We start from the raw sequence: 121896 nt of genomic DNA, 5'->3' as shown, positions 1-121896 counted from the left end.
CAGAAATAAAACTGATGTCCGACACGATCTAGTTCACGTTAATCTTTCAAGTAATGCTGTGCAGTTATACAGGATTGCCAGTACCTTGACCCTTATGAAGCACATGTTTCACTATTATGCTCAAACATACATTTATTTATCAATTAATTATATATTCAATCTGTGCTGTTGGAGATGGAATGAGTGCCAATTACTAGTACTTGATAAAAAGAAATTGAAAAACTTCTCGGTTTAAGGGCTGAAAAGTAAAGTGATGGTTGATCAGCTAAACAAATCATCTTAAAGGGGCAGCACGTAAGACTTTTAGTTGAGAGCATTAAAAAAAAAAATACTAAAATGATCAGCAGAATTTGAAGAAACCCACATTAATTTGTCATTATGATGTCTATGTGTTGCGCTGCTCTCCTCCTGTCCTCAAGCTTCTAGTTCAAACCGTCAGCTGCACTGCCAACTGATTTACCTGGCTTATGGAAGCTACAGTTAGCAGCAGTAGGTGGTTACTCCAGTGATACGCTGCCAGCCTATTTGTTTTGAGAATGGATTTGACATGTTGCCAATTCTTACATATTCCACTTTTAATTAATATGTAGGGAGGGGGTGATTTAAGGTAGGAGATGCTTAAGTTTGAGATTTTGATTTGAAAAATCAAACTGTCCAGTTGGAGACACTCAGACGCTAGAAGTGTCTATAACACTATCTATACTTTTCATTGTTTATATTATATATTATTGTACATATCTTTTTTATATGTGTCTTTTTTTATATCTTTATTACTTGACTGACAGATCAACTAAAGAATTCGAAGGCCCTTTAACACGTCCTGCAGAAAAGAAGTAAGTAGTAGAAGTAAATAGATGAAGTATAAATGGCAAAGAGCCCACCCAGATATCACCATCAAGAAAAAAAAAACTGTTTGATTGATTGATATATTTCAATTTCAAACATGACAAATAGGAACCAAACAGTAAAATAAAAAAGGGAAGCACAGAAAACAAAAAACGAGATTAAGACATTCCTAAAAAAAAAACAATACAGTTTACACATTTAAAAATATGTAATGTGTCTCAGAGAGAACAGATCCTCAGTTACTCGGACTGGGTTGGTGTTGATTTTTCTAAGAGAGAAAAATATTCCCACAACACTGAAACACTGTGAATGTTTTCATTTTGTGCTATAATGTCATAAAGTAAACACCCAAGGTCAATCTTTAACTGTTCGTCATTCTTTAATCACCTTTTTTCGCATTCATTTGGCTTAAATTTTAACCTCAATCTCTGACTTTAAATGAATGTTTCACATGGAAGAAATCTCCTTTGTGACATAATCCTGGGATTCGGGCTCCTTCTCAATATGCTGAAGGTGACCTTAGTCTGTCTACATACATCTTTGGGACCGTTTGGCATAAATAAATATTGTGCAGACATGAATAGTGAACACTGGCCTCATATCTAGTCTGAGACTCCTGACAGGGTTGATAAATGTTCCGACATGAAACTCAAGGACACTCAAGTCCACCACGTATAACTGCAAGGCAGCCACACATTAAAAGGAGCCTGGAGTGTGCTCACTGGAATGATTTTAGACTTTTACTGTGTTTAATTGTGAAATATATATATATAAAAAAGATATTAACAATCCAGGTTCCATACTATAAAAAGCCTAACAGCAACTCTAAGTGAAACCTAAGCGATAACATCCCAGAAACCACCGACAGACACTATCTCTCATGGAACAGTTGCTACTTTTACTGTTATTAAGCTTTCAACTAATGTCTTTCTCACTGGTTGTTTAGAAGAGGACTTTGGTATTCATGTGGAATCCAGTTGGTCCACATCTCAGCTACACAGTGTCTCAGCTACATCTCGTGTGCTGCTCTTTCAGAGTGAAAGTGCTTTTTTTTGTGATCACTTGCGGTTGTACTTTTTCTGCCATTACAGGAAGCAGCTTTGCACAAAGAACTCCTAAAATGTGATCGGTTGCAGCTGAGACTCTGAGTGCATCGCATCCATCTGAAAGAACTTTATGACATGGCACTGGCCGCAGGTTATGCAGTCAGTACTTGTTATACAATGCTCTGTTTGAGTTGGGCACAACATAGTTTGGTTTTGGGTGGAGCCTGGCTAATATATCGATGGGCTGATATCAGCATACACAGGCGGATGACAGAAACACAGCCCATAGGCTATTTGTTTCGGCATCTGGATTTCACCGTGTGCAAAATAAATGGTAGAAATCACGTGTTTCAATCTCCATCTTTTGAATACTGATTCTTATTGCAAGGATAACATAATTTGTGGTATGTAGATTTTTAGTCATTATCTTGTCGTGTGTGTGTGTGTGTCAACTCTATTAAATGGTTTAAGAGTCTCTGTGTTAATACAGTAATATATTCCTTATATTTTTGGTACTATCCCCTTTTTCTTTAGTTGTATATCAGTATTAGACACAAAATCCGAACTTCAGTCGGGCAGTTGTTATGTAGTTTTAGGTTCATTGAATATGGGTAATATAACACAGCAGCACACGTTGCATGTTTTTATGCCGTGGACGTGTGGCTGAGGCGCCCTCTGTTGGCGAAGAGAATCCCTCGCAGTGATAAGAATACAAATAACGATAATATTCGTAGTTAAAATTAGTTTAATCCGCGTTGAATTCTACACACAATGATTTTTTTTAATATAATGACAGGTTCGCGCAAACAACCGACGTGGCAACGCATTGTCTTCTGGCATTGTTTTAGGATCCCTACCCGACGGTCGTCAAGCTGTTTAAGGACCCCAGGATGTCCATGCTTGCCGAGCGTTCGTAAAACTCTTTAAAGTGTTTTATGAATATTTCTAGTTTTCTTTCAATGTAACAATGTGTGTTTCTGTGTGTTGTGTTCGCGAAAACACCCCTACCACCTGTAGGGAGACTTTTCTCCGAAAATATTCAGTAGTTTCTATTTTGTTCAAGTATTCGGGTAGCTAGCATTAGCATTAGCAACAGACAGTCGATGTAAACACGTGCTGTCTCTTTTAACGTTGTGCCTCTACTGCAGTCACTTGTTATTAGCTCATTACAGCGAACTGTATTGTCATTAATGGCTGCATACTGCTTTATTTATACGCATTAAATGTGTGTAAGCTGTCACACGATTGTTTTAACGAATGTTCGTGGTGTAGTGCATCTTTTCCCTTCATGACAGCTGTCAGTCATTGTGTTCCTAGGCACAGGACAACATTTTAAAGTAAATTATTACAGCGCATGTAAACGCATTATCTATCTCATCTTGGTTGGCGTGGCTTGTTCCAATCGTTTACGTAATATCTGTATGTATGGTGACTGTTATGTAATAATGTTGCTGCTCTCCGTCTCCAGCCCGGAGGAAACAGAAGTGGTCTGTCGACCCCAGGAACAGCGCCTGGAGTAAAGATGACTCCAAATTTGGCCAGAAGATGCTGGAGCGAATGGGCTGGTCGAAGGGCAAGGTGAGCGTTGAGACGGATCCCTGCTGTTTTTAAGTCTCTGTTGGTTGGAAGTGGTGGGTTGTTGAACGTCAGTCTCACATGATCTCTCTTTTGTTTTCACGTGAAGGGCCTGGGCAGAACTGAGCAAGGCTCCACCGATCACATCAAAGTGAAGGTTAAGAATGACAACTATGGTCTGGGAACCAATGCCAGCCATGAGGTAGGCACACTTAACACTTGAGTGACATAATTTCTTGCCCTGCTCATTATTCAGTATTTCTTTTCTTATTTTATCACAACCTAAAACCAAATAAGGGCGGCTGTGGCTACAGGGTAGAGCCAGCATCTTGTTATTGGAAGGTCACTGGTTTGATTCCCCTGGACTGCATGACAGATGTGCTCCTGATGTGCTTGTCGGCACCTTCCATGGCAGCCACCGCCATCAGTATGAATGTATGAATTACTAAGTTGCTTTGGACAAAAGCGTCTGCTAACCCCCTAACATGTAAATAAGTCCACTTGTGTGTGTGAAGCTGAGGAGAATATATAATCAGCACATTATTCTCAAGGTTATTTGTAGGTTTAAATGCGTGGGCACAGTATATGCTTGTGTTATCTGAGGGGGTGTTTTCAAACGACATATCATTTCTCATGAGTAATATCGCAGCCTTTATTTCAGTACAGATTTGAATAACAGTGTTGCTGCAGAAATACTAAGCCATGTCCATTAATACCTGATTTCAGAGCACTATAGTCCTATTATGCTAATATTACAGTACTCTTGTGTCATGTTTCGAATGAATAACTATCAAAAGATAATTACAAGTCACTTAATTACCCTGCAGATATTTGCAGTTCTGCTTGTGTTGGCTACTGTTGCTCTCTGTTGGTGGAGAGGAGAGCATCACTAAGATGCAGCACTCAAGAACATGCACGAAGGCACATCCCTTTACAAAGAATTACACAGTCCAGCCGCTTTAAACACATTAAACAAATCATCTACAGGCATCCGAGAGAGACGGGCAAGGTCTTGTTTTTCCCGTCGCGTTACAGTCCACTCACATATGGCCATTTAAAAAGTGATTCATAAGTGTAAAATGCTACAAATTGTTACAGAGAGCCTCTTTAAGATCTGCTGTGTTCATAGGACAACTGGATCGCACACCAAGATGATTTCAATGAGCTTCTCGCTCAACTGAACAACCACCATGGCCAAAACAACAACAAAAACACTGGTATGTAAAAACTGCATAATTAACATGTGTAATGTGTGTGTGTATATATACTGAGTGTTCACAAAGTCACAGGGCGGCACAGTGTACTGTTCAAAACTGTGTGACTTTTTCTTAACAAACAAACTATCCCCTTGTCTTAATTATTTCAGTTGAAAACACAGTCCTCCCCTCCACAGCTGACATCGTGTTTTCCAGCACTTGATCGTTCTTGCTTGTGTAAAAAGAAAAGTAACTGTTTACAATCAGTGTTTATTTGTCCTTTTTAATGATGTGTTGTAATAATTACTCCAAGAAATTTGTATTGAATTAATTAATTAATTAAACTTATATCAGGAATGTGAATAATCTCGTCACATAAACTTGTGTTTTGTCTACACAGTAACTCATGTTATCCACAAGTCTTTGAAAGTTTGGAATGAAACAATCCAGTTTCCATAGACATTCATTGCTTTTGGTAGAAACCAATTCTGTAAACATGTTTTGTTTAAGTTGTGTAATTTAACTCCTTGAAAGTTTCCACTAATCCTGCATTTAAAGTGTATATTTGGAATCAATCAATACCTAGACTTGGCAAATCTTATGTATCTACTTTCGCGAGCAAACTGTGATTCTGAATGAAAGCCATCACTTCAAACAATAGTGTGGTTTTTCTTATGATTCCATTCCTTGGACACTGGAGGGCGCTGCACTGCCACATTTACGAAAGAAAACCCTTGGATACTCTCACTGTCATACGACTAACATCTTCATTATCGCTGTTCTTGGAAACAAAGCAAGTGTAGAATACTGTTGTTTCCAAGTTGTCAATGAGGTGAAATACTGCAGAACATATTAAAATTGTATCTACATATGACATTTATATTTATTTCTTATATTTCCTTAGAACCTCCACAAGAGGAAAAGAAAGGATTCAGCTTGGAAGAGAAATCCAAGAGTTCCAGAAAGAGGGTCCATTACATGAAGTTCACTAAAGGTGGGTTTTACAGTGGCAGCAGCAGAGAGATAAACAGGAAGATGTTCTTTGTGTGCACAGTTGTTTCCTTTCTCATTCTCATCAGTCACTACAGTGACTACCTGTAAAAACGTCTGTGTAGTATCACACAGACTGCATCAACTGTTCATCACATTGTAAACATTTCCTCCACTGAAAATGGATCTGCATTTTTCAGTTTCAGGACAACCATATACTGAATTTAAACTCGGCCCAGTTTTTTTTGCCCAGTAGCAACTCAAGTGTGCAGACAGACAGACGGCCTCCTTCAGGCTGGTTTGAGCCTTGTTCATTTGGCTCAGAGGCACAGATGCTGATCACAGATCTGTCGGCCTGTGCCGGGTCAGTTGGCCCGGTCAGTGCTAGGGGAGGTTATTAATAACTCTTCCTTCTACTTTCATTACTCCTTTACACGTCAGGAAGTCAAGATTTGCTGGTCAAGGCCGGTACACTGATAGGCACGAGGAGGAATTTTAGTTGTTCAGGACCACTGGAGACCAAAATGAATAACCGCTAGCCCATATTTTACTGCTGAGTTGCTTTACTTGGAGCATAGTTCAGTGATTACAGGCTCGGGTTCTTAATAAGATTGTCACGGTTTGGAGGAAGTCTCTTTGTAAGAAAGTAGTGCACGCTAATCAAATATTAACATATGGTAAAGTGCTTGATCTATAATCGTTTTTTTTTGGTATAGAGTTCAAATGTACCTCATCAGGTCAGCATACATGGGAAAACAAAATATCTCAACTCTTGCCTCACCTGGAAGAGCCTTCTATTTTACGTCATTCAATAGCAACTTCCTGTTTCCTGTTTGGGGCATCTGGCATGTCCATTTACTGCCCCCCACCTCCCAACCCGAGCAACAACACCTCCCAGGGGCTGTGTGGCCCATCAGATGACCCTGCTAGATAAACGTGGCCTCAGTCTCTCCCCCAGACCCGCTCACCCTGTTTTTGTGATCTTAATTTGGCAGTCGCCAGAAAAAGACCTTGTCCCTGATGGATGAGATGCACCAGACACGATCGCACATACGTATTCCTTCCTGCCCTCCCTCTTTATACCTGCTTCACTCATACAACGTTCATTTCAACGTTGCACCGGATCCAGGGTTTTCTTTCTCACTGTCTTTCACACCTCTAAATGACAGCATATCACCTTACCTTAAAGAGAATGCAAAAGTCAGAGTATTTGAACCTTAATGCACATCTAAACGCTTGTAGAAAAATACAGCTCGAGAGAGTAGGGCATGCCCGGTGCGCTGTACCAAAGGAAAAATGTTTCTGTTGGCAAAACAGTTTGATGGGCTGCCTACTTAAACTTCTTCCACTCTTCTTGTTTGAAACATCTTTATGTGTATTTTGGCTGTTGTCACATCTTTCATTTCTCGAGAATCTGGAGCCTGATACTTGTCTTGCTGGCCTCAGCTACTTGTTCAACACGTTTATAAAAAAAAACGTTGTTTTTTTTTAATTAAAAGGAGCAGAGGGATGTCTGCTCAGCCTTGGACTTTTGGGCGTTGTGTTGACTGCTGTTGAGCCAAAGCGCGCGGCTGTTGCTGGAGTATACGGCTTGTGAATAATGCATTGTGATTTACAGCTAGCTGAAAGGCACATGAGGGACTATCTTTCGTGCAGTTAAGGCGGGAGACTACAGCACATGTGAAAATTGATTTGGATTATGATTGAAAGTAAATAATAGTTTTATATATGAATATTTTGGGGGCAGATCTACCACCCCTACACCGTGAGCTCATTAAACTGGTACACTTCAATTTAGGCCTCTCCATCCTTTCTGTTATGTTTCCCTATTCCCCCCCCAAAAACAACCTCATTGACCTCATGAAAAGCACCACAAACAATTTCCTGCTCACGAGTCGTTCAGGCAGCCTCATTTGTCTGTCGTTCGTCACTGGACATTTGTGTCGACGGTGAACTTGGGACTCTTTTATTGTCTTTGCATTAGGATGCGCCGCGCTGATAAAGTCTGATCCTGCAGGACTTTAAGTTCTAATCCATTTGAGGAGATCCCTTTCCATTACCGCCACCAGCTGTTTATAAATGTCAGGGGAAACTAAACAGCAGGTAGCGAATGACAGCTTTCAGTATCTTTATTTTCTCGGATTGTCAGAAAGCAGAGAGGGGAGCAGTTAGGAGGATATGCAGGTGGGAATCTTTCCACTGGAATTCAATCTTGAGACAGTTTGTGTCTCTGTAGGTGTCAGACCCGTCAATCAAACCGTTTCTGGCAACGTGACACCACTTTCAGTCGTTTCTTCTTAAAGAGGCCACAAACTGTTGTCAAGCAACAGAAGGGACGCTGGCACTAATCGTTTGTCCATTAGAGACTCATGACTTAAGTGGAAACCTGAGACTGCAGTGCTCCGCCTGCTTCAGGTGGTCTGACACGCATAAACTGTAGTTGCACTTTGACTTTGAATCAGTTTTTAGATAGTTTTGGAAATAGTGATGGTCCTCAGCTGTACCTACAGGAAATCCTGCATTATTTATGTTTGGAATCTTCTCCCCATTGTTGACATAGCTTTAGTGTGTCCAGCAGCAGCTTGTGGTCTGGACTGGCATGGGCAACCAAAGAGTTACCTGGCAAGCACATAACCGGCCACGCCTGTTTGCATGCTTCCACCAACCGTTCCAGTGTCGGCTGCCCTCCCTGTGAAGCTGTTGCCAAGTTAAGGCCTGGTAATAGATTTAGTGTCGCTAAGCTCGTTACATGAGAGGTTGAAAAAGTCATGTACTACTCTCATAGTTCTTGATGTAAACGGATCATTTGCGAGCAAACAGAGGTCAACGGCTTAAATACATTTCATTAAATACCTGATTTCACATCCAGTAAGACAAAAAAAATACAGTGAGAAACTAAAATGATATTGTTGACTCTGTCTTTAACAAGATATCCAGGGGCAATCAAGACAATCATCTTTAATACATCACAAGATCTTTCAAACTGAATAAGAAATCTTAAAGGGCATAAAGCAGGAATTATGCATTTATTCACTGGATTGTGGTGTCAACTGTCAGTTTGACAACTGAGTTGAAAGTTTAAGGGCATGTAGTCTTAGCTTAATACCTCTTTTACACAAGCTGACCGCAGCATGTTCATGTCCATGTGTTCGATCAAAGCAGTGATAGACTGGACAGAAGCCAAACTGCAGAGAGCAGAGTTTTGCTTGAGTAAGATTGTTCAACGGGAGGTTACAACTACGCTTCACTGAAGTCTTTTCAAACTGTAAATGACTCAACAAGAAGTTATGAAGCGGTGACTCCGGTCAAACTGGCAGTCAAACTGGCAGGCGCATCTATTTCGAGCCCCTGCACATTTTGATATACGTAATGAAATCTGGCAACAGTGTATTGATGACCTATCGCACACTGCTTCAAAAACCGTGTGCCCTCAGTAGAATCTGAGGACCTTGGGAACATCTTGCTCTCTGTCTCGGTGCAGGTCGCCTCCTTACTCTCTCCTGCTCTTTATTGATATCCTGTTTGGGCTGCTGCCCTCACTGCCAGCACTGAGGATTGATGGCCTTTGTTTGCGGGGAAAGGCACCAAAATCTCCGCTGCTCAGGTCCGGGGGCCCACAGCATAAACCAGTAACCCAGTTTTAATTGCTGCCTCCATCTATCACCTGTCAGGGCAGCGAGGGGTGGTTGATGCAGAATTTAACCACAGCTTTCCATATGCTATTTGTGGGGTTGCCTTTATTGTCTTTGGGCTTGTAACAGAACACATTATTGCATCAATTGTGAAAAATTATTACCTTTTTATAATAGATATTTATTATCAAGGTAAAGAGTTGAATTGGCGAAAGCACTAAGTTGTGTTCTTTCATTCCTCTAAAAATATCAAATCTACCTTCAGTCCTGCGTTTTAATTTGGTGACATTGATATGACTTGGCACTAATGAGGGCTGCAAATTGACGATTACTTTCATCATCAGTTATTTTCTCTATGAATCGATTGAGTTGTTTCGTCTAAAAAATGTTTGGCCTCAACCAAAAGAGTTCACTGTCAAAGCTGAGACCAGAAAATATTCATATTTAAGAAGGTTGAATCAGAGATCTCAGACCTATTTATCGATTAGTTGACAGCTAATTGGTTAATCGTTGCAGCCCTTCACCATGTTTCATTTGATCACATTTGTGTATTTCTCTGTACAACCTCAGTGATTCCTTGATCTGGTCTGACCAGTTATCAGTGCTGACAGTTGCTGCCGTTTCAGTCGTGTCCTTGGAAACCAGCATGTGTTCACTAACAGTTTCCACCACACATTAGCAGAGCCCATGCCCTCATCCTGCGTAATGGGATTCAGCCGCCTTTTGAAAGTTTATGGGAAAAGAAGTGTTAAGCTGCTTTTTATCAGAACACTGTTATTTGCACTTTCACCTGAAAGCCAGAGAATTTTGACAGGTACTTCCTCATCCAAACAGCAAAAAGGTCAGATTGGGCATAGTTTTACTTTTGACCTGTGTTCACTAGATGACAAACACCACGGCCGCCTCCCCTCCCGTCCTCCTCATTTATTTTAGTTTTCAGCGTACTTTCTTGGTTTTACTTCTTAGACGTGCATGTGCAGCGACTTTCAAAGCCAAGAGAAGGGGGGAGATAGAGGTTTAAAAGCAATAAATAACCAAATGTTATCAGAGCCCCACTGAAGGAAGAGGATGCAGCTGTACGAACAGGACCCGGGCTTGAGACAGACGACTGTGTGCTTCAGGAGTCTTTGAGGCCCGGCTTGAAAATGGGAATCCGGAGGCGTGGCGTGGCGGACCGCGCCGTCGGTTTATTTTTCTTTGCTGTTTTATCCCTGAAGCAAGGAGCAAACTACGCAAACCTCTCCTTTCTTTAGTCAAGAGACCACCACCTCCTACCTTCGACCCCCCCCCCGACACACATACTAATGTTTTCAACTGCTTTGAAGGTTGTCAGTTGCCCTTAACTTGTTTTGTATTTTAAAAATGTTAAATGTATTAAGACGTTATTTGATGTGTTTTGTTGGTGGGAGTTTGTGTGTTGCAAATAAGTCGTAGAGTGAATTTGAATTTCAAAATAAGTGTTTTTTCCCCCCCTTTTTAGGGAAGGATTTGTCATCTCGTACTGAAACCGACCTTAACTGTATCTTTGGGAAGAGAGCAAGATCTGCCAAAGAGCAAGAGCAGGTAAGAGACGTCACGATTTACGTTACCCACAATTTTAACAACATATACATAAAACATCTATCCAAAACCCCCCACAGATGATAAAACAAACAAATGTTATTCTTATAATTGAAGCCTGACCTGCATTTTTTAAAACTTATTCCTACTTCCTGCTAAGGTGCAGAATTATTTGGGATCTTTCACAGTCAGGTTTTATGATCAAACACACCTGTCTCTCCAAACCAGGAAATATATTCACGACCGATTCCTACAAAGTATGATAGTCACATGATCCAGTCTGCCAGTCTTATCTTGTCAAAGTGCACAATGTCCTGTCAGAAAAAATGTGTAGTCGAGGTGTCAGTTACTCCTTTTTGCAATGAAACAGTAGTTTCCTAAAGAGGGCAGGCCTATGAGCTTTCTTACCCCAGTCAATGTCAACTCTGCACTTGGGGAGGAGGTGGCAGCATACCTCTGGCCAGGTGGCTCGAGCTTATCTGCCTCTGTCTTGGTAATTAAGGATGACCACTGGTGCTGATACCTCCATCAGTCGCTGCAGTATCATGTGATCCTTCAGCTCCTAGCTCCTGAGCAGCCCTTGGCCCTAGATTAGTTGTGTCACAGTGTGCGGCTTTAACACTGCCAACGGGCCACTGATGGCGGCAAGAGCACCTAAATCCAGTTAAAGGATTTGCACTCTTACCCCCTACTCCTCTCTTTGCACTTCCCTCTCTTCTCTGCGTCTGTCTCGGAGCGCTCACATCAGGTAGCTATAATGCCAGCGGGCATTATTAAAGGAAAATCCAAATTGAGGTGAGGTGTGCAGAAATGTGAAATGATGACGCTTGCAAAATAAAGTTCTCTTTTAGCTCTTGGCATTGGTGGCCGGTCACTTCAAACGTCACTTTGCCATTTGGCGTTATGCTGGCTCTCATGCTTTTGAAACGTAGCTTACAGGCTGAGACAGGCGCAACTTGCATTTCAGGCCAAGTGAGTTCCTTCGGCCTACTTTACCAAAACAGAAACCCTAATTATTTTTAGATTAACCTGTGTAATGTCTCCTTTTTTTGTTACGCGCTAATTTTTCTGCCTGCCTCGGAATCAAATAAACAGTCTTCGAGTTCTTTTACATTAAACATTACAAATAAATGCAAGTATCTGCTTATGAAACTTGTGCATCAAATGCGCAGTTATACATGTTAAAGTCATACATAATCACAATAATCCCACCAGTTAGATTTTGTAAGAACAAAAAAAAGTTCCACTGAACTGTTCATGCTGTTTAAATCAGAAAAATCAAACTGTAGGATTATCATCAAAGACATGAAAAGTGACGCAGATGCAGAACTTCCGTGTACTTTATGAATTAAAAGAAATCTACTTCAGTCTTCATTTCTTTAAGTTCTGCCGACCCCATACAGAAACCTGAAGGACAATGACAAATGTTGCTTTTTGGACTCAGACACACAGAAAAGCCTCTTGTTGGCTTCCTCTGTTTATCTCAAGCATTTAGCTTGAAGAAATTGGCATCTTAAAAATCCATAAATTGCACAAGAAAAAACCTCTTCTATTCCCCTGCATGTACCGAGCCATAACATCACAATGGCTGCTGCTCCCTAGCTGATTAACATTGGAAATGCGAGCAATACACACCATCATTTTCTCCCTAATCGTTTGGTTATGGGTTGTTATTTTTCAGCCAGGAGGGACACCATTGACCATATCGAAAACACTGAACACAATCACAATGGCTTCCCATGAGGCCTTGTGTTAAAGCCCTGCAACATCTGAGGTAGCTGGGAAGAGGTAAAGAGGGTGATGGACCAATCAAGCTCTAGGCATTGTGCAGGATCTCCTGTGAGTGTGTTCGTGACACTGCCAGTGACCCTCGCTGCACCCTGATCTGTGCTTACAGTCCTGCAAATACACTCCTGTATATACTCACATGAATTATCTCAATACCCCAATGAGTTATGTTCCCAAGCAGTGACTAGATTAACATTAGGAGGTCTCTCTTAGTGATGGAGTTGATTTGCAGGGGTTTACACATGCTGCCTCCGGTCGCATTATCACATATCTGCATCCCGACGAGACGAGGCCAGGAGACTTGACCAAATCTGGATCGGCCTCTCCAAAACCGCCCTCATGCCGCCTCATGAATCTTCCAGCACTTCGCCCACCACCCACTGCTGTCTCTCCAGCCTCCCTTCCACCAGTCCCCCACTGCTGGGGTTTTCCTTCCTCCTGCAGTGATGTGCTTCCTGCTGGCCTCTTATCACTGCTCACAACGCTCCCTGAAACGCAGACACACACATACACACACACACTCAGCTGTCTCACATGCCTCTGTTCATCAAAGGCAGTACTTAATGTGATGAAAAGACCATACGAGCACATGGGACACATTATTAACTCCTTCATAGTAATTGTTTGGATACGGGTAGCCACGGAGTCTCATCCATTCTAGTATTTCACCTGAACTACTTTTCTTTAGGTGTTAACCCCATGTCCTAGCCCATGGGCTGTATTGTAGGGCAAAATTCCCCTTTTCTCAATTAACCTTTAAGTTAAAACTTTTTCCATACATTCCATGTATTTTGCATGAAAACGTCTTTTAAATCAAATCTAGAATGAAAGGGAGCGCTTTTAATAAGCTCATAAATCAGAAACAACAATTGCAATCGTCATAAAAAACATAAGTGCAGGTTTCTCTCTGCAGTCAGCTTTACATTTTTTAAATGAAAGACACTATTGGTAGGAACAATTCTTTAATTTTGATCCTCAGATTATAATTAAATACCTCAACACCTTTGGATACTGAACACTGTTTCCCATCGATCTTAAAGACGCATTTCAGATTGTGTTTGATAAGTAGAGAGGGGAAAGACTGAGTCCCACCTCTAAATCAGAGATCGAGTATTGTTATTAAAAACATGTCAATTCATTCTTTCCTCGCCATGTATGACAGAGCATGGACTTTAAGCACTGACAATCAAATCACACCAATCATCTATTTTTTTCAACACACAGATCATTGTATAACATATCTGCATTAAAATGACCTTTGTTGTATCACAAACCCAAACATTATTAGCAATGATCAAACCCAGAGAAAAGACAAGGTCATTTATTTGATTCGATAGCCGTAACTTTTGTGGAAACATGAGATGATTGGTGTGAGGAAGTTGACAAGCGTGATTAAATATAAGATTTTCATCAGCAATAATGTTTGTTTAACATTGAACACAACAACCCCAATCCCTGGCATGTTATTGATATTGTTTTGAATGATTGACCCCAAGCAGCATAAATTGCATACTGTGCATTTAGACACACAAACATCCACTTTATTTGGTACACCTGTGTAACATAATGCAGTCCAATTCTGCCATAAAGTCTACTTTTACGATGGCTTTATTATACCCCTAAAGGTTTTGTTTTGTTTTTTACACTAAGCTGTGTGTGTTAATTCAGTGAAATGTTTTGGCCATAGTTAGTGGGATGTATGTGTACATAAATTGACAGGACCAAAAACTACAAACTCATCTCGACAATCCAGTCCACTATAACACCACCACTAACTATGGCCTTCTATAGATATTTCACACATTTCCGACAGTGTCGACCAAAACTGAACATTATACATTTTGAAAGGTAGGATTTATGGCTGAGTTGTTGCATTTTAACTTGTATTGAGTGTACAGGTGTACCTCTGTGTGTACCTGAATCTTCATTACGCTTGTGCAATTTAACCTGTATTTTTACCTGTTAAATACAAACCAATATCTACAAGATAAATGGGTGACCACTGTTTCATCCCCAACCTCTTTCCACCTTACCTCATGGCCCCCTGAAAATGTATGCCTTACACCATTATTTACACTCCCTGACCAGTGAGGGTTATCAAGCTATGGTGGAGCACCTGTCCATCTACATGGCTCTCTGTTATCCATCACCCATCCCACGCTTGCGAGTCCCCTCCATCTCCTGCCTCCTCTTGTGCCCCTCCACACAATTACTCACAGCATGACAAACGACAGGCTCTCTCTGCCGAGATATCAAAAAGCCCCGGCCACTTCTAAATGAAGCCACTTTGGCAGCCCTGTGCTCCCCGTGCTTATCGGCGGGCGAGCAGTGCCCCTGGCCGTCCTGCGTCCCCCTCTACTTCCCCCTCCTTCTCCACCACCGTGCCCTCCTCAGGGGGTTTAGTTAAGGGAGCCACATGGAGGGCCAGCCCGGCTTGATTTATCTCCCTTGCCCCTCTGCCCGGCCACTCAGGCAGGCCGAAAGAGCCGACGAGGCTCCAACGGGCCTCAGCTCGAAAGCCCGGCATTAGCTGAAATAAACCATTCTGCCGCCCAGTGAAAAATGTCCTCTGATTGGCTAATTAATCAGTCAAAGGGGAGCGACGCGGCTTGTGACTTGAGGGACCCAAGCGGGCGACCGCAGAGGGCCTGCTGATAAATAGACTCCCCGCCGATTCATACATCAACAAAAGTTAGTCATTTTTTAAAGCCGCCAGCTCAGATGAAAGGTGGAAACAAGCCATGGTTTTATTTTCCACCTACATCTCCTTCTATATTCCTTTTTTGGGGTGTGTGTTTTTTGAAAAAGACAAAATTCAGATTTATTTTTCGGGGGCGATGGTTTTATCACTTTAAAAGCTTCATGTTTTTATTTTAAATGACAAATTTCGTGTGTAGAGAAGGCCACTTCGTCATTGTAATAAATAAAAAAATTAAGAAATTCCAAATATAGATTTGTGTTATAAGTTATGCTGAGGATTCTTATCATTTTACTTTAGCTTAACGCAGTCACTAAATTATATTTTAAGTTTATTGGTTCAGCCTCTCAATCAACATGGTTAAAAAAACTAATTCTGTATCTACAATTAATCAAGTTTGTCAGTAGATCTTACAGATATGACTGTTTGACTATTAGAAACATCAATATTGTGACATTATCGAGCTGTTCATTATTTTGGTACCACTTAAAAGTGTCATGGAAGAAATATGGTTTAGTGCAATTTGGCACAAGGCTTGTTTTGACGTCTGAACCTTCCAGTAAGACGGTTGGTATGGCGCACCCCGCTCTCGGGTCAGCATGACCCCTGCGGCCTCTCCCACTCCCACTCCTGCTCAGGCACAAAGGGCCGAGGATCAAGCCTCATCGGGTGGCACCTGTTGCAAGTTTTTCCTGCCCACGCGTCGTCCACATGAAGGATCGCACGTCAGCGGGGCCTCCCCCGATACCACGGTATTAAGGAATATGGGACAGGGGCGGCCCGGGTTGGGGGCTCGAGCATTCGGCAGATGCGTCGGCAAGGCGCCAAGGAGCCAATGGGCGGAGTCGAACAGTGAAACTTTGCTGACGGCGCAGAAGCAAAATGTCTTTTCGGTTGTCTGCACTCTAGTTCAGGTTTCACAGGTTGCTGCTGAGGCCTGTGAACAGCTAGGGGAGGTAGTGTTGAATTGTTATTTGGAAAGTGTGTCGCACTTTAGTGTAATTCAAGAGGAAGACATTTTTTATTTCAGTTTGGCTTCAGGTACATATGCAGACTGACAACTCCTCTACCATTTAATAACTGCCATTACTGTTATTTTAGAGCTCTATTTTTATATTAAAGCATTTGTTTGTATCAAGCACAGTGTTTTTGTGAGGTTTGTGGAAGATTTAGTTGTGCAGTTTGGGGCAGGGGGGGCTCGAGGTTCCTCCCTGAAAACATTTAGTTCTTAAAAATAAAAAATTGATGAAAATGATTTTGGAGATTAGATCCAGGAAAAGTGGTTTAGTCAGTTTGGATGCTCTCCACATGGATTTTTGTATTCACTTGGCTTAGATGGTGCATAAACCGACTTTGGTGTTGACCTAAAAATGCCTTATAATTGTAGGGAAACCCCTGAAGCAGTTTAATTTTAGATTATTGTATTGTTATTATTCACAGGGTGAGAGGTCTGTCCTGTCACATCAGGAACGTAACAGGATTAGCCTTTACTCGTCACAAATTTCCCATGTATTGTATAATTGACAGTATAAATAGAAATGTGGCACCGAAAGCAGAGAAATTATTTTTTGGCTCACTTGTCTATCAACTTGCAGCAGTGATCTGTTGAAAAGGGACGCCTGTGTAAACGCACGTTGTGGTAGTGTGGCTGGCTCACTTTGAATGGGGCCTGTGCACTCATGCCCATGAGTGCTGGGCTCATTGTGAAGCCGAGGAGCTCTAATTCATTCTCAGATAACATCTAATTGCCTCAAGCAAAAGCTCTCCCTTTCTTGAGCGTGTTTGTTGACAGGCCCTTGTGCTTCTACCTCCAAAAATATCAAGACCTGCCAAGTCACACACACAAACACACCCCTGCTGCAAAGACACACACACGCAGCACACATACACCACCTTACCTCCCTGGCAGTTGTGTGGACGGCTCCCTCCTGGCCATGCCAGCTCGCTGACACTTACAGATTAGCGCAGGACAAAAAAGAAAAAGAGGGCGTCCGTCTCTTAGTTACAGGCCTAAACTAGAATACATGGGGCCGGGGTAATTACCGCCTGGTGAAGCTAACCGCCCAAAGATTTCCAGCCCTCTCGGCTGTTTACAGCCACGGACTACCGTTTAATCACTGACTCTTTAATCTAATAAATCACAGCTGGGGAAAATAATCACTGTATCTTCTCTCTCTGGGGTCGGGGTGGGGGGACCCCTATGCTCTTGAGGGGGGGGCATTGTCGGCAAGCGTTTGCAATGTTAAACAAGCACAGGGCAGTCACGCTGCATGCATAATGTTGTCTTCATTTGTTACTTATGATAAACGTTCTCGCACCGGGCACAAAGCGCAATTTTTCAAACCCCTTTTTTTTGTCCTAACTACACACAGAAAGTATTTGCCTTTAGCAAAAGTATTGCTCCATGGAAGCTTCCATGTGTGGCATCTAATGTATTTATGCTACATAATTTTTATGGGTTCTGACTTTGTTAATTTCTGTAAATATAACTTTTGCAGAGGACAAGGGTGAATATAAGCATCACTTTCGAGGCAGTAACATTACTTATAAAAATATTGATGGTCAGCGGAATGGTTTGCTTATTTGCCAGGGAATAAGGCATCAACCTGTTTTTTATGTCCGCCCACATCAGGCTCATGAAGGATGAGCTGCTGCACTTGTGTGCTCATCAGGGAGAGACAGCTGGCTAATCAGGGCCTGATCCATAGACCCTGAGTATCGCCAAATTTATTATTGTGGCAGGACAATGAGGGCACACTCATGCAATTACAGACCCAACCAATATTGGCTTGAAATTATTGAAAGAAAAAAAACGGCAAGTAATGCAAACGGGCAGTTTTTAAGAAAATAAATGGGCAACTGCAGCTTTGTCAAATGCTAATTAACATGTGAGCAAGAACGTGACTTTATACTTTTGAATGAGCTGATTGGTTGAACATAACCAGTTATAATCACCTGCTTCGCTAACTTTCATTAACCTCGCAACTTGTCCAGTTTTACACCAGTGTGTGAGGTTTAGATTTTTATTCTAATAATTAGACACAGTATAACCAGACACCATTGTTCATTAGATCTCATTTACTTTTAAACCTCATCCCCACACCTTGAATGACTAATAGGTGTGGTATTGATTGGGAGGACTGACCTTGTTACAGTCTGCTTTTAAAGCTACTAATGAATAGCCAGTCGGGGTCTGAGTTAATATGAAATATTAATGAATGAATTGTTAGCTGACGTTCTTTTCAACAAGGCGGTCAAACAAAAAGTAATTAATTATTTGTCAGCTGAGTTATCCATAAAAACCACTGATTTAACCCTAGATTTCGCCTATTTTGTCAGCAAACACACAGTTTTATCGTTGCATCGGGGAAGAAAAGGCTGCTGAATGCTTTGCTGTCCATTTTTCAGGACTTTTGTGTTGATGATAACCAGATGAAATCACTTTATTGTTAATGTTTTGGATTAAGGCCACAACTAACCGGTGTGCTCATAATTGTTAGGTGTATGTTTGTATTAAACCAATTCAGTTAAAGGAGTCCACACGGACTGCCAACTAAGTGCCGTTTTGCTTTTATGCTTGCTGTATTTCAGGCACATGACCGGTTTAAATCTGGTCCAAAACAAAGTATGGCAATATTGGCAGTCACCTTCTACAGGTTGTATATAAAATGCTCAAATTTTTTACAGCAGCCATTTTTTACAGCTATTTGGCTATCACAAAAACCTGGATCGTTTGACTGATTTACTTTACCGGCAGGCTACTTTGTTGTACTATAGTACTCATTTGTACACTGTGAAGCTGATAGTGAATGGGAACATTTAAAAAAATAGACTAATTTTAAATGGCTTTGGATTGGGATAAAAAAAAAAAACACTTCAGTCAGACATCTGCAAAGGTATTGGTTGTGGTTGTGTATTTTTTCTTAAAGTAGGTTTTGGGTGAAGGTATCTTGTAGATTAATAGAATAAAGTTCAATAAATGTTCCTGCTGATTGTGTTGAGTCAAAAAAGTTTGACATGCACTCCAGTGAACCTTTCCCAATGCCCCTCTGCTGGCTTGATCGACTCTCCTCCTGAATGTGTTGGCCTCGGTATCTTGGCACGTTGGCACATGTCTTACCGTTGGCTTTCCATCGGCTACATTAGCAGGGACAGATAGAACTGGAGTGTCTTGAAGGAGGCGGCCTGTTGAATGTCTTCCCACCCTCTCCTTTTCTCTGGGACCCTCTGTGGGCCCTCCCTGTGTTCCCTGCCCAGCCCCAGCCCCCGCCAGGGGAGAGAGCGGAGCAGGAAGGGCCCGATAGCCAGCCAGACCGCTCCTCTGCCGAAGGAGCCTTATCTCAGAACTGCACACAGTGCACGGAGCGCATCCTTTTCCTGGGGTTCTGGGTCCTGGAGGAGGAGGAGGGGGAGGAGTAGACATGGCTGGATATAGGTGTGTTCTCCAACCCTCCACTCCTCAACCCCTCTGTGTTTTAGCCTGGGACTGTCCTTTTCAGTCCTCCTTCCCTTGTTCCAGCAATTATGTAAACTGATTTAAAAAATTTGAAATGAGAGTTGTCCCTTTCTTGAGCTGTAGGTTTAAAAGGCAAATTCTTTTTTTTAAAATGACTAAACTAGCAGAGGAAATGAAGTTATGCGTTATGTTAAACAAAAACAATCTAAGCCACTATACTATTATTATCTTTTATTAGGACAAGGTTTTATTATGGACTGTATATTGAAGGGGTTAAATTGCCAGGGCCTCATCTCACACCAGTTTAATTAGTAAAAATAGAAATGGACTTAAAAACTTAAGGTCTTGAAGGGTTTTTAAAATATACATTCATTCAGTCATTGAAAGGGCTTTAAGTTTAAAATAAATAAATAAATAAAAAAAATTTCTTGCAAGAAATGTGAACAATTAATGTAAGTGTATAGGCGAGGATCCGCTGTCTGTGCGTGTCTCCTGCAATTTTTATACCATTACTGTAACTCAGCAGCACAACTGAAAAATGTTGACACATTCAAGCCTCTCCTTCTTTTTGATTGTAGTCTCTGAGCCTCTGTATGCCCGCTCATACTCATTATAAAAAATCTCAATATTTAACTGTAATTAACTGTGATCCATGTCTTAGACTCTGCTGTGTTGGGTCCGTGGAAAGTCACTGAAAATTAATAGAATTTGATATTCAAGAAGATGTGGGAACCCTGCTTACTGCAACAACAACAAAAAAAAAGCAAGTAATTCTCTTGGTTGCAAAAGGTTTTCACTGTGAGTCAGTGTTGTGACTGTCCAATCAGGAATGTAAATTATATTATGTAATAAATCCCCTTTCCAAATTTTAAAAAGAACAAAATGTTGGTGGTCATGAAAAAAAGCAAAGTGACTAACATGTTCATATTCTTGATTGAAGTAGTGATTGTTTCCACCCTGGAAATTAGGCAATGACAAAATATTGATGCACTGCTTCCATTTTGATATTATAAATTCTTAAGGTTGCTTTTTGGATGGTAATATTTTGAATCTGTATTCATACAGTCTGTAGGTTTAGTCTCACGCCTGCTCCAGACTACATCCTGGCACTCAAACAGAAGTTGTGACTGATAATAACAGGCCAGAGAAAATAACACACACCTGGAAATGGGGAAACAAGATCTCAAACATTACTGCCGAGTTGTTTCTTAGGAACACGTTGCCCTCAACAAGAATCTCCAGGGCTGCCAGTAATGCTGACTGGATCTGTAGGTTTATACCAGTACTGTACGTGCGTGTGTCCGGCACAGCACTTTCCCTCCTGTCGGATCAGGGTCTAATGGAGATCCCCAGGCAGTGAGGAATGAACCACATACCAAGTTCCAGCCACTTCCCCCCCCCGATGAAGAAGATGTTTCTCCCTCAGTCACTCTCCTTCTCCTTCTCCCCCCTTTCGTTCATTCACACTCTCTCCCTCTCTTGAGAGTAATTTCACAGGCAGCTCTAAAGTGGCCCCCAGCCATCTTCCCAAATCCCAGTTACATGTTGTTTGGCGCTGTCAGCTCTAAGCCCCATCTCCACTCTCCCAAGCAGAGAGGATGCCATTGTGCGGTAACAGGGAGTATAGATTTTCTCTGGGAAGTTGGAAAGTTTTGCTTAATGGCACCTCACCTGAAGGGCCCGATCCCCCTTGTTAGAAGTTAGGGGGTTCTTTTCTAGTCGAGGTCTGAGGTGGCACAAAACTTAGTTGTCCTTTTGACACCCCTCCAGCCCCCTGCTTTTCTTATTGAACCTCAATCATGTGCTTCCTGACAGCCTCTGAATACAACCTTTTTAGATGAAATACAGTCAACAAATTACTCGGATGTCAACTCTCACGGTGTCCCATCGTCCTGGTGACAATGGAAAATGGTTTGAGATGAACAGGAAAGAAAAGGGTTTTTTTTTGCGCTCATAACTATCACTTAGCAATTGACAAACTGAGCCAAGTGCTGACTACAACAGAACCAATCGTTGCATGCTGTGAGCATTGTTGTGGCTCTCCACAGAGCTGTCTCAGCCCTAGTTACTACGGACTTAAAGCAGCAACGGTTAAAGGGACGGCTACGATGTTGGAGAAGTTCTGTCTTACTTACTGATGTTGTAGGAGTTGGTCTGCTGTTCTCACCTAGTGGGTAGCACAGTCCTGAGATTTGTTGCCAATAGCTTACAGCTAACAAAGCCAATATAGCTAAAAGCTAAACGCACAGCAAGACAGAGGCACCAAGCCGCAAACACAAAGCCCTCAACAGTGAATCAGTGTACTAAAGTAATAGAGCTAAGTGCAGTTAGGAGGTAAAAAAAAATACTTAAAAGGCTAATTTGGGACGTTTTACATTCACTCCAGCGTGGTTATGATTGTTTTTTTCAGAATGGCTCCAGGACACTGGTGGGGAAAAAGTTATCTTGGCGCCCTGTAAATCCTAGTTTTACAGGCCAAAAATTGATGCGAGGCCATATTCGCAGAGCAATCACTTCTCCCCATATTTATCAATATATTAGGTTTCAAAAACAATGGTATGGGGATGTATTGATTATGGGTAGCCTTTAACTGCGTTAAGAGTAATGGCTTGGAGGATTTCATCGACGTCCCTGGTGGCTACTTTGAAAGAAACAACACTTTTGGTATATATAGATAAATATAGAGTGCGCTTGAAGCTCCAGAGGAAGCCCAGAACATTAGTAGCAACGTCACCCTGTATTTTAGTCTATTCATGTCCCACATGACCCGTTCACATCTACATCCACATTGTTCCTCTAGTCCATCCGTTAGCTTGTCTATCTCAATCAGTGTTGGGGGTCAAAGTAGCCTAATCTGAATGTAAAAGCTTAAAGGCCACACCGAGAGGTGAGTCGGCACAACACAGTGTTTTCAATTCATCTCTAATCTGTAAGGGGTTTGAAAAATGCCGTCCACTTCACCATCTCTGAGGTAATACACGGAGCGGCGGCATTGTTTAGTGCGATTCTCTGGAGGAGCCTCTGTATTCTTCTGGACAAATCATTATGCATTGAGTAGGCCATTAGGAAAATGAAGACAAATGGGTCGCAGGGGTGAGGTGACAAATTGTTCGCGCTGTAGAGTTAAATCTAGACCGTGCTGTACCTCGTAGTTGTAAAGTTGGCCCTGTTTTAGAACGTAGCCTGGAGGTTGGAGAGAGATTGCGTTGGAGACCGGACTGACTGGTGTCCCCCAGATTGGAGACATGGAGACACTCTTTTCTCCTTTTTTAACAACTTTTCACAGTGTGTCTTTTTAGCAAGTTTTTTCCTAGCTGCTTTCCTAACTGGAATAAGTAGAAACCTGTTGTTTCGTTAAATGGATTGTTCTGTGACAACAACAAAAAAATGTGTATCTGATGTTGCCTTGCTGATTGGCAAGGACATTGCACAATCATGTATATGCTGTAGGGGAAAAAGTCTCAAATCAGAAGCTTGCATTAGCCAAGCAGAACAGTGATCAGAGGAACTGTGGTTCCTTGACACAATACTTCAGAACAAAAAGATATTTTTAAAGTTGGGTGTGTTGTAGGGGTTGTAGGGTTCCCCAGCAGGAGGAGGATTAGAACATTTTAACTTTCATCACATTTTTGTGGAAGTTGAAAGAACTACGAAATGCATATGAAATGGCAGTTTGATGATGGTGATTTATAGAGACCCTACTGAGATCACTGATTTACTACAAAAGACTTTATCTTGAAACCTTAATTTGGAACATTATTCAAAGAGGATTCCTTGAGACAGCATCCACTAAAACTGGGCATCCATGGTCTAATTCGCATCTATTGTGGGAGTCACCGACATGAATCCATTTGTGGTCATATCTTATAGGTCTTAACCACTCGGCCAGGGGTTTCCAATGTTCCTTCTTCAGTTCCAGCTGGGGGTCTTTGTTGCATGTCATACCCTTGTATGAACCGTAAGGAGCAATGTCTAATGCCCAAAAAAGCAACACAACCGCCTCTAAAAGCACAAAAATCATTTCATTTTCGTTAAATGGTTTTCCAAAAGGCACTAAAGGATGACGCGAATGGCCCGTTCATTGTTGTTCCGATGAATTCCCCATTTATTTTAAGAGTTGATTATTTAGTCTAGAATGAATACGTAAAGGGGCTGAGCCAAAACACAACTTAAGGTCACTCTGCTGTTGCACACATTCATTTTAAGATTGGCAATTTAAAAAAATGTTTTTTAATTTTTATTATAATATATGAAATATTTGTGTAAATATTTCTAAACCATGTTAAATAAACTATGTGTGTACATGATGTTAAAGCACTTCTGTAGTTGCACCATGTGAAATGTAAACCATTGACACTTAAGGTTTTTATATAAGAAATATATGTGTTTGGTCGGACCAGCGCCTTCATCGGGCACACATTGTTTCACACTGGGAAGCTTTAACAGTGAGGGGCTGTCGGAGATGGGTGGCAGTTAAGGAGCTGACGGTGCAAGGACACACAGCTGGATGTTGTAAGAAGATGATGATGAATGTCAGATGCTTATTTTAAGGTGATCCTTTAACACCTATTGTTACATCAACATCCTATTTCGGGCTCTTTTCACTCACCAAAATCTGCCTGGTTAATCTGCACGATGATTGACGGTCACTTAAGCTCCTCGGTCCACCATTGTCTTCTGTCTGTTTCTGTGTAGATTCTCTACGTTGCTGCTTTAAATCCTAACTCTGTCCTCTTATTTGTGTTGTTTTTTTTTGTTTTAGGAGAGCAACAGCAGTGATTCTCAGGGTGAAACGGAGGAGACTCCTGCTCCTACTAAATTGGATACAGAGTCCATCGCCCATACTGTGACGAGCACGCTCAGTATGCAGGAGTATTTTGCACAGCGAATGGCTCAGATGAAGAAGGCTCGCGGAGAGGCCCAGAGTGCGTCACCCTCAGTGAAGGCTGAGGCCGACGAGACAGCGGGTCCGTCTGAGGAGCCCAGTCCCATCCACACCGCCCCCGAGGACTCAGAAGAGCCCAAAAAGAAGAAAAAGAAGAAGAAGAAGAAGAGCAAAGAGTCTGCAAATGAGCTGGAAGTGGTGGAAGAGAACAGTACCGCTCCCATCGTAATAGGGGATGATGAGGATCAACAGCAGGGGCCTCCGGAGAAAAAGAAGAAGAAGAAGAAAAGCAAAGAGTCTGCAGAGGAGAACAGCATCGCTCCCATCATAATACAGGATGATGAGGATCAAAAGCAGGAGCGTCAGGAGAAGAAGAAGAAGAGGAAAATGGACGAAAACGAAGAAGCTACAAATGAGACCTGTAGCTCCACCTCTGAGGAGCTGCCTCCGTCCAAGAAGAAGAAGAAGCATAAACAACACAACAAGGAAACTGAGCTACTAAATGGACATGAGCCAACCGAGGATCAAACTGTAGAAGCTGAGGTTGTTCAACAAAAGAAAAAGAATCACAGAGAAGAGGTGGACGATGGAGCAAAGGAGGAGGAGGTGGTAGAGAAGAAATCCAAAAAGGACAAGAAAAAGAAAAGGAAACATCAAGAATAACTCAGATAGTAGGACTTGATACTCAAATTCTCCCATTGTCCTTAACATGATCATGGGGACATACGTCATGGAATCATTGCCTTTAGGAGCAAATGTGTCTTGTATATACACGACCTGTTCATGACCAACATGTTGCAACATCGAGGAGAACAGGAAGAAACCTCAAAGCTGCCCGCAAAGCCACTGGGAATCACCATAGTTGCAGAAGATGGTATAAATACCTCAAATTAAAGAGTTGAGACATTGTGGGGAATTGCTGTTAACATATATTTGCTGTATTTGCTAAGAATTAGATGATGAATCAATACCACTATGATGTCTGTACAGTAAATATGAAGTTAAATAGTGTCCCTAATAAAATCAACATGACTTTTTTCCACTATGAAAGTCACTGTGTGCTGATTGGCTGATGTGTTAGATGGAGCCATGCCAGGTGTTTCAAACATCTATATGCTAATCTAACCAGCTGCTGGCTGTATGGCTTCATATTCAGTTGACAGACATGAGAGTGGAATCATTTGACTCGCCAACAAGTGTATTTCCAAAAATGAGTATCTCTCTACACATGGTGTTCTCTATCAAAAATTTATAAATACATCATGAGCTGAGATACTTTTTAATCTGACTACAGGAGTGCTGACATGAAGTTATCTTTTCCTGTTGGTTAATAAAGGGTCCGATAGTGAATTTTCTAAAACGGTCACAAACAACAAAGGACAAATTTGATATTTTGTGTTTTGCCAACAAGGTTAAAATGCATTTTTTTTCAAATACCATCATTTGTGTCTTAGAATCGTATAAGCATCAGCATATTACTACTATTTATTGAAGCAGTATTTCACACGTCATCTTTGTCCAGTTCGTCAGACACTGGATGTATCTCCTTATAAAATGAAACTCTTCAGATTGTTCATTCAAGTGACCCCAGAGACTGATTTTGCCATTTTGTAAAAAAAACAGAAGTAAACATATTTGTACTTTCTCTGATGTCTTATGATTTGGCAATTGTGAATGGATGTTGACGTCATGATGCTTCGATGGAAATCTTAACTCTCGTCTGACACATTCATGAGCTGTAAGAAAACAGTTTTTTAACAGAATCAAATCATTTTTTTTAATAAATCCAAATATTCATGAATGCATGTTTAATCTTTTTTCCCCTTCAAGTGGAGTGAAATGTATGTGAACACATAAATGAAAACAGTGAGGAGGAGTAAGTTTCAGTTTCAGCCGATCAGCTGTTGAGGTAATCTACAAAACAAAAACAGTTGCCTTTTCCACTTCCAAATGTGTTTTACAAGGTTATGAAATCTGTTCTTTGACTTGACAGATGAGTTCCTCAACAAGCTAGTCTTGTTTAGCAAAGAGTGGGTGGTGTGAGTCAAAGGAGGAAAAGGCAGACGGAGGCTGTCCAGTCAAAACAACACAGCATTACTCGTCAAAATGCTGATTAAGATGAAACATAATTTCTTCATTTGTCATCCTGACTGTTAGTATGAGGCCTTGCAGGTTCAGTTTCAGCTTACATAAGAGACAATACTCAATTTAAAAGATAGATAACATAAAACAACAAGTTATGGCCACAAAATAGACAACTAAATGCTTTAGAAACGGGTCCTTTGTGCTTACTTTTGTTTAAGGTTGAGGTAACGCTGGAACATTTTATTAATTTTAATTAATAAAATGTTTACTAAAAACAAAACATCTGGCTCTCCAATGATGTATATAACATCGTCTATAAATGAAACCGTTTTTTTTTTTCTTGAGAAAGTCCCCATTTTGTAATAATTGCACACAGTGATGCTGGTTTTATTTTGAAAGTAACATTAAAATTAGCACATTGAAATGCACGCAAAGGAGGTTGTGTATGATGGAGAGATTTAACAGAAAGAAAGTGATACATGTGGTTTGGCCTGATGATGCCCCACACTGGAGTATATTGAAACCACCGTTTTGGATGTTGTTTTAAATAAAGTTTTGCAACGAGGGTGAAGTGTCCCTACAAACGGAGACGAACCCCCTCCTCAAAGTCTCCAGCAGCCACATGTCTTTTACGCTGAAAGGGTGAACGACAGCAGGCTGGTACTGCTCCCACCCACACAGCGGTTAACACATATAGAGCTATTAGTCATCTCAGAAACCCCCAGCTCAAAGCTCTCACATGCACAACTCCAAATGTGATGTGAAACTTTTGTCTGACACGTCGCCGCCGCTCTGCTGTTCGTACTGTACTGCTCGTGCACCGTCACTCACTGTGCATAAACACTTGTTCTGTGAGGTGTAATGTCAGGGTGGCAAGACTGAGCGTGGCCCCTATATATCACTGATATCTGTGGCTTCAGGTGCCGCATCCTGTTCCTGTGTGTAGGGGGGGTTGGGGGGCTGCAGGGGTTGACAAAAAGCTCGAGCTGACACTTCAGTTTGATGTGTGTGTGGGCACTGATTGCAAAGTTGACATCCATGCATTCTGTGGAGGGAGAAAAAGTTGGAAATTCTTTCATTTGGAGATCAAAACCAGAGTTTCTCATCAGGTTACTCGCTCATCTATTAATACTACAAACCAACACACCGTCTGACCTGTGAGTGGTGTGGTCGAGCTGTGTGTTTGTGTGTGTGTGTGTGTGTGTGTGTGTGTGTGTGTGTGCCCCTTATGTGTGAGAGTGCGAGTTACTCCGTGGCTGCAGCCCAAGAGTATCCTGTCAACAGGAACTCCTGGATTTGATATGCAACCCGGCCTCTGGCCACAGAAGGAAACTGATTTGTTTGTAGTGTGTGTTCAGTAGGGGTTTTTTATCTGTCCTCTCACACACACAGATGTGATCAGAGGAATCCTAAAAAAAAAAAAAAATTGATCCTCAACCAAAACTGTGGAAAAAAAGAGGAGCTTGGGCACTTCCATGTCCTGGAATCATGTTGAAAAAAAATATATTTAGAAAGCAATATTTCCTGTTTTTTTTGTGTGTGTTTTCTTTTAAGAAAATAAAAGCCTTTCTCTGTAGAGATGGGAGTGTTCTGTTTTCATTTGCATGCCAAGACTGTGCCAAACAACCCTGGTGGAGTTCACTGGAATTAGCCACTTAACCAGTGTAGTTAGCCGCGCAGTGTCGTTAAGGATGCAGAACAGGTTAGAGAAGTTTTCCAGGAGAGGTTTTCCGCGTTGGCCAGAAAAAGGGTGAAGCTGCAGAGCGTCTCTTTGTCACCGCAGCAGCAAGCCCTGATGTTAAACAAGAGATTTGTTTTTCCTCAACTGTCTGCGAATAAAATCTTTGTCCCCAGTGAGTTTGGAAAAATAACTGAGAATATGACAGAAATAATCACGTCCATTGATTTTATTAGGACTGTTGTTTTGTTGTGGGGCCAGTTTGAGTAGTAAGTAGTGTTGAAATGCTGCCTTCTCTCTCTCTCTCTCTCTGTCTCTCTCTTCCTTTTCACGGGGCTCAACTTGCAATCAAGGAGGAGCCGAGAGTCCTCCGGGGCTTCTCCTGGAACCTGCTCCTCAAATATAAAGCGCTCCCCCCCATCCACCAGGAAAGACTGAATCATAACTCACGAGGAGGAGCGCGCCGCTGCCTGAGCACATCTGTGGCTTGTCCCCTCAAACCTCTGCTGACATCTGACTGCTGCAGCTCTGCTCATCCAGTCAGTGTGTGTGGATTCCTGTAGTTTTTGTTTTTTTTTCTATCTGTCTTCCAGCCTGCAGTTTACTTTCCTCTGAGAACTTTTGTCAGAGAGGAGGTGAGGGAAAAAAAAGCGCCCGTGAAGTTTTTGGAGAAGGTGAGAGCGCGCAGATGGCAGCCCTCATCAGCGCGTACTCGTCGTGGCCGGAGTCCTTCGAGTGTCCTCCAGGAGACGGGGACGTGGCCGACGGACACGGCCCGCACAGGACTCCCGTGGACAAGGCGCCGGAGCCGCGGATCCGACGGCCCATGAACGCGTTCATGGTGTGGGCCAAAGATGAGCGCAAACGGCTGGCGGTCCAAAACCCGGACCTGCACAACGCCGAGCTCAGCAAGATGTTGGGTAAGATATACTTTTAACATTATTATTATTATTATTATTATTATTATTATTATTATTATTAAGCCGTTCGCACCCTCGCGTTTCCCACCAGGCCTCGGCTGTTTTACAAGTTTTCAGGTTGTTTCAAACGCCAAAAGGATGAACTAATTAAAATCCATCTTAAGAAAACTTTTTTTTAAATAAAAAATATATTTTAGAAAATAACGACAAAACGACGTCTGTAAGCTCAGGTCGTTAGACGAGCTCGATTAATTACGTAACTTCACCGAAGCGCGTCGGCGAAAATCGTCTGAATTTAAAAGTTCCACGTCGCCAATCATGCTGGAATTCGTTCAGACTGTGGACAAATAAAGGAGAGAAATGTTTCATTCTGCGTTGGATTTGGATTAGTGTTTAATTAAGCTCCGCATCTGGCACTCACGCGGGGATCATTTTAAAGCCAATTTGGGAACAGCAGTACATGTCAAATGTGCTTCATAAATAAAGGTAACACTGGCACTTGTGTTTAATTTGAATTAGAGCGTTTATTACTGGAAGATAAGTCCATTAAATATAATTATGACCCAGAGAGGAAGCCGAACACTGAGGCTGAGGTGAAAGTTTTAATAGAGATGTTCTTTTTTAAATGTCGTACCATTTTTATAAAGTAAATGAAGACTAACCATATTTTTTTTTATGTAAGGCTGTGTCTGTTTATATGCTATTTAACTTCTGTTTAATTTTGAACAACACACAATCATCACACTATTATTCATATGAATTAATATCTTATTTATCCCCAAAAAGCTACACAATCCTACACCTTTAAAAATTATTCAGAACATCTAATTGATATTTCACAAGTTGTGGAAATTGTTTCAGTGGAAGCCACTTTATTATTGTGTATGTATAATAGATTTTAAACATTGAATTAGAAGTAAATTGCAGACTAACATGTTGATCCAATGTGAGGATTTTTATCTCAAATGAAATAAATCTCCTGTCTCCTCTCCCTGCAGGTAAGTCCTGGAAGGCCCTGACTCCTCCTCAGAAGAGGCCCTTCGTGGAGGAAGCGGAGAGGCTCCGGGTGCAGCACATGCAGGACTACCCCAACTACAAGTATCGGCCTCGCCGGAAGAAGCAGCTGAAGCGCATCTGCAAGCGAGTGGACCCCGGCTTCCTCCTGAGCGGCCTGGCCCCTGACCAGAACGCCCTGCCCGACCAGCGCGCCCTCTGTCACCCCCTCGACAAAGACGAGGGCGGTCCCAACAGTGTCGGCAGCAGGTTTTCCAGCCCCAGTCCTGCACTGCCCAGCGTCAGAACCTTCAGGGACCCGGCTGGTTCCAACAGCAGCTTTGACACCTACCCCTACGGCCTGCCCACCCCCCCTGAGATGTCCCCCTTAGACGCCATGGACCACGAGCATGTGCCTCCCTCTTATTATTCAACGTCTGGTAGCTCCTCCGTCTCCTGCTCCTCTTCGGCTTCCTGTCCCGACGAGCACCACCAGAACCAGACACACATGGGCAGCCCGCCTCCTTACCACACTGACTACGCTCAGACCCAAATCCACTGTGGGGCCGCACACATAGGTCACATCCCTCACATGTCCCAAAGTGGTCCTGGCGGGCTGATCCCCGGCCCTCAGCTGTCTTACTACAGTACCTCATCTTTCCCCCAGATGCACCACGGGCTCCATCAGGGCCACCTGGGTCAGCTGTCCCCCCCACCAGAGACGCAGGGTCACCTGGAGACACTAGATCAGCTAAGCCAAGCTGAGCTCCTGGGCGAGGTGGACCGCAACGAGTTCGACCAGTACCTGAACTCCACTGGGGGCGGCTTCCATCCCGAACAGGGCGGCAGCATGACTGTCACTGGACACATCCAGGTGGCGTCTGCCGCCTCCGCCACCTCGTGTCCCAGCAGCACCACAGAAACCAGCCTCATTTCAGTGCTCGCGGACGCAACGGCGGCCTACTACAACAACTACGGCATCTCATAAGCACCCACTGCACCCGAGACTGATCAGAGACACTTCAGGGTTTATCATGGGTGAAGAATATTGGGACGATGTTGCATTTGGGTGCTAGCGACGAAAGCTTTCTCTGCTCTCGTTTGTAATTTTTTCAGATCTCGTATTAGCATCTATGAGCAACTTCCTCCCGCCATTGATTGAAACCTGAACTGATTACTGAGCAATATTGATTGTCCGGAGCCGAGGAAAGAACAAAGAGTCGAATTGGAGGAATCTGAAGAAAGGGGAGATGGACAACTCAGGGATGCAGACACAAAATACTATAGTATGCCACCTCCAGTTGTCAGAGAACAATCGTAAAAGACTTTGTCGTCCACTTGTAAATGTCACCAGTAACTGTCGCCGGCGCGGCGTGTACAGATGCTCTTTAGAAGCTAATTTAAGTCCTTTGATGTTTTTCGCATAAATGCTAACTGTAACGCTATTATCAACGCTTTCCCCATTCGAATGTTTGTATCATACATGTTCTCGCTCTCATTAGTTTGGGAGTCTTACCTCAGTAGTTGTAATTGAATGAGGTTTCCGTTGGACATTTCTTATGCAATCTAACAAAACGGTGTATCATGAAGAAAAAAGGCGTTTATACTTCCTCTCAACTACTTAATAATATATAATCATAACCTCTACGATGGAAAATAATAATGGTAACTATAACTGTATGCTGATTTAGGTTTGTGAAAGACAATAATTTAAAAATAAAGTTCATTTTTTATATAAATGCAGAGGGATTACTTTTTATTTATTATTATTTCCTTCTTACACCTAAATAAGAGATACTGGGAATAACTGATACGCTTAAAGGCATCCCGCAGGAGCAGGTGAGACACAAATATCACTTCCATACACAGCACCGAATTGATACAATCATATCCATAAATAAAAAGCAATACTGGAGTTGTTTTACACAATAAGTTTTCACACACAAATTGGATGACAGTGGTATGTGTCACTTGTCCGTTCTTCTACTTCGGGCTCTGTCTAGTTGCTGTACTAGCACTAGTGGCCCATTCTGACACCCACTCCCCTGCTTGCTGCTTTTTTTCCCACCCTCCCATCACACCATCCTTCTCCATCCGTCTCCTCTCGCTTTCATTTCATCCCGGTTCAGAGGATTAGTGTAAAACAGGCACAGCCGTCGCCGCCCGCCTCCATCTCCACCGTCCCTTTGTTTTCCCAGAGTCTTATTCTGGGTGCCATTCTTAGGCACTCCGGACCCCCACCCCCCCCCCCCCCCCCCCCCCCCCCCCCCCCCCCCCCCCCCCCCCACCCCCCCCCCGTTCTATCTTGCTGATGCAGACCTTTCGTAATCTGTGCAAAAATAAATAAAAAAATAAATCCCAGGGCCTCGTTGACTGTTTTACACCCTCCTCATTTCTCTCTCTCTCTCTCTCTCTCTCTCTCTCTCTCTCTCTCTCTCTTTTTCTCCCCCTCCTCTTCCCCTCTCACCCGCTCTGTTCTCTTGAATTTTTCTTTTTCGATAAAAGGAATTCAGGGGGCTTTTGACAAATCCTGGAGTCTGGCTGGTCTTCCTGCATTTTTTGGGAACGGTTGAGTCGTGCTTCTTGTAAAGAGGATGTGGCGGAGGAGCGGTGTTTCCTGACTGATAAGGGAAAAGCCTCTCTCCGTCAGGATGTTTGGGCCTGGCTGGGCCCTGCATTAAAGAGCCAGAGAGAGGGAAGGGAACCCGCTGTTCAGCGAGCGGGAGGAAACACTGCCGCGCCGATTAGCATCTTACTTACCCGTCTTTACTCACCCGCCATTTTTCAAGAGAAGCTTTGTTAACCTGGCCGTGTCATACCTTGACCACAGACGCACCACAAACATGCACACAGCCTGTCTTTTTCTTCCGAAGCCACAAAACAATAACACGAGCACCACGCATAACACCTCTGTACAAATATTCAACCACAATCCTTTGCTTCTGACACACCTTGCTGCGAATGTGATTAAACTGACCTGAACGACAACATTCATCAAGTACCGGTGTCTGCAGCTGGCAGACGTTGTGCTCATTTCTTCGGGGTTAGATCATTACCCTCTGTGCCTGCAGGCGTCCAGAACTCTGCAGAGGGTCCATCTGAGTGCGACCGTATTTTTGGGAGGGTGGTGCCCCAGGCATGCGGGGTGAGAACATAGTCTTTGGGGCCACGTCAACCCCGAAGTCATCAGGGTCAGGTCAGGGTGCCGTTGTAGACTCCCTGGGTAAAAACGCCCTGTAATGTGTCAACAATTACCTCAGGGTAGGACACTGGAGCACGCACAAGGACAAAGACTCAAGCCTCAACAAAGCATCATCATTTGACTCACACCTGAGCAGTGCAGACGAATCATATCATTTTCATTTTACAAGTATTTCACATCCGGATGTCTCAGAAAACCATTATGGCCACTTGGGCTGAAGCTACCAATTATTATTTCATTATCGATTAATCTGCTGATTATGTCTAGAAATTGTAAAAAAAAAAAAAAAAAGAAAAAATGCTCCAGATCTCCAAAATATCAACTCTTCAAGAGCAAAGAAAAACAGCTTCATTTTTGTTCAATGAATCCAGTATTTGTTTGATGGATTATTTTGAAAAAACCACAAGGAAAAGTCCTTAAAGCGACACATTGTAGTTTCGGAAAAGAAATGATAGCTCATAAGTTCACATTTACAATATTAACAAGGTAATAACACAAACTTCAAAATATTTTAACATCATGTTATCATTAGTGTTTATTCCATAACTAAATAAACAAGCTGGTTAAAGCTACAAATGTTACGACTTAGAAGGGTCCTGCAAATATCAACAAATTATGAAATTGTGCCGTCTTTTGGGGACAGTTTATTTACTCGATTTACTAAGTCACGAAAATCAATCATGACGGATTCCTTCTCTTCTCTCCTTCTCTCCACTTTCTCTTCCAAATTTCCCTCTCGAAGCTACACGTGCACCATCCCGATGATCTACAAAATTCAAAATCAACAACACTGGAGATGGATGGTTATCAGCGGACAGCGAACACAGTCAAGATCAACCAAGTTAAAAATTCAAATACGTGGAATAAATGAACACATTTGCTTCTTATAGTAAGGGTATGATATAATTACTTTGTAATTCAATGGAGCTGCTGTGATCAACAACCTATCAACATTTGACGTCTTAACCGATTCCAATGACAAAACTACTAATCACTGACTGGTTTACAAAACTCCCACGGGAGCTCTACAGGGGCATTTAAAGAGAACTGTGGATCCTGTGACTTCCACGCTTTCGGGAAGTGAGGGCAAAACGCTCAACTTGTCAGCCTCAATCTTTTCCTCCCTAGAAGTTGACTCATTGTCATGGTAACCTTTAGTCAGAGCCTTCTGCTGAAAAACCTGCAACAGTCATCGCTGCTGTTTCAGCTGCAATAAATCAGCGAGAGAGGAAACAAACAGTGGCGTGACGCTGTTGTCAACGTTACACTTTATGCACACATGCACTTGGAGGAATTGTCTGTAGCGCCCGTCTGCTGTGAATGAGGGAGGGAATCACCTCTTTAATTTGACTAATTGAATTATCACACATGCGCAGGATCACAAGGATTAACAATATTTAGCGAATACAAGGATAAAGGCTGAACAAACAAAAGAGCCTCCTCTTGTTATTTCTCTCTGATTGCTGACTGGCTCAGTTCCAGTCTCAGGTCAAGCCCGTGGAATGAGTCTGTCAGGTAGTCTGTTATGTTTCCTATTTCCTCCTCTGCCGTCATGTCACTTCCCTGAGCAAACAAACAACTCGGCGGTTCGAACTCAACAGTGACTGTCAAGGTAACAGCGTACGACTCTGTGTGTGTGTGTGGATGGGGCGCGGAGATCTCACAGCTGTGTAAAGTATTATCCATCTGCCGGGACCGAGGTGAGCAGTGATCACTTTAAATATCGTGTCCTCCGGGGGCTCGGAGGAGGCTGACTGTCTGGTTGGTCCAGCGTCCATTGTTGAGCTGGAGAGGGGAGCGTCCAATCGCGTCACACGTGGAGGTCGACCGTTCCGGCTATATGAAGGTCTATGCGTATTAACTGTAGGTCAGGAGGAAGTGGCTGATTTGAACTACGTGACGAGGGCATATCATTGTCTGAGACTGAGATGCCCTTTAAACCTATTTACTATAGATACTGTACGTCACGGTGTGTTCAAGGGTCAGCTTCTGCCTTGTGGATGGCAGATCGCTTCATTACCATTTATACGCAAACAAATGAAGTGAAGTTACCATTCCAAGTGATTTTCAGTAATCATTTGCAATAATCATATCGTCACTGTTAAGCTCTGCAACACGAAAACAACAAAACCAATTACAACGTCCTCATCACAGTAAACGCAGTGAACTTTACACCAAATTAAACGACTCCGAGCGACGGATAAAGACACACTTACATCAGCAAACACTAAATGTTGTCGGAGTGCATTTCCAGTTGGAGTGTGTTACAGCAGAATAATAACCTGTTTACAATTTGTACTTGGCCCTAAATCTGGCCAAAGGAGGGAAAAGAAGGAAGAAAAAACACACACACACACACACACACATCTCACAGCAAGGGATTATGGGTGCAGCTATTCTTCATCTCATTGTGGCTCAACAACAGGCAGAGTGTGGGGTGGCAGGCAGGCGTGTACGTCGCCGGACGAAGAATGGACCAGACTCGTCGAGGGACAGGTGCCATGTGGCAGAGGATGTGCAGGGACACAGATGGGGACCCCTGGAAAACTTGGGGGACCGCACGAGCGGCCAAGGGCCTCCCACCCGTACCTGTGCTGTGAATGCTGCAGCTGAACGGGATCCGGCACCTGTTCTAAGCAGATACAGGCGACCGGCAAAAGCACAGAGGGAGGCCAGCACATGGCTGCCAACCCGGGGAAGGAGAAGGCTAGATTTCCATTTACCCATAAGCGCGGCCTGATTACCAAATCGGCACAGGCTTTGCTGCAGAATGTACGGAAAAAAGGATTGAGAAATGTGCCCGCTTCCACAACTATGCATTTCAGTAAACTCCTCGCTTTAATAAGAGCTTTCTTTCGGGTTGTGCATTGAAATGTTTCACTCAAAGCAGAAGCAGCTGGAGAAGTCAAAAAGGAATGGCACAGATTTATTATTTTTCAAACAAGTGATGCAAAATTGCAGAGCATGTCCTATTTTTACAGCCTGGCCTGCATTGGTATCTCGCTCTCTCTCTCCTTCTCTCTAATAGCACTGCTTGCACTGGTCTACGAATGCTGCAGTGCTATCGGGCTTGTTTTTGACTGCTGCAGATTCTCCCCTGGGTGGTGTAACTCTTCACCTCAATGTGGAGGAGGATGTTCCTATTGTGCTTCCTAATTGCAATGTGGTTGTTCCATTTAAGAGATAGAACATCCTTATCTGTTTACGTGTGTGATGCACTGTGGGAATAACTGGAAGAGGTATTTTGAGTCATGTTTTCATTGAGATAATTGGAATATTTCAAGCAATGTTTTCATCTTCTGAAAGCTTTTCAAGGCCGGGACATGGCTAATTCCCGCAAAGTTCGCAACCATTAAAATTGGTTGTCTTTTGCAGCGCTGTCTCTTTGTTTTCTTCTTAAAAAAAACCGAATTACATCAAGCGAATTTGGACATCGCAACGAGTCCTTGATCTCCCGTCACTCCCCATCTTTTCCATTTTAGCGGGCATGCTTGCTGCCATCGTGCCTCTGGCCCCCTCGTTCTGCACCAACACAGTTTAGTCAGCACGCATCCTGAAAAGCAGACGCACTAATGATTCAGATGAGTGATGTTATAAGTTCAGCGGTGTGAGAGAGCCCCTTTTAACAGCTACTGTGGAGGATAGACAAAGCAAAGCAGCAGGCTGCGCGATGACAGCTCCTGAGTCACACTGAGAGAAATTCCGAAAACTTTTAATGCTCAATATTTTAATTGTGTATCAAGTATTGTTCTATAATTGATGAAAATAAAAAAATGTTTTATTGATGTTAAGACGCAGTGCATATAGCGATGAAAGCAATCTCAGTAGAAAGTAAAATGTTATTTTGTCTAAATTTTAATATTTTAATACAACAAATAATTAATAATTTCTTCCTCTTTAGTACTGACTATTGTTTCTGTCGTGCATGTTCTATGTACTTTGTGATGAGCCTGTCATAACTTAAAGCTGCATGCATAAATATATTTAATACTTTCAGCTATGAATCAAATTACCGCACATGTAATATGAAAGAACTCATTTTTTAGTGTTCAATTAATGAGAGAAAGAGAATTCTGGACGGTACAAGTTTGATAGCGTATCCAACAAAAACAAACCAAAAAAAAACAAGGGACACACAGAGACTGTAACTATCATACAGACAGTGAGGCAGAATAATGCTGCAATATGAAAATGCAGTGTGAAAGGGCTTCTGACAGTGATGTCTGTTTCTACTGTCTGTTCTATTGGCAGGACTTCTCTCCATCATTCCTCAGATTCATCGCTGCTATCCTTACGTAGCAGCTCTCTGAGTCGCTATCTGCAATTTTGTCCCACCACCAGCTGATGGCTTCATATTCATTGTCCTCCTCTCATGGACAGCGTCTGGATCCACCAAGCAGTGGGTCATTCATCAATGTATACAACTCAAGCTGAAAATATTATTTAAGTCTCGCCCAGGGGCCTGAAAACAGTCAAGCTATGATGACTGATCAAGTTCCTACACGCAGGAACAACAAGCCTCATTTACCAGCGCTTATGCAGAGATAAAGTACGTCAGTCATGACACAGAGCATTTCCGTCACCTTGATGTACGCTGTTTACACTCAGAATTTCTGGGTAAGCTCCTGACTGACCTTGGCACCGGGCCACTCTGGCATCATTTCCACGCTCACTCCCATTCCTCCGCCCTTACGTTACGGGTGTAATATTCGGGATGTTGTTGATGTCTGAGCTTGAAGGAATCCCTTCCTGCTGGATGCTCAGCCCTGTTTCCTTAAAGACTCAACATCAAAAATGAGACACATGGAAATGACTCACACAGTTGTCCCCAGAGTTCAGACACTTCAACTAAAGTACCATGTTGACAGGTTCAAAACAGGATATGAGCTGGATAGGTCCATGTTTATTGCAGATGGCGGAATACTTAAGAGCAGTGATAGCTGAAAGCTCTGATAAGCAACTCAGGCAGCTGCAGTCACGTATCCACTGTGTCGTGTAAGTGGGCACTCAAAGACTGAACTCACGCACCACTAGCAGAAACTAAAAGTCTCAACGTAAGACCAATAAGAGATTTCAACCCTCCACTGTAAAAAGAGGCTAAACATGAGTGGAGGCTTGAAGTTATACCAAGTCATTTCCTAGAATTACAACTCTGTTAAGCACACACTGTGCTCAGACTTGACCCTCAAGTTGAGTAAATTCTGCTTCTGCAAAATATTTCACAGCTAGCACTTTCACAGGGCAGTTTTCCCAAGGTGTTTTAAAAACTAAGAATCTCTGAGAACTCATTAATTACAATAGCCCATGACCTTATGTGGCTAACTTCAGCCATTTATAAACTGACCGATTTCTGCTTAGGTGTGGGATTCTACAAGTGAGAGTACCTCTAAAACATATAAATTAAACATTAATATGACATATGTAGGTTGCACTGCCATGCAACCACCATCGACAACATGTGTTAAACTGTGGGGAATCAATCATGACTTTTTTTGGATCAGTTATTCTCTAGATACATAGATAACCATATAATCATTACAAATCATATAATCGTTCAAAGTCTTCTCTCATGACATCTCTGATTTAATCCCCCCGTTTCTTTCATCCCTCCGCCATTCTGTCAAAATAAAGGCTCATAGCTTTAATTTACAGTAATTTTGGTTTGGTTTGTATAGATGGTCATCATCCAAGTTAACGATAGAAAAAGAAACGTGAAAAATAGTCTATGGTAAGTCATAACTGACAATGAGAAAGTAAAAAGCCATAATTCAGATAGAGTCATAATTATAAGATAGAAAATCAATATTATTTAATAAAAAGCCATAAGTATCATATAAAATCATAATTATAAGGGAGGAAGTAATAATATTTATATAAAGAGTCATAATTATGAGATTTACAGTTGTTACTATGAGATAAAAAAGTCATAATTATTAGATTTTATGTCATAACACCTTCCGTTGAGGAAGTCATTCCATTTACAATTTGGTGGCTTGCTTCCGCTGGTATGAAATAAGGTATGTAGTTCAGGCAGTGAAGCTGGAAACTAAGAGGGCAGAAAGAGCTTAAAAAGATGCACAGTTTGATAGCTGAACAGTTTCTCCAGCTGAACATAAAGCTGAACGTATGAAGAAGCTGAAAAGGCAGAAAGATGAATATTTGAAAAAGCTGAAAAGGCAGAAAAGCTGAAAAGTAAGAGGGCTGAAAGAGCTTAAAAAGGCAAACTGTTTCAGTGGCTGTACATATGCTGGAGCTGTAGCAGAACCAAAGATTAAAATGTCGGCATAAGAATTAATAGGAAAATGCCTCCCAAACTCATGCGATTTTTGAAAGAAATTGAAATCTGCAAAAAATGTTAAGTAACAGCAGACATTGCTGAACTCTGTGATGTCTTTTTTATTTCTGTAGAGTGAAAAATGAGAGCGGCAGAGCGAGAGACAAAACAGGTACCGTCTGCTCTCCTCCAGAAATGTAGGCTAAAAATTATCATTGCGGCTTATGGGGGAGTTGCTGGAGTGCTTGTCGCTCTATGGCTTCTACAGCCAAAAGTGTAAGTCCTACATCTGAAATAATACCATCAGCTGAAAGTCAACAAGATTTCCTACATTTCTATGTATATATTGTCATGTGAAGTAAAAGATGTGGGATCCAAATCAAGCTGAAGAGAAGAGCAAATCTAATCGATACGCAAAATCTTTTAATCCATCTGCCATTAAACTCCTAAACACAGACCCCACTAATTTTAAAGAATTTAACCTATGTATTTATTTACTAATTCATTTATTTATCTATGGCGTACCCATGTGCCTCTTAAATTGTTCTCTGAATGACTGAATGTTTGTTGTAATGATTTTATGTTTTTTATGTTTGACGTCTGGAAAGCCACAACTGAATTGCCCAGTTGGGATAAATAAAGTGGTCTGAATCTGAATCTGAATTCACCACAATGTGCAGGAATTTGTTGTTTTATATTTTGGACGTTTTATGGACCATCAAAATTCTTTTGATAACTTTTTGTCAGGAGGGTCCACAGATGCGACATGCAAAGTTTGGTGCAAATCGATCAAATCGCCAACGAGGAGTTCGAAAACGTACGTTTTTCAAGTTTCGTGATTTTGCGAATGGAAGGTAACTGCGAAATTGGGCGTGGCCTTGAATTCAGGGAACATGTAGATATAAGGTTTAACAATGTCCGACATATTATGTGGGAGTTATTAGCAAAAAACGCTTTTATGTTGATAATAGGGCCACCTGTTGGTCATATCTCGTGTGTGAGTTACAGGGGCCAGTCTTTACCATCTCTATCAATTTCATTGCCATAAGTGTTATGGTGTGGGCACGGTGCCAAATATGAAATTAGACTGCCTTTATCATTTATTTTTTATTGGTATTCATCATCAAGACAAACATGCTTCTACACAAAGTGCATTTCAAATATCATATGCATTCTTCATATATTCATGTTTGCTACAATTCTCAGTCTTTTTGTTTGTGTATATACACATAATGAACAAACAGAGAAAAGAACCATGAACCTTTAGGGAGTGACACTTTCTAACCTTATTATTGGTTAGTAAAAGTAAAATCAGGCCTAAGAGGTTTTATGTAGAAAACCCATTTCTGGCCGTGGGAGGCAAATTGTTCTGATTTATAGTTGACAAATGCTGTTATCCTCTCCATTTCATAAATGTCCATTGTAATTTCCATCAATGCATTTAAAGTTGGGCTCTCCTGAGATAACATTTCCTGGTGAGAGTTTTTTTTTACCAGCTACCAGCAGTGCATTCATTAAGAGTTCATCTCCTTTTGACCAGGAAGTTGTAGTATTCTTTGGACTATCGAAATTCTTTTAGGAACCTTTTGCCAAGAGGGTCCACAGATGCTGTGTGCAAAGTTTGGTGCAAATTGGTGAAATTACCTGGGAGGAGTTCGAAACAGTAGGTTTTTGACATTTTGCGCATTTGCGGAAAAAAAAAAAACGTCATGAGATTCAGCACAATTCAGTGAACGCGTGGATATAAGGTTTTTGAATGTGCGACAAAGTATGACTTATGAGCAAAAACGCACTTTCCTTGATTATAGCGCCACCTAGTGGTGGAAATTCAGGACGACAATAGATTATATAACTTTTCGCCAGGTGTGATTTATTTTCCAAGTTTGGTGAGTTTTGGGGCATGTTAAATGGATATTCCGGTGAAAATTTAATCCATGGTCTAACACACCGTGAAACTGTGTTAAGGGGCGTTCAGACCGAACGCGATAGATGCGAATTGAGCGGCAACTCTACATTGAAAATCAATGTAAATGGTGCGATGACACCCAATTCAGGCAGCGGCGGTGCGAATGGAGCGTCTAGCGCGGCGCGAATGAAGCATCCAATCAGCGACGAGTTCAAGCCGACGACGTCTCGTCCCTCACGTACGGTTGTTAACACTCAGATCAACATGGAGGAGAAGCTAATTGTAGCTGTGTGTGGGCACCGACCCGAGCTAACAGGTCATCAAACTGGGCTCCGGTCAGTCTGAGGTACCGCTGGAACTGGTCGTCATCCAGACGGAGCTGCTGGAGGAGACAGTGAAATTCCCCCAGCTCCGTGTGTCTCCGGAGGACTTCATGAACCCAGACATGACAGCGGGTGGTTTTCCGGTGTTTCTGGGACTTGTACAGCAGGTCCAGTGCAGCAACGGTGGTGATATCAGCCATGATCGACGTGGAAAGAGAGCGGGTTGAGAAATACCGGTTCAAAAATGAACGGGCAAGCGCGTCGTCTTTTTATTACCCCTGAGTGTCAAGCGCCAATGACGCGAATAGTCCAAAATGATCAAGCGGCGCGATACAAGCGTCTCAAGCGATTGTATTCGCGTCTGTCGCGTTTGGTCTGAACGCAGCATTAAGGGGCATTCAGACCGAATGCGATTGACGCGAATTGAGCGGCAACTCTACATTGAAAATCAATGTAAATGGCGCGATGACACGCGATTCAGGGCGGAAATGAAGCGTCTAGTGTGGCGCGAATGAAGCGTCTGGGGAGTCTGAAGCGGCGCGTCTGAAGCATCTGAAGTGACGCAAATAAAGTTGAAAATATCAAACTTTTCAGGCGGCATCGCGCCACGACATCCAATCAGCGACGAGTTCAAGCCGACGACGTCACTTCCCTCACGTACGGTTGTTTACACTCAGATCAACACATACCTGTCAACCCTCCCGTTTTCCCCGGAAAACTCCATTATTTTAATCATCTGTCCCACCGTCTTCACTTTTACATATTTTCCCTTAAAACTCACATGTTTCCCCTCTGGCCCAGCAGGTGGCTTGAAGACCCTACCTGCTTGTAGAAGGGGTGGAGGTGGGGGCAGTTGTTCCTCTCTCTCTCTCTCTCTCTCTCTCTGTGTGTGGCTGTGTTGCGCAAGGGCTCCAGCACCTGTGGATCAGCCGCAGATGTGCCAAGAGCAGGCGCATGTTGCTGCTGTGTTAACACTACGCACTTCATTTATTTATTCATTTGCGGCCGAGCGGCCGCATCGTCAGGCAGCCATTGTGGCATTTGCCCACATTGCCTTATGGTCAGTCCGTCACTGGCTTGAACTGTTAGTGCTGCACTTTACACGTGAAAAAGTTGTGTGAGAAGTTTTTTATTTATCATATTTTATATATTTTGTTTATTTGAGAATGTTTTATTCATGGTAAGGCTTATTTTATATATTTTGTTTATTTGAGAATAATTTATTGAACTTATTAGGCAGCACTATACAACAGTATTCTATTTTTTATTTCATATTCATATTTTGTATAATAGTAAAATAATTACAGTTTGACTAAAACTCCTAATTCCTAATAAACAACAAGCAAATTTATGTTTTGCATTTTGTTCCAGTACTGTACCGAAAATGAATCGAACCGAGACCTCAAAACCGAAGTACGTATCAAACCGTGATTTTTGTGTATCGTTACACCCCTAGTTAGTAAATGTCTTGTACACTTTTCTAAAAGTGTGGGTCATGGCCCATGACGCGGGCAGTCCCACCACCCACAGATGATTTGCAGAGAATTTCCCTTATTCCCATGGCTGATATCACCACCGTTGCTGCACTGTACCTGCTGTACAAGTCCCAGAAACGCCGGAAAACCACCCGCTGTCGTGTTTGGGTTCATGAAGTCCTCCGGAGACGCACAGAGCTGGGGGAATTTCACTGTCTCCTCCAGGAGCTCCGTCTAGATGACGACCGGTTCCAGCGGTACCTCAGGCTGACCGGAGCCCAGTTTAAGGACCTGTTAGCTTGGGTCGGTGCCCACACACAGCTACAATTAGCTTCTCCTCCATGTTGGTCTGAGTGTAAACAACCGTACGTGAGAGAAGTGACATCGTCGGCTTGAACTTGTCGCTGATTGGATGTCTCGGCGCGATGCCGCCTGAAAAGTTCGATATTTTCAACTTTATTCGCGTCGCTTCAGACGCGCCGCTTATCATTTGCGCCATGCTAGCCGCTCCATTCGTGCCGCCACCTCCTGAATCGCGTGTCATTGCGCCATTTACATTGATTTTCAATGTAGAGTTGCCGCTCAATTCGAGTCTATCGCGTTCAGTCTGAATGCCCCTTAGACTCCCTCTCGAGAGATCAAGTTAGCAGACCGCTAATTTACGGAAAAAAGCCACAAATAATGCTGCGAACAGCACCAAACTTCAGCAACACTACAAATAGAGTCTCAGCACATAGTCTGAGGCATCTAACCTCCGCTAGCTTAGCTGGATTTATACTGAAAAGCTGACAAAAGGGATATTCCGGTGTAAGTTTAATCCATGGTCTAACACAGCGTGAAACTGTGTTAGACTCCCTCTCGACACATAGTCCGGGGCATTAAAACTCCACTAGCTTAGCTGGATTTCTACTGAAAAGCTGACAAAACTTTACCACTCTTCTGCAGCAGCTTCCTGTTGACGGGAAGTCCTGACAACTCGATTACTGAGTGCAGTAGAGTTCCGCGGCTCATGGATGAAAATGTATGTTTATGACTCCATGGAAAAGCAATCAAAGTTCATATGTGTATTACCTGCCAGTTTATAACAGTTATTATCGAGAGCGGTCAGGGAAAAGAACGGAATTGAGCATTTCTAACCACACTCGGTAATCGTCGCGTCAGGACTTCCCCGGCCGGAAGCTGATGGAGGAGAGTTGAAATCTGTTTTTAGCTTCCCAATAGAAATCAAGCTAAGCTAGCGGAGGTTAGATGCTCCAGACTATGTGCTGAGACCCTATTTGTACTGTTGCTGAAGTTTGGTGCTGTTCTGAGCATTATTTGTGGCTTTTGGTGGCAGTTTATATTTGGATCCATTTACTGCAGTGCATTGTTGTCATGCGGTCGTTTCTGAGGTTGATAAAAATCCGTAAATTACGGTCTGCTAACTTGATCTCTCGAGAGGGAGTCTAACAGAGTTTCACAGTGATTTTAGACCATGGATTAAACTTACACCGGAATATCCCTTTAAGGCAGTGAAAAATGCAATCATTTTGGACAAAGAAAAATAACAAAAAATAATAAGAAGAATCCTTCTAAAAAACAATAGGGACGCCCTAAAAAAGTAATCACAGAATTTTAATTTTGGACATCAGTAGAAACACTGCAGCAGTCTTCCATTGACTTGATGCAGTTTCATTAGAGGTTAGCATCTAGTGGTCCTGAGAGGAGCTGCAGCCTCAACATGCCCACAAAGCCCGACACATGCGGCAACACGACATGCGCAACCTCTGACTCCGGTTCAGTCCTCAGCGAGGCAGAAACTCCCTGAAATGCAGACCTCCATGACTGTCTACACCTTCGTGCAGAATTATCCGTGATTGATTTGAAATTAATGCTCGTCGTTGTCAGGTTTTTAATTCTCACATTCATGAGATAAGCAGCTACAACCGAGCTTGTTATGTTATTAGCCACTTAAACTAAAGTCACGTATCAATCACACGATATTTAGTCGTGTGGTAGACACGCTGTTGACTTTGTTGCGACTTCATTAACGTTATAGTCACAGATAGTCGCCATTTTGATTTTTATTTCACCTTACGTACAGACTCATTCTGTCGTCAGGATGGCCGAGCGGTCTAAGGCGCTGCGTTCAGGTCGCAGTCTCCTCTGGAGGCGTGGGTTCGAATCCCACTTCTGACAGACATTTTTTTCGCATGTTTTGATCGGATCAGGTCTTACACTTTCACTCATAATTACGTAATATTACAAATGTACAACTCTATATTATTTCACAATACAGTAGTGGAGCTTTTTGTTTCTTGACAAAGGCTCATCATTTGGGTGGCAGATCTTTCCATTGCTGACTGTCAGTCTGAAATTCCTCCTCATGTTAACCAGAGACCACCTCCATCATTTATCAGTAATAAAAATGCCTCCTCTGAGCATGTTTCTTTCTCTCTGTTTTCATAGAGACAAAGAAACGTGCTGTTGATGTGCTCCACAACACTGAAACAAAACTGTAACAACTTAACTGTTGCCTGTAACTTTTAATCTTTTCCTGTATAATAATAAATGAAATGTAATAGCATGGAGTTTTTTCAAGAGTTGTCAAGTTAATTAAATTGTAAACTGTTACTGTCATTAACATCATTAAAAACATCCACTTGTACATTTGGTGTACACCAGCGTTGTTTGTTCATGAATAAAAGAAACAGAAACTTTGGAAAGATGGACATGGACAGACCATGAAAAATGCAACAAATACAGTAAATAATCAAAATATAGAAAAATAGTTTTTTTTCACACAACAGTATCCATACTTCAACCAACAACATTTAAGTAACAACTAAGCTAAACTTAACTTTACAATAAAATTGTCAAATACCATTATCAACTATTTACAATATATGTAACTTTTCTTTTTCAAATATTATATACTATATTTTTCAAATATAGAAATAGTTATCATACAAGTATTCACAGAAAACAGGATAATATACTAATACTTAAACAAAGAACATTTCAAACTATTTACAATTTAACTATTATTTACAAGGATTATTTATTTACAATATATTACACGCTATTTAGAGAATTTCTTCCTCATTTCCTCCAACCACTGCTGTTTGGTGAGTGTATCGAACGCAGGGCAATACACTCTGCCACGGTACTGGCTGTGTCCAGTGTCAGCAGTGCGAAACTGGCCACACCTTTTGCATGTGTTTGCCTCTACTGTTCTCCTGTAGGGCCTCTTTGGTGGAGGTCCAGACTCTGCTGTGGTGCTGAGCTCAGTTATTTGTGGGTTGGTGCCCTGAACTGGCACAGGAAGGACCACTGGGATAAAATGAGTAAGAGTTTGTCCAGTTGCCGTGGCGATCTGAAGTGCTGGGGGCGTGACAAGCACAAGCCTCTCCACTATTGCCTTTGGCGTGATGGGGCGACTAGAGGCTGTCGGCCTCTGTTGTGCCTGACCTGCTGTGCTCTCCGGCAGCTGGTACTGGTGCTCCTGTCGAGCTGACCTGGGCTCAGCAGGGAGTGCTCTTGCCTCCTGAAGAGGTTCCTCAGACTCAGGGAGGGCTGAATGCAACGCAGTACCCTGAGGCAGCACAGAGAGCTCCTGCATCTTCTGCCTGCTGTTGTGCCACTGGATGAGGGTGTTCTGGTTCACCTCTACCAGCTGAATCTCTGATCCCTGCATCACCAGGGAGTTGCAAACAACAAGCTGCCTGATTTTGTGGTAGTCCCTCAGAATTAAGGACCACCTTGAGTCGGCCCCCTTGCCTTTCCTCACTGGGCCTTGGTGGAGATCGCAGAGTCTAATAAAAATGTTCTCCACCAACCGACAGCAGTTAGGCCACTGAGCAGGTTCACTACTTGCACCTAACATGAAAAGGGTGGTGCTCTCCACACCAGGAGTTTGTGAGGGCTTCTTCAGTGTCCTGAACCGTCCACTTGAAAGTCTCCCCTGGTGTTGTGCTGCATAAATCACCCGCTGCTTGTCACCTTCGTCCAGCTTCTCCCAAAGTGTTATGATTGCACTGCTCTGCTGGTTGGTGAGACAAACAGAGGTCTGCTCCCGAAGCTTCACCAGATACTCAGCCAGTCTGTCCACCTGCTGGTATCCAGGAACATCTTGGTCATCAACAGCCTGTGCAAAAAAGAAAATAGCAAACCTTACAACCTTCACAGTTTATTTAAAGTACACATCATCCAGAGTGTGTGGATATGTAATGTGTGTATATGTAAAAGTTGGGCTCATATCTATACACCTACATATTTGAAATTGAACACACACACACACTTACCATATCTTCATCTTCAGCCTTCATATCCACTCCAGCCTCAGCGGACGAAGTAGAAGGCATGATGGACGCACCAGTGGCCATGGAAGACGTGCCAGGAGGTAGGGCTGATGCTCCAGGAGCCAGGACTGATGTTCCATGTGGTAGGGCTGCAGGAAATGGTAAGAAAAATCACAACAAGGTTATTTTGTATAGATATTACAGCATCACAGTTTTAATTTTCACTGCAAAAAACTATTATAATCATCATCATGATGCCACATTTTTTGGGGTCTGTACCAAATGAACATGTTCTCTTACATCTGGGGAACATGATTTGTAAGCCGGGCATCTCTGCAGCACTGCGCTACATCATTTTGATGCTGTTTCGTCATGGCACTTGGTTATATTACAATTTCACTAGTATTTTGAATAGATCAACCATACCAGTAGCTATGGTGGATGTGCCCACACTCAGGGTGGATGTGCCAGGAGCCATGCCAGATGTGGTGATCGCCAGGGTGGAGACGGTGGACACCAGACTGGATGAGGGACCAGGAGTGAGAGATGCTGCAACCTGAGGGACCTCCAGGTCAGCCACTGTGGGGTCGTCTAGGATGTCAGCGAAGCCCTCAGCTGTTTCCTCATCATCCTCATGCTGTTCAATTAACTCAGCAGTCTCCTCTAAGTTAGGGTGCATATCCTGCACTGCCTGACCAGTCTGCCGGAACAGATACTGTAGCCCTATGAGCTCTCCTGAAATAATTGAAGTAAAGTGGATCATTTAGTGTTAATAAAGGATTTTAAAACCAAGTACAATACCACTGTGTTCACAAATGCTTACCAGTGTAACGTGAGGGCGGACAGAACTCTGGTGCCACCTTCTTGCCAAACAGCTTCTCGTAGTGCTTGTTCACGTAGTGAAGCAGGTCACCCGAGTAGCTGCGTAAAGGTGATGGTGCGGTAGACAGGGCAGCACTACCACGGTCCTGGTTCCACCTATGGAGTCCCTCCAGCAGGTATGCCTGAAAATTCAGGCTGTTGGCACTGGTCCCTAGAAGGACATTATCAAATATTAAATTATGAAATATTCTTGGATCATACAGCACATAAACCAACATGTCTGAAAGACACAAACCTGGTATGAAGCAGTTCAGGTGGAGATGAAAGGACTGCAAAGATGTCAAGCCTCTGGCACATCTGTATGTTGGTAGCCGCAAACCTCCCTTTGTGAGCTCCCCTGTTTTGGTGTATAGAGCAACACCTGGCAGATCCTGGATGCACTTGATGTGCTTTTTCTGGACATGCCAGATGTGCTGCATCCTCTCCCTGTCAAACAGCGGAACTCCAAGGGAGTCGTTCCCACTGCTACCCATCAGCCCCTGCAGCAGCTCCTCCAGCAGCTTAGTGGTGGTCTCCTCACCACGGGTCTTCCTCCGGCAGTGGAGAGTCAGCTCCTCCCTGGACAGGTGTTTGCTGATGTCACCATCGGTGAGACAAGGCAGGCCCTGTGACTGAAGCTGCTGTTTCTTTGCTTCACGCAACAGAGCTAAATCAGCTGCATCCCACTCAAACACGCACGCTGATAGGTGCGACATGAAAACTGGGTACAGCTGATGAGCATCTGTTGTGCATCCCAGGGCAAGTCGGCGCATGAAGTGCCGGATATCCAGCCTTACTGTCAGGTCTGGCCACCCGCTGAATCTGACCTTCAACTTGGTCTCCGCCGACTCAGCACAGCAGCCACAGTCCACATACAAGATGACAGGGGGATCCACACCTGCCTGCTGGTATCGCTTGACCAGATCCGCTGCCATCATGTCCAGGCCAGCTCCCCCCTGAGCGGTCAGCACACTTATTAGTATCTGACCATACTCATTTCCCACTGAGGCGAGCCAGAGTGCTGTGCCCTTGGCAGCTCCGGCAAGCTTCTTTGTGATCTGAGGCACACAAAATATATAGGGTCTCAAGATTCACATTTTCTATACTGAAAAACAGGCATGTATGTTTATATATATATATATATATATATATATATATATATATATATATATATATATATATATATATATATATATATATATATATATATATATATATATATATATATATATATATATATATTTATTTATATTTATTTTATTTATATTTATATATATATATTTTTTTTTTTAAAGCAAAGAAGACTGTTTAACCTTTTTAGTGGAATCCATCTTTAATATGTTGCCATAGATGGAAGTGATTCTGGCCTTGATATCCTCCAGCCTCGTCAGAATGTCCTGGCTGTAAACAGAGAGGAGCCACTTACAACTCGGCACCACAGCAGGCTCTGGAGGCTCAAGGAATGCCATGGGCAACAGTCCGGGCCGCTGGAGGAAGTTCACACACTCTGTGGTGTACCGTACCACACGGTGAAGCCATTCTTCTGTGTGGTTCTCCCTGAGTTGCTTCAAAACCCACGTAGGACTGTTCCCCAGGCCTCTCTCCCGCAGAAGTCGGATCACCCGGATGTCACAAGCAAACCTTGGTCACAGACAGATGTATCAGTAAAAATGTTTTACATAATTCTATTTGTCAAGGCAAGAGAGACAGGAGATGTTACTCACTTTTGTGTGAGGATGACCCGAAATTCCGACCTGTGCGCCAAGTCCAGTTGTTTTAGGACAGTCTGACTCCAAGACACATGGTTGGCTCTACATTTGGTGCAGGTTAGAGTCTCTGTCACCATGTTGTAGATCCTGTCCACGTCCAGGACCCGACGTGCCCTCTTGTGCAGTCCCGCTCCTGTGAGTTGGTGGCGTCCACAGGCAGGGTTGGGACAGACCACCTTAACCTTCCACAATTTGTAGGGCATCCAGACAAGAAGTGGGTGGGCGAAAAAGCGGTCTGGAGCAGGAGCCTGGTGGTAGAGGTGACGTGGCTGTGGTGGATAGTACCAGAGCTTCAAGTTGTTTTGAAGCTCTAGTTTTCCCCTGGGCCCCACCTTCAAAACATATTTCTCAATCCATTTGTGGTCTTCAGGTGGCAAACCCTCCGACCACAAATGGGGCAGCTGAGGTGACGTCTCTGTCCTGGATTGAGCAGCCTTAGTGATAAAACAAAAAACAAAACACAATGCATAAACACACTTAATACTGGTAGAAGACTGATTATGCTCTACACAGAATGATATTAATTGTTATATAACTTACTGTGACGATGGCACACACTGCTGTGGTACTGATGACAGGCACTGGACCTGGAGCATCTGTCACAGGGTCTGGAGACTGTAAAGGCATGGAAAAGATTAAAATTCATATTATTAACAACATAAAAATTACGTTGTTATTTCATATAGCTGCTCATCACGAAACACTCATATTTAGCTTTCAGGTGTCATTTCTGACTCGAGTGTTTCTTTTTTAATACTCTTAATAATCTTGAGAAAAATGTGGACAGAAATACATATACTTTAACTGTGTTTGAAACTGAGTTATATTGTTGCTTACTGAGACAGCAATGCTGGCTGGGGAACTGGTGCTTGCTTCAGTGGAACTGGTGACTTGGGTCTGTAAATATTTCAATCTAAGTAACTTGTACAAACAAACTTAAATTTGAACAGTTTCAATGTGATCTCCATTTACCTCTGTTGCTGCGAGACCTGCTGCTGCTGCACTCTGTGGCCCCACATCGCCCTGGACATGGCATAGTATATAAAATCACAAATTAGCTTGTGTACTAGAACACGCACACAACTTGAGTAGTTAATTGACCAGTGTTACCTTCTGCGTGTGAAAATGACACACACACTGCCTCTCTTGACCGAACAAAGACCTCTGTCCTGGTCTCTGCATTGGACATTTCTCAATCTAAAAATAACAGTTGCACATTTGATTTAATCAACCACAGATTAAATCACTTATTTTCATTTGTGTAGTTACACAGATGTATTGTAAATTATTTGTTCATGGCATGTTTATTAACTCATAGGAACATGGCCTTTATTGCATTTTATACAAATTCTAATGAGTTAAATGTATTGTGAGAGTAAATAACAATGAATACAATATACTGTATGCAGTGAATATACTGAATATACTCATACCATCTGATAGAGGGCAAACCACTTCTTCTGCCTGGGAGCTGGCCTGTTTCCTTCACCTGCAGGCCAGACGCCACTGCTGGCAAACTTCCTCAGGCGGGACATCCACTCTGAGTCGGCCATCGCCTTGTGGGACTTGGAAGATGTTGCCTTTGGTGACATAAATGCATGAACACTTTTTAAATGAAAGAATACAACGTGAATACTGGAACATGAGACCTAGACCATGACAACAAAAGCCAACTAGGCTTTGATTGCACCTGTGTTGTTTGTAACTCAGCTGTAGAATTAACCTGATTTATATTATAAATATGTATTCTTATAGTATGTTGCGGGAAATATCATTAATTAGAAAGTTACAGTTTGAATAATCTTATTCAAACAGTATGAAGTTTTAACGAGTCAGCTTCTCAGAAGTGTTAAAAATCGCACGACACTGTGAGTTCAGGATACCACCAGGACCACCCCTCCCCCACCCTGACGGTGAACTTCCCTCGACAAACAATGTACGACTTTGATTGTGTAAGGGATACATGTACTACTAAATGGACACAATTAAAGTATATCTCCAGCGATGAAAACGAGTGTTTATCACATGAAAAACACTAGAGCTAGTCTTGTGAATGGGCTTAAGAGGCAAATTCAAGCTAGCAAAGCTAACGCAACATTGATTCACCGGTAACATGAATGTCAGTAAACGCGACAAAAAGCAAAATATCAGTCATATAATTAAACAGGTGAAATTACCTGTCAATGTAACGTTTTAATGTGTACAGCAGTGTGAAAAATGTGTAAATACTCACCATTTCACTTGTTGTCCGACTTTTGTTGTCACTCGTCTCCAACTCCGCTTCGAATACGACGAGGGTTACCGCAAATCTGCTCGGCTTCCGTCGTGATTTGTCAAATGTTGGAGCTGGGCGAAGGCGATTGGTGGGGGAATGTAGGAGCCGCGGATATGATTGGCAGTCACCCTGTGAAATGTTGGACGGTCGCTCCGGAGGCTGCTGGATGCGTGGGTTCGAATCCCACTCCTGACAGACACATTTATTTCGCATGTTTTGATCAGATCAGGTCTTACAGTTGCACTCGTAATGTCGTAATATTACTAATGTACAACTCTACATTATTATTTCACAACACAGTAGCAGTGTTGTGCTAAAGAGGACAAGAGGATGATCATTTAAACAGCTTATTTTCACAATAATGTGGTGTACACGGCTACAAACACTGATTACTATTATTTTGATAATTCAGTTAATATTTTGTTTGAGTAGCTCATTAGACACAAAAAGATGAAGTATGTTGCCCATGGCACATCAAATGTTTTGCCTGAATTTTCCCATAAATACATACATACTTAAATTATTACATATAGGAATTTTATTTATAAATAATTACATAAATAATAATTTTAAAAAAGCACAAATCCCCTATTTACATGCTATTTTCTTCAGCAGCCCCTTCTTTGGAGATTTAGTTAAATGATAGAGCAACAATGAGAATGCTTATTGACAGTGATAATGGAGCCAGAGACACTGTCTGAAATCATTAATTTCAATCAATGATGGTAAACATGATTATCATTCATGCTGTTTGAGATATGTAGTAGGAGTGCAGTAGGAGAGGCGGTTTGAGTTGTTTTAGATCTCACTAACAGGATTGTCACAGGATCACATGTCTTGTGTTGACAGGTAGTAAAAATAGTGACTTTTGTTCTATCCCAGTGAAAAGCTGAAATCCCCAAAAATGCACATGAATCCAAGAATATCCCAGGACCCAGCATGTCCCCCTGAAGGACAGCATGCAACCGATCCAGCATGGACACTACAGTTTTGTGCCAAAAACCAATGACATATCTCAACATAGTTCGACCAAAAAGAGATTCTCATAATGTCCAAGAAATAGTCGTAAAGTTAGAGATTTGCTTATAGAAAGAAAGAAATCAAACACAAATACAAATACAAAAATACATTGGACGTATATAACTGGATATCTAAAATAGCATTCTCTATAGGTTTCCTGGAAGCACAGCAGGATTTGTCCAGACTGTGGCCTGCTAATGTAGGAGGGTCCTTCTCTTAGTTATATTTATACTCACCTGCTGTGATCCTCTGTGTGCCCTGATTGTGACAAGTCAAGGTCAAAGTGTGAACAGAGGTGAAGCATGTCTGGACACTTGGCACAGGTTCTCTAACGTATATTAAACTCTCGTGACAAAGTTGTATATCTTCTTGTATCTTCATCATCTCTTATTTATTATGCAGGGAGGTTTCCTAATTTTTCAAGTGGCATGTTTGTTTTTACTAAATAGTATTTTTAAATTAAGTGTCAAGCAACAAAATGTACTTTCCTGGAGAAAGATAGTCTCCTTGGGTTGGCAGCTTGGGGCAATTATCTTTCCCCTGCAAGTTTTTCGTCCTTTTTCTCTGCATTGAACTTACAGAAAAATATGCAACACTGATATCATAAAAAAAATTTATTTGCCATAATTTCACAATTATTTAATATTTCATGGTAGGCGGTTAACTGTACATCTTGTTACATTTACTTGAAAAGTTAAATGACGTCTAAATGAATACATCCATGCATCAAATCACACAGCAATGTTGGTATTTGTTACCATCGGTGAACCATTTAAATAAGAGCATTTGTCACATCTTGCGTTGAGTCTTAAGCTTGGGTTCAAACCTCCAAGTTTCGCCCTCTAAACTGGGACCATTTATCAAGGTTTCAGTTTCCTGGGTGTTAAGATTTCTGAGGACTGTGTTTAACATAGAAGGAGTCCTGCTGCACACCAGGTTGCACGCTAATTAGTCCTGATATCTTAACTGCAGCCGGGGGGGGGGCTAAGCCTGAGCAGCAGCGCACACGTGTGAGCTTGACGGATGGTGAGCTTCTTGGCATCCCGCTGTGACTGTGTTCCAAACTGCTTTCACATGGTAGAGGCTAGACAGCTGACAGCACACTGAAATGCCTGTTAATCATATTTAATTCAATTTAATGTAGGTACGGGTTCTGGGAATTGATTTCGTTGTGGCACTCTGAGAGGCAGGCAGTGGATTCCCTTAAATGGGAAAAATATTAGTTTCCGAATTAATTTAATTAAAGTATAAATCTCCTCTTCCTGATGAGTCAGACTGACTCTGAGGAGTGAGGGGAGGCGCCTTCCTTGCACAGGAAAGCTCACAGCGAAGAGGACAAAACCTCGTTCTCCACACTTTTTCTGAGTCACTCGCTCACCGTCGTGACTCAGCAGGGGGTCTTTCTGCTGTTTTCTCTCATGAGTCAGGACACAATAAATCTGCCCACCTCGAGTCAACCCCACCCCACTGTGACCCATCAAGCTCCTTAAGGCTCAAGACAGATGGCAGTGTGAGGGCTTGCCCCGCTGTGTGTATGTAGGCTTTGTGGGAGTGGGTTCTCTTGTGATGAAGCATGTCTTGAAACTCCCAGTATCACAGGGAGGGATCTACATGCCGGCTGTTAGCCTCTGATAAGGGAAACCGCTCACGTATTCTGTGGCCTTTGCTCTAGCACAGATCAGGCTGACCCCAGGTGATATTTAGATGAGGAAAGTCTCTAAAATAGTTCCACACACTGTTCTTTTTCCACATAAGAACAGGTCAAACATGTGCTATTCTATGTTTTCAGCCTTGGGAGCATTTCTCTGTCACCACAAGCTGTGTGAGGGGACTTCGCCAACCAGGCAGCTGGGCTGAAGTAGGCTAATTAGCTTCTGATCACAGTGCCCTGGAAAATAAACAGATAAATTAAACGCTGACATCTTTGCCCATTTTTCTTGAAATGACCCTTGAGATAACTCTTCTGGTGGGTGTTTGTTTAAGTGTACACAAATGTGTGTCTGCTTTGTTTTGGTGGTGATGGTTACAAGGCGGGTTAAACATTCCCCAACCCAGTCTCACATCAAAATGTGTAATGACTACATTGGATCTAAAATTGTGTGACAGTTACATTTCTTCTGCGTATTCTTTTCTATCTTTCTGCAACCTGATTTCTTAGAGTCTTCAAATTGCTTCTTTTGTTCAACCAACAGTCACGGTTGAACACGCAACAGCAAAGCAAATCCTAACATTTAGGAAGATGGAACCAGCACAGTTTTAGAATTAAAAATGACTAAAATTGATTCAACAATTATCCCGATATGTCAGTTTTTTTGCTCCGGAGTACAAAACAGCAAGGGTTTCTGGTATGAACTTGATCTCAAGAGTACACGGGGAGAAATCTATTATAAAGGAGGCAGAGTTATTAATTTAGCTCACTGACATTTTTGAAAGTGATAAGTGACAAACCCACCGCTCAGACAACATGTGTTCTGACTAAGACAAATACTATGGTTGAATCTCTCTTCATTAGCAGTAAATCTAACATACAACTAATGTAGGTGAAGTTTGTGGATGCTGTGCAAGTCATTCTGGGAAATAAAGACAAAAAATGAAGAAGAAAGCGTGATCTATTATTTGACTGATTTGTTGCATCGTCCAAAATCACAAATTTGCTTTGAAGGCTTTTACAATCTGTCAGAGCAAACGTCCTTGTTAAGTGTCTTTTTCTCAAGATGCTGTGATTTCACAAGAACATTTATTTTTTACAAGGATCGTTTCACATTATAACAAGCAATCAGGTATAAAATAAGGATTTCTTTCACACTTTGGATCTGTTGTACCATGTTGCTCAAGACGAAACAGAGCAGTAACTGCAACCATATTAAGATGACGGCAAGCATAAAAAGTGGCAGATGAAGAAAGGCACAATTATGCCGAGTCATAGATTGCCATTGAGCCTTCAAGTGCTTTCTAAAAGCGTGTTTAACTCCCTTTATGCAATGCTGTCCGAGTCATGTGTCCAAAGCCTCAGCAGATTTCAGTCCAATCTCAGAGTGATTAGCGAGGCTTTTCATTCTATCCTTAGCTTCCCACGTATCTGATTAGCAGGTAGGCCCGCTTCTGGAGGGAGGCTTTTGAACTGGTTTCTTGTTGCTCTGCTTGCAACAGCTCGGGTGCGTCTGCGGGAGTTTACATCTTACATGCTGTGGCTTTGGAACTATTTATTTTCACTTTGGCTCCTATTTGATGTTGTATCATGTGAGTATTCATACCTAGTCTGCATATTGTAGCTGGACTGCTTTATCTCAAATGCATTAAATGTTATTTGCATAGCAGCAGAGGCAATGCACTAATAACAGAATGACACTGCAGACTGCACCTGCAAAGGATCAAATTGTGTTTGAAGTCAAGTCATTTTGTGTAGTCGTTTGTGTTATTTGGACAAAGACAGGGTGCAATAATCCACGTTAAACTTGATGAACTCTGGCTGGCCTGTGTGCAGGATGTGATTTTTATTTTCCTTGTTTAAACATTTTTTTTTTTTAGGAGCCTCCATTGGCAAACATGACACCTTGGGGATAAATAGCATTATTCTAGGGATCCAAGGCCACATATGTTTCCTGGTCATGGTGAGTAAAGAAAATTGTTTTTACAATTGTAACCCACTGAGTAGAAAGAGGCAATTCATTTGTTTAGCAGCAGCTTGTTTGCAGAATAATTGTCCGTGCCAAGTTTTTGAAGTAACTACATTCTGCAACCTCGCAGCATGCTGAAATACCTTTACATACAAATATACCTTTGCTATTATTACCCTTGGCATCTGCTGGCATCCTGCAAGAATGCATCTCTAAAGTCATATTTGTAAAGAACAAATTTGTTGTTCAGTCGTTATGCATCTTTGTTATTTTATATTTGATGTTAATGTTTGGCTTGATCCTGAAGCAATGAAACATATGATGGATTATGTCAGCATGCAAGTGTCGCTATACATTTACTCTATTACTGTAGGACACAGATGATGATTGATATTGTAACAGAACTGACAGAAAAATGATTTAAATCTCTGAATTCAGTTTACTGAAATAGAATTTACCTTTATAATCCTGGATTACAGAGGACAGAAAACCATTTTCTAGTTACGGTGAATCAAAATGCTCTTGTCAGCAGTAAATGGGTATACTTTTGGTTCAACCTTGAGACTTAAAGGCCGAGGCTGGCAACGAGACACATAAGAGTATTTACAGGAATCCATTACTTTTCTTTTTTCTGCCAAGATGCTCAGCTAGAGCAAACACTTGCTGCTTTACCGTCCATAACATAGCTAATACAACAACAAGGACAACAGCCAAACCTGTTCTTTATAAGTGTCAGTCAAGCTTGGCCTATTTTTGAGTCACAGAATTTGACTCATTTTTTATTTGCATATCATAATGGGCTCGTGTCTCTTTCCATCGGGCAACAATGAATTATCTTTACCTCCTAGTATTGTCATAAGAATGCATTGTGCTTATTGCAGATATTGCTGCTTTTTATAGGTAATCCTTGCATTATTGATTGCAGGAAAAGCTGGTTAACATTGTCTTTTCTTCAGTGACAATCACCGATGCAGTGACCACTTTCACTGCTAGCAGAGACTTAAGCTTGTTATTTAAAGTCACTTGGAGGATTTATTTGTGGCTGCCTCATTATCCCCGTCTTCATTACTCTTTGATCTTCTCAGCAGTCTGAACATACAGTCTGAACAACCGTGGCGTGTGTATCCTGTTTTAAAAATGTAGAAGATATTTGCAACAGCTGCTTAACAGTGAATAAATATATTCTTCATGTGGATCTGTCTGTTTTGTGTCAACCTAAATATGACAGTAGTGTAAACAATAAAAGTCTACAATAGGTATACGGCCTCGAAGATATGTAGAAGCACTGAAGAAGATGATTCTGAGATCAGTGTTTATTGTCTTCAAGAATAAAATAGCAAATCCAGTTGTCATTGACTTAATATTTAAAGAAACATGTATTACAGTATTACACATACAGCCTTAAAGTACATTTCTATGAACAGATATCTGCATATAATTGAAAAGAAATATTAACCAATCAGATTTACTGGGATTTGGTTACGTGCAGGTAAAAACTGTGCAAATTAGCCTCAATGCATCTCGGAATCCATCGACTATTGTCTGAAGACAGTTTGGCTTTTAAAAACCTTTTAAAAATGTACCGCACTCAAAAGTAGATTGACTAAAAACCCACCTTGTACCAACCAGGTATCACATACATTTGTAAAGTTGTGTGTGCACGCATTATCTACACTTAGCACGAGTATGATATGGAAAATATGTCTCCATGTACACGAGTCCTAAAGATTTGACCAACTGAATTTTATTCAAATGTAACCAAAATAATGATATTTCCTTTAACTTGACTGAAGCCAATCCTATAGATGAAATTAAATAATTGTATCATGAACTGAATATCTAATCCTAACCAAAGTGCTTGGTAACGTGGTGCAGGTACAAAAGACAGTCGTACAGAGAGTCACGAAAACAATCAAAAATAAACTGAAGTTGTTGTGATACTATGTTGGCAAATCACATTATAAACAATGACTGGTGCAGGGAAGAGGAAGTCCTAGCCTGGATATCCATTATCCAGATATCCATAGGCTACCTTGACAGCCCCGAAACACTCACAATACCCCCAGAGGCTAAGTCACAATGACAATAGCTGATGGGTTCCAAGATTTGCCATTATGGTGTCTCTTATTAAGTATTTTCTTTTACAGGCAAGCCTTATGTCAGCCCTCATCAAACGTGTTCAGGTGCTACTTTAGACTTAAGTCGTTTAAAGAAGATGCCAAGGAGCCGTGCTGAGTTACCAGGAATAGCTTTCTTTGGGCATGGGCAAGTTTACACACAGGTTAGCTTAGCTTCTTTTGAACATTAAACTAATCACTTTTGTTTCATTTTTTCTTTCAGCCTGGGATGAATGGGAGCCATGCAGACGTCCAGTGCAACACCTTCCCCAAGGCAGCATAGGAGAAACATGACAGCCCCCTGTACCTGTTTGCCAGTGCTGACCTGCCCTCTCCTTCAGCTCACCTGAGACCATCTTTCATCCAGAGCAGGGAGACTACCCACCAACATGTCTTCCCACAAACGAAACTTCCAGTGCTTCAATGCTGTAGGGGGTGATGGCTCCCACAAGTCTCCTCTCTCCAACAAGCATCACAGCGTCCGGCTCCCCAGGATCCCCCAACATGGCATGATGGCTAATCACGAACCTCCGGAGGAATGCTACCTTTGCTCGGAATATAGACACGCCCAGGCACTGGAAGCGTTAGAGACTCAGGTGACGCCTTTGTATCATTCTCATGCACCATATCATCACCATCATCCACACCAGTATGTTCTGAGGAGGCCTGAAGAACATCCTGTGGCACATTCAGGCTACAATCGCCACCTTCATCATCACAGGTACAATAAGAGGGTGGTGCTCGTGAAGAATAGCGACCCCTCTTTCAGGAAGACCATCGTCTTGCACCGCAGGAGTCTACGCAGTTTTGGGCTTTTCTTGGAAGAAGTTTCGGAGCTCATGCAGTACCACGTCAGGAAGTTGTACACTCTGGAGGGCCGCAAGGTGAGCTCATTAACACCTGGAACTAGACGTTTATTTGAAGTGTTTTTTTTCCCCCCTGTATTGTCTTACATAACCTGCAGAGAAAGGTTTTAGGAGAACATGGGTTGTATGAGTATTCATTTTATGTGTTCAGGAAACTTTATTCTCCAAGAGGAAGTTTCTGTCCTTGACCCATAGCACATTCCTCTCCTTGTTTTTTAATAGATTGAAAAGGATGGCCGAAACTGAAATTAACAGTACTACTAGGAGTTGTGTTTGTCATTAATTTGGCTTTTAAAAAGGTACTCTAAAATGTATTTTGGTGTGAAGTGCTCTTCCACAGTGTTTTTTAATCATTGCTGAGACTTAAAACCAGAGTGAAAGAGAGGCCTCTAGTGACAGGACTATTCCCTGCTGAATCCCAGTGTCAGCCCTACTGCAAACACACATTTCATAAAGTTATTTCATGACAAATTACAGCAGCCTTTGAATAAGGTATTGGAGCTTATTGAACATGCACAAATGGCAATATGGAATAAAGAACTTGAATCAAAATTTCACTAAAAGGCCTTATAATTTTTTCACGGTTAACATCACTGGATTACAATTGAATTACATCATAGGGTTAGGGTTATTACACACATACCTTATCTGTATTGTATTATCAGCCTTGTTTTGAAAAAAGTACATAAAATATAAAAAAATAATATTTTGAAGTGAGTTCTCCATCTGTTGTCATCAAAATGAATAATGACATTTGATTGTTAACTCCCTCTTAAAGGTGCAGCCTGTTTATTTTCACAATACTTATTTCAGCATCAGGATTTTTGAAGCAGCAGTTTCCACTGTGCTCTAAAATCACACTAAAATCTAAATGAGACATCCAATACCTGATATCATTAGCATTTAAATCGAATATTCTGTTTTATGTGTTCGACTGTTTCTTTTTAGTTTCTTTTAGCATTATGGTAATTCCATTTAGGAAAAAAAAAGAATCTAAATAGTTGCAATTCTTCAACATTTGCACAACAATTTAACACTCCATTATCTGTTTAATTCAGTTTAAGCTTACTAGATTGTTACAATCAAAGTCTAGTGGGATAAGTATTTAGAGTGTGTGCATGAGGGAATGAAACAGGGATATTCCCTCACACACACACACACTTAGATTGTATGTATCTCCCCAAACCCCATTAATCTTGGTCAAATCAGAGCTATTTTTGAGAGAGGAAAAACAGGTCAACGTTGAAACTCCACTCCCTCTACTTTGATACCAGGGGTGTCTCAGAAATGTGTCTTCCACAGTGGCAATTAATTATCTTCACCTGGGCTTTGTGTGACCACGGATGAAGCCATTCATCTGTCTTTATACCAACAGTGGATTTAAGATTCAAAACTGCACTTTCATCAAAACTGACTGCACATGAGCAAAAACAAAAATCAAAACGCCTCTCAATATTTCAGTTTACATGCACTCTCTGGGTTTCAGAGCTGTCAGAAGTGAATAGAATCAGCAGTATTCAATATCGAATGTCTTGAAAATGTAAAAGCACACTTACATAAATGAATAAATAGGAATAGCAGTATTTGATTTACAACTTCACTGCATAAAGAATAAAAACATCCAATATAAATTATAGATGGGTGACGATTTGTTGTAGTGTTATAGTGACAGTACATGTTTAAACAACTCAGAGCCATTTTCAAGTGTTTATGTGTATCAATTAGCAAAAATCCTAAAGCCTTATCAGTATGGAAACAAAATTCAGAAGCTACATTTACAAGGCCCATGTCAGGAGATGCAAGGGAAAACGGGTCAGTGCACACTCACCCCCTAGATTAGCATTCAGGCTAATCACCTGTGAGCTAGCAGACTGTGGTGACGATGATGATGATGATGATGATTAGCTGTAGCTAATACAGCTACAGCTAATAAATCTTAGCTGTAGGTTGTGGCAAAATAAATCAAAGTAATGTGTTAATGGATTACAATGCTCAGACCACTGTATTTGCCTATCTAAACCATTTGGTTTACTACTGTAACACAGGCTTGAAATTGTGCTGAGTAATACCCATAGAAGTGACAATGACAGCTCACAATTGCAGGAATGCATTGTCATCTCGTGAAGTTCCCCAGAGATCATCCTGGATTACTCTTGACTCACGGCTTTCTTTTGAAGGGATTAAGGGCACCCACCTGCATTAGAGAGGGGACAATGCCAAGACTCAGTAAAACTACTTCACCATAACACATATTTTCTAAATGTTTCTCGATCAGTATTTTCTATTTGGCAAGTATAGTAAAAGAACAGACATTTACTAACTTCATGACAAAAAGAAAACTGCATCAGAAGTATAAGTAAATACATAATTAGCCTGAAATCTACCTGGTTAAAGTTCCCATCTACTTCAAATAATTGCATTTAAATTAGATTTAAACCAAACTGCTCCAAATCAAACATGCTTGCCATCCCTTCACCTATTACCTATATTGTGCAATAAACCTCATTCAGTAAGCAGCCTCACTCTTGACTAATATTTCCTGTTCTTCTGTTTCAGATTGACAATGTTCAGAGTCTTATGCAGTGCCCCAGTTTCCTTGTTTGTGTAGGACGTGAGCCCTCTCACCCCTCCTTCGTGGAGAATTTTCGCAAAACATCTGATGACAAACTTCCCAAGCTGAATGTGAGGTCAAGCTCCAGCGGCTGTAATGAAGGAGTAGGGGGTATGGCAAACATTTTATTGACACAGACTTCATTTCTGAATATTGCTTTTAATATTAATCAAATTATTTTAATTATATTAATCACATGCTAAGCACAGTTTATTTGGATAATACAGCATAACTGTATTGTACACAATGAGAAAGAGACCAATGACATCTATTTTTTTTATTTTTCATGTCTCAATGGTAAACCAAGGAGTGCCAACAAAGAAGAGTGACATTAGTCCGAAACTGGAATCTGACCCCATGCAGTCATTATCATCTGACAAGTCATTACAGGATGGAACAGACTCTCTGGATAATGTGGATTCCCGTCCTCGCACCGGTGATGGATTAAGGGAGGATGATATAGAGAAACGGGTTCGGGTTAATAAAGATGGCAGTTTATCGATGGAAATGAAAGTGCGCTTCCGGCTTCAAAATGACGAAACTTTACATTGGTCGACAAAAGTAAGAAAGACCGGCAATAACACCGAGTACCTCCAAGGAAACAGTAACCCCTATTTTGCACAAGTTAGTGATAGAAGTTATTCAGAATCTGAAAACCTCTCTGCTGGTGAGCAAGACAAGGTTTACATGAAACGGCACTATCAAAGACACACAGAGGAGCCTCACTGTCCTCAGTGCTGCAGTCAATGCCAGGGTTATGACATCTGGAAAAATGACCCAGAGGCCCATGGAGCAAAGTGCAGCATTCAAACTTCCAGCTCAAGTGCATCCTCACATACAATGCTCTCTAGAAAAACAGTGGTTGAAAGGCGAACCATGTCTAGATCAAGCGAAGACCATACAGAACAAGTACTCGAGAGAGAAACTTGTGTGGAGCAGACTGTTGAGGAAGCTGAGACTGTAGAGTACTGCATCATCAGGAGTGAGGCGTGCTCACCAAAATCCTCCACACTGGACAACTGTGAGGTGTGTGTTGTCAAAACTGCTCAAACACCAGAAGCAGAAGAGCCAACAGGATCTGATGCTGATGCTTCCTCTGTGGTATTAACAGACGACGATGAGGGGGCTGATGTCCCACTGAGTGCTGCAAGTGCAGTGTCAGATGCCGCATCACCTGTTCAACACTTACCCCTGAGCCCTACAGATGGAGCGTCCAATGCTTCAGGGAGCTCGAGCAGGTCAAGAAAATCAAAAAAATCCTACACTTGTAATTGTGGTGTGTCTAATGATCCTGAGGCTGATACAAAAGGACAACTCAAGGCCCAAGCTGAAGAAGAAGGTGATATACGAAGAGATCAATCAAGTGCCATGTCTGTAAAATCATATGCCTCTGGCAGATCAAATAAGTCAGAAGGTGTAGTGGAGAAAAGATCCCGAAGTGCCATGTCAGCTCATTCAATTGCCTCGACAAAATCGAAATCCGATGTTGCAGATGTTACAGCAGACGAAATACAAACACAGGATGACAACGAACCACGGGAAAGACCATTAAGTGGAATCTCTGTGAAATCCTCTAAATCCTCTAAATCTGTGAAGTCAGAAATGGCAGCAGAACAACAAAAATCAGAGGAAGATGTTGAAGATGATGGACAACAACGAGCATTAAGTTCCATGTCATCAAAATCCAAAGCCTCTATTAAATCAAAGGGATCAAGAGTCTCTGTTCACATAGATAAAGAAGAAGCTGAGCAGGAAACTGAACGAAGGACACCCAGGGCCATGTCAGCTGCATCAAATGCCTCGGCAAAATCTAAACCAGGAGCATCTGAAGCACATGAAGCGGAGAGTATTCAAAACCCAGCTGAAGAAAATGAGGAGGAAACTGGACAAAGAGCACAAAGTGCAATGTCAGTCAAGTCAAATGTTTCTGCAAAATCTAGAAAGTCAAGAACTTCTGAAGCTCCACCCAAAGAAAATTCTGAGGACAAATCTGAGGAAGCTGAAGAAGCAGGAGAAAATCAAGAAAGAGTGCCAAGTGTCATGTCATCCAAATCACATACCTCTGCAGTATCTGCACATTCAAAAGCATCTCAACTTCAAGATGAGAAAGCTGTGGAAGATACTCAGAACAGAGCATCAAGCACCATGTCAACAAGATCAGCAAAGTCTAAAACCTCTAATGTTGAGGTTCAAAAAAGTTCTGAGGAAGTGCAGGATACAGATAAAGCTGACAGTGAGGAGGACGTAGTGGAAACTGGGGTGAGAGCTCCAAGTATCATGTCAGTAAAATCAACAAAGTCAAATACATCTGCAAGGTCCAGAAAATCTGAGCAATTAAACTCTGAAAGTAAAGAAAGTGAAAGAGCATCTAGCGTACTGTCAGCTAGGTCTATCAAGTCAGATGTTTCTGCAACATCTGCAAGATCTAGAAAATCTAAATCATCTGAAGTTGCAAAGAAAGAAAGTGAAGACAATCACGAGGATGTTAACGACGGAGAGCAAACTGAAGACAGAGCACCAAGCTGCAGTGATGAGGCTGAGGAAACATTAAGCTCCTCCTATGTTTCAGCTGAGGAACATTCAGTCACACATGATGAAACTGGAGTTAGAGCATCTAGTGCCATGTCGGTCACATCAGTCAAGTCGAAATCATCTGCAATATCGAGGAAGTCCAATGCCTCCAACAACGTTGAAGGGGAGATTGCAGAAAGAGCACCGAGTGCAATGTCAGCCAAGTCTGCAAAGTCAAATGCTTCTGCATTATCTACAAAATCATCTCAAGTTCTTCTCAAACATGATGATGATATTTATGATGAAGAAGATGCTGAACAGGAGACCAGTGAGAGACCCCTCAGCTGCATGTCAGATAAATCCTGCAGGTCGAACATTTCAGCAAGATCAAGCAGGTCCAAATGCTGCGATGGTTCAGACAGAAAGAGTATTACTGAACACGATGCAGAGAGGGGATCTAGTGCTCTGTCAGTGAAATCAGCACATTCAAACGTGTCAGCTAAATCCATCAAATCAACACACTCAAATATTTCTGTCAAATCTAATATGTCAAAGCACAGCAATGTTTATGCTGAAGAAAATACTGCAGCTCATATGGATGATGAAGAAAGAGCTCCTAGTAATATGTCAACTACATCTGTTAAATCTGCTAAGTCAAATGCTTCAGCAATATCTAAGAAATCCAGAGGTTCTGCAATTCCTTCTGAAAACTGCGGTGAAGCTCCTGAAGACATTGGTATTGAAGGGGAGACTGAAGGTAGATCAGTGAGCTCTATGTCACTTGAGTCAAATAAGTCCAAATGTTCTGCTCATGTTCCAGCTGAAGAAAGCTTTGAGAGTCCTGATGAAGAAAATGGTGAAGAACAAACTGAAGAAAGAGCACCAAGCACCATGTCAGCCAAATCAGTCAAGTCACATGTTTCTGGAATATCTATTAAGTCTGCAGAGAGAGCACCGAGTGCTTTGTCAGCTAAATCAGCAAAATCCCATGTTTCTACAAAATCTGTCAAATCAAATGCTTCTGACAGAAAAACTGCTGGAACTCTTGTTGAAAATGATGGTGATAAAAGTCAGGAGAGAGCACAGAGTGCCATGTCAGCCAAAACAGCAAAGTCGACTATTTCTGCCAAATCTACAAAGTCAAAGGAACTCAATGATCCAACTGAAGAAAAAATATCTGATCACGAGGAACATGTTGCGAGAGCTCCAAGCAATGCGTCAGTCAGATCGGGAAAATCAGCAAAGTCAAATGTTTCTAGAATATCACAAAGATCAAAAGTTTATGAAGTTCCCTTGGACAATACTGTTGACAGTCCTGAGGAAAGAATTGTTGAAGGGGAGAGTGAAGGTAGAGCATTAAGCTCAATGTCATCCCAGTCAGATGAATCAAATATGTCTACAAGATCAAATAAGTCCAAATGTTCTGCTCATGTTCCAGCTGAAGACAGCTTTGAGAGTCCTGATGAAGAAAATGATGAAGAACAAACTGAAGAAAGAGCACCAAGCTGCATGTCAGCCAAATCAGTCCAGTCTGATTTTTCTGAAATATCTATTAAGTCTGCAGAGAGAGCACCGAGTGCTTTGTCAGCTAAGTCAGCAAAGTCCTGTGTTTCTGCAAAATCTATTAAATCAAATGTGTCTGAGGGTTGTTCTGGGAAAGTTGATGGCGCTCTTGATGAAGATGAATCTCAAGACAGAGCACAGAGTGCCATGTCAGCTAGAACATCAAAGTCGACTATTTCTGCCAAATCTACAAAGTCAAAAGGACTCAATGGTCAAGCTGAAGAAAATATATCTGATCATGAGGAACATGTAGAGAGAGCTACAAGTAATTTGTCAGTCAGATCGGGAAAATCAGCAAAGTCAAATGTTTCTAAAACATCAAGAGCATCAAACATTTCTGAAGTTCCCTTGGACGATGCTGTTGACAATCCGGAGGATAGAATTGTTGAAGGTGAGAGTGAAGGTAGAGCATTAAGCTCAATGTCAGTCCGGTCAGATAAGTCAAAGGTTTCTACAAGATCAAATAAGTCCAAATGTTCTGCTCATGTTCCAGCTGAAGAAAGCTTTGAGAGCCCTGATGAAGAAAATGGTAAAGAACAAACTGAAGTAAGAGCACCAAGCTGCATGTCAGCCAAATCAGTCCAGTCACATGTTTCTGAAATATCTATTAAGTCTGCGGAGAGAGCACCGAGTGCCATGTCAGCTAAAACTGCAAGGTCGACTACTTCTGTCAAATCTACAAAGTCGAAAGGACTCGATTGCCGAGCCGAAGAAAATATATCTGATCATGAGGAACATGTAGAGAGAGCTCCAAGCAATTTGTCAGTCAGATCGGGAAAATCAGCAAAGTCAAATGTTTCTAAAACATCGAGAACGTCAAAGATTTCTGAAGTTCCCTTGGACGATGCTGTTGACAATCCTGAGGACAGAATTGTTGAGGGGGAGAGTGAAGGTAGAGCATTAAGCTCAATGTCAGTCCAGTCAGACAAGTCAAAGGTTTCTACAAGATCAAATAAGTCCAAATGTTCTGCTCATGTTCCAGCTGAAGACAGCTTTGAGAGTCCTGATGAAGAAGATGGTGAAGAACAAACTGAAGTAAGAGCACCAAGCTGCATGTCAGCCAAATCAGTCCAGTCACATGTTTCTGAAATATCTATTAAGTCTGCAGAGAGAGCACCGAGTGCTTTGTCAGCCAAATCAGCAAAGTCCCACATTTCTACAAAATCTATTAAATCAAATGCTTCTGAGGCTTGTTCTGGGAAAAGTAATGGCGCTCCTGATGAAGGAGATGGTGAAGATGAATCTCAAGACAGAGCACCGAGTGCCATGTCAGCTAAAACTGCAAAGTCGACTATTTCTGCCAAATCTACAAAGTCAAAAGGACTCAATGGTCAAGCTGAAGAAAATATATCTGATCATGAGGAACATGTAGAGAGAGCTCCAAGCAATTTGTCAGTCAGATCGGGAAAATCAGCAAAGTCAAATGTTTCTAAAACATCGAGAAGATCAAAGATTTCTGAAGTTCCCTTGGACGATGCTGTTGACAATCCTGAGGACAGAATTGTTGAGGCGGAGAGTGAAGGTAGAGCATTAAGCTCAATGTCAGTCCGGTCAGACAAGTCAAAGATTTCTACAAGATCAAATAAGTCCAAATGTTCTGCTCATGTTCCAGCTGAAGAAAGCTTTGAGAGTCCTGATGAAGAAAATGGTGAAGAACAAACTGAAGAAAGAGCACCAAGCTGCATGTCAGCCAAATCAGTCCAGTCACATGTTTCTGAAATATCTATTAAGTCTGCAGAGAGAGCACCGAGAGCCATGTCAGCTAAAACTGCAAAGTCCCACATTTCTACAAAATCTATTAAATCAAATGCTTCTGAGGCTTGTTCTGGGAAAAGTAATGGCGCTCCTGATGAAGGAGATGGTGTAGATGAATCTCAAGACAGAGCACCGAGTGCCATGTCAGCAAAAACTGCAAAGTCGACTATTTCTGCCAAATCTACAAAGTCAAAAGGACTCAATGGTCAAGCTGAAGAAAATATATCTGATCATGAGGAACATGTAGAGAGAGCTCCAAGCAATTTGTCAGTCATATCGGGAAAATCAGCAAAGTCAAATGTTTCTAAAACATCAAGAGTGTCAAAAGTTTCTGAAGTTCCCTTGGACTATGCTGTTGACAATCCTGAGGACAGAATTGTTGAGGGGGAGAGTGAAGGTAGAGCATTAAGCTCAATGTCAGCCCGGTCAGACAAGTCAAAGATTTCTACAAGATCAAATAAGTCCAAATGTTCTGCTCATGTTCCAGCTGAAGACAGCTTTGAGAGTCCTGATGAAGAAAATGGTGAAGAACAAACTGAAGAAAGAGCACCAAGCTGCATGTCAGCCAAATCAGTCCAGTCACATGTTTCTGAAATATCTATTAAGTCTGCAGAGAGAGCACCGAGTGCCATGTCAGCTAAGTCAGCAAAGTCCCACGTTTCTACAAAATCTGTAAAATCAAATGCGTCTGAGGTTCGTTCACGCAAAACTACTGGCAATCCTGATGAAGGAGATGGTGAAGACGAATCTCAAGATAGAGCACTGAGTGCCATGTCAGCTAAAACTGCAAAGTCGACTATTTCTGCCAAATCTACAAAGTCAAAAGGACTTGGTGGTCAAGCTGAAGGAAATATATCTGATCATGAGGAACATGTAGAGAGAGCTCCAAGCAATGTGTCAGTCAGATCATCAAAATCAGCAAAGTCAAACGTTTCAGCAGTATCTAAGAAATCAAAGGCTCCTGACATTCCTACTGATCACATTGATGACTCTCCTGAAGAGGCAAATGAAGAGGAACCCGATGAAAGTAGCTCAGTAAGTTCAATGTCAGTCCATTCAGTAAAGTCAAATGTTTCTGCAAGATCGAGTAGGTCAAAATGTTCAACTGATGTCCCAGGTGAAGAAAGCAGGACCAGACCAAAGTCACATGCCTCTGCAGTATCTATGAAATCAAATGTTTCTAATACTGATCCTGATACTAATACTGAAGACAGAGCAGAGAGTGCAATGTCTGAAGAGTCATCTATTTGTGTGGAAAGAGCATCAAGCAACATGTCAGTCAAATCAGCAAAGTCAAATGTTTCTCAAAGATCTGTTAAATCAAAAGCTTCTGTCAACCCATCTGAACACAGTACTGAAACTGCTGAGGCAGAGAATGAAGGGAGGGTGAGCTCAATGTCAGCTCATTCAGTCAAGTCAAATACTTCTGCTCAATCAAAAAAGTCAAAATGTTCTGATGTTCCAGCTGAAGAAGAAGAAGGCTTTGAGAGCCCCAGTCAAGAAAATGACAGCGATCAAACTGAAGAACGAGCCGCAAGCTGCACATCAGTCAAATCTGCTCAGTCTCATGTTTCTGAACGATCTCGTAAGTCAAAAGCCTCTATTGTTACCACTGATGATGTGGCTGAACATGAAAAGACAGAGAGAGCACCAAGCGTCTTATCAACTAAATCAGCAAAGTCACATGCTTCAGCAAAGTCTACAAAATCAAACACATTTGAAGTTTGTCCGGGTGAAACCACTGCCATTTCTGAAGACGGGAATGATGTAGAAGAATCTCAAGAGAGAGCACAGAGTGCGATGTCAGCCAAATCCACACAGTCGGCCATGTCTGTGAAATCAAGTAAGTCAAACATCTCAGCTGCTCCAGCGGAAGAATGTAATACAGAACATGACAATAATGAAGAGAGAGCACCAAGTAGCATGTCCACTAAATCAGCTAGATCTGTTAAATTTGCTGGCAATGCTGGTGAGGAAAATGCAGACGCAGAAGCTGAAGAGAGATCACCAAGCACCCTGTCAGCTAAATCAGCCATATCTTACAAATCAACGCATTCAAAAATCTCCGCTAAGTCAAGAGCCTCTAATGCTCCAGGGGAAGAAAATCATGAGGAGACTGTAGAGCGAGCACCAAGCAGTACCTCCATCAAATCAGCAAAGTCAAGAAAGTCACATGTTTCAGCAGTATCAAAGAAATCAAAAGCCTCTGAGGTCGCTGCTGAGGAAGACATTGCTGACAAAAACACTGAAGACGACACTGAGAAGAGAGCAATGAGCTCCATGTCTGCTAAATCAGTAAGGTCAAATGTAACATCAATTTCTACAAAATCAAAGGCTTCTCGTGGTCCTCAAAATGAAGAAGCTGCAGAAGAAGATGCGACTGATGCTGACGAAACTGAAGAGAGACCACCAAGTACCATGTCAGTTAAATCATTAAAGTCAGATATGTCTCTGAGGTCAAGGAAATCAAAAGTCTCTGATCAGACAGCTGAAACTGAAGAGGTAGATCAAACAGAGAGGACTCCAAGTGTTTTGTCGTTGAAATCAAATGTTTCCTCGAGAACCATGAAGTCCAACATATCTGGAATTGCTCCAAGTGAAAGGACAGAGCATAATGAAGAAAATGTTGAAGAGCAATCTGAGAGAGCTCCAAGTGCCATGTCAGCCAAGTCAAAAATGTCAATGAGCTCAAAGAAGTCAGAAATATCTGGTGTTCCTGCAGATGAAAATACTCATGAAGAGCAGGAGAGAACACTTAGCCCTGTGTCAGCGAAATCCAAACGGTCCGAAATATCAGGCAGGTCGGAAGTCCCTGCAGTGACCGTCGAGGAAAGTGAAGACAGAGCACCTACCAGCATGTCATCGAAGTCTAAAGTTTCAGCACGTTCAAAGAAGTCAACAACATCTGAGGGTAAAGAAAAGAAAAGCGAAACACGGCCACGAAGTTCTTTATCTGTCAAGTCAAATCTGTCTGTGAAATCTCGGAAAGCCAAAGCACTTGATATTTTAACAGATGTGGAAAATAAAGAGGAGTTGTCCACAACCCTTGATGTTCCTATCGAGGAGAAAGCCAGCAACTCTCCAAATAATGCAGAGGAAGTTGTGAACCCTGAAGGCAAGAGTAATCCCACATCCAGCTTGCAAGAGGAAGAGAAACAACAAGATACAGTTGATAAGAGGAGTTTTCACTCTAAGACAACCAAGTCAAGCAGGCCAAGCACAAAAAATGCAAATTCTAAAGTTATTCCCAAACCAACGTCTGTTGCCAATTCTGCTGTGTCAGAATCCTGTCAGAATGCACAACAGCCAAAAGAAAATAAGCATCGAGGGATCTGTCACACAGAGTCCACCGAGAGTGATATGTCACAAACTCTGTCCAGTTCAGATTTTGTTAAAGAGCCGTGTGAGACTCCAGCCGATGGGGAATCAAAATCCGGTGGGTCGAAGGGGAGAACAAATGGTCCACTGGAAGTGAAAGACATTCGTAGGAGCGTCACTGATAACAAAAGTGACAAAAGCAGCAAACGCAGTCACAAGAACACAAGTGCCGATGATTTTGATTTGGTCCCATCCAGCCTACCAAATGCATCCCCCACTGAGGTTGTGAATGAATGGCTGAAAACAATACAAGCAGACGGTGATGCATGTGACATGGAGGAGTTCGATGAAAATTGTGGACAAAAAAATGGCCACAAAACAGAAGAAGTTAATAGAATGGAGGTTAATGAAAATGATGATGAGAATACCAAAAAACAGAATGAAGGAGTTGCAGTGAACAGTAACAATGACTGCCAAACAAGCACAGAGGCACCAAATGAAAATGATACTGAAAGACATGATTCCTCAAAAATATTTGACTCATCCATACAGGTGATGAAGGTACTTTTAAATCCTAAGCTTGACAGATGTAATAGTCTGCCAGAAATTTCTCCAGTGTATGGACGTAAACTGAGCACTTCAGCCAGAGGTCTTCTGGATTGCCTTGTGAAGTTGCAATTAATAGACAATAATCCTAAAAATGCAAATGAAAAGGATGAAAGATACAAAGAGCTGATGAATATACTGCAGTCTCTTTGGCTTTGTGTTCCTACGGAAAAAGAACATGCAAGCAAGAACGATGATCCCCGTTTTGTGGATGATGAATTCAATCGTACGTCATCCTCTGGTGTGGATGTCAACAGTGGCTCCACAGGCTCTGGGAAGAGCAGCGATGGTGTGAATGGTGATGCATCTCATCCACATACCGGAGCAGATACATTAACGAAAGTACAAGAAGTCTGTGAAGATGAAGCAGAAGTTGATGCTCAGTGGACATGTGAAAAAGTAGAAGGAATGAATGCAGAAAAAGAAAAAGAAGATAGTCCAGCAACGGATGAGACAATCAGAAGCAATGATAGTCCAAGAGAGCTACCTGAAACCCCACCCTCCTCACAAAAGAGCTCAGAAAATGACAGCAATGGGCAAAAACTTCCAGAGGAAATTGAAACAGAATGTCAAGAAACCTCCAGTTCTGAGAGTCCCCCCTACGTTCAGGGATCTCAGTTAGTCAAAAGGATTTCTCAAGATCCTGACCCTGTTTGGGTCTTAACCTTATTAGCCAAAATAGAAAAGCAATTCATGACGCATTATATCAATGCAATGAATGAGTTCAAATTCCGATGGAACTTAGATGATAATGAGCAGCTTGACATGATGATAAATGAACTTAAAAGTGAGGTCCACAAAAGAATCCAAAAAAGTATAGACAAGGAACGAAGGAAAATTCAAAGTCGAGCAGGCCTACCTAGACCTCCCAAAGAGGCCATGTCTCGTACTTCAACAACACAAACGGAAGAGAGGAGACGGAGGCTGAAGATTATGGTAAAGCAATCAACTGATCCCCAAGCAGAGAAAAGTGATGATTCAGCCACAGGCACATCCTACAGTGACCAGCGCAGTGAAAACGACGATGAACACTGTCCATGTGACACATGTGCTAAGAAACAATTGATATCTAGGCCGCTACTTCCTGCAGAAGTTCGGAATACTGCACCTATTGTCATGCACTTTGACCTAAAGAGGATTCTAGAGATGAAGAACGCTGACCCTGGCAAAACACAGGCATCTCACTCTGAAAATGATACTGAAAAAAATGCAGCAGAAACACTTGTTGAAAATGTCCTTGTCAATGCTTTAAGAGAAGTGAGATGTGATGCAGTACACTGTGAGTCTGAAAACAACTTGACTGTAGTGGCAGCAGATGAAGAGGAAGCAAATTATGTGTGTCGGGAGGACGTGTCTGAAGACAATGAAGCCAAAGACATGGACACAGCCATGCATCTTCATGATACAGAGGAAATATCTAAAACAGAGGATGAAAAGGTAGACATAGGCAGAGTTGAAGAGGAAGGGACAGAAGCAGACATAACTGGAGATATGTTAGAGGAGGAGGATGCTGAATCCACCAGAGCTGAGGATGACAATGCAGCAGAAGAGACTGCTTTGGTTGCATCAACGGACGACCAGCCTGAGGAAGAGGAGGCTGTGGAAGTGGCAACAGTAGAAGAGAAAGCAACAGATGAGGAATTTTCGAAGGAACCAGCAGAAGAAGGAGAAACTGATGATGAGATTGTGGCAGAAAAAGAGATCGCTGTCACAAGCGAGGACGAGTTAAAGGAAGACACTGCTGAAGCCACCACAGCGGAAGATGACAATGCAGTTGAAGAGAGTGATGTGGCAGCTACAAATGATGATGAAGCTGACCAAGATGAGTCTGTGGAAGCAGATAATGAAGAGGAGATTCCTGCCACTGAGGCAGATGACTCTATAGATGAGGACGGCACAGCCACACTTGATGAATCGTCAAAGGAACCAACTGAGTTTGCAACAACTGAAGATGAAATTGCTGCAGACACAGAGATTGCTGCCACAAGTGAAGATGAACTTGAGTCTTCTGTCGGAGATGAAAACGCAGCAGAAGAGACAACTATGGCAGCTACAAGTGAACATGAATCTGACAAAGAAGAAGCTGTGGAAGCGGAGACAATTGATGACGAGGACATTGCTGCAACCAGTGCATATGAGTCTGCAGATGAGAGTGATGACATAATAACAGCTGATGAATTATCAAAAGAACCAGACGATGAGATGGCTGTAGAAGATGAATCAAATGATGAGACTGCTGAAGATGAAATTGCAGCAGAAGAGGCATCTGTGGCAGACTTAACTGAGCATGAATCAGACAAGGAAGATGCTGTGGAAGCAGAGACAGTTGATGATGAAGAGATTGATGCTACTAGTGAAAATGAACTGACGGAAGAGGCTTCTGAAGCCAGCCTGGCTGAAGATGAAAATGCAGCAGTAGAGACCACTATGGCAGCCGAAAGTGAACATGAATCTGACAAAGAAGAGGCTGTGGAAGAAGGGGCAGTCAATGATGATGAGGAGATTTCTGCCACTAGTGCAGATGAGTCTGCAGATGAGAACGATGGCACAATCACAGCTGATGATTCATCTAAGGAACCAGCTGAGGAAACAGCAACTGAAGATGAGATGGCTGTAGAAAAGGAGATTGCTGTCACAAGTGAGGATGAAGGAAAGGAAGAGACTGCTGCGGCAGACACAACTGAAAATGAATCTGAGAATGAGGAAGCTGTGGAAGAAGAGATTCGGGCCACCACTGCAGATGAGTCTGCAGATGAGAACGATGGCACAACCACAGCTGATGAATCGTCAAAGGAAAAAGCTGGAAAGGCAGAAACTGAAGATGAGATTGATGATGAAGAAGAGAGTGCTGTCACAGGTGAAGATGAATCGAAAGAAGAAGCTGCTGAGGCCACACCAGCTGAAGATGAAAACGCATCAGAAAATGTGGCAGACACAACTGAACATGAATCTGAATGTGAATCTGACAAAGAGGAGGTTGTGGTAGCAGGGGCAGCTGAAGATATGGCAGAGACTGCTGCCACCAGTGGTGATGATTTTGCAGATAGTTTAAATGCCACCCCAGATGAAGAAGACAGTGCAGAGGAAAATGATGCTACTGGCAATGAACTGTCAAAGGAACCAGCTGAAGACGCAACAACAGAAGACGAGCTTGTCGTAGAAAATGAGATTGCTGCTACAAGTGAGGATGAACTTAAGGAAGAGACTGCTGAGGATGAAGATGCAGAAGAGGCCACTATGGCAGCCACAAGTGAACATGAATCTGATGAGGCTGTGGAAGAAGGGACAAGCAACGATGAAGAAAAACTTGAGTCTGCAGATGACAACGACACAACTGATGAATCATCGAAAGATCCGGCTGAAAAAGCAGAAACTGAAGATGAGATGGCTGCAGAGAAAGAGATCAATAATGAGAATGAACCAAAGGAAGAGACTGCTGAAGATGACATTGCAGATGAAGAGAATGCTGTGGCAGCCACAACTGAAAATGAATCTGACAAAGAAGAAGCTGTGGAAGCAGACATGGCTGACAATGGAGGAGAGACTGCTGCCACCAGTGATGAAGATTCAGCAGAAGATGCCACCACCAATGAAGATGAGACTGCAGCGGAGACTAATGCCACTGGTGATGAACTGTCAATGGAGCCATCTGAAGCAGCAACAACGGAAGATGAGACTGCTGCAGAAAAAGAGACGGATGCCATAAGTGAGGAGGAATCAAATGAAGAGGCTGCAGAAGCCACCGAAGTTGAAGATGAAAATACTGCAGGAGAGTCTGATATGCCAGCCATAACTGAAGATGAATCAGAGAAGGGTGAGACTGTTGACGCAGGGACGGTTGAAGATGGAGAGCAGACCACTGCAACAGATGATGAAGACGACACTGCAGATGACACTGCAGAAAATGATAAAGCAATGACAACTGAAGATGAAAGTGTTGTGGGAAAAACTGAAGATGAATCTGACAAAGATGCAGCTGTGGAAGCAACCAGTGCAGATGAGTCTGAATCAGATGAAAAGGGCACAACTGAAGATGAGATCACTGAAGCCCTAGAGGCTGAAGAAGAAGATGTGTCAGAAGATGTGGCGGACACCACTGAACATGAATCTGACAAAGAGGAGGCTGTGGAAGCGAGTGAAGATGTGGAGGACACGGCAGCTAGCAGTGAAGATGATTCTGCAGAAGGCATGGATGCCACCACAAATGATGATGAAACCACAGAGGAGAATGATAACACAGCCAAAGCTGACAAACTGTCAAAAGAGCCATCTGAAGAGGTCGTTCCCACGGATGATGAGGTCACCAAGGAAGAGACTGTTGAGGTAGCCTCTGCCACAGAAAAAGAAAATTCATGTGAAGAGGAAAACAGTGAAGCTGGTAATGAATCAGATGAAGAGGCGATGGAAGAAACTACAGATGGAGAAGTACTTGAGCTACTTGAATCTGCAAGAGAAGAAAGCTCCAAAGCTGTGACTGAAAATGAATCAGAGGAAGACAGCGATGAATCAGCCACTGACGAAAATGAATCAGCAAATAACACAACAACAGATGTAAATGAGAGTGCAGGAGAAGAAGATTCATCACAGGTTACAAATGATAATGAATCTGGAGAGGAGCTTTCAGAAACAAAGCCTGAGAATGAGACTGTTGATGAAAGTGCAGCAGAAGATGAAAATGCAGAAGAGGGAAACTTGGCTACTGATGAAAAGGAGACTGAACATGATGACGCGGCATCAGAGGCAGGATCACCTGAAAGAATTGAGGAAAGCAGTGCCACTGAAGATTTTGTCAAAGAAGATGCACAAGGTGAAGATGAGGATCATAATCAAGAATCAGAGGAGGCTGAAAATGATGGAGAGGAATCTGCTGAAAATGGAAGTGCAAGCGCAACAGGTGAAGACTGCACAGAGGCTGCAACAACAGGAGATGAGATTGAAGACACAGCAGAAGGAGAATCTGAAGAGCCTGAAGCGACAGGGAATGAGATCACTGAAAGGGAAGAATCTAGTGAAAATTCAGAAGATAATTCTGCAGAAGAAAACATACAGCAACTTGCCGAAGGAGCAGAGGTAGAGGTTGTCAGTGAATCTAATCCTGACAAAGACAGAGAGACGTGCAAAGAAAGTGACGCTGAAGATAATGGTGAAGATGTTTTAACTGAGAGGCACAATGAAACAGAAGGGCCTGATGATGTGGCGGTGCTGAAGCCAGACAACGATGAGGATGAGGAAGAGGAAGAAAAAGAAACAGTGGACAATGAGGATAACGATGAACAGACTGAAACAAAAAGTAAATGCGTTAGCATCCCAAATGGAAGCCATGATAATGATGAAGACAATGTCGAAGTGTCCAATAAGGAGGAGGAAGAAAATGAGACAGGCAATGAAGACTGCAATGGAAACCAGGGAGAATCAGCTGATGGAGAAGACGAGGCAGAGGAAGATTCAGATGGACCAGAGGATGAAACTGACAAAGATTTTGTTCCAAGCAAGACAGATAAAAAAGAGGCAGCTAGAGGAGCACCTCTGGAGAAGACATTAATCCCAATAGATACTTTGATCAAAATGAGTGCAGAATCTGAGGAAGGCGCTTATGCCGATGTTGAAGATTCTGAGCCTGAAACAAACAGCCAAGAAGAAGTTACAAGGCCTTAGTCAAAGACTTTAAAAAAGATTTCATCATAAGTTGACTATGTGACTCTGGAAAGGTTCAGGGGAACCGCAGGTAGACGAGGAGTTGAAGATAAGACAGCTAATAATATTGTTGATGACTGTCATTTTGTTTGTCAGAGGAGACCTAACTGGAACTTGAAGAAAAGGACTGATCTAGATTATTCTCATTTCTAACATGCACAAAAGAAATGCAAGCACTTTTTTCAGAATAAACAAATGCACAGCTGCTGATCATACAGTTCTATGATAAGGGAATCTTGAAAACTTGAATGTATATACCGTAAGTAGGTGGTTTGCAAACTTTGTACGCAAATCTAAATGATACTTGTTTCCTTGCACTATAAGTATTAAGAGTATTTATAACATTCTACTTACTGCAACTCTGAGCCTCAGTCAGAACATGACACTAATTATAGACTATGTTTTATGGTATATTGATAGATATGACTGTTACATTAATTGAAAATGTCACAAATGCTGTTACATTTTTTGCAGGATTAAGTAAGACTCTGAATGTATTTTATCTAATCAAAGGTATTCTTTTGAGACTCTTGGTTTCAAAGTAAAAGACTTCAAATACTACAATATTATATATTTTTCTAGTTATTGTATTTTTCTGGAAAGCCAGAAGATGCAGATAATATTCATTTTGAATGTTTAACTTAATATTGTGCAGATACAGTCCTGTTCATGGCATTAATTTAGCTCTGGATCTGAATAAACAGGGCGGTGGTTAACATCAGCGTGAGCATTTCTGCCATTCCATTGGATAAACTGAATTATAGCTTTAACTGATTCCTAAAAACAGGTGAACTTTGGAAAGTAGAAAAAGTAATGTCAGGGTTTTATGTATCATGACACACTCTCCTATTCTTCTGTGTTTTAGATCATTCAACAGTGTTTATCAGTAAGAAATAACATCCCTCTCTTGTGTTACAGAGGTTATTACCTTTGCTGAATGTACTGTACTTATTGTGTCTGAAATTAAATGATTTTAAATTCCTTTTTTGTTATTCTTTTGTAAGACATACTGTTGAAATTGAAAACAAAAATCAAACGGATGATTTATAGATACACAAGTCACTTTCCTTTTATGGATCTTGGCTAGTTGTGCACTAAGAAGCATTTAGGTGTGTTTTTTAATAAATGTATGTGATATCGGATCAGTGTGTAGACTTATGCACTTGCCGACACATACCCTGGTATAGGTTTCAGAAAAACCTTTAAAAAATTTATAAAATGAAAATTAACAGCCTGCTACAGAGGTGATGCACTACTGATGCAGATTCACAGCGTCACCTGGAGAGACTTTCTACAACCAACACTAATGAAAATCAAAACCTAAATGTTTGTTTTGATGGGTTATTAAATCTATCAGTGCAAAAGTGACTACAAGTAGTCTCAACAATTTACTTTGTTGTCCAAGATTATTGGAAACATATCTAATAGATATAGCATAAATGTAATCAACTTCTTAAGGGGAGATATGGTGAACAAGTGCGTGTCTATTGAGACTTCATTCATTCCCCTTCTTCTGTGAGCCCCATTAGACACAACTGATGGATGTGCCGCTCTCAGAGTTTTCCATTTGCAGTCTCTTGTGGTCATGTGACATACATAATTGGTGTCACTCTGATTGACTGCATAACACCACAGTGAGGGCCAGGGGCCACTCTCCTCGAGCCTTCATATGCGACGAGAACATGACGCGCTGCCTCTGAAGTCCTTTTTGCTTGCATGTGCTGCCTGCATTCAACAACTATGGAGAACTCTGGGAAGTATACTTCCTGTCATAGAGTGGGGAAAAAATCTATAAGGGCATACTTAGCCTATCTTGGCCCAAGCTTACTGTCAAAATGGAGCTTCACTAGCAACCAAGAGAGCCTACATACGGACTGTAGTAAGGAAAGATAGCTTTAAGCTAGCTGTGTAGCTCATAACACTTTTCAAGCTGACTGTTTAGTTTTACAGGCCAACAATTTACTGTATGGTTGAATCTGTTTCCAGACAGCTAACAGTCAGAATTAGCAACTAGCTGGTATAAGAAAATACAAATTATCTATAATAATAATGCATAAAGACCAATTATGGGACTTACATTCATCCTCTTCCAGAAGCTCCATTGGGATCTTGCTTGGTAGCTGCCGGTTGTGTCGGTAAGCTAACATGCTAGCTTGATAGTCTGAACCAGCTAGTTACTTGTACGGGCTTTTCTGAAGGCTTCTCTGGGTTTCTACTGCTCCACTGTGCCAAGACTGAAAAACACCTTAAAGAGACTTTTTTTTTTTTTGTCTTTACTAACAGTTGTGTACTTATATTATCTTAAACATTTCCAACAATGTTCAAACCCAGAGACTTTGTTGACAGTAAAACTGCATAGCATGTTGCTATAACTACAAATGAAAAGACTTACAATACCTTTAAATCATTCCCTTGCTCATGGACATTTCTTCCTGAGCCAGGTAGATAGATTTTTCATTGGCAATGGAGGCTACTTTACAACGAAGACAACTCCCATGATCCCATATTACTTGTGTCTTTTGATCAGAGACCCCTGGTCAAATAAGATACATACATACATACTTAGTGTGTGTTTGATGGCTGGTACATCTGCTCAGGTGTTTTCAATTAACAAATATGGCTAATTAGAACTCTGAGGTTCCAGGTGGGTGGAGCCAATTTGGGATTCAACCATTTTCACAGCGACAGCAATGACATTTTTGTTATATCAAGCACCAGAACCTTAATTACGTTATTATTATGTCTCTTTTTTTGACATTTGGGGTGATCTCACTTTTTCTATACTTATATATGCTAAATTATTATTTTTAAAGATACTGGCTGACCACAGTCATGGGATCTGCTGTTAGTATAATGTGACATTGCTCCTCAAGGAGGAAATGTTCTAAACAGTACTTAATAAGATGGGAATCCAAACCTGTTTTAAAGTATATAATGATAAACACTTTAGTTTCTAATTGAATTACAATGATAGTATCCCTCTACCTGATATTAAGCATTCCTTATTCAATTTTATTGCTGCACTTTTGTTTGATCGAGATGCATTCAATCCTCAAATCTTCTGGAAAGGCGACGAGCTTCTGAGGAAGCACCTGCTCGCGGGCACAGAGCTATTTCCACGGTAAACACTGGAAGAGTGAGGAACGTCATCCGGAGCACAATAATAAGGGGCTTTCCCGCAGCCATGTTTACCTCAGAGCAACTTGCCTCTGGAACAGCTGCACTGACTGGCTCCCACCTACATTCCTGCAGTCTTTTAAACAAAGAGTCTGACAGGTGCCCTTTAACTGCGAGCAAAATACAGTTTATGATACTTAAGGAGAGATAATAAAAAACACAATAATGGATAAAAAGCTGAAAATTAAGCAAATTAACAATATAGAGGCTAGAATCTTAATGTAAATGCACTAAAATGTATTTAAATATGCAGAAAATGCTACCGTTGCAGTTAACCCCACAAATAAAACTACAGCACAGTTTCACTCGTGGACTTCACGTCTGCTGTCTAACGGAGGGAAAGTGAAGCTCTCCCGAAACTCATGAACATCCCGGTGTTCCTGAGGTAAAGCAGGAGTGCCTGTTGAATGCATGAGAGAGTTCAATTGTTCCTTGTTTATTGACAATCACTTTGTCTTTCAAAAGGCGAATGCAGGAGCGAGACCTTCTCTCACTCCATGTGTGATAGAGGATAGAAAAGAGTTCCCACACAGACAGGAAGTCTAAGAGGGGCCTCTTGTGATGTAGAGGGGGATCAAAATTGAGGAAAGCGTGTGCCTGTGTGTTGATACATGCGTTTTGTCTGAATAAATCAAAGCTTTGAAACGATGCTGAATGAGCACTTACAGTTCCATTTCTAATATATGTTTTATGTAATGAATGTCCTGTTTGGCCACACACTCACACACAAAAAAATCCAGAGCACCCTCTTCAGCCTATGTGCAGACATTTTTTTTCTTCCTCTTTTTTTTTTTTTTGCCACATGCAGTGCACACTCACATTGATGAAGGGAATTGAAAGCGCCCATTGGCAGCATGTGCACTTTTGGCGCAGAGGTGGCCAGGACCGCATTAGTAAAGGGGACCCACGCTCCCGGCCTTTCCCACCGTTGTTCAGGTTATCCTGTGGGGCCACTTATGACCCTTCTGCAGGCAGGATGCAATGTCTGGGGACCCCAACAGAGCAGTACACAAGCATCCGCCAAGGCCCTGGGAAGAAAACAAGGGCTGATGGAAAACCAGAAGAAGGGGAGTATAAAGAGAAACAGCAGTTAGTAACCAGGACGCACTCAATAACACTCACTGTGCACCTGCAGCCTCTATGTGTGAGTGTGTGTGTGTGTGTGTGTGTGTGTGTGTACAGTGAAGTGAGGTTGTTCCTTCAGAGAACTACAGCACAGCACAGTCCCCACACACAGCACAGGTGGTCCAAACAAAAACCTGTGAAGTGTTGCCCAGAGAGTAATATCCCCGCGTTGCGTGTTGTATAAAACCCCCCATAGGAAACAAACACTTCCGGTGCCGTAAGATTTATTGTTCCCCCCGCACTTACAGGTTACAACGTTCTCTGAATGATATCTTCCTCACATTGGTTCTTTGATTCCTAATAACATCTCGCGGTGATTTAGCATTGCAAACCAGAAACAAAAGGGTCATAATTGCTGCTAGATAACTCAAGGACACATTGTTTTGTGTTTATTGTTCCCGTCGCTGAAGAAGAGGGGTGAATTCCCTCTCCGGCGCATTGTGCGGTGAGAATAGGAAAGACCTGGTTAACTCCGCCGCATGGTGTGAAAAACCAATGCATTGTTATACTTTGATAGATTGACCGCACATCAGCTCACAATTCTCCCCCCCAATGTGACAGACTTTGCATCTGCATTCACATCCGCACGCCGTCCTCCTGCAACAGATATACAAGTGTTACGCAAGAGAAATCCCCAAAGTTTAACCCTTTCATCATTTCTATGCAGCAGGTCAATGTAAGGGTTGTGTATTTATAGAAATGTCATGGATTTGGGAAAAGGCTGGCAATTAAATGGATCTGCCTTAGGAGAGTCACAGTTTAAAACATGACCTTCTACGCCCTCTAGTGTCAAAACATAGACTATGACTACATGTACAATCAGCAGTGTTTATTCACTGTGTATTGCTCTTATATTCATTAGCACAGAAAAAGAAGCATCAAAAATATCAAAATGTTTGTGTAATAGACTTTATAAGAGTCCTTGTGCCTATACCAAATAATCTTTCTCACACTTGGTACTTTCTTTACATGCATTTGACTAAGTAACAAAACAGAGAATAGTTTGAAATAAGCGGGACTGTTTTTTTTTATAGCTTATGCCAAATGGTGTCCAAGGTGAAACTCTAAAGGAAGATTTAAAAAAACTCAGTACGGTACGATTCAACATCTAAATACATCAATCTGGTGCACTTTACCAGGAAAAGAGGCATTTTTAATTTTTTAACATTTTTAAGAATTCTTACATTTAAGTCCGACATCTCAAACTGACCCCAGCAATTTGAACCTACAGAAAAAGATAAGCCGCATACAGAAAACGGAAACGCCAGAAAATGTACAGGACTAACAGAATCCACATTATGACTAACTTGTTAAATAAATTACACGGATACTGCATTTTCCCTTTAAATGTCCACTTTAAATATTAGGACCATATTTGTTAAGGAACAAAAAAAACATCAAATAAACAGATTTCAAAAATCCCTTTCCCCTCAAAATATGATAAACAAAATAAGCAAGGCCATGTCATCACTACACTACAATGTTTGCACTGGACCCTGATGGCTTCAGGTGCCCTTTGCAACCCCATCGCCTGCATGCAGCAAGAAACAGGCCTGGAAAGAGGCGAATAATCCTTAGGAACAAAAATTCAGTGCTCAAAAAAATATATTTTTTACGGTACGCCTTCACCATATAATGGCTCAATAGTACATCAGCTTTTCTTAAAGACATTTTATTTTATTTTATTAACCTTTATTTATACAGGTAAAATCTCATTGAGACCCAGGGTCTCATTTACAAGAGAGACCTGTTCCAGACAGGCAGCAGCAAAACACAAAGTTACAGACTAACTGAACATACAGGAGACACAACACAGAACACACACACAAAAAAAAAACAAAAAAAACAACATTGCAGTAGTATAGTGCAAACTACAAAGTGCAAGGAAGAATAGAATAGGACTGTTACATGTGCAGACCCCCACAGACTGTCTCATCAGCCTTCCTACAAGCAATTTGAAGTCCCCTAAAGGAATAAAGCTGGACAGCTTCAGCATCTGCTGGAGGAAGTTCCAGGCTGCAGGCGCAGTGTAGGAGAATGCCTTTTTGCCAAGTTCAGTACGAACTGATGGGGTGGCAAATAAGATGAAATCCAGGGACCGGAGGCTGCGATCGCACTGTTTCCGTGTCAAATAAGTGGACAAATAGGAGGGAAGCAGTCCGATAATGGATTTATAGATAAATAGATACCAGTGAGTGGTTCTGCGCATGGAAAGTGAAGACCAGTTTGTAAGAGAGTACAATGTACAGTGATGTGTGAGGGGTTTACAACCAGTTATGAATCTCAAGGCCCCGTGATACACGGCATCCAGCAGTTGCAGGGAGTTGGCAGAGGCATTCATATATACAACATCACCATAATCCAGTAGTGGCAAGAAAGTAGCCGCAACAATATGTTTTCTGGCTTTAAAAGAGAAACAGGCTCTATTTCTGAAGAAAAACCCCAGCTTTCACTTCAGTTTCTTCACTAACTGGTCAACATGACATTTAAAAGAAAGGCTATCATCCACTGTGATGCCTAGATATTTGTAAGTGGCCACAGACTCAATGGGGGTACCCTGAGCTGATGTAACAGAGGGTAGAACAGCAGGCACCTTCTTTTTATTTGAAAAGAACATGAACTTAGTTTTATCTGTATTTAGAACTAGGTTGAGTTGAGACAATTGCCCATGAATGGCGTCAAATGCAGACTGCAGATCTGTGAACACCTGGGCAACAGAAGACGCACAACAATAGACAACGGTGTCATCAGCATAAAGATGTACAGATGCATTAATATTTTGGCCCACCTCATTCATTTAGATGGTAAAGAGAGTGGGTCCTAAGACAGAACCTTGTGGCACACCGTTTACGGTGTTTAGGAACCCAGAGCAAAGACCATCGGACTGCACACACTGCTTACGGTTGAAAAGGTAGTTAGAAAACCAGCCAACTGCATGGTCTGACATTCCAATGGTGGACAGTCACTGACGTAAAATACTGTGATCGACTGTGTCAAATGCCTTTGAAAGATCGATAAAAAGAGCAGCACAATATTTCTTGGCATCCATGGCTTCCAACATATCATTTATCACCTTAATGGTAGCAGTTGCAGTACTATGCTGCTTCCTAAAGCCAGATTGAAAAGGAGATAAAATATTGTTCAGGCTCAGGTAATCCTTGACCTGGTCATTCACCAGCCTTTCAAGAACTTTTGCTAAAATAGAGAGTTTGGAAATAGGTCTATAATTATCCAGTAAGGTGCGGTCACCCCCTTTCAGGAGAGGGAGCACGTAGGCGGTTTTCCACACATCGGGAATAACGTTGCTCTGGATAGAAAGATTAAAGATGTGAGATACCGGCTGAGCTATAATGTGCGCAGCCAAACGTAAGAAGTAAGGGGGAAGGTTATCAGGACCTGCTGATTTTCGAGGGTCTAGGTCTTTTAAGGCCATAAGAACCTCTTTAACAGAGAAGGGGGTGAAAGAGAAAGAGAAATCTTGGCTACCCGTGGCTGGGCTGACGAGGGACAGAGTGGGTGAGTGACCATCACAAGAGGAATCAAACAAGGAGCTGGAGGCTATAAAATGTTTGTTAAAACAGTTTAGCATCTCAGATTTGTCTTATATAGGAGATGGAGTCAACAACAATATTGGGAGGCAGCTCTGAAGAGCAGGTATTGGCTGAAAGAGATTTTATGGTATGCCAAAATTTCCTAGGGTCGTTTAAGTTGTCTGAGGTCTGTAGTAAATAGTACTCTCGTTTAGCTTCCCTAATAGCACTAGTGCAGCTGTTACGCACTTGGCGAAAAAGTACCCAGTCAGCCTCAAGCCCCGACTTCCTTGCATTGGCCCAGAGCTGATTTCTCTTGTGTAAGAGATCCGTCAGTTCAGCAGTGAACCAGGGGCTCTCTCGTCCCTTCACCCTGAACCGACGAAGAGGAGCATGTTTGTCCATAAAATAACTAAAACTGTCATAAAAATATTCCCATGCAAGATTTAAATCATCAATTAGTAAAATACAATCCCAGTTAAAATGAGAGAGATCATGAAGAAAAGCTTGGTCAACAAAGTGCTTAAGGCTTCTTTTAAGAACAATACCAGGCTTAGTGCGAGGGATTTTAGTGTCCCTAACAGCACCGATCACACAGTGGTCAATCAGATCATTGGCAAAAACTGCTGTAGCAGAATATTTATGTGGCATGTTGGTAATTAAAAGATCAATAAGAGAAGATTTGGTTGGGCATTTGAAGTTAAGACGCGTGGGGCTTTCAATGATTTGGGTAAGGTTAAGAGCCAAGCACTAGGCCTTAAAAGGATCAGACACTGGTGAAGACCAGTCCCAATTAAAATCACCCACCAGAACAATTTCTTTGAATTTCAGTTTAGATAACAGCTGCATTAAAGAGGATAATGTATCTGCAGTGGCAGAGGGGGGCCTATAGCAACCAACAATAGTTAAGTGTTGACCACCTGACAAAGCAATACTTACAGCTAAGATTTCAAACTGTTTACTAATAGATTTGGCAAGCAAAACTTGTGCAGCAAGACTGGATCTGACATAAATTGCCACTCCACCGGCCTTTTTAGGACGATCAGAACGAAAAATGTTAAAACCCTTAATTGCTACATCTTTGTCCAAAGAAAGCCAGGTCTCAGAAATGACAATTACATCTGCACCAGTCGACTCAATCCAAATTTTCAGCATATCCATTTTCATGTTAGAAAGCAGACTGCGAGCATTTACATGTATGATATGCAGACCAGATGTATTCTTAAAATCTGATGGTGTGCTACATGTAACTGGGGGACCAGGATTTGGATGAATACCAGAAAGCAGAAGAAGCATAAAAACTAAACATTTCCGCTTAATGCTCAGACCAATTGGGCCACAATATGTAACACTTCTGCATTAAACTGTCTAGAAATGACTTGTGTACTATATATTTACGTCATCCTCAATGTTCCCAAAGTGTCAAACTTAGAGTAACTCTAATTCTAATTCAAGGTAATGGCGTGTTTCATTAGGAGGCCTTTCACCATAACTTCCAGGAAAGAGACAGAGAACAAGGAAGTTTGTCAGAGACTAAGCGAGACTTTAATGTATTAGTTCATCAGTCAACATTTCTGCCTGAGTCATGCCACATAGATTTTTATCAGCAGTGGTGGTTGTTTTAACCATGAAGACAACAAATCCTATGATGCCACACTACGCACATCTTTGTTTTTGTTTTTGATAAAGAGACCCCTCGCATCCGAAATGACATACTGCGTGTTTAATATGAAAAAGTAGGCCATCCATGTCAATTTTGGTGACTCCGGGTGCTGTATTACTTGGTATAGGATCAAAACAGAATGTGTAACTTTATATTATCCAACTTATATTGTTATCCTGTTTCTTGTCATCAGGAAATGAAGGACTGTTGCAAGCAGAGAAGGATACAGAAGTAAAGGCAGCATCCTTTTGCAAAAAAATGCACCTTCAAATATATTTAAGGAGAAAACGTAGGATTTTGTAGACATGAAACTGTTTACTATTAGAAGATTTTGCCATTTTTTAAAGATTCATTGTGACATTTGACTTTGCACAGTTGTATGAGAGACATTCTCCAGTTCTCGAGCCATGTGTGCAGATGCTCCAACAGCCTTTTCTCAATCAGAGGGTTTTCACCGGTCCATCTTGTGGCAACAATCTGTACTGTTTTACTGTAAACATGTACCACAGTATGCTGAGTTGCACAGACTGTTGACAAGACTGAGAGGGGCTTAAACCGCCAGAGGAACTGAGAAATATGTCATGGAAACCACACTCTCTCTTTTGCATATGAGCACCCAGCGCTCCACCACACCTATACTAAACATTTATCACACATACTGCACAGTACTGCTACTTTTCCACTGCAGATGTCATCTGATAGGCGAAAACATTTACAATTTAAAGAGTAATCTACTGTTAAATATTAACACACATGATGGACTGTCCACCCACACATGTTGAAATACAACCAAACACTGTTTGACTGATCAAGCTGACCTCGGTTGTGACTAAAGACCGACACATTTAATTGAACCTGAAAGTTTAGCCAGCAGGTGAGCTGATCTTTGTGGGGTTTTGCCAGCCACAGAGGCAACAAAGAGATTTACCGGAAAAAAATGTAAATAGACAAACTGTTATCTATTTACTGTAAACTCACTGTGGCCCCCCAATGGGAGGCACTGGTCTTCACTGTGAGAGGGAGAGAGAGAGAGAGAGAGAGAGAGAGAGAGAGAGAGAGAGAGAGAGAGAGAGAGAGAGAGAAAGAAAAGAGAGAGGGAGAGAGACATTCAGAGACAAAATGAGCGAGTGACAGTGACACACTGACGCACATTTGGCTTTCAATAAGGAAACTGAAGACATTTTGCTTCGAGAAGACCTTTGAGGACACAAGCTGGGGGACAAGTGCAAGGTATTTATCTGCTGTATGTTTGTCTCACACCACAGACTGCTATCAGAGGTGTAATAATAGGATGGTACAAATTCAGAGTCATCTATTGAAATGTTTTAAAAGCAATAAGCCGAACGAGATAACAGTTTGTTGACATGCTGTAAATGCCCATAGTTTATGATGATAGTAACAGAATATTTACAGCAATCATTTCGTGACCAAAACATCCGTTTACATAAAAGACACAGACCCGGTAACATGACATTACACATGAAAATACATTTAATGCATTTAAATTTTGCTTTAAATAATCAGTTTCTCCGCATTTAAACAGATACGGGACGCACAACTGAGCTTGTAAAGCTGCATTTAAATATAAATTATGATTAAAGAAAGTTTGACGTTGCTCAACAGCTATGTGACACCCACGTAAAATATTACCGCCACAGTTGCATTGACACATATTTAAATATACTTACATCAGACAGGCTGAGTGAGCTTGAAATGACCTTATAGTACATAAATATATATATATATATATATATATATATATATATATATATATATAAATATATATTTGTATTTTTGTTGCAAAAACATTGCAAATAATGTGTGACTGAAGTATGAAGTCCAGACAGTGTTGTAAAAAGCACCAAAAAATAATTTGAGTAAATATAAAGATGTCGTTTTAAAATATATTACTTAAAAGCAAAAGTTACCCTTATGAAGAGTACTAGTGTGAAAGTCTTTACATATATTAACATGTATGTATTTATTCAGCATTTTTCAGAATCTGTGTTCTTTATCTGATGGCCAGTTAAATTAATTGATTGAAAAACGCACTACTTTGGCTGTGATGCATCATGAAACCTCCAAACTAGTAACTAGAGTTATCAAAAAAGTGTAGTGATTAAAGAGTACAACATTTGCCGCCATAATGTAGTGTAGAGATGGAAGAATAAAGTAGCGGAAAATGGAAATACTAAAGTAAAGTAAACTAAATTGTTCGTAAGTACAGTTCATGAGTAAATGCAATCAGTTAATTCCACCACTGAGTCCAAGCCTCCTACACCCTGAGGTTTAGGTTGTGTAGGACATTGTTACTGTGTTGACATTATGATTTGCATTTACAACCATGAACTTCAACTTCCGCAATAAACATTAATCAATTCATCTGTGAGAATAGTTGTAAACTGGCTCTTACAACTATTCTCAACACCCTAAACTGTCTCTTCGAACAGGTTCAGATTCAGTATTCATGAGGGCTTTATCACTGAAAAGCGTTGCTTTCACACTGACTAAAGTGCTCACTATGAATTTCTGCTTCTTTTTTAGCTATTTTTAGCACTTCATTTTTCTGTGTTTTTTAATTCCTTATAGCTTGCGTCTTAAAAAGTTCATGCAAATGCTGCTATATAAAGATGAGAGCACATTTTCCACTTCCTCTTTATTAGACCCAATTCATTGTATGTGTGCTCGTAACCAAAAAAGAGACTCCACTGATGATTTAGCACATTTTTTTTAGCGAGTTTAATTCATTTTTCTCAGCACCGGGCATGAACTCACAGACTGGCGGGCCCTGCAGTGGGAGGAGAGGAGACTAACACACACTTCAGTAAAGCTCATCTGCTTTATCAGGTAAGAGCGCAGAAAATGAACTTGCTGCAACTATCTGAGGCCCTGAGCAGGAACTAAGCACGGGTGGTTGGATTTGATAATGTAAAATTAACTGCACGGCATACTGCAGCACGTCCTGAGCCATTTTCACTGTTGAAATCCTGTTAGTAGGATGCAGTGTTACTGAAGAACATTTCCATTATACACGCAGGATGGGCTGCGCTTGCAGTGGTCAGAAAGAAGTAAAAGATGACACAGGCTACAAAGGAAAGAACAACTCTCATCTCTCATCAAACCACATAGTGAGTAGACCAAGGGTCAAACTAAATGCAAAATTAATCTACACTAACTTAAAAAATGTTGCGTTGTTACACATTTTATAAGAATAAATGTTTCTGTTTCTTCAGGCACGAAGTGGAAACACCTATACAGATAACGGTAATCACTAACCGCACCACATGCAGCAAGATTTCTCCTAAAAATAACGGGCCTGTGTCTATGCAGGCGACTGCTGCTGAGCGAAGAGACATTAGTGGCAGTGACAGGAGGCCACATTTAGTGATTGAAATCTCAGCTGGATTTCCTCTGTTCTCTTCTGGGGACAAGATGAGATCATTAGCGAAAGACAGTCTCAGACAGTATGAAAACTACAGAAATCCCCCTTCCTTTGAGAAGAGCAGCTTTTGTAACGCTGTACTTGTAAAACTGCGTGATTGTGCGATATTCCTGCGCTATATTAGCTTTAATGTTCAGCGTAGCAGAAAAAAAAGTATGACATTCTGTTGGTATTTGCTTTTAAAATATGTCTTTGCTCTACTTGTTCTTAGACGACATCCTATTTGTGGCACTTCATGACTTTACAGCCACCAACGACAGTGATCTGCCCTTCAAAAAGGGGGACAGACTCAAGGTTTTACAAGAGTAAGTAGCCTCCCTAGTCCCCAGATTACCTATCCAGCAGTAGCGCAATAATAAGACTGAACTTCTTACTTGAACAAATATGAATGGTGTGCCATGTTTGTCTGTTTGCAGAAATGGAGAGTGGTGGGTAGCTAAATCGCTGCTGACTGGACAGGAGGGCTTCATACCGTGTAATTATGTAGCCAGGGCAGATACTCTGGAGGTGGAAAAGTAAGAAACTATTTTATGCATGTTATCAAACAACGCAACTGACACAATTCAGCCACTACCAAAACATTCAATGGACTGTTAAGTCATGTTTAAAAAAAAAAAAAAAGATTGCATGAATTGTGTCTTGTGGGTTTCTCCTCTGCAGGTGGTTTTACAAGGACTTGAGTAGGAGAGAGACTGAACGACTGCTTTTAGCCCCTGGAAATAAACCGGGTGCCTTTCTGGTCCGAGAGAGTGAGACCTCACCAGGTGACCATCAGTCTCTTTTTTTTGCGATCGTGCACCATGTCAGAATTGTAGTGCCAATACATCTCAGGAGAGCCCATTCCAACCCAATCCCCTGAATAAATGCTGACCATGTTTTCTGCACACCATGGATATGTTGAAACTGTATGTTTATGCTGCAACTTTATGCTTCTTTATGCTCAATTGTCAGTTCTTAAGTTGTGACAGCACTGAACCTTTACTCTACTCTACCTTTACTCTACTGTGTCTAACCCCAACTTATGGTTGGGGTTAGACACAGCTGCAAATTCCCCTCAAGTCTTGTGAGATATATATTGGGTTTCATGGCCACCAACACACGTCTGAAAATGCCCCGATGTCGTATTAAAAATATCCTACGTTCTTGCGCTTTCGAACGTTTGAAAGTCCATCCAGAGCGTTTGTCTCGGGGCACCCTAGTTGCTCAGTTGGTAAATCGGGTGCCTCACGCACAAACGAAGCTGCCCGTGTTCAAATCTGACTTGTAGCCACTGAGCTGCATGTCAACTCACTCTCTCATCGAAGTTTCCTGCCTCTCTACAGCTACACTATCAAATGACGGCATTAAAAAAAAAAAAAAAAGGAACATTAGTTTCTTTCTCGGCAGCCATCTCACGTAGCTATCACGCCACCGACATCTGCTCTTCCTCCTGACATGAAAGTCAGCTCATACCCATTTAACCTGAATGTGTTTTGACGTGAATCGTGCAAATATTGGCCAGATACGTACAAATTTATACATTTACGTGGTTTGCAGGAACCAAAACTGACAACAATTTATTGTAGAGACAGGGCTGCACCCTTGATGCAAATGCAAAGAAGTCCAACTTCAACTTTTTACATGCAACTTTGTCATCTATATCTTCTTCCCCTCAGGTTCCTACTCTTTGTCAGTCAGAGATCATGTCCCGGAACAAGGAGATTTGGTAAAACACTACAAGATCCGCTGTCTGGACAAAGGTGGCTTTTACATCTCCCCTTCCAACACATTTGCGACTCTACAGGAGCTGGTTAAATACTACACTCGTAAGTAATAAACACAACACGTTTGAAAGACCTACAAAGTCATTTTTGAGAACTTCATCATTCAAAAAGGTCTGTATTTAGGTCTTGAAGTGTTTCCTAACTGAAAATAAACCACGAGTTGATTTGGATTCAGATTGGGTTCACTGCTGTGAGTTTAACTCCGCCTGCTCTGACTTTGAATTCAAGGGGGGGAAGTTAGACCCTTGTGAAGCGTTTTGTACTTCCTGTGTGAGAGGAGTGATAGTCTTTCCACTCCTGTGACTAAACCACAAGATAACAAGGCCGAATCTCTAGAATGGCTGCCAACGCACAACACACAGAGGAGCGTCTTGAGAATTATTAAAGGAAACACGGGTTCATCAGACCTGTACCATTTCGGCAACTAAATTTATCACAACAGAAAAGAAAGTAGGAAAAAATGATTGTTGATTGTAATCACACGCATCATGTTTGGGTGCAGGTACGTCAGACGGTTTGTGTCAGCGTCTGTATGCCCCCTGTAATCCAAAGGCACCCCAGCAGCCTTGGGCCCAGGATGAATGGGAGATTCCCAGAGAGACCCTGAAGATGGTGAAGAAACTGGGGGCCGGCCAGTTTGGAGAAGTGTGGATGGGTGAGAGAAGCAATTCAACCCGTCAGAGGCATGTTGAACAACTCAGCATGGGAGATAACATCGAATTAAGCACCTTGTTTTAATTCCTGCTGCAGGTTACTACAAGAACACCCAGAAGGTTGCCATCAAGACCTTGAAGGAGGGAACTATGGAGCCCGAGGCGTTTCTCGCGGAGGCCAACCTGATGAAGCAGCTGCAGCACGAACGACTGGTGCGCCTCCACGCTGTGGTCACCAAGGAGCCCATTCTCATTGTCACCGAGTTCATGATCAACGGTATGACAAAGAGGAAGACTTTCGATGACTAGTCTCGACAGTGAGGGACGATAATTTGTGCTAAAAACAGAGCTGCAACTAATCAATGTTTTCATGACAGATACAGAAAAGTGATGTGTTTTCCAACCAGCAGTCCGATATAAATGATAAGTGAATTTGCAGTGATATGAAAAAGAGAAAAATGGCCTCAAATTTGAGAGGCTACAGATAGACAATCTTTGGTATCTTTGCTTGGAAAATGACTATTAATCGACTATTATCAAAACCGTTAAGTTAATTTTCCATTGATCATCCGGTTTATACATTGATTCCAAAGCAATTTAAAAACGTGGGCAAACAAACCATTTCCTGTTAACTGTTAACTTTTCCACTTTCAGCTGCTTAACACCTCCACTTGACTACATTCTGGGGGCACGTAATCTACTTTTTACTTCACTATTATGATTATGATTATTCAATAATCCGAGTTATGAGGTACTTTGCAGATTGCGCGGTACAAAATTATTTATTTTATGAGCCAAAAAAACCCCAATAGAATGATTTGATCAGTGGAAAAAAAGCTCAACTCTGATCCCACGATTGGCCGGGCTGATAATAGGTCAACTCACAAGTATATATGCATATATGCGGTCAAACGTTTACATACACTTGTTAAGAAAATGTTCCAATGATTTCTACAGCTCTCATTTTTTCTGTGTAGCATGGCCTCTTAACTTCTTCTGCGTATTAATGATTGATAACGGCTAGTGACTTTTTTCTGGGCCCATTTTAATAGGGTTTGTTTGATACGCCCATTAGACGCAGCCGCAAACACTACAATGGGAAAGTCTAAAGAGCTCAGCATTGATCTGAAAGATCACATTATTGATTTGAACATGTCCGGAAAGCCACTTGGAGCCATTTCAAAACGGTTAGAGGCCCCAAGAGTCACTGTGTCAACTGTTTGTACATACGCAGTGCATGGGACAGTTGTGTCACTGCCATGATCAGGAAGGAAACGCAAACTATCTCCTGCTGCTGAGAGGAAATTGGTCAGGACGGTCATGAGTCAACCAAAAACCACCAAAACTCAAATCTGCAATGAATTAGAAGCTGTTGGAAGACAGGTGACAGTGTCCACAGTCAAGTGTGTTTTGCATCAACGTGAGCTGGAGGCTGCCGTGCAAGAAAGAAGCCCTCGCTCCAGACGCGGCACCTTAAAGCTCGACTGAAGGTTGCTGCTCATCATGTGGACAAAAGCACTTTGGAGGAAAACTTGTGCTATGCCGTGGGGCTGGTTTGCTGCCAGTGAATCTGCTGCTCTAAAGAAAGTAAATGGAATAATGAAGAAGGTGGATTATCTCCAAATTCTTCAGGAAAACCTAAAATCATCAGCCAGACGATGTGGTCTTGTGTGTAGTTGAGTGATCCAACAGAACAATGATCCCAAAACACACATCAAAAGTGGTTAAGGAGTGGCTTTATCAGGCTAGAACTGAGATATTGGAATGGTCTTCCCAAGTCCTGACTTGAATCCGGTCGAAAACATGTGGACTGTAGTTTAACTTCACAGACGCTGTCAAGAGGAGTGGTTAAAAATTTTTATGCCAGCAGCCCGTAAGAACGCTTGTAGATGGCTATCAAAAGAACCTAATTGAGGTGTATATTGATATTAAATGAACAGAAGATTTGGTCATATTTGCATTATGGTGTATAAATGCTGGAACTTTGCAGCGCCATCACACAAATTAAGCCCACAACCCTCACCCAGCAAAAGAATGCCTCATATGTCTTTCCGCGTAACAAGTTGTTGGAAGTTTCCACGAAACAACAATACGCCTGTTATAATGTTATCCGTCATTACTCATGGTGATAGAGTTCTCCTGTTCTCGTTCGCAGGGTGTCTTCTGGACTTTCTAAAAACAGACGAAGGAAAGAAGCTGAAGCTGAACAAGCTGATTGACATGTCAGCACAGGTTGGAAACTTTGAATCCTTATCGCAATGTTTTCGACATGATCTCTGTGAAGGTTCATGACTTGTGTGTGACATTTTCATCTGAACACCTCTCAGTAAAATAATGAAAGCTTTATCTCTGAATATCAATCAAAAACAGATGACTGTGTTCGTCACTTCCGTAATGCTTGTTACTTTGAACATTAATTCTAATACGACATTGACATTTAATCCGATGAATTGTGCATCCCTTTGACAAAAATGAAAACAGTCTTTCTACCTGACCTCAAAGTCTATTTATACACACAAACTGCTTTACAGTGAGGCTTTGAGTGTCTGTTGTAGTATGTCTTTTGACACCAGCCATGATGTGAGTACACATGGAAACTGTCAGCAGTAGCTCTGTGGTTTCTGTGGTGGGGCTTTTGCTCGTCTGGCTTAAAAGCCTCGCCCTACGTCAATTATTAACATCCGGACAGGAAGTCATGCTATTTTCCATCCACAGTGAGCTCCCCCAGAACTCTTTTGCCCCTCCAGAAAAAGCACATTTACTTCCTGAGAGTTGGCACATCCTGTTAACACCAATTCGCTGCCAATATCTGACACATAAACTAGGGTATACACACGTACTGCACAATTGCATATGCAAAACTGAGGCTACCGTAAACATTGACCAGAGCAAACAGGCACACACAGCACACAGTCTTTACTCTTTGGATTCATTGTTCTGTCAGTGTGCTGTCTTACTTCTTTGGATAAATTAATGAATCAACAGCGACATTTGATCTGATAATTCCCTCGTTTCCTTCCTATGTGGCAGGTAGCTGAAGGCATGGCGTACATCGAGAGGAAGAACTACATCCACCGAGACGTGCGTGCAGCCAACATTTTGGTCAGTGAAACCCTGCACTGCAAGATAGCAGACTTTGGCCTGGCAAGGATCATCGAGACAGAATACACGGCTCAAGAAGGTGCAGTATGTGCAATGTTTCCCCACACTGAATGATAAATGACAGGATTTTAAAAACTTACTTATAATAAATCAATTCAAATGGAGTCACCGGTATGTTCCCAAGGTCCTGTGTTCCCCAGCTCTAAGGCTAAGGTTATTTGATCCCAAAACAATTGGAATGTCTATTAACAGGCTGTTACTGAACTGGGGGAAATATGTTCCTTGGAACATATGGTTGTGGGAATATAATGCCCTGGGAACTTAAAACCCGAAGAACATATGCTCTTGAAACGTATACGACCCTCGGATCTTAGGACCCTAGGAGCTTATAACCATGGGAACATAGGACCCTGGGAACTAATGACCCTAGGAACTTATAACCCTAGGAACATAGGACCCTAAAAACGTGTAACACTGGGAACATAACACCCTGGGAACTAATGACCATAGGAACATAGGACCCTGGGAACTAATGAACCTAGGAATCTATAGACCTAGGAACATAGGACCCTAGGAATACAGGACCCTGGGTTATTTGCCAGTGGTGCAGCCCCCCAAATATACAGCTTAAAAGCATGTTAGCTTTGTTGTCAGTGCTGACAAAGTGAAACAGATAGAATGGGGCGTTGATGTGAAATACTTTGATGCTGTTTCAGCGACTTCTCTAGACTTCCTGGAATAATAGTCTAAAATTACTGCCATCAGCCCGCAAACCATCCACCATGTGTTGTTTTTGATGATATCATATAAACTCTCACCAGGTTGCGAAAAAAATAACTAATTCCCAGAAACTACACCGATGACATGATCTCACTGGTGGCACTGAATGCATCGTTCCAGTCCTTACAGTTAAATGCACTTTGTCTCAACCAGTGTTCTGGCAACATGCTGCAGTTTGCATGCAAAGAACTTTCCTTAGTAATATTGTAGAGGCACAGCAGCGGATAACATCTTTTTCACAGTATGCAGAATTTTCAACAATTTATGATGTAGCAATAATTTATTGCAATAATTTCAGTCCTTGTTACTGATTTCTTACAAAATGAAGGCACATAGAAATAAATAAATAAATAAATGAATAAATAAATAAATAAAGATCAGACATTCAATCAAAAGGAAAATAAATAAATACATTTAAATGAAGAGGCTACAGCTTTAGCTTATTATACGTACCCTCAGTACATAACATGTTCTCAAAGGCTAGCTAATAGGTTTGAGATAACAAAACAGAAAAAAAGGTCCAAACGTACCATACACAATATTGATCGTGCAAGTTTTATATTTGTTTACTGTTTAATTTTTTAAACAAAACTACATATTTTCTATTTCTTGTCACAACTTTTTCACAAATGTCCCTCTTTGACAGATACACATCCCTTTTTTTGCCATCATCCTTTCTCTTTTTATTAATTTTCAAATATACCTATTTCCGCTAAGTTCATACCGGCCCTCGCTAATTTCAAACACATCATTATTTTGTGTTTTGTATATTGTCTGTGCAGTTTTAAGATCAGCTAGATCACAAAATGTAATTGTGTAATATGCATTGAGTTGTTTGTAATGGCCGCACTGATTTACAGTTCTTACAGTATAGCTTTATTCTGTTGCATGGAATTTGGATCAGTGCTGCCTGTGTGTGTGTTTCTGCATACCTCCACACAGATCATCATATTGTGATGTAGTTATCTTTAGAGCAAGTCAGTTGAGAAACCATTTTGTATATACAGTGACGATGGATGAATGTCTGTTTCTGGCTAATCCGGTGAATTTAATACCCTACAGCTAAATCACATTGACATAAAATGCCAGTAAAAAAAACAAAGAAAAGTACAAATATAAATGGCATGGTAAAATCGCTATCATCTCAGGGTAAATATTGTTATATCACTTCACTTAAGAATAGACACACACACACTCACACGCCCGGATGTTCACACACACCCAGATGAACTTCATTTCCTGCAGCTTTTCTCACCATCTTTCTTATAATTAGGTGCCAAATTTCCCATCAAATGGACAGCTCCGGAGGCCATCAATTTTGGCACATTCAGCATCAAATCGGATGTATGGTCGTATGGGATTCTCCTCACAGAGATAGTCACCTATGGAAGGATACCCTACCCAGGTACGAGAGAAACATGTTACTTTGCAGCAAAAACAATGATAAAAAAAAAAAATCCATTATACTCACAGTGGCTGTATTTTCTTCTTCATAATCAGGAATGACCAACCCAGAGGTGATCAGGAGCCTGGACAGGTCGTACAGGATGCCGCGTCCGGACAGCTGCCCCGAGGAACTCTATGACATCATGATGATGTGCTGGAGGCAGAGGCCTGATGACCGGCCGACGTTTGAATTTCTGCAGAACACTCTCAACGACTTCTTTATCGCAACAGAGGGACAATACGAGATGCAGCCGTGATTGCAGAAAAAAGGGAACTGTTTTTCAACCCAGAGACGACAAAATGTCTGACGGCGAGATGTGAGACTTGAATGGATCGAGGACCAACTGAACATTTTTCTTTTTAAAAATTTTTCAAATGGACAATTTTTTTTTTTTTTTATACCTACATTATACTGAGTGAATGTAAAAGCTATTTATGGCTTCTTCTCTCTCCAGCAGCTAAGAGCGCCCAACAAATATGTTAAAGTGATGTTCAGAACTTTTTATGACAAAGTTTTATCATAGTGACTATACAGCCACGGAGTACGAGGACACACAATCGAGACTGATCTATGACGGTTGAAAGGACTATGGAAAAACCAATACAATACATGCATGATGTATAAAGGCCTCCGGAGGAAGTCGGCACAGGTAAAAATGACAGATTGAACATTTGCATGGTACAGAAACAAGCAGCCTGAGATTACAATGCACAATACTTTGCACTTTCAAAAAATAATAATTCCTTCAGTCATTCAGTGGACACGTAAAGGGCTTTTTTTAGAGAGAGAGAATCTATACTTGCATACATATTGCTTTTCTAAATAAAAATATTTGCATTATTTATAAGTTTGGTTTGCTCTTATATTTAATTCCGGCTGGTTTCTTTAGACACATTCTGAATCAAAATTTGCAGTCGTTCCAATTTTATGCATTGCTGTTGAAATAATGAGTATGGAGTATTTGATGTCAACGGAAAATCGGTTCAATGAGAAGCTGAACTACTCTATCATGCACTTAATGTGCTTCTCATAAAACTTTACAAGGAGAGAGATTTTATTAGCACTTGACAGTTAACGTCGGCACTCTGAATGAAGCGAGAATAAGGAGGGACACGATGGCCCATACAATTATAGTAACCACAAAATCACCCTAAAAAGACCAAATAAATGTCTGGGATTTTAATTTCTATTTGTTTTTAATTATGGGTGAAAAATCAAAACAGTACTGACTTCACAGATGATCGAAATGGAGATAAAAATACATAGGGACAGACGATGACAGAAACAAACACGGTGATATAAAGAACTTGAAGTGGTACATTTATAAACAAGGATAAAATACTACTAATAATAGTAATAATAAAGCATGCAGTTACAGTGATTCAAATGTAATTTCAGTTGGTAGTAAGTAGAGGAAAATGTGAGAGCGTGGAGTGCTGACGACAAAAAGATAAAGTACTATCTTTACAAAATAAAAGTTACACAACAGCAACCTACAGGAAGCCCTTAAACGCTACCGACCTCTACTAAATTACACTGTTTTTGATCGTTTAACTATAACCATCCCTGGGGATCCTGGACAGTAATTTTCAACCTCAAGATAAGAAAGTGGAACGGCCGCGGCAGCCAGGGGTTAAACCCTGCTGCTTCCTGAATGGACAGGAAACAGGAAGTGTGAGTCAGCATTCCTCAAATGCCACACAGCTCGATTGTCCCCCCACACGCCAAACAGGTTGAGAACTTCACATTCTTTGAATCCTAAAAAAAAACATCCGTTTGGTGTTTGGTGGTCGGACGACATTCTGAGGGAAGTGTGTTTCTCTGCTACGGTCAATAGAGCGCCGCTGAATTCAAATGGTGAGAGACGCTTTGACTTTCATAAAACACAAGAATGTGAAAAAGATAACAGAAAAAACTAAATCTGCACTAAAATTTGAAATATTTACCAACTCCTGATAATCAATCGTTCATCAATCATCACGCCCAGTGTTGCACATGTCGAGTAACGAACTTTGAGTGTAATAAGTGACTTCATGTTTATGTGCCACTGACCATCTTTCCTGTTGTATCATCAAAACAGCCTGTAGTAGTGATTGAAGAGGTTCAATTATCAATGAGCTCAGGGCTTTTTAAAAAAAAAGAAAAAAAAAAGAGAGAGATATGTAGGTTTTGGAGACGTTCCATTTGACAACAATAGGAGAGACTTTCATCAACAGCATCAACAGCATGAACTCAATTTAATGTATCCCAGCATCAGGTGCCATGTCGGCAATCTGTGTAATATTAATATGTCTTATGATGCAAGCAAAGACAGTTTAATGGCACTCTTTTTACTGCCCATGACGTCTCTGATGTTTACACTCAGCAATTATGGAAATTAACAATCTCCCCACAGTCATGGGGTTCTGTTTCCTTTCCTAACAATACGAATCACAAAACATAAATGTTCACATGCCCGTGACGCAAGGTTTGACATTTCAAATGCAGAAAACTGAAAGAGGAAAAAGCGCCCAGTGCAACAATCACTGCTATACTCTTGTCATCCTGCAGAGGTCAATGTCACACAGTTTTACAATGTTACCCTGCTGTTAACTGGAATGATATATGAAGGTATGTCATGCAAAACAATTTATAAAAGATACTTAAAATTATATAATACCACAAAAGCAATATTGTCTCTTATTGTATTTCTTTTTTAAAGCTATTTTTTGGGGGCATTTCGTGTCTTTTAATGACAGAAAATGAGGAAAGATAGAGTTGAGGAATGACAATTTATTGTGATCTTATCACCGCTAGCATCATAACCACTGCTGTGTGCTATTGGTTCAACTCTGTGCAACCACACATATCCTATCCTGCATGGTGGTCTGAGTCATTACAGCTGTGGCCACTAACTGCTAGACCTAGTCACGCACTGATGTTATCACGGTTATTTGTATTCATTTGTGCTTTATCTGTCTAATTGTCTGGCTTTCTTTGCATTTACAAGCATCTGACAGTGATTTTGTGTGTGTGTGTGTGTGTGTGTGTGTGTGTGTGTGTGTGTCCTGGGAGACATTTAAGTAAATCAAATGATCTTTAATTAAAAATTTGGTCACCTGGGAGGCTCAAAAGGAACAATATTATAATAGCAAGTCCTCATTCTTACTGTAGATCAATGATTTTGCGTCTCACAATTTGATTAATTTATGTATTTTTTGCCAATCCTGCGGTTTGCCTCTGGCATTGATGTGGTTGGTGCAAAAAGTATAGTTAACTAGTATAGGGTAAATAATAAAGCATCTATTAACCATAAGCACGCATTGTTCTTGGTTTAGATCCAGTTTCTTCAAAAAGCATGGCTAACTGTTAATAATTGTGTCTTTAACTGCTCATAAATGCACAATAAAGTATGTATTCATCTTAATGAAGTAACAAATAAAGGCTACTAAAGGTTTAACAATGATATAATAGGTTCAGTTAGTTCATTTCTATTTCTTTTTCTATAAGCTGTTTATTAGTTGCTTAAAACGGTCTATAATCAAACAACCTAAAGGTTTGTGATACTATTATTAACACTCATGTCTCTTATTAACAGATAATGTTAAGATGCATCTTACATTAAATTATAAAGGCCTATCTATTAATTGACAGTCATACAAGGACCAATTAAAGTGTTAATAAACCATATATATTTATCCAGTGAAAGATCCCTTTGATGTTAAAGATGCAGCTAATATGTGTTCACTGTTTTCAGTAGCTCTTCTCAAAGGCTCAGATCATAATAGCATCAGTCTGTCAGCTGATGAATGGAGAGAACTACCATTAAGTCTCGCGCTGCAGCGTGATTGATAAGCAGCCTCACCTTCAAAAGGAGCCATGATGTTAACACGAGATGACAAGCCGTGGGGTAAAGGTTGAGAGGCCTAATCGCCCTCTCCCCTCCTTCTGTTCATCACTGCCGCCCTCAAGGAATAATGACGGGAAACGGCGGCTCGTACACAGATTGATGACTGATCCCCGCAGAAGGCAACACATCATTAGCATCTTGTGAGGATAACCCCCGCGCTGTCCTCTGGGATGACAAAAAAAATAAAAAGAGCACATCACCACAGATGAAAAGAGATGTCCTTTCATCTTCCAATAATGTTGCTGTTTTACAGCGGTGTTCAATCGAGATTATGCTCCTCATAAACATGTTTTCTCGCCTGGGCTTTGATGTCATTAAATTAATGGAGTCCATCAATCAAGAGTGTTTGGTCCAGTAGATGTGAGGGCTCTTGAAAAAGATGACAGAAAAAAGTCTACAAGGCATCGTGCGAAAAAGAGCAATTGCAACATAGATAAGCCGAGGGCAGAGATAGCAGAGATTGGAGAGGGAAGCTGCAGGGCTTGGTTAAACTAAGTTCCACATGATTCACAGATTTAGACTATCAATTAAACAGTCGATTAATTGATCTGTTTTCTGTGTTTGAGGGGAAAAAGAGCAAAACAAATAACTGTTGTCACCCACTCTCCAAAAAATACATTGTTTCATAGGCTGCTGCATAATAAAGCTTTACTTTCTTCAAGTATGAAATTAATAAACAGTCAAAGCTGCTGCTCAGATCCGATCTCTGGAGGAGAGAGTCGGGTGCAGAGCCAATTTGTGTGAATGAGAAAACATCTGATTTTGCTCTGATCTGGAGGACGAGAGCCTAGAAATCACTTTTATATAGAATTTGCCGTCACTCCTGTTTATTAACCTGACTGCAGCAGGGAGCCGCACATTGTAGAGCATTTATGTTCAACTGGATTTGAACTGGATCTGGAGCTTTACATAATGGACGCAACGTTACACAGAGGAGACGGGAAAAGAAGAAAGAGAGAAACGGAGTCTCAGGTGAGTGCTGAATTTACTGAGAGGCTCAGCTAGATTCAAACACACAGGCAACCACACCCTCAGTGCATGCTTTTGCTTGCTAGCTACCGGCTAACATACAGCAAAGTAATCTTGCTGTTCAGCACAAATAAACTCTAAATTGACCACCATGATCAAAACAACTTTATATTTTGAAGTATGTTCATCAGTGTTTTCAGGCACAAAAGCTTTTCTGCTAAAGGCTCTGATCAAGCCACAGTGTGCTGACTATCCAACACCATATACTCAATGGGCGAAGTTAGTGAGTGGACAGAGAAAAGCCTTTAGCAAGTCGAGAGACAGATCTTTTTTAAGAAGTTGGTGGAGACCAAAACAGAGCTAAAAAGAAAGTGCATTGGACTTTTGGTATATTCACCATTTAAATGGAAAGACAACTACCAAAAAAATGCTAATGTAGCTCTGTGTCTGCTGGATGTGTAAATAGGTGACTGTTTGCTAACACAATTGCCAAATCATTGTTATAATTACTGTCCACCCCCGACAGTTTCATGGGCATGTTAATACATCCTCATTACCCGGAGGACAAGAAAGCTCTCTCTCTCTCTCTTGCTGGTCAGTCTTGAGCACTTAAAGGCTGAACATAAAACAAAAGAACAATGAAGACAAAAGAGAAAAGGAGCTAAAAGTTTATGGCTTGTGTTGTATTGAAGCTGATTATGTTCTCCTTTTTTCTGACCAAAATTAAGTCTCATGCGGAGGCCATTCTTGCTAATGGAATTTTCTTAGATGAAGCCAATACAAAAGCAATCTGCACACGGGAGCACACTTTACGGAGGGCCTGTTTCCTTTCCTCAAGCCGATTGGGAAGGGTTTAGTGAACCATCTGCTAGATTGATATTTTCTGTTGATATATGAGTCCCTGTCAATTCATTTACTGGAGGAAACCTTACAGCCGTGAGATGGCAAGAACCCCACCAACCCCCACAAATGTATCTGGTGATTGACCACCGTGGTTGGGGCTCAATGATGAATCAAGGGCACCGGTAACTACAGGGAAATTTAATTATATGTGCACTGGTGCAATAAAAAGTACTGAAGGATACTGCTGGCCTACGCAATGTGGACTGAAATGTGACCATTAATTGTTCTCGTAGACCTTCTGTCGCCGCCGTGAAGAGTTAAAGGACCAATGATCGGATTAGTTTTAAGAGAATGGCCACTAATGAAGAATCAGACGAGTTAATGAATTTTGGTATCTCTCAGCTAAATTAACTCCATGCAATCACATAAGACATTTCACTGGACACTAAGGTACATTACACTTACATCTCATTACTTATGACTTATGCAACATGTGACATCTTGTGTCAGGCACATATGAGTCTTTTGTTAGCTCACCAATGAGACAGCTCATCATCCCTGATCAGTATGCAGCGCTGCGCTCCTGCCCACTTTAAGATCCCTGCTGTCACCATCTCTTTTCTCCCGGTGGTCTGTGCAACAAACGTCAACGTAATTATTCATATATGTGACTTTGACCTTGGACGGCGGTCTCTTCCACCATTCTTTCGAGAGAAAAAAATTGTATACATTCACGACAAAAGGATGAAAAACAATGTTTTTTTTCATTTGCATTTACATTTTTCTTTAACGTGAGATAATCTACAGTATGTCATCAGTTGTTTACACGCTGCTTTTATCCCATTGTGCCATTTTACACAATGTTGACTGACTGACTGACTGCTTTATCCTGAGCCGTAAAACTCTTAAGACTTTGGAAAGTATCATCCAGTTTCTAAACTTAGACTGTAAGTACCTGAGAGCCATCAGGAGGCTGGACAAAATGAACTATAAACAGTCTGTGTCTGCAGTCACTTATTAAATCCCTGCCATCTTACTGCCTTTTCATTACTTATAAAGTTCTTTTACTGGGCGCTGAACACCAAGCAATTAACATTTTGAGTCTTTCCTCCTGCCAGGTGAAGTTATTTTTGGTGTTTTTTACTCTGTCCCTGCGAGATCTTATTCAGAACTTTTCAAATTAGACAATGCCTCAGCAGGGAGAAGGGATGAATGGGGTTCAAAACCCGGAAGAGGTATGAAGGTGACCCTCTGTCTTTTAAAAAGGTCCTCAGCAATTTTCCTTGCTTAATTTATTCATTGAAAACAAGCTCTTTGAGACACCACCTGCATTATATTATTTCTATGTTAAAAAGTTTGAGGATAATCCAACAGTCCAGTAAGGTGAAGGTGACACATTCACTAATTTAAAGAGGAAAAAAAGACAGTGCCTGAACGTGTTTTCGCACAGATGGTGTCCATGAAGGGGCACCTGAGTTCATCTGATAAAGCTGAGGGGGCGTGTCAGACAAAAGAGGTTGGGAACCACTCCCTTAGAGGAAATAAAAGCTAAATGTTTGAGTATCCAATTAAATATCCCCTCAGTCATGCACCTGCACTCATACAGCACAATAACTGGCTTTGGGTTCTGAGGTGATGGCACGCTGACACTATGAGAAAACCCAATCATGCTGGAAAAAAATTAGCAACCCAATCACCAGATTAAATGTTAGGAATGTACGTCCCTGCAAACCTAACATTTCTTTAGGTTCAATTTCCAGTTTTATGTTAATAACATGGATGTGTTTATGATTTGGTTAGGTTAAGGCACAAATACCACTTGGTTAGAGGTTGGGAAAAGATAATCTTCTGTTTTTTCTAGTTCAATCATCACAAACACTGAGAGAAATTGCGCACAACAAAGGTCTCTTGCTTGGCAGCCATTTTCCACCAATCTCAGGCTGTCACTATGAGAAAACCCAATCATGCTGGAAAAAAATGAGCACCCCCGTCAACAGATTAAATGTTAGGAATGTACGTCCCTGCAAACCTAACATTTATTTAGGTTCAATTTCCAGTTTTATGTTAATAACATGGATGTGTTTCTGATTTGGTCAGGTTAAGGCACTAATACCACTTGGTTAGAGGTTGGGAAAAGATAATCTTCTGTCTTTTCTAGTTCAGTTATCACAAACACAGAGAGAAATTGCACACAACAAAGGTCTCTTGCTTGGCAACCATTTTCCACCAATCTCTGCCTCCCCACATAAAAGTCAGATTATGTACAGGTAGCAAGACCAACACATCCTCATACCTAAACGACTAGGTTGATTGCCAGTGAGCCAACATAAATCCTTGTTCCAAAAACTGCATGACTGTTGGGTCCTTCGTCGTACACTCCCAGTTTAGTTAAATTAACTAATCTACTTGGTTAGGTTTTTAGGAAACTTTGTGATTTGGGTTAAAACAACTTAAGTTAAAAATACCTAGTACATATGCATGTATGTTATGTGCGTAATTATGTCCTTTAATCTTTCTTCATACTACTTCACCCGACTTCCTCCTTTGCAGATATAATAATTGCTATGGCCACAAGAGGTCGCCACCTAACATTAAACATTACATATGGGTCGTGGTAAGCTGCTTACACAGTAGACCTATATGGTTGTTATATCTGGTGAGGATGTGATATAAGACATGTTCTACATATGTTAAATGATACGTATGACACGTACAAATTCGATCGCATCGGTGGTTTGCAGATTAGTAGAGAAGTTAAATGGCCATTTGAATTTATTAAAGTAACTGGACTGCAAACAAGATATATGTTGACACTTTATGCACAACACAACATTTTCTGAGAATACAGGAAGTTGGCATCTGACTCTGAATGGTGAGATGTGTTTTCAATTCTTAGAAAAGTAAAGTCAGCAAAATCCTTGGTACAAATTTTGTAAGTGCCACAGCCAGTCCAGCCCTGAATGTCTTTATTTTAAATCATATATAACCACACTATGTCACTGTCAGTCGCTGAGAAAGAAATCATCAGTTTCAATAATCTAGAACCTGAGGGAGCGTACGTGTTTCCTCATACAGTATCACACAAGTCATCAGTCACAAATGGTGCTCCCACACCAAGAGTGAAAGTCCATCCATTATGGTAAACTGTGCACAGAGCTTGAATTCATTTTGCTGGACTCAGTGTTTCACCCAGGCTACACACAAAATAAAGGACCGCTCTCCATCATGCAGCTGGGCAACAGAGGCCATCGGTGCAGTCAAGCAATTATGTTGAAAACAAACAACTCAGTCCAAAATTAGAACGAAGCAGAAGTGAAGCGCTGCACATGTTGAGTGCTCCTATGCAAAATTAAGTTCCATTGTAAGCTGTTCATTTTGTTCCTTATCGCACACTTTCCAGTGTGACTGAAGCTTTTGTTCCTGTCCAACGTTCTCTTTAACGCTGCAATACATCCCCATTGTATCTTCCTTTTTTGTTTGTATTTTCCACACTTAGTTACTTTTAAAAGGCCTTTCTGAAAACTTGGGATAATATTAAGCGCCCATATTCGCTCTTACTTATGTTGACTATAGAAGCTATGATGACAACATTTGAACGCTGCCTTCACTGACTGCATTTTATCCAAAGTGGACTCTGGTGTAACTGCAGAAAAAGTCATCTTATAGCAGAAAAATGTGTATACAAAGATGTTCTTTCCTCCTTGCTCTTGATTTTTTGCACTTGTTGATTCATATGGAATTACCTAAAATTAAGAGTCTGTTGCATTTATTCAAAGAAGCAGATGTTCTGCGCTGACTTTGCTGTTTTTTATTTGAGCCTGAGAGGTTTGATACCAACTTATCTAATATATTTTAAACCGTGTTGTATTCCAACAAGTCAGAAACTTGCTGTTGCGACAGATTCATGCGCTTTAATACTTACTACTTCACACATGAACCAATGAAAAAAAGGGGAAGCCAGTAATGCTGCCAAGACATTCCCATAATTCTGGCTTGTGTTACTGCTAAAGTCTGCAGGGCCAGTGCTACATCATTCTGAGGTATTTTCTCTTTAATGTGGGATCCAAGAATGGCTAACATCTTACTGCACTTGAAAGAGACTGCAAGAGGATTTTTTTTTTAAGGGCCAAGAATATAAATCCCCTGCATAGTGGAGCCTGGGGAATAGTGCTGTGTGTTGAGCCAACAACTCTCTCTGTCCTCTTGAAGTCATAATTTACTGGAAAGAGTGTAGTTAGAATTAAGCTCCTCGTTGACAAATCACACATGACTGCAAAATCATTTTATCCTGATACTAAGTATCACACTCGAGATTAAAACCGCCAGTTATTTTGCAGTAAGTTATTGTGTAACTGACTGAAAGCACTGAAACCGGAAGAAGAAAATCCGATTTGATTTTTGCACAGATGAGCTCAATACATAGCTGGAGGGACATAAAGTTTGATACACAAGTTGAAAATAAAATAGTTCAGCAGAATCCCAATTTCACAACTGAGCCTCTGTAATATACTGACTTTACATCTCGGTGGAAAAAACACAGTCAGTGCAGTTAGTGCTCACCACAGCAAACCCACGTTTGAATGTCTCTGTTGCGTAAGAATGAAAACTTCTTATTGAGTTAAATGCCACAGAAATGTCAGCGACAAACAGTCAGCTGTCACGGAAACTTCAATATCTAATACCTAACTTAAAGAGGTTATATTATTCTTTTTGAGTTTTTGCCTTCCTTTTTGTTGTGCATGTAAAAGGTCTGCGAGGTGAAAAAGCCCAATGGCAGAGTTATTCTCTCCCACAGTAAACACTTTGCCTGAAATGCCTGGTTTTGAGTCGAGCCTTTACTTCCGTAACTTATGCGTGTCACTATGTAACAGGCGATATATAAATAAATGTACGATAAAATATATACACTCTAGTCAGTCAGCAGACATACTGCTGTACCAGCGTTATTTTGGATCACACTACCTTGTTCGCCATGACCTGTCATACGGTCATGCCTTTGATTGGCTACATCCTGCCCGTTAAGTAATGCAGATGTGCAGCTCTCACCAGAGATTGAACAGAAGTTAGATGTCTCACTCTGTAGCTATATTTATTCATTATTATTATGCTACTAGGACCCCCAAATAAAAGTATAAGCCTGAACATAATATGACCTCTTTAAAGGTGCAATATGTAAAAATTGGCCTCTTGTCCTTCACACTAAAACAAATAGGGGGCAGCATATCACCAAATGAACCCCTAACCGCTACCAACAGTAGCTGCTGTTAGCTCATAAGCTCAGTTCACCGTACAGCTGGGGTCATATTAGCTGACTCTGCCAGGACTGGGAGCTCGGAGCACAGGGGGGCTGTTGCTGTAGTTTACAATCTGACTATCACCCCTTGAGGCACAAAGTGAAGTGGGGCTAGCTGGTTAGCAGATATCTCTGCAACACATGACACAGACATCACTGACATTAGGTCAAAACTGTGATTTCTTCACATTGTTAATTTTTTTATGTTTTAAATTAAAATTCGTACACGTTGCATCCTTTACTGTGTCTACATGTCCGCTCTGGCTCATAAAGACTGATGAGCACATAGAAACCATGGCAACACCTTAGAAGTGTCTGTGTGTATGTGAGGGGGACAATCTTTACTCGACCACAAAATGCTTTGAGCGGTTCACTGAACAGACAAGGACGCGGAAAAGAAAGTTTCAAAGGGGGGGTGGGCGCACAGGAGTTATTTTTGCTCTTTTGCTGTAGTTATAAACTCATATTTCGACATCCACCCATCCTCTGATTCATAACCAGAAGCCTATTTGATAATTAGTCTCCCACATATCTGATGCCCCCTTCGCAAGCTGCAGTGCGTGCGGGCAGATCCCCTGCGCAAGACCAGCAATCTGCCATGGAAGGCTTGTCCCATGAGGCAACGCACTCAGCTTATCGACATGATGCATCTCCCCTGATAAGACGTGGGAAGGGGCCGCGCGGTGGTGACGGGTGGCTGCCGCTGCTGCTGTGTAGAGGAGACAGAGGGCAAGAGTTGAATACAACACCCTTTAGTGCTAGTTTGATGAGCAAAGTAGAGCAGTGTCATTGAACGCAACACTGACATCTCACAGTCCAACTCACCTTAAATGTGACACATGTGAGCTTCTGGCATTGCTGCTGAAATATTAAAGCAGGTGGAGGAGGAGGTGCAGTGTGAGTGGTGGCTGTGGCTCCATCTCATGGCACGTGGGAAGATTAATCATGCTACACTAAAAAAAAAAAAAAAAAAAAAAGGAAGAAGCTAAGTGCTGCACAGGGTCCTTATAGGCTACTTCAGGGGCGTGCTGCCGGAAAAGGACCGCAGGATGACCAATCCCCCCCCCCCCCTCCATGTTTGAATAAACACCAGTCGGGAATGAGCCGGTGAGCAGTGAGCTCCAGTGTGAGAACTTAGGAAGAAAAAAAAAAAAAAAAAAAAAAGGCGCTGCCCATGGTGCTGAAACGCCCCACGGTGTCCCCTCAGTCTGTGAGGGGACGGACACCGACGAGCCTGTGAGCAAGCGTCGCCTTCTTTCTCCTTCTTTCTCTCCTCATGTGAGCCCAGCAGGCGCGATGGGAAGTCACCAGTTCCAGCCGCCAGACGCGTGAGAAGAAAAAAAACCCCCCCACAAAAACAGACGGGACATGGAAGGACTTGTGGATTTAAAACCCCCTAAATGACCGTCTGGACGTCGACAGTAAAAAGAAAAAAAAAAGAATGTTTACCGTTTTTTTTGCCGCGTACTTTACCTGCTCGTCTCTCAACTGACCGGCTCGAGTCCGCGATTCGTTCAGTTCATTTCGTTCATTCATGAAAAGGGATTTTTTTTTTTTTCACCCCCAACACGTTCAACGATGAACTGCTGTGATTTAGTTGCCCTTCAAGCGTAGGACGTCTGCGTGTTTTGTTTTTTTTTAATTTTATATTTTTAACCCGAAGAAGAGCAGCCACAGACGAGAGAGACATGGCTCGCCTGCTTGTTTTGGTCAACTCCGTGGTCCTGTTGCTTTTTGGCAGCGACGTGTTCCTGGTGGGAGCGAGTAAGTACGAGTCAAAATCAATCAATCCACTGTGCACTTTTGCAGCCCTGTTAAAAACGCTTCCGTGCACCGTGGCGATGCGTTTACTGTCACCCCCCTCTGTGCACTCACTCACTGTCTTTCGGATCACAATACCAGCATGTGCCAAAGTGATCAGACTGATCGATTATCCAGTAGAAAGGAAATAGTTCCCCAAATGTTTTGATGATGCATTCATCGTTTCGGTCGTTTTTCAGTTTCTCAAGTTAAACATTTGCCGGTTTTCCTTCTAAATTCTAATTCTAATTATGTCTTTTCATTTTAAAGATGTCACTTTAGGCTCTGGGAAACTGTGATGACCTTTTTTTTTCATGATCGTCTGACATTTCATGCACTTAAAAGATGAATCAGTAATGAAAGTGAATGTGGCTGCAGCCCTAGTGTATGTACAAAATAGGTTGTTATACCTGTCTTTACAATCTTTTATAAGAGCAAGACAGTGTCTATTCAAAACATCCTTCGTCTTCACCATGTAAATTCATATTTATATAATAGCATTAACAATAACCTTGACAGTTTTCCCCTAGTTGTGCATTTGATTTAACACATTTCACAGCATCAATTTCCTACAGAGCTGCCCTACTGCCACATTCCCAGCCTTTTCCCCCTTTGTGTCATCTCTCTTGGAAGGCACTTCTTTTGAAATCATGGCACGATGTGACTTATTTAAAAAGAAAAAAAAAAAAAAACTCTGACTGGATGCCAAAATACACATTCTGCCGCTCGCTTGTCCAAATTAATGTGCCACAAGAGCACCAGCTGCAGAGCCAGCGCTGCCTTCAGTCAGATTAGATGTGGGCGAAATCACCTGTGGTTATGAGGTCTTGTTAAAACGATCAGTTTCACCTTCTTTCCGTTGCAACTTTAAGACTTCAATGTATGAATCTGCACTGTTTCTCTAATAGATATCTTCTCCATCTCCCCCCCTCTGCATGCATCTTAAAGTATCTCTGCCTCTTTATCTACCTGTCTACCTCTATCACTTCCTCCCCTCGCTCGCCTCTCCCGGGAACCGAGTCCTACATGCGATAGCGCCTGGAGAAGAATCAGATTGGCACTTCACCGTCTCCGTGGGTGTGTGTGCTTGCGTGCCTGATACAGATATTAAGAGCTTTTTGTCATGCTCTCGCGCTGACATGTGAAACGCAAGAGCGGGTCTGATCTCGGCGGAGTTGTGAACGCGGGGCTGTCAGCGGCGGGGTGTGGGGGAGAAGCTACTGTTGGAATAATGAACATGGCACTCATAAATATAAATTTGGCTGTTGCAATGAGCTTCAAAGTAAACGAAAAAGAAATGTTGGGTTCATTACCGCCAGCCCCTATGCACGCCGCGAGACTGTGGGATTTCGCTGTGACGCGTCATCCGGAGGAAAGGTCTGATTGGATTAAGTCTCATTTGGTTTCGTGTCGAGGTTGTCCATGAAAATTTCAACAGCCCAACAAAGGATGGGCTGTTCAGCGAACAGTCTCTAAAAGGTAATAGAATTAATGGAACTGCCTTGATTATTTTAAAAGCGAGGCCGGACGGGGAATGCTAGCACATAATGAAGCCTGTGTTTCTTTCATCTCGCACACTGAAATCAGCTCTCGAAGCTTTTCACTCGTCCATTGAGGGAGCTTTTCATCGTGAGTCATGATTACACAATAGAGCTGCACAATATGGTAAAAAAACAAACAAACAAAAAAAAAACATAGTAGACATGATTCACAATAAATGGGAATAAATCATTTTTGCATTTTTTTTCCACTAAAAAAACTATTAAAATCACGATTGTGTGACATTTGTTGGGGTCTGTACCAAAACAAACATGTCGTCTTCACGTCTGGAGAACAAGATTTGTAGGCCAGGGCACATCTGCTGCACTACACTGTGACGCTGTTCTGGCACATATTCCAACTTTTATCACAATATCGCAGCTTCTGTGATTCGGATGCTGTCCATATTGTGATTTCGATAATATTTTGATTAATCATGCAGGGCATTTACACAATAATCAACATAGTTTGCACATTTCTACTCCCAGCATCAGTTCTTGATGTGTCCCTCCAATGTAGTGGTATGAAGAGCAACATAAATCAGTGGGCGTATGTGACATGTTCGTTAGCGAGCTTTATTTTGAAGGTCTAACAGGGTGTTGCATATTTCAGATTATTGCTGACGGACCACGGAGCCCTCACGTGCAAAACTGACACTGGAGTGGTCATCTTTTGAAGCTTTAAGGCCGCTGACCAATCCGCCGTGTTTGGCGAGTTTGAAGTGAGAACATGCTGAAATGGCACAGGACTTAAAGCTGGGTTTTGTGAGATTGTAGAAAGAAGTAAAAAAGCAGAAATGACATTTTGAACTAGATTAAGTCAAGTCAGCGCTGGGCTTTCAATATCACATTGTCATTGAGAAAAAAAAAATCCAGTATGAGTAGCCTTTCCAAGTCAAACAGAAGATGTTTTTTTCTCGGTCCAAACAGACGAGCAGTACTCAGATGTGCAGCCATATTTACATTCAGATGGACTGAAAACAAACGTGCTAGAAGAACTAATCCTGCATTAGGCCTCACCATCGCTTTAGGCAGTAAGCAGACGTGTAATTTATTGGATTGATTTGGATGGCCAGGCTCATATCATTCTTCAAATTGGCAATCTGCTGTTCATAAACCCGGTGACACATTCTTGACAAATAACCGTTATGTGTTAGAGCTGAATCCATCAGACTGAGGAGCCAATGTTTGCTCGTGTCGTCATAATTTAATCGGCTGTCGCATGGCAGACAGTTTGCAGATACACAGACGGCGTAACAGCGGCATGTGGGAAGAACTTTTATATCAGAATTTCGTACAGTAGCTCACACTTGTTGGTGTCTTGTTGAGACGCCTGTAGCAACCAGTCAACACCCAATGGAGCCAATAAGATTAATGCAACAACCTGTTCATAAATCTGCTCCTACGCGTCAGCGCATGCCAGCCTTCACAGATTTGGGATGATGAAGTCATGTTAGCTTGTGGCTGAAAAGCTTCGGGGTTTGGCCGGTGATTACGTTAACCTTAGCCTTGCACCCGGTTCCCATCTGGTCCCACTGCTGTATCACAGCCTCTCAGTCTGTGAGAGAGAAGACAGAGTGTACCGACAGGAGGAAACAGTAAGTGCCCCCGCTGTAGGGAGGCTTTAAAATGTATAGGAAAAGGCTGAGGATTTAGCCACACGTGGCTGGACAAGTCCTTCCATCTGTGTCCAGATGCACTGTTGTTGCTGCACTGCATATATACGGGTGGCAAAGATAAGATAAGATAAAATCACTTCTCCTGTGTAGCATCAAATGTGAAAGACAGGCAGGATCTCAGTTCCAAGATGAAACAAGAAAACAGTCTTCAAAAGGTAATACGGGGGCAGTGAGGGAGTGCTGCGACTGAGTTAAACCAGCATGACATTGCTTAAGAGCTCCACTACCAGGCAATTTGCAACACGGAGGCCGGCGAGCAGCTGTGTGACAACCTCCTGCTGGGCACAGGAGAACATTTAGACTTCCCACGACTGGGTTTGAAACACATCCAGACGAAGCCGTTTGAACATTGGCTGGGCGACGTGTCAAAATTCGAGCCGCCTGTTATGAGTTACTGCCTTTATGTAAAAGACGTCGGTGAATACATTATCTATATCACAGGGGACTGAGGCATTATTAGCATTAGGGAGGGATTACACTACAAGCAGCCCTTCAAACTGTCACGAGCTTCAAGGTAATTGGGAGTGAAGTATGATCGATAGCACGGGAGCGCAGAGCCTCAGTGCACCGCGGTGTTTTGCCTCTTAAATGTTTGATGCAATTTCAATTATGCACCTTCGGGAGTTTTATTGTGTTGTTGGTGAACTGGTGAATCAATCATTTGAAATATTCATAACTGAAGAATGAGAGCACGGCAATCATTTATGTCAAAACACAAATTGCTTGCACAGCCAAGAAGTAGCAGCTTCTGTCTCTGTCTGACATTTACTGAGTCACAGAGCACCGAGTTATAGAGATGTGTCACTTTGTCGCACCGTTAACTGTATATACGTGCACAGGCTTTTAAACCGATATCATCTTGCGAAATAATTAAAAAGAAGGAGAGCGGGTGCAAAAGTGTTAAAACAAATTACAAGGAGACGTTAATGTGCAGGGGATTTCTGATTCTAACATGAGCCTTTTAGAATAGTTCTGACAGAATTACAATGTCTCCTTTGCCTCTGGATACAGTATCTTTCCAGGCTCCCTTCTGTCAAAAAAAGTGTTTCTAATCTTGTTCTTACAGCCGGATGTTTGAGCTTCACAGTGTAGAACGATGTATATATGAAGAGTTTGACACAGATTTTTCAGAGACGGGTCTGTACGAGCGTGATTTGTGAAGTCACAAATAGTTTGGGAAACCAATCCTGGTCCAGTCATCAGCCAGACACAAGTTTCATGTGGAAAACGAGCCCTTCCAGTGCAAATACACTGAGAATGGACTTCATAGTGAACAAGCACACATCTTCGGACCAGCAGGAAAACATGTGAAAGGAAAAATATTTGCATGTTCATATATTCTGGATTTTTAATGAGATAAAAGCAATCGGAGGCTATTTAGGGATTATTCCGTCCAGAGAAGAGGTTATGTTTTCACCTGTGGTCATGTGTCTTGTTGTTGGCTTTTGCGTTATTTTATTTAAAGAACAGACAATGCACAGTAATACATATGAGCACCAGAGTCTGTCATACAAATATGCGAGATTTAGCCATACCGGCTAATTTTGTACTGCAGTCCGTGGCAGGTTGATGGCATTAAGAAAACAAATAAAAGCACAAACAAGTAGAATTACACAGCCACCACTCCGGACCATGACAGCTTTCCCTGGCAGGTTGATGGCACAGGAACACACAACACATACGGCAGCACATAAGCATATAAAAACACATACGCATTTGAATACAGACAAAAGCATCAAGCACATAAGCACAGACAAAGCAGCACATGTGCAGACAATAGCACTTGGACATAGGACATTAGTAAGACAAAGACATAATCACATTATCCCAGGTTTTGACAGCATATTTGATTTTCTAATAACCACTGTTTTATAGATTTGGAGAACGAGATGAGAGATGTGATATTCCTCAGTTCTGTGGGTGGGGTGTTCCAGGTATGTGCCGCTCCATGAGAAAAGGCTGACTCGTGTAGCTGCTCTGGTAAATTCATTAAGGGTTTGTTTAATGAATTAATTGAGTTGAGGGGGCGGCCATACTGTGAAAGTTGGTTGGCTTGTCAGCAGAATTACACAACAACTACTCAAAGGATTTCCATAAAACTTGGATGGATGACGGGTCTCAGCCCAGAATAGACTTTTGGCGTGGATCCGGGATAAAGGAAGATTACCAGGATCTTTTTAATCAGTGTCCCAAACATTGCAAGAGTGTATTTTTGACTTATTTATTAATTACCCAGGGAATAATGCATGGATCAGGTATTTTTAGGTGGCTGCTATTTAAGAGTGAGTACAATTTAATCGGATTTAGTAGGTACGGGTGCTCTAAAATTTTGAGTGATGCAGGTCTATTGAGTTTGATATCGGATTAGGCTTGATTGAATTAAAAGGGGACTGTTGGGCCTTAACGGAAGTATGCGCTCGACTGAGTTCCATTCTAGTTCATGCCAGGCGCCTGAGTAAGGTGCCATTTTAATGTATATGTGTGGAGGAGATCCTTAAGGGCCTTAAAACTGTAACTTAAATTGGAGCTCCTGGGTGCAGAGATGGCATTTGTATTTGCTTAAGAGTGCGATTGGTAAATAACCCACATCAGGTGCAACCAAGAATAACAAAAAAGGCAGGTTTGTTGCATTTTTACATTGGCTACGCATTTCAACCTCAATGCTTTTCGTCATGCAGCATCAAACTAAACACAGAAATGGAAATGGTAAAAATGGACATGACATGTCGTCTGTCATACTGAGGCTGTAAATCCGACAGGTGATGTGATAATTTTCCACTCCAGCTCAATTTTCTTTTTCCCGTTTAATCAGTGTGTCACGGTTATCCAAGGTTGCCTATGATCGAAAGGCTCCACGGGCTATTTAATCGCGATAAATAAAATCTTGATGTTGGACCATAAAACACATCTCCGGTGAATCTCTTCTCTTATGCTGTGAATATACAGCAACCATTAAACAAACTGTACATAAATCAGGACGTATTGCACAATTGTGCTACGCAAGCAAATATAGAGGACAAAATATATGATGCCACGGACGCACCTCGCTCTGACAAATTCAAACTGGGCTCCTTTCCACGTGGCTGGCCTTCCATTCAGAGATCCACCTGCACTTTCACTATCTCCCCGTGCACTTCGGTTAGATACGGAGTAGCTAATGTGCAGGGCTTTGGCTGTATTCGCTATGATTCATCCTGGCAGTGCGCCCACATCCCAAGAGGGTCTTACCATTTGTTTGCACTGACACACGCCTCGGGCCGCTTTGACCTATTGCTGTTTGATTTCAGATCTTACGTAACCCATTCTGTGGAGTGGGGCTTACTCAGGACATGTGGCCGGCAACAAATATTTAAAGTATTCACAATGACACCTACTACTGCAGAGGGGAACATCAAACAAGCTGGAAGGGAAAACCGGGAAGAGGATTGGACTATTGGACTCCATATCAATGCAAATATTTGCATTGGAAAATCACCTCATCTGTTGTCTAGCCAACAGTGAATAAATATCTAAGACAAAAGTAATTTTATGTCATGACCTTCTTATATTCATTGAAGGAATACAGTAATGTTAGTAGTTTCCATTTGTGTTCTACAGTCCAGAAAGGCACCTTACTCAGGAGCCTCAAGTAGAAAACATACTTGTCCTGCTCAACCGTGTGCGATAAAAACATCATATAGGAAGAGGGCACTTATACATTAGTGATGATTCATGGCCCACTTCAACTGAACCGTCACTCGCTCCATCACCAGTAAATGACCCGCGGAAAGTGCATCACAGTTGCTGGCTGCTTTTTGATGCCCACGTGTGGCTATCTGTAACCCCCATTACCCAAAGGACAACGAGCTCAAAGAGAAATGAACGTGTCACGTGGCGGATAAACGTTGCAGAGTCTGAAGAGTGCGCGCGCTGTACGGCACGCGCTGATGGCAATTTAGGCTTGATAGTGTTAGTGCCATCATTACAAAAACAAATGAAGATCCCTGTTGTTGTTTTGGCACAGTGTGCGGATGCAATAATGGAAGCTTCGGTGCGGATTGTGAAATGTGAGCTGCTCATTGTGAGAGTTTCAGGATGAGATATAAAGGGAAGAAATGAAATCCTGGTAAGTCAAGGCCAAATGCAACATCTGAAGCGGGATTTCAGCCAGTTAAGCAGAGTTTCCACTGCGGGGAACTTTCCCTAGGTACTTGGAACCTTTGGGGGATCTTGACACATTTCCGCTGCAGGGACAAGGGTCTAAATTAAGTTTTAGGGACATTACTTGACCCCTAAAAAGTTCCTGCCCAGAGGCCAAAGTCCTTTTAGCCGTGTCGTGCCACTCGGCGATGGCCCCAGGCAGTTGCTTCGGGCTAACAAGACCAGGCCTCCATTTAAATGCATGGGAGCCAGAACTTATCTTTCAGTGGTCACAGAGACATTAAAACTGCACATATCAAATCACATGTCAGAAAAGTTTAAAAAGTTTGGTGACTTTTCCCCAAAATAAGCTTTAAAATGCTTTCCAAAACACAGGTTGTACCTCTGTCTGCATGCGCACTATTTCACAACACCAACTTCTTTCATGGATCAGTCCTAAATGCCTAGACGCCATCAGCCTATCCCAACAGGGCACTTAAACAAAAGTGAGTTTAATGTCTTATTTTTGAATAACCTCATCGCTCTTAGTTATCCTGTGCATTAACATGATATCTTCCGCTTCCATCCGTGTTGGGAAGTCCATCTGCACCATTGCCTTTAAACTATCATTAATCTCAACTGTGCACTCACATCAGTATAGAACATGATCGGCTAATGCTGATGAAGGTTCTCAGTCGTCCGGGTGATGGTAGTTCTAAGTGCTGTATCGTGGGCAACTGGATGTGTTTCAGTTTCTTGAAGACGCTTCACCTCTCATCCCTCAGATCTAACTAACTGGACGGGAACAGGATTTTAAAATATGTGTGGGAGTGTCCTTACAGAGGCGTTAAAAGCTCACAAGTGTCCTTAACAACTCTGTAAGGACACTCCCACACATAGTTTAAAAAGCCTGCATCTCCCCTCCAGTTAGTTAGAACTGAAGGAGCTTCTTGGATGAGATGATTGGCTAATATGAATTTAATCAGGCGCAAACAGACATGTAACAACAAACCATCGCTGGGCCTTCGACGATGGATTCATTTGCCCAATATTCGCGGGTCTTGTATGACTCATTCACCATCCAATCAAGATCAAGGACAGTGTATACTTTATATGACTTGCCCTCCCTCTTAACCTATTGTACCTCTACCTTAACACATTGCAGCACCTACTTCCATAAATAAGCTCTTCATTAAGTGGATAGATTGAGACAGCCGTAACCTCCTGACCTCTTGATACCAGTGATACCGACCACCAAGCCTACTCTGCTCCCCGCTCTCTACGCAGTCGCAACCTTAATTTCCTCTCTATTGCGGGCTAAGCATTAGTCTGGCCTCTTGTTCATCTCATGTGCTGCCCTCCGCAAAACCAATCTCAGAGCGTGTCATGAGCCCGAGGAACCGAGCACCGTGCCTGCGTTCGACCTTGACCCCCCCCCTCCCCCCCCCTGTGGTTCATAATGCCGAGAGAGGGAGACTGATAGCCTCCCCTGACCCGAGGGTCTTGAGATCTGCCTCAATGTCACCCTTTGCACCGAACACAGAGGCCATCAGTGATTGTCTCCGAGATAAAATAAGCAGAAGTGCAAGAAGCGAACGCGACAGCAAGAGAGGGAGAGATAAAAGGGCAGACGCGGGGAGATAAGAGTAGAGAGATGTGAGGGACCGATATAGAATGGGGCAAATCATTTGAAATAGCTCCCAATTTCATCATTTTGTCTTTCATCTTTCTCTCTCAAGTGCACTTTTTGGATGAATTATTGTCCTTGTAGAGCACAGTGGGCTGTCATTTCATGACAACTGTGTTATGGGTTATTACGACTGTGCCCCGTGAGTTAATAACTGCTTTTGAAATACAAATTGACCGTACAACCGCCAATTAACACTCACATTGCGGTGAACTGCTACAGAAAGCTGTAAATAGCAATCTTAATACTGATACTTAAAGTGCAGCTGTGAGACTGTAGTTAGCACATCTCATTAGGCAAAGTATGTTATTCCCTTGTCTAATATACGGCATATCTATTGTCTTCTCTTTGCTATTATTTTTCACACATCTGACACCCCAAGATATTTCCACTCACTTGTCCCTTTCAACATTGCATCGGTTACTTCCTGTGACAACACACAAAGTCCATTAGACCCCACGGTAACCACAAAAGCCCTGAGGGTTGGCCTCCAGGTCCGCATCTGCTCAGCCAATCCCATCTATCCGTCTGACCTAAGCGATCGGTTCGGAGACTGTGAAGCCGTACGGCGCCCTCTATTAGATCTGTCACCCTCTGCTTCTCCTGGCTTTTTGCTTTCCCAGGCTTTTGTCCCACTTCGCAATCAATGTGTCCACCAGCAACCAAATCATGATAGATGGCTGCAGTGTGACTGGGTGAAGAAAGGTAACCCTGTCTGAGGGAGGTGGACATGAAGCGGCCACCGTGGTTATTCTAAAAAGCCCAGTCTGTCAGGGTGATGGACAAGTTGCTTAAAGGCAAGGAGGAAATATGTGACAGTTTAAACATATGGGATTTTTAGTAATTCTGCATGTTTATAATAAACTGCGAGTATGTGGTTTATAAAAAACAGCTGGTTGATGAGTTAATTGAGAGTGAACAAGAACAGAATGCAATCATTTGCAAAATAACTGCGATTACTGACAACGGTGTAACGTACTGTTCCTGAGTCCATGTAGTCATTTCC

At 41.7% G+C, this 121896-nt stretch overlaps 8 protein-coding genes, 1 long non-coding RNA gene and 1 other non-coding gene across 11 annotated transcripts in view; 8 read left to right on the top strand and 2 right to left on the bottom strand.

Annotated features, from left to right (window-relative positions):
* The first annotated feature begins 2675 nt into the window (after nucleotides 1-2675).
* Nucleotides 2676-26473, top strand: pinx1 (PIN2 (TERF1) interacting telomerase inhibitor 1). Of its 2 annotated transcripts, none has more exons than XM_030405993.1 (7): nucleotides 2676-2801; nucleotides 3361-3470; nucleotides 3577-3669; nucleotides 4597-4684; nucleotides 5568-5657; nucleotides 10766-10848; nucleotides 24550-26473. In XM_030405993.1, exons 1-7 carry the CDS (start codon nucleotides 2783-2785, stop codon nucleotides 25333-25335), a joined length of 1269 nt encoding a protein of 422 aa, XP_030261853.1. In that variant the 5' UTR covers nucleotides 2676-2782; the 3' UTR covers nucleotides 25336-26473. The 2 variants fall into 2 exon arrangements, with proteins under 2 accessions (XP_030261853.1, XP_030261854.1); XM_030405994.1 differs by lacking the exon at nucleotides 2676-2801 and adding an exon at nucleotides 2808-3229.
* Nucleotides 26474-29123: 2650 nt separating this feature from the next.
* On the top strand, nucleotides 29124-32087 carry sox7 (SRY-box transcription factor 7). Its single transcript, XM_030404437.1, has 2 exons — nucleotides 29124-29355; nucleotides 30354-32087. Exons 1-2 carry the CDS (start codon nucleotides 29124-29126, stop codon nucleotides 31334-31336), a joined length of 1215 nt encoding a protein of 404 aa, XP_030260297.1. The 3' UTR covers nucleotides 31337-32087.
* A 13536-nt stretch (nucleotides 32088-45623) lies between these two features.
* trnal-cag (transfer RNA leucine (anticodon CAG)) lies at nucleotides 45624-45706 on the top strand. Its single transcript has one exon. It is a non-coding gene; the product is annotated as a tRNA-Leu (tRNA).
* Nucleotides 45707-46589: 883 nt separating this feature from the next.
* Nucleotides 46590-49605, bottom strand: LOC115574407 (uncharacterized). The gene is made up of 5 exons (XM_030405906.1): nucleotides 48926-49605; nucleotides 48632-48841; nucleotides 48235-48543; nucleotides 47812-47957; nucleotides 46590-47654 (listed from the first exon to the last, which is right to left on the bottom strand). The coding sequence occupies exons 1-5, from the start codon at nucleotides 49602-49604 to the stop codon at nucleotides 46590-46592; spliced, it is 2409 nt and encodes an 802-aa protein (XP_030261766.1). The 5' UTR covers nucleotide 49605.
* Nucleotides 49606-50124: 519 nt separating this feature from the next.
* LOC115573854 (uncharacterized) lies at nucleotides 50125-52725 on the bottom strand. Its single transcript, XM_030404900.1, has 9 exons — nucleotides 52672-52725; nucleotides 51872-52018; nucleotides 51549-51635; nucleotides 51411-51461; nucleotides 51276-51335; nucleotides 50979-51053; nucleotides 50394-50872; nucleotides 50198-50310; nucleotides 50125-50156 (listed from the first exon to the last, which is right to left on the bottom strand). Exons 1-9 carry the CDS (start codon nucleotides 52672-52674, stop codon nucleotides 50125-50127), a joined length of 1047 nt encoding a protein of 348 aa, XP_030260760.1. The 5' UTR covers nucleotides 52675-52725.
* A 4180-nt stretch (nucleotides 52726-56905) lies between these two features.
* Nucleotides 56906-59853, top strand: LOC115573514 (uncharacterized). The gene is made up of 3 exons (XR_003982295.1): nucleotides 56906-56973; nucleotides 57262-57344; nucleotides 59691-59853. It is a non-coding gene; the product is annotated as an uncharacterized LOC115573514 (long non-coding RNA).
* Nucleotides 59854-59946: 93 nt separating this feature from the next.
* On the top strand, nucleotides 59947-64610 carry LOC115573853 (oxygen-regulated protein 1-like). Its single transcript, XM_030404899.1, has 4 exons — nucleotides 59947-60351; nucleotides 62890-63055; nucleotides 63252-64182; nucleotides 64541-64610. Exons 1-4 carry the CDS (start codon nucleotides 59977-59979, stop codon nucleotides 64608-64610), a joined length of 1542 nt encoding a protein of 513 aa, XP_030260759.1. The 5' UTR covers nucleotides 59947-59976.
* Nucleotides 64611-69544: 4934 nt separating this feature from the next.
* On the top strand, nucleotides 69545-79373 carry rp1l1b (rp1 like 1b). Its single transcript, XM_030404898.1, has one exon. It carries the CDS (start codon nucleotides 69545-69547, stop codon nucleotides 78350-78352), a length of 8808 nt encoding a protein of 2935 aa, XP_030260758.1. The 3' UTR covers nucleotides 78353-79373.
* A 9623-nt stretch (nucleotides 79374-88996) lies between these two features.
* On the top strand, nucleotides 88997-99920 carry blk (BLK proto-oncogene, Src family tyrosine kinase). The gene is made up of 14 exons (XM_030406284.1): nucleotides 88997-89116; nucleotides 90644-90733; nucleotides 90924-91014; nucleotides 91120-91150; nucleotides 91540-91633; nucleotides 91745-91843; nucleotides 91989-92092; nucleotides 92984-93133; nucleotides 93594-93746; nucleotides 93842-94021; nucleotides 95900-95976; nucleotides 96775-96925; nucleotides 98900-99031; nucleotides 99127-99920. Exons 3-14 carry the CDS (start codon nucleotides 90925-90927, stop codon nucleotides 99327-99329), a joined length of 1464 nt encoding a protein of 487 aa, XP_030262144.1. The 5' UTR covers nucleotides 88997-89116; nucleotides 90644-90733; nucleotide 90924; the 3' UTR covers nucleotides 99330-99920.
* An 11250-nt stretch (nucleotides 99921-111170) lies between these two features.
* Nucleotides 111171-121896, top strand: part of fndc4a (fibronectin type III domain containing 4a) — a 30045-nt gene continuing 19319 nt past the window's right edge. The window contains exon 1 of the mRNA XM_030404381.1: nucleotides 111171-111831. Coding sequence (XP_030260241.1) covers nucleotides 111756-111831 — 76 coding nt within the window. The 5' untranslated portion in view covers nucleotides 111171-111755. The remainder of the gene's footprint in view (nucleotides 111832-121896) is intronic.

This window comes from Sparus aurata, chromosome 22 (genome assembly GCF_900880675.1).
Source record: "Sparus aurata chromosome 22, fSpaAur1.1, whole genome shotgun sequence".
NCBI lineage: Eukaryota > Metazoa > Chordata > Actinopteri > Spariformes > Sparidae > Sparus > Sparus aurata.
The sequence above is the reverse complement of the archived record's forward strand: the minus strand, read 5'-3'. Positions and strand labels throughout refer to the sequence as shown.

Coding starts and splice junctions, on each gene's coding strand:
- pinx1 (XM_030405993.1), top strand. Junction 3,471..3,576: donor TGGGCTGGTCGAAGGGCAAG/GTGAGCGTTGAG, acceptor TTTCACGTGAAG/GGCCTGGGCAGAACTGAGCA. Junction 10,849..24,549: donor CTGCCAAAGAGCAAGAGCAG/GTAAGAGACGTC, acceptor TTTTTGTTTTAG/GAGAGCAACAGCAGTGATTC.
- sox7 (XM_030404437.1), top strand. CDS start 29,124: ATGGCAGCCCTCATCAGCGCGTACTCGTCGTGGCCGGAGTCCTTCGAG. Junction 29,356..30,353: donor CGAGCTCAGCAAGATGTTGG/GTAAGATATACT, acceptor CTCTCCCTGCAG/GTAAGTCCTGGAAGGCCCTG.
- LOC115574407 (XM_030405906.1), bottom strand. CDS start 49,604: ATGGCAGCGGATCTGGTCAAGCGATACCAGCAGGCAGGTGTGGATCCC. Junction 48,842..48,925: donor CCTGAACTGCTTCATACCAG/GTTTGTGTCTTT, acceptor ATGTCCTTCTAG/GGACCAGTGCCAACAGCCTG. Junction 47,655..47,811: donor AGGCTGAAGATGAAGATATG/GTAAGTGTGTGT, acceptor TTTTTTGCACAG/GCTGTTGATGACCAAGATGT.
- LOC115573854 (XM_030404900.1), bottom strand. Junction 51,636..51,871: donor GGTTTGCCCTCTATCAGATG/GTATGAGTATAT, acceptor TGTTATTTTTAG/ATTGAGAAATGTCCAATGCA. Junction 51,462..51,548: donor GTCATTTTCACACGCAGAAG/GTAACACTGGTC, acceptor TGCCATGTCCAG/GGCGATGTGGGGCCACAGAG.
- LOC115573853 (XM_030404899.1), top strand. CDS start 59,977: ATGATGGCTAATCACGAACCTCCGGAGGAATGCTACCTTTGCTCGGAA. Junction 63,056..63,251: donor CTGTAATGAAGGAGTAGGGG/GTATGGCAAACA, acceptor TGGTAAACCAAG/GAGTGCCAACAAAGAAGAGT. Junction 64,183..64,540: donor GCTTCAGGGAGCTCGAGCAG/GTCAAGAAAATC, acceptor AAATCTGTGAAG/TCAGAAATGGCAGCAGAACA.
- rp1l1b (XM_030404898.1), top strand. CDS start 69,545: ATGTCAGCTAAAACTGCAAAGTCGACTATTTCTGCCAAATCTACAAAG.
- blk (XM_030406284.1), top strand. CDS start 90,925: ATGGGCTGCGCTTGCAGTGGTCAGAAAGAAGTAAAAGATGACACAGGC. Junction 91,015..91,119: donor ATCTCTCATCAAACCACATA/GTGAGTAGACCA, acceptor CTGTTTCTTCAG/GCACGAAGTGGAAACACCTA. Junction 91,844..91,988: donor GATACTCTGGAGGTGGAAAA/GTAAGAAACTAT, acceptor TCTCCTCTGCAG/GTGGTTTTACAAGGACTTGA.